General features: G+C 39.7%; 2 protein-coding genes, 1 long non-coding RNA gene and 2 pseudogenes across 4 annotated transcripts; 1 reads left to right on the top strand and 4 right to left on the bottom strand.

Moving 5' to 3' along the window:
- Window positions 1-2,499: 2,499 nt before the first annotated feature.
- On the bottom strand, window positions 2,500-114,347 carry LOC148365207 (protein unc-13 homolog B-like). The gene is made up of 51 exons (XM_088335695.1): window positions 114,155-114,347; window positions 102,807-102,836; window positions 101,196-101,295; window positions 97,155-97,272; window positions 96,962-97,085; window positions 88,190-88,266; window positions 88,038-88,095; window positions 83,023-83,212; window positions 66,449-66,655; window positions 65,406-65,493; window positions 50,155-50,198; window positions 49,996-50,071; window positions 46,345-46,350; window positions 45,130-45,204; window positions 44,838-45,057; window positions 44,547-44,774; window positions 43,660-43,801; window positions 41,853-42,022; window positions 38,916-39,031; window positions 36,024-36,187; window positions 35,803-35,959; window positions 32,825-32,893; window positions 32,636-32,725; window positions 29,890-30,030; window positions 27,841-28,052; window positions 26,690-26,775; window positions 25,116-25,163; window positions 23,789-23,915; window positions 23,626-23,722; window positions 22,615-22,758; window positions 20,723-20,800; window positions 18,720-18,797; window positions 18,561-18,581; window positions 17,342-17,374; window positions 17,200-17,232; window positions 17,076-17,105; window positions 16,938-16,964; window positions 14,541-14,555; window positions 14,384-14,404; window positions 14,264-14,281; window positions 13,357-13,383; window positions 13,110-13,198; window positions 11,335-11,472; window positions 11,142-11,265; window positions 9,510-9,554; window positions 9,350-9,427; window positions 9,118-9,265; window positions 7,617-7,673; window positions 5,684-5,764; window positions 5,447-5,606; window positions 2,500-3,732 (listed from the first exon to the last, which is right to left on the bottom strand). The coding sequence occupies exons 1-51, from the start codon at window positions 114,174-114,176 to the stop codon at window positions 3,447-3,449; spliced, it is 5,013 nt and encodes a 1,670-aa protein (XP_088191821.1). The 5' UTR covers window positions 114,177-114,347; the 3' UTR covers window positions 2,500-3,446.
- On the bottom strand, window positions 21,841-21,974 carry LOC148365211 (U2 spliceosomal RNA; annotated as a pseudogene).
- Window positions 22,155-22,273, bottom strand: LOC148365210 (U2 spliceosomal RNA; annotated as a pseudogene).
- On the bottom strand, window positions 51,767-63,521 carry LOC148365209 (uncharacterized). 2 transcript variants are annotated; one of them, XM_088335697.1, is made up of 3 exons: window positions 63,404-63,521; window positions 53,364-55,578; window positions 51,767-52,201 (listed from the first exon to the last, which is right to left on the bottom strand). In XM_088335697.1, the coding sequence occupies exons 2-3, from the start codon at window positions 55,474-55,476 to the stop codon at window positions 52,068-52,070; spliced, it is 2,247 nt and encodes a 748-aa protein (XP_088191823.1). In that variant the 5' UTR covers window positions 55,477-55,578; window positions 63,404-63,521; the 3' UTR covers window positions 51,767-52,067. The 2 variants fall into 2 exon arrangements, with proteins under 2 accessions (XP_088191823.1, XP_088191822.1); XM_088335696.1 differs by having other exon boundaries at window positions 51,767-52,165.
- Window positions 92,029-97,221, top strand: LOC148365208 (uncharacterized). Its single transcript, XR_015850481.1, has 3 exons — window positions 92,029-92,075; window positions 93,219-93,347; window positions 96,946-97,221. It is a non-coding gene; the product is annotated as an uncharacterized LOC148365208 (long non-coding RNA).
- Window positions 114,348-117,229: the final 2,882 nt, after the last annotated feature.

The raw sequence follows: 117,229 nt of genomic DNA, 5'->3' as shown, positions 1-117,229 counted from the left end.
AGTTAGAGGCTACCGCGGCGAACTCGTTTGACTTGATTTGCCGTTTCGTAGTAGTTGGTGTTTACCGGATGGTACCTACAATTGTTAAATTTGCGTTTTTCCGTACGGATTTTCTAATACGCCGTGCAAAAACGTACAGGTTGACAGGTATGTGTCCTTAGTAGATTAAAAAAAGGGAAAAATGAAACAGAGAAATGGAGAGAGTGTAGAGACAGATTTGAAGAGAGAGAAAAAGAGACAGGGAAAGATAGACAAAAAAGAGAAAAAGAGTGAGAAATACCTGAAGAGAAAGTGAAAATAAATACAAAGAGACAATAGATAATTAGAAAAAGAAGAGAGGTAAAATAAAAAGGGACAGAAAAAAGGAGTAGAGGGAAAGAGAAAGGCAGATTATAAAAGAAATATTCAAAGTGCTATGTTCTTTATATTTACTGTTTTGAAAAATTCATTCTTTTGTTTATCTATTACCACCCATAGTTACATTACCTTGTTTTTCAAATATAAAAACACCTTTAACTCAATGCTAACACGATGGGAAAGTCTAGCTGCGGGCTAATGAATAGCATTGCATGGATTGCTGGCAAACGTTTAGCGCCCTAAGTACTTCGTATTTACTTGTTTAGTTTTATCATCTTTAACTCAATGCTAACACAAGGCAAAACGCTAGCTGCAGATTCTTGAATAGCATAGCATGATCGCTAGAAAATAGTTTTAAATGAGGTAGTTCAACCTGATTGATATTTTCATCTGAAAATAACAAACCTTTTTACTTTCATAAATATTTTATGTACAAAATATGATTCCACATTTTTTGATCACACAATTTCTTAATTGTCTTAATTACAACTTCATTAGTATATCACATTTACATACATGGGAAAATGTATTCCACCGTTCCAACAGCAATTTGTACACATTGTTCAAACAAAATCATGCATTTATTTACTTTTTTTCTAATATACAGATTTGACTCCAAAAGAAGCTTCTGGATTTTTGGCACGAGGTTAAACACAAATCGTCGAAATCTTTCAAGCACCAGTTTTAAGGACACAGAGTGAAGCAAGGTACTTGAGCTAGCCAGGTTTCTTTTTTTTCTACGACGACTGCTAATAATACTTTTTCTTGTGGATATCATTTCCAAACACTATTTCCTACCAACCGAGTAGCGGCGGAATCAAACAATTGCAGTTCACGATACCAAGCAAAAGCCATTTCACTTTGAAGCTAACAAGCTAACGATTAGATTCTCATTACAAATGAGAGAGTAAAATATGTTTGTAAATATCACAAAGGTCATTTTGGCGGAATGTCCTATTTGGGGCTGGAACTAAATGTTAGCCATACTGCAAAGAATGTTTTGGTACACATCAGGTTTTGTTCATGGTCGCAATAAACTACAGTAGACCCTCGTGATATGACATGAATCAGTTTGAAATGAGGATCGCAAACTGAAATTGTTGTAAAGCGGGGTATAGAAACCTATTCTAATCGGCTCCTAACCCTTGGTACCCCAGGTAATACCAAACAAAACAATACATAGTATTTCTTATGCATAATGTACATGTTTATGATTAAATGATTTAAAAAAATATACACGTAATATACACGGAAAAATAACTTATGTGTGACGCGACTGGATCTGGTCAAGTGGAGTAGTGGGTGGATGCAGAGAGGGAGAGGAGATATTAAAAATGAAACTGATTTTAAAACTTCTACTTGAGAGGAATCAAGATTTCCTTTAAAATAATAATCGCTATCTGCGATTGATTACAGCTATGCAACTTAGCAAGGGTAGCCAATTGTGTGCCTTCCTTTTTTCTTGTTCATCTCAATATTCATTTCAATGTTTAATATGTTTTTTCTTTTCCTTTTAGCATCACTGCAAATTAAATTCAAGCTCGCAACATTAGATCTTACTTTGACAAAAAAAAAAAAACGGGAAAAAGATTAAATAAAACGTCGAGATCGCGAACAAGATCATTCCCTTTTTAACATTGACTTCAATTAAATCAAATGTAATTTTAGAGCACTTTTCAGTCAATGAATTGCCACTCAAAGTGCTGTATAAAACATTCATTAGCGATAAAAACGGAGCACATATTTGTCTTCATATTTGGCATTTGGCATTTTACTTGTACAGTATTCATTTAAAAGTGAAGTAAACAACGAGATCTATTGGCAGCATTATGGGAGGTAGTTTTGCTAGAGCTGGTCGAGTGGAGTAGCAGGTGGATGCAGAAGGGGTGGAGACAACGGACTAAAAATAATAATGATTTTAAAGAATCCACTAGAGGGGATTGTTATTCCGATAGAATATTTCCTTGCTTCAATCGCCTCCTTGATTTTTAATAATAGTCTGATTGTCTATTGGTTACAACCATGCAACTTAGCAAGGGTTGCAATTAGCCTACCTTCTTTGTACTTCTTAATCATTGCAAACTTTGTTTTTATTGGTCATGTTTTAGGGTCTAAAATCAGTTTTTGTGTTTTATAAATAAATTAGTTGGTTACATGAGATTCTGAACTGAATGAAGAGATAGGCATTGTGGGAGCTAGTTCAGCCAATAGCATTTCAGCATTTTTATGATGCGGTGACGCAAACCACTAGCAAACCGGCATCAATCTAATATGGCGTTGACCAATAGCAGACTGGCATCTTAAAGACGTGTGAAGCAAGTAACCTGCAGTTTTTGGGCACACTAAAGATTTTGTTGATGTCAGGTAGTAGGGAAAATGCCCTTAAATGGGGCTTGAAAAATATGTCATGCCATACAGTAAGATGAGAACGTTTTAAGGTGAGGTTGCCGTATCCAGGGGGTCTATTGTACAGGGGGTCTATTTGAACGACCCTTCTTAGTTGAGCCTTTGGAAGTGACTTTTAACCAATAAGGTGATCCTAAACTCCAAACCTTTAATTCCGGACTACATAGAGCACTTGATTAAAAGCGGCTTGTGCAAATTTAAGGAAGAATCTCAACTTGGGTTTTTTTTGCAACGCATTTAAAGCTGCAGGCTTAAAACGGCATAAAAATGAAATCATTCAGGTCCACTTCTAAAAGCTCAAAATAATCAGCGGGAAATGTCTAGTAGAGAAAAGTAACATATTGAGTGTACACTGAGTTTTGAGGGTGTAAATGCCAATTTAATTAATATTGACAGCTGCGCTAGTTGATTGAGATTGACAGCTTCAGACACAGTCCGCAAACGAGTGGCTTAATCGCAGCACAATGTGGATTTCTTTTCTAGACATTTCCCTGCTTATTCTGACAAGATAGGGATTTTATTCCATAGGGACAGTGGAAATCTTGTTCATCAATTTATGCGCGTCACTAATTAGATGACAAAGTATTTGACTAGGGCACGTAGTCCTAGTTACTGCTGCCATTTACCCGCGCTTCATTTAATATCTTTACTTTGACATTCAGAGCACTGGGCAGAAATTGCATTCATCTGCCTTCCTCGGCAGGCCGGGTCTCAGACTTAATCCTGACGAACTCCTTGGCTATCTCATCGTTGGGCCGCTGTGCCATGATGCGCAGGACGGTGCTGCCCGTCTGGTCGGTGCGTATGGCGCCCCCAAGTGGGCACCAGCAGACGCAGGCGCGCCGACCAGTCAGGTCGCGCAGCTGCAGCACGGCCACACCCACCACGCGGTCGGCGCGCCCGAAGCAGTAATCCTTGACTGATGTGTGCAGCTCGCAAAATTCACCGCTGCTGTCTTTGCCCAGCGCGCTGAAGGATGAGAAAAAGGAATTTAAGACCCATGGTTTGAAACCCTAATTCTTGAAACTTGCTTTCAAAACTCAGCCTTCTCTGAACCTGGAAAACAATAATAAAACCCTACTTTCACATCCTCAATACATTCTCAAATTTCCGAAATGACACTCTAACCTTGTCTCATACCCTGATTATTAGACCCAAACCCAGACTGAAAACCTTTCTTTTAGATCTTTAAGCTGGCTTCAACTGATAAATTAAAACCGTATTTTGAGATTGGCCTCAAACGTCATCAGGAACCCAAAGCCTTTCAATCCACCCTTGCCAAAAGTTCAAGTCCTAACACTGACTAAAATCCCTATTTTGCTTTGGATGATTTATAAGCCTAGTTTGACGCTCCAACATTAACTTCCCATCCTAACATCGACTGAAAAGTAATTTAAAACCCTACCAATTGCTACAGGCTCAAAAACCTGAAGCACTCATTTCAACCAAGACCTGAAACTGTGGTATCTTTAAACCCAAATATGCCACCTTAGCTCAAGTTTCAAACTATAACACTGAAAGAAACATAAACCATAATGCTTGCTTCAAAACCCTACTTTAAAATCATAAACATGGCTTCAAACAAAAAACACAAACCTTACTTTCAAACCTAAAACATTTAATTAAAACCCAAAGATACTATTTAAACTCTACTTTGTAAAATGAAAGTAAGCAGGAAAACCGAAAGAAAACCCATCTCTCATCAGCCGTACCGCTTATCCTCATTAGGGTCGCGGGGGGGCTGGAGCCCATCCCAGCCATCTCCGGGCAGTGGGCAGGGGACACCCTGAACTGGTTGCCAGCCAATCGCAGGGCACACAGGGACAGACAACTCATTCGCTCATTCACACCTAGGGACAATTTGGACCGGCCAATTCACCTGAAATGCATGTTTTAGGAACGTGGGAGGAAACCGGAGTGCCCGGAGGAAACCCACGCAAGCACGGGGAGAACATACAAACTCCGCACAGGAAGTCTGGAGCTGGATTTGAACCCACGACAGGTTCCCATGACATGAACTGTGCCGCACAAGCGCTAACCACTGCGCCGCCGTGCTAAAGAAAACCCATAATTTATCCAAATAGTTATGGTGAAAAATGCCATACTTCTCATTTTAGCACGGGTCCATTTCCAAACTTACCCTTTATTCCCAAAAGAGTCATATCTTAAAACCCTAAACTCACATTGTATGTGTTTCTTCAACCACAATTTGAAGTTTTAAACCTAAGAAGGCTTAATCCCAATTTTGAAACCCAAACCTCGTCAAGATCCAAATTCGGCTCCCAAACCCTATCCTACTACGCTACAAACCTAAAACCTTTTTTCTTTTTTAATTGCCCTAGACTTCTCTTAAAACCCTACTTTGTTTTATGAAAGCATTCTGGACGCCTTAACCCGGACTACAAACCTAACCCAGAATATATCCAAATAAAATGTTGAAAATCGCTTACTTTAAACCATAAATCTTATTTTAAAACCTCACCCCTTGTAACTATACTGTTAATCATATCCTAAAACCCTAAACTGAAACTGTACATGGATGTTCAACCTAATTTGAAAGATATAAACCCAAGTAACCTTAATTCCAATTTTGAAATTCCAAACCTGGCTTCGAAACCCGAACCCAGCTCATAAACCCTAAGTGGAAACCCGACTGCAATGATGTCACGCGTGCAGTACTAACAACTGGAAGTTCTCGTTGAACTTGGCGCTCCAGCAGTTGTTCTTGGACTTGGTGGTGAACTTGCGCTTCTTGTCGGCGAGCGCCGGACCGAGCAGGGAAACTTCCACAAAGGGCCGGAACATTCCTGACGTTTGCCAGCGAAGGTCGTTGACGCCGATGACTGGCGAGGGATACGGCGCAAATTGGGTTAGTCCCGCCCACTCACCCGCCCACTCGTGCTAACCGACCAATCGTCACCTTTCACGTTGACTTTGCGTTCCTTGGCTATGACATCCACCTGCAACACCACTTCGCCGATCGGGTTCTCCACTCCGGGACCTCAACACAAAACACAAAAACTGATTTTAGACCCTAAAACTGTCGAAAACCAAAATAACTTTTCGAAAAGACAGATGGCCTCATTTGAGAGGGAGGTGCTTAAAGTAACTGTGCGTAATAATTAACCACTATAGGTCATTGTAGCTTCTAATGGAACTAAAGCCTGGGGCCATGTTCCAGATTTTTTACATCTCAGCTAAAATAGAATAGAATAGAATATACCTTTATTGTCATTGTTACAAAATGGGTTGAGCATATTGTGACAACGAGATTGGACGTGGCACTCCAGGTTCACATTTAACAGTAAGGATAAAAGAAAACAAAGAAGATAAAGGAACAAAGAATATAAAGGTTAAGGTACACAATATTTACACAAGAAAATGTGGTCATGTAGGATGTTACATACAGTTTTGGGATTGTATTAGCTAAGTAGCAAACATGAGTGGCTAGAGAACAAATCAGTGGAAGATGCCTGAATCAAGGAAATTTGTGACATTCATTTGCCTGACCAGCTGATGAAGGCAAGTGACATTGAAGAACAAAGCAGGAACATCTAACCATAACAATAGCGGCTAGCGGTGAGCCAAGGCCTGCAGCCAAGTGGCTAATATAAGTGGCTAGATGAGGAAACAGTGAAAAAAAACAAGGATGCCTGAATCACAAGACTGCGACATTTGCTGGCACGATTAACTGTGGAACAGGAGTGACACTTAAGGATGAAAATAGAGAAGCTAATAATAGCAGCTAGCAGTAAGCCAAGCCTCCAGCCAAGTGGCTAACATGAGTGTTTAAACCAGGATAGAGTGGTAAAAAAGAAAGGATGCCGGAATGATGAGACTGCGACATTTGCTGGCATGATCCCAGAGCAGCTCGGTAGCCTAGATGGTAGGGCGCCCACTCTGAGACTGGGAGGTCGCTGGTTCAAGCCTCGGCCGAGTCATACCTAAGACTTACAAGATTGGTACTCATTGCCTACCTGCTTGGCGCTCGGCATTAAGTGTTGGAAATGGGGGGTTTGGTCACCTAATGACTAAAATGGCCCTGTTTGGCTGCGGCTGCATCGGCTTGCTACAGTTTAACTGTACGGGTCAGGTGTATCGACATTTCGTTCTGTGTGCGTTGTTACAAAGAATGACAATAAAAGTAAATTCTTCTTCTTCTTCTAACAGTAGCATCTAGCAGCAAGGCATAGCCTGTGGCTAACATGAGTGACTAGAGCGGGAAATATTGGAAAAGGGCACTTTGCAACATTCACAGCCATGAGCAGCTATACCAATAGTGGCTAGCAGAGAGCCATAGCCTGCATCGAAGTAGCCAACATGAGTGGCTAGAGAATGAAACATAGGAATATGCTTGTATCACCAGACTTTGTGACCTTTGCTCGCACGACCGGCTGTGGAAGACAAGTGACACTAGAGGACAAAACAGTACCCTCTAACAATACCACTAGCGGCTAACAATGAGCCATAGTCTGCAGCCAAGTGGCTAACATCAGTGGTAAGAGAAGGAAACAGTGGGGAAAAAGTGGTGGGTGCCTGAATCACGTTGTTCGCTTGCATGCCTGGTTGTGGTAGCCAAGTGACACAAAAGTACAATGCAGAAACAGCTAACAATAACAATAGCGGCTAGCAGTGAGCCAAAGCCTACAGCCAAGTAGCAACATGAATGACCAGAGAAGGAAACAGTGGCTAAAAGTAGAGGGTGCTAAGTGCCAAATTATAAACCTAAGAATGGTGATTATGAGCATGTGTTTTTGCCAATTATTTGAACCAATAATTTTTTATTCAAACAAATGAAGTATTTCTTACACCAGAGTCACTAAATCTCAAACACTGTCGCTTTAACAGCTCACCTCGATCTGGTCGCGTCTTCTCATTGGCAGTGATCCTGATGCCCATGCCGCTGTGCACTAAGGAAGACAAATGCACGTTAGCTGTGCACTTCCTACCATGTTTGTTCTAAGTACAGGGTCCGTACAGGTGCTTGAAATCCTTAAACATGCTCAGACTTTAATGCTGGGTTTTAAGGTCAGGAAAATGCTTGAATTTTGAGTGAAGTGCTTGAAAATGCTTGAAATTGTTGCAATTGTGGTGTTTCTACGTAGTCTGACTATATAGGGCATGCAATAACGGGGAAAAAAAAGTGCGTGAAAATGACACGGACATGCCTGCTCTGGTGCATTGTCATTATGGCGTTGTCATGTGAAGCGTCACCCCTACTGGTCGGAACCAAGAGGACAACTCTATTAAAAAAACGGCTATTTTGGCTCCACTCACTAAGAAGAGCCGGCTCATTCGGTTTCAAAACTGCTCCTCCTTATAATGATATATTGTTAATAGTAATAAATAATTATACACCAATGGATTTAGTAATTAGTAATTTCATATGTTCTTCAGAAGATCCCTGAAAAACACATGAACTATAAGTTAAAAGATTCACAGATCTCCCAAAAAAATGTTAAAATGCAAAACAGTTTTAGCTTTTAACACGCTGAACAGATAGTCAGACAACAACAAAAATCTTGAAAATGCAAAATAATAAAATATAAATAAAATTTTAACTCTTCAGTGCTACGAACGATAAAACGCGGGGGAAAAAATACAATTTTATTTTAATCAAATTCGACACAAAGATCCTCTGAAAAACACACATTAAATATAAATTAGAAGAAGTAAAACAAAAAGGAAAAGCTTAACAGTCTCTTTGCAACATCCATTGCAGCCTGGTCATCCTGGAAGGGGGATTACCTTACGTATGGCCCCTTCTCGAGGTTTCTTATTGTCCTCATGCTAAGGTTTTGAGGGTTTCCTTGCCCTCATGTAGGTTTTAGATCAGGGGATGGTGTCATAAAATAGTCTGTTCAGCCCTTTAAAGCTTTCTTGTGATTAAAGGCGTCACAAATAAACATGACTATGATTGAAAGATTGAATGCACTCTGCTTCGGAGTAATCAATATTAAAGTCCAAATTTGGCAAATTTTTCCCTTTTTTTACATACAGTACTTTTGATGTCTTCTGTATTGAACTCAATTATTAGCAAACACCTGTAAAGCCCTTTCTGTGTGAGACGTAGCCAAGCCACGCGTGCAGAATTCATGCCAGTTCATAGCAGCCCATTGACACAAAAATATCGTAGATCATAGACAGGAACTTCTCAAAATAGAACAAAGCAGGTGCAAGCACAAAAATAGCGTAAAAAGTAAAAAATAAATAAATAACGTTCTTTTGATCTGCGCAGGATTTCTTCCTTTGAGGGCACAAGAAAAATGGCAAAAAATGGCCTTGAAAGTGCTTGAATTTGGCCATGCAAAAAGTGTACAAACCCTGTAATTAGCACGTGCCCTTGCGTCTTACCTTGTTCCCGTTGCGTGCTAACAAAAGTTTTGATGAGAGCGTCCGTGCTTTGCGAGTAAAGCGACAAAGCGTACTGCAAAGACGACAACTCGGGACTTTTGTCCACAAAAGATTTTTTCAGGCCGTTGCCGCCGGCGTGGAAATATTGCTAAAAAAAGAAAACAAGCATCGTCATAATACAGTAAACCACTAGTTTGTTTGTTTGGTCATGTGACTGGATGGCTCCGCCCACCTTGAGGCTCTCCAATCCGGCGTCCACGACTGCGCACTGTTTGGGCGTCAGCGTTCTGGCTTCTGCCCCGCCTCCACCCTACCGGCCAATGAGGTCATTATCATGACATAATTATGACAAGGTTAGGTAAGGTAAGGTAAGGTAAGGTAAGGTAAGTTACCTTGAGGTTGGAGAATCCTTTAGCGGCGGTGAGGAGCTGCGCACCCTGAAAGTTGCAAAAAAAATTGGGGAATTGAAATGTTATATTTTTGTTATGAAATTATTTGTAAAGGTAAAGGTGTTGGAATAGGGATAGGAGCTAGGGTTTGAGCTTCAAATAATGGTTTTAAACCTATTTTAGGGTTCTGAAATGGGGTAGGTTTCAGGGTTACAACTAGAGTATGGTTTTGACATATTCGGTTTCTTAGGCTTTCATGTTTTGTATTGTTACAATACAAAACACAATACCCTGTGTCGTTTTTCCTTTCAGGTTTCATTCTGTTTGAGCTGTTTTTTGTCCCTTGTTCTTTCTTATAATTCAGGGTTCGTACAGGTACTTAAAATCCTTAAAAATGCTTGAATTTTAATGTTGTGTTTTCAAGGTTTGAAAAGCACCATTTTAAGTTAAGCATTTGTAAATGCTTGAAATTGCAGGCATGTTTCTTAGGTTAGGTGTTGGGCTAGGTTTAGGAGCTCAGGGTTGGGCTTCAAATATGGGTTTTAAACTTATTTTGTGGTTCCAAAACAGGATGTGGCTAGGATTAGAAACTTAAGTTTAGGCTCCTTAATAGGGTATTTTAGGGTTCGTAAATGGGGTTGGCGCTAGGGTTACAGAGTTAGGTGAAAGTTCAACGTTAGGAACTAGTGTTTGAACTCCATATTTGGGTTCTAAACCGACTGTAGCGTTCCAAAATGGGTTTCAAGCGAGGGTTACAGTTTGAAACAGGGCTAGGGCTTGTGCTACAGCTAGAGTTAGGTGTGTGTGTGTTAGGAACTAGAGTTTGAGCTACATATTACGGTTCTCAACCAGGGTTTGGGCGTTTTATGAAATAAAGTTGGGGCTTCCGTTTTTTTGATCAATGCTGGATTCTTCCATTAATAGTACTGGAAAAATAAAAAATATATATTTGAAAGTGCTTAAAAAGTGCTTGAATTTGGCCGTTGAAAACGTGTACGAACCTTTTTATTATTTGTTACAAAATCTATGAAAATTAATTTTCTTAGAAGTCTCGAAAAAAATACTGTTTATTCAAAGTCAAACCTGACAAAATATGTATTGAAAATGAAGATTTTGTTTAACAATTAGGTGTCTCATTTTGGGTTTTTCATTGAGAGTTTCAAGAAAACTGAGGCAAGGCTTGATTATTGAATTAGGTTCACAATATTATCTTTATATACTTTTTAATTTCATTTAATTTTTTCAATATTTTATTACTGTTCTTTTAAGTCTGAGTTAGTTTCTGTTCCACAATATTGTGTCTTCTATTTTCATGTTTTGGTCATCATGAGCTAGGTTGTGTTCCAACCTATACTGTATCTTTCTTTCTCTTTCTCCGTGTCTTTCACTTCCTTCCTTCCTTCCACTCTCCCTTTCATGTTTTGTTCAGTCAAAGCAAATTTGTGTTCAACAATGAAAAGGGTTTAAACACTAGACTGCATCATCAAATCCAAGCTTCGATGCACACTTGCTATTGTCAATTTATATTTCAATACATCTTATTTTTCACTTTACACAGATTTGGGTTTCAAAGCAAGGTTTTAAGATATTTTAAATTGGTTTCCAGCGCCAAGGCAAAAGTAAATTTGTGGTTACCAGACTGTCATTACTCTGCGGCAACACAATATTCTTTTCCAGGCCGCTCAGAACCGCCTTCCACAAGTCCTTCAGGATCTTCTTCAGGACGGCTTTCTCGCACACATCCGCAAACAAACTCAGGCTGCACAGAACCAAAAAAGAAATTAGCGAGACGCTGTGAGGAAAGACGGAAGAAAATAAGCCAGCTAACTTTGCGTCCAGGAAGTCCATGAGGGGTCTCAACATGAGGTCGGCGTCCCCCTCCAGCGTCTCGGGGTTGGGGGGACCTCGCATCTGGGACAGCAGCTCCAACATCTGACGCATGCACGAGTTGATGCGGCCCTGCAAACTGCAAGAAACAAAACATAGAAAAAAGTGAGAAATAGACCGGCTTCGTACGTGTGCTTGGAATCCTTGAAAATGCTTGAGTTTTAATGTCGTGTTTTCAAGGTCAGAGGAATTGTTGAATTCTGTTTAAAATGCTTGAAAATGCTTGAAATTGTTGCCGTTGCTAGGTTTCTTGGCAGTGTGACTCTGTAAACTTCACAACAAATGAAGAAGAAAAAAAAGATGACACCAGAACGCCTATTCTGGTGGCATGTCGTTATGGTGTTGTCATGTAAAGAGTCACTGCCCCCTACTAGTCGCAAACAAGAGGACAGCTCTGTTTAGAAAACTTTTGGCTCGGCTCACTCTCAGCTCCCAAACATTTTTTTAATGATATATTATCAATAATAATGAAAAAGTATGAACCAAATTATTTAGTAATGGGTAATTTCATGACTTGCAGGGGATCATTGAAAAACACATGAAATATAGATAAAAAATATTCACAGAACAATTTTAGCTTTTTACACAACAAACAGATTTAAAGTCGAAGAACAACACAAAATCCCTGAAAATGCAAAACAATAAAATAGAAATAAAACAATATTAACTCTTCAGTGCTATAAATAAATGATACAATTCAAAAAAAAAATTACAATTCTATTTCAGCCAAATTAGACACAGATCCTCTGAAAAACACACCAAAAATATAAACTAGAATAAGTAAAACAAAATGCAAACATCTTTGCAACATCCAGGTCATCCTGGAAGTATGTATTGGCCCCCTTCCAGGTTTTGTATTGTCCTCATGCTGATTTTGAGGGTTTCCTTGCCCTCATGTAGGTGTTAGATCAGGGGATGGTGTAATAATAAGTCTGTAGTCTGTAAGGGCGTCACAAATAAATATGACTAATATTGAAAGATTGAATGCACTCTGCTTCAGCGCAATAAATATCATTAAAATGCGTCCAAATTTGGCACATATAGTACTTCCTTGCTTTTTATGTCTTCCGTTTTGAACTCAATTATTACCCAACAACTATTAGAACCTTTCTGTAGTTGTAAACAAGTGTAAAGTAGCCAAGCTGCTCATGCATTGTTAAAGCCTAATGGCAGAATTCATGTCAGTTTATTGCAAAAAGATTGTAGATCATAGATAGGAACAGCTCAAAATGGCACAAAGTATGTGCTAGAAGCAAGATAGCGACTGTATTTCAGTCATCAAAGTCAACAACAAAAAAATGTTCTTTTGATGGGCGCTGGATTTCTTCCTTTGAAGTTACTGGGAAAATTGGCCTTGAAAGTGCTTGAATTAGGCCATAAAAAAGGTGTCTCTCATCTCATCTCATCTCATCTCATTAGCCGTAGCGCTTATCCTCATTAGGGTCGCGGGGGGGCTGGAGCCCATCCCAGCCATCTCCGGGCAGTGAGCAGGGGACACCCTGAACTGGTTGCCAACCAATCGCAGGGCACACAGGGACAGACAACTCATTCGCTCATTCACACCTAGGGACAATTTGCACCGGCCAATCCACCTGAAATGCATGTTTTTGGAACGTGGGAGGAAACCGGAGTGCCCGGAGGAAACCCACGCAAGCACGGGGTAGGAAGCCTAAATAAAGGAACAGGATGATGAAAGAAATAAAGAATATTGTCCACCTTTTGGCAAAGACGGCGCTGAAGTTGTCCAGGACACCGTTGAGTTTCACTTGCAGCTCGTTGAGGATGTCGGCAGCTTCCGAGTCCAGCTACAACCCACAGAAAAATCTCAGGGTCCGACAGAACGATTTGATTGAAATCCAGGAAAGGTAAAGGATGCAAATTTTTCCAAGTTTTTCAATCTGCTTTGGGGTTTCTGAAGGAAAGTTAAGGTTCTAACCCTAAAAAAAAACAATAACAGACCTACCGGCTTCTCTTTGTCCTGCTTCTCATCCTGAAACAACACATCACACACATGATGACACACACACTGGCCCTTTTAATATAAATCTCTTTTATTTCCAAGGTTCTAGGACTCGATCACAATGTCTTATCAGTTTGTGCTGTAAGATGTCAGGCTATTCTAACATGGAGTTATGTCAGTTTATTTTGTTATTTTAATAATTTTTTAAAACAATTGAATTCTTACAATTTTGTTCCTGATAATGGCGTATGGCGGATTATGTCTGTCATTTCCTACAATATAAAGGGTCATTGATTGCACATCAACTGCTGTCTCTCCTGTTTTAGTTGAAATTTCTTGAAGCAAAAAGGGAAAATGTACTACATAAGGTAAGTATTCTCAGTTCTATTGTTTTGTCGGAAAGTCCACATTTGTATCACTAATGACTAATAATCTTTTAAATTTCCTATGCTGTAAAAAGTCAATTAATATACTTCAAGTGTAGCCCATTTTCTTTCAGGAATTTGTTGGAGCAAAAACGAAAAATAAAAAATAACTAGTAGTGTTTTCGGATAAATAAATAGTTTTCAGATTATTTTGTTTTTCCAAATTTGTTTTAATTTTAATTTGCTTTTAGATCAAGCCTTCCCCCCCTCCCTTGCATCCACCAGTTACTCCACTACACCAGCTCAAGTTCCGTCACATAAAAGGTAAAACAAATTTAATTTTCCCTTTCCATGTATATTTATTTATGCTATTTAATACTATAAACATTTTTATCTAGGGCAATTAGCATAGATTTCTATCCCTCTGCAATAGGGCAATTTCTATCCTCACCTCAACACAGATTCATGTCAAAACCTGGGGGTCTACTGTACACAAAAACTACATCAACACTCACACACTCAACGTTACACTAAAAGATACACACCTTCTCCTCTGATTCAAACTGTCCATAGATCAAAATACAAAATAAAGACGTTAAAAAAGAAAAATTAAAATGTAAAAAAAAATTGTAATGAAGTGCATTATTTAGTAAAAAGTCACACACCTTTTCCTTGTCAGATTTTGGCTGCACAGATTCAAGCAAAATATCATGAATGACACCAATTACTACTGTTTCAAATGTATGAGTTCTGAATTGAATATTGATTTTAAAAATATTAATCCGACATCTAATATGTCAAAGATTAGTTAAGGAAGCTCACCTTATCCTCTTCAATCTGGATGATGAACAAACAAAAATGGATTGGAATAGTTATGATCGAAAAACCCACTATCTAAACTAGTAGGGAATAGGGATGCACAATAATTATCGTCCCGATAGTTATTGAAACAATAATGGCCAAATATAAGGGTCGCATTCATCTGCCTGATGGAGAAAAAAAGAGAGCTGAAAATGAGTCACTTCAGGCCACTCTATGATAATCAGTAGACAGTACTTCAAAAGATTTGAAGCATTTACTGGATGTTCCTTATTAGAATTTATTTTTGACCCGTAATATTTTGTATAGAAGTAGTAACACCACTTTGATGGCCCCTTTTTGAATGATCTAATTGTCTATGTCGTCTTGAATCAAATAAACCACGTGATATTGGTTATTATAATGTTCTCGAGTTCTGCCATACTTAACATATTGTGCAGAAGTCTGGGGCAATAATTACAAAAGTTCACCAAAGCCCTTTTTTATCCTCCGAAAACGTGCAATTAGAACCATACACAGAGTAGGATATCGGGATCAACACTTTATTCCAGCAGTCCAAGTGATCAAAATTGGATGATTTAGTTTCACTTCACAACTGCTAAAAAATAGTGCCAGAAAACACCCAAAAAGGATTCACTCGGAAAGAGAGAAGTTATAACTTAAGGGGCTGTAGTAAATTCAAAATCCCACTGGTGAGAACCACCAGGAAAAGTATGTGTGTGTCTGTGTGTGAAGTCAAACTTTGGAACAATAGTGTGCTGCGCAAGGTTATTTAATTCAATTTTCTAAAAATAATGTATTAAGGTGTCTCATGTTTGGGGATCCACCCACTGCACCAGGTCTATTTCCAATAAGACAATTAGCCACCTTTACTATAAATACCCCGGGCTCCCACATCATGTTGCTAATTCGTTTTGATTCCTGAAGACTTGCCTTTGCCTAAGGGGCCGGTCACACAGACATTTGCGGTGCTTAACACGAAGTCGGAAATTCGCGCACGGGTGTCAGCGCAAAAAAGATTTGCGCTGCTCAATTCCTCAGAGCGCGGGTACACAGCCTTTCACGACCGTATTGAGGCTGAACCACGCCCAGAAATTTCTGGCCGTGAAGCAGATGCTGTTGGGCGCTGTTAGACGTTTTGAGACCGCCATATAGACGAGATAGAGCAGTGCTTTACTCGCAGTCGGAAATTTTCACGTGGTTGGCCGCGCTCAAAACTTTTGAGCTGCTCAAAAGTTTGAGCACGTGTTAAACCGCGTGCCGCACACGTGGTCAACACGAGGTAATGACGCGGAAATGACGCGGAACGACGTGCTCTGGCCGCGGCCAGGGCGTGGTTACACATGGGTAGGACGGGAAATTTCAGCGGGTAATCGTGGGTGGAGCATGGTAATAGATAGATAGATAGATAGATAGATACTTTGTTCATCCCCGAAGGGAAATTCACATTTCCAGCAGCATCCCTGAGCTGAGAACAAACAATCGAGAACAATCGAAATAATAGCATGTTCTGCGCCTGTATCGCGGTGTTATTACGTGAAATTAGCGTGTTACGCGTGTGACGGTCAAACGCCTTTCTCCGCGTATAAACAGCGCGAATGCCGAGCACACGTCAGTTGTGCTCGAGACGTCAAGGGGGTGAACATGGATCCCCGTCAGCGTAGTTTCTCTTCATTTCGAATAAATCTTTCGGTGCATTCGCAGCAACCTTTAATGCTAGGACCTTAGCTTGGCCTTTTGGTTGAGGGTAAGAGTCCCGGCTCCCAAGCTTTGTAGCGTATTATGAACTGATCGATAATGGATAATGAATAAAGAAGATAGAACAATCACCCCTCTTTTTATTCGCCGTTGTTGTTGATATCTGTGTATTGTGTTGTTTTGTTGTTTCTTTGTTTTTATATTAAATTCTCACCTTGGGTGATGTATTATTATTTGTTATTATTAATTTATTATTATTGTTATTATTATAAGTTGAAATGCTTTTATGTTTGTATCCAGGTGATCAAAAATCCAAATCTTAAAAAAGTGACACATTTTCACATGTACACACCCATAATCATATGCATTTTCTACCAAATTTTCTCGTAACAACATCTGGTGCTCATAGTTATGACTGACACACAAACCGAGTACATTCATCAATCAATTGATAAAGTCAAGCTCTAGTATCTTCAACTCTACTTTTTGGTAACATGTTTACCAAAGCTTTATCATGTTATTGTAACTGTAAACAAAATTAAAGACGCATGAAACTAATAGGATGTGTTTTTATTTTCTACATATGGCATGCTTTTCATAAAAAAGTTATCATTATCATTCTCGAGAAGCAGAATTTTATCGGTAGGAATAAACCAGTTATCGTGCATCCCTATCGAATAGTGTCGTGCAAGTTCAACGGACCTTGTCGCTCTTGTCCTTGTTGTCCATCTGAGCGTGATGCGAACAGGAAGTGCATTTAGTTATTACTTCCTGTTTTGTCTTTGTCATAGCAAAAAATGCTAATCATTGGAAAATAAACAAATGCTTCCTGCCACGTACCTCTGAGCCTTCAGAGTCCGATGAAGCTGACTGAGTCGGAAATATTAATGAATAAAAAAATTGATAATGAAGGTGAAAATAAGGAAAAGTGTTTGATCTTATCTGGCTAATGTAGCATACACACCGCTTTATCATCATCAAAATGGTCATTGTTGGTCTGCATGAGTTGGAAAAAACAAACAAAAACAATAATATATATATATATATATATATATATATACATACACATATATTTTTAACAAAACCACAGTAAAAAATGCACCCACCTCTTCGTCTAACTCCTCTTCCTCATTCTCTAGCTTTTATGTAAAAAATAAAAATCAACATAAAGTAGAAACATTGGAAGATAAACTGATGGAAAAGGCAAAGAAAGCTTATTTGGGGCAGGGGCAAAATGACAGGTTTATAATGAATAAGGGACAAAACTATGAATCAATTAATATTTAGTTGATTCTCTGTAGCAACATTTCACGTTTGCATCTTTCTCTTACCCCGATTTTCTTTCAAATCTGCAAAATGTATATAAAAGTATTTTAAGTGTTTGCAATCATTTTACCGTAAATAAAATGCATTTCAAATATTACCTTGAATATTACATTTCTTTTTGGTGATACGCATGCTCAATTTTATCAACCTTCTCCAGAGGTTTAGGCTATAAAATAATGAAATCATTTTATTTCTTTAAAAATTGGATAAACTACACTAAACTAAATTTCATTATGAAATCAAATGTTATGAATTTATATTTTTACTCGCTTTTTAGTTCAATATCTACATGTCCCAGTAGTAATTTTCCACCCTGTTAGAATGTGCTCTAATGCCTCCCAAAAGACTACAATTCCATAAAAGCCATTTACAGGAAGTGACAAAATTTGATTTTGACGGGAGTTCAAGCCTGAGTACAATTTGTTACAAACCCATTGGATTTAGTTATTAAAGTTTTGTTATTCTGTTGAGTTAATATTACATTCATATAGTATAGATTATTTGTGTTTATGAGCAAAACATTTTTAAAAAATAAGCTTTTTGGGTCAAATGTTTGTTAGAAAACGGCAGGCTGGACAACATTTAGATAGACTGTTTAAGAAAACAAGCTATCATTATAATTATATCCAACCCTCAGCTTGACCAACATGTATTTCTTAGTGTTTACCATATTAGTATTGTAATAAAATCATAAAAACATGAAACATAAGATTTTTTTTTAAATCCTGACACCAAAATTTTGCTGCAAACAAAGAATCAGCTGTTTACTAGCACGATACCAGAATAACAATAGAACAGGTAGGAGGGTGGGGCGAGGGGACTAGTGTAATTATTAATGAATAAGGGACAAATCTACTTGTCTATTGATTTTCACAAGCACATTACTTGAACGACCATAAAGCTGGTTGGTTGGGAAAACGTTTTGAGCACAAACAAAATTGTTATAGGGACAACGGGTCCGAGAGGAAAATGATGGGTTTTGATTTTAGACGGACGTACCAGCTCCTCCTCGACCGTAAACTGCCGAGAAAGACAAAACACTGAAGAATCAACCCGAGCAGATTGAAAAGCTTGAAAAAAAAACACTGATGTTTTTATCAGTCGACTGCATTTACTCGTCCTGAGTTTATTTTTATGATCTTTTTGACTTCGGCTGACCTGCTTAGCTCCCATGGACTCGAACATCCTCTCCAGAAGGACTCGCATCTGCTGGACGTTGTTCATTAGAACGCAGGGCTGGAAACAAAAATTGATGGTGAGAAAACACAAAGTGGCTTCCCCAGGGCCAGCCCAAGCCTTCATTGGCCCTAAGCAAAATTAGAGTTGGGGCCCCCCTCTTACGTGATCATTTGCATACCAACTAGAACTTCTACTCCATTGTTGGGCAACTGTTTGGATTCAGTTGGATTACGTTCCAAAATTTGGCCAAGGGGCCCATACTGGAGAGCCTTTCAATTTTTTCATTTATAAATAAACAAACATGCAGACATTTACATCTTATGTTTCTTTTGAAATAGATTTCTTTCATCAAATTGGTTTTGAAACGATCACAATTAAAGCAAAATCATATATTAGGTCCCTGTTTTAAGCACTTCATTTGATATTTAGTTTTAAAGTATTACTTTAGTTGTATTTTTTTAGTATTTCTTTTCCGGGGTCGGATTTTTGTTCAGTTCAGTAGTTTTTATTGTAGTATTACTGTAGTTTTTATTTTTACATCAGTTTTTTTTTAGAATTTCCATAGTAATATCTTCTTAGTATTTATGTAGTATTTTTGTTGTATTTCATTAGTAAATGTTTTGTTGTATATCTGTAGTATTTTTTTGTAGTATTACAGTAAAGACGCTCCCCTACTAACAATTATTCGACTTACACAAAACGGTAGATACGAACATTTTTTTCGGGATGTCGAAAAATATCTGGCCATTGCTCTAAGTTAGATTTTGTATTGTGTGCACATTTTTCCAAGTAGAGGTCAGTGCTCTAGTGCTTCTTTCCGCCGCGTGGCGCAGTGAGAGGTCACCCAGCATCCACACGAAAGAAGAAATCCGGCTGGTTCGTTTGTAATCATAACAACATGTACTGTATCCCTAGCGGGCTAAAAACGTTGACGTTTTTATTGTTTAATATCTCGTGCATCCATTCAATATGGTTGATATTAAGTGAAAAGACCAGGCGAGCCGTTTCTCTCAAAACGAAAGTGGAATAAGAAAGCTTCATGCGGTTGAGAAAATGGTCGGAACGCTTTTTTTCTGCCACTTTTTACCACGGAGGAGGACCTCTTGAAGCGCATCTCCCAAGAGTAAGTTAAATCTCACTTCATTTAGCTTATAGATCATATTATTTTATGAAATATTTATTTTTTAGTACAAAACAATACAGGTTACTTATAAAAACCTTAAACATACAAAATATAGCACTAAAGCAAATTTAACTTACAAACGATCGTCCGGAACCTAACTCGTTCGTAGGTCGGGCAGCGTCTGTAGGTTTATGTTGGTATTATGACCATACTTTTTTTCGTACTTTTGTAGTATTTTTGTAATGGAATATTTGCAGTTTTGCTGTATTTGTATTTTTGCGGTATTTCTGTTTTAATTCTTCTGTAGTAGTATTTCTGTAGTAATATTTCCCTAGTAGTGTTTTGTATGATAGGATGATGTAGTGGTATTTTTATAATATTTCTGCAGTTTTTTTTTAAGTGTTTCCAAATCAGTTATTTTAGTAGTATTTATATTTTTTGTAATATGTCCATAGTAGTATTTTCGTCATATTTTTCTAGTATTGTTGTCATATTACTTTAGTTGTATTTTTCTAGTATTTCTGGGATAATATTTCTGTAATAGTATCTGTACTATCATATAACTGTAGTAGTATTTCATTTTAAAAATGAAAGCAAAATGATATATGAAATCCCTGTTTTAGGCACAGATATTTAGTTTCATATTAATTTTGTAGATTTTTTGTTGTATTTCTTTAAAAGTAATTTAGTTGTAATCATCACTGACTAAAAATGTTTTATATATCTTTGTATATTATATAGAAGTTAACCACTTTAGGCGGTCCCCGAGTGATCATGGGGCCATAAGTTCACTATGCCTAGGGCCGGCTATGGGCTTCCCGAGAGTGGCTCAACTTTAAACCACTTTCAAGTTACTGACAATTTTCTCCTTGTCACAGTAGGAAGGAAAGTTTTTGGCCAGCAGAGCGCAGTACTGCAGCAGGACTTTGCTGATGGTCTGAAAAATGGATAACAGACAACAATAACATTAGCATTCCAAAGAAAATTCCACCTCCCGAGAGGTTTTCAAGTATATTTATCCGACACTTGCGATTTAACGTGAATAACTCGCCCAATTACGTGAATTAATTTTCAAAAGACCTACAGTAAATTTAAATCTAGCCAATGACTATCTTTAATGTTTTTGGAGAATCATGACTAGTGACAACAAAAAGTGACAATTGTTTTTGACTTTTCATTTCTTTGTATTACAGTTGTACATATATATATATATATATATATATATATATATATATATACTCTTTTTAAATTAAAAAAATAGACTAATCCTTCTAGTACAAAAAATACAATAAAAATCAGAATAATAATTACCAAAATAATAAATTAAATCTTGACAGTGATAATATTCCTTTGACCTACCGAAGAGCCACACCATATATTCTAAGAAAAAATTTCAAAAAACGCCAAACCCGCTCTCAAGATAAAATCTAATTTATTCTATTTTACTTCACTGTGTAACATTATATGATTTTATCAATTTTTTGAAATGATAATAATGCCAGAGCTTGTGTCCCATACAAGCAAATATACCACATTAAACCGATCTACCTCCAGCTCATTTTTTTCATAAATAATGGTTTCAAAACAAGGTGCAAGAATAGTTCTTTTGTAAAAATATCACAAAATACTGCAAACAAGGATATGGAGTATTTACCTTTGGTGCAGACAATGCTGTGTGCATAGGTCCGCCCACGCCTACCGCTCACCCAATGAAATTGTTTGGCTGCCTTTTTTGAGTGCTTACAGTTTGTTCTGTGAGTTTTGTCTTAACAACGTACATACATTGACTGATGAGTTTCCATATAAAGGATACCCCAGCGAAGTGGGTTTTTTTTTAAGGGTTATTGTTCTATCTTCGTTATTCATTATCCGTTATCGGTCAGTTCATAATACGCTACAAAGCCTAGGAGCCGGGACACTTACTCTCAGCCAAAAGGCCAAGCTAAGGTCCTAGCCCTAAAGCCTTGCTGCGATCATTGCGAATGCACCGTTCCCGGAGGTACTGCAATACCGGGCCGATGCGTGGAGTGGACAGAGTAAGCTCTTATTCCATCTCCGAAATGCAAAAATCAAAGATCATGGCAAGAGGTACGGCCAAAAGGCCAAGCTAGCCCTAGAGCCTAACGGGGTTTTTGGGGTTTTTAAGGGTTATTTATCTATCTTCGTTATTCATTATTCATTATCTGTTATCGGTCAGTTCATAATACGCAACAAAGCCTAGGAGCCGGGACACTTACTCTCAGCTAAAAGGCCAAGCTAAGGTCCTAGCCCTAAAGCCTTGCTGCGATCATTGCGAATGCACCGTTCCCGGAGGTACTGCAATACCGGGCCGATGCGTGGAGTGGACAGAGCAAGCTCATATTCCATCTCTGAAATGCAAAAATCAAAGATAGTGACTTCATAGAGTTGTAACTGAATATGAAGTACACAGTCCAAAAACAACAGCCGTCTAGGCCTAACGTCAAAACGGGGTCTGTCGGTTTGACACCCTAACTGAAAATTCTAGTTGGGACTGTGCCCTTTAAGTCCTAGAACAAACCATCCATACTTGGAGTGTTACGTTGGCCATGTACGACTCTGCAAATATCAGAGTTGTAGCGTTGCAAAAGAAATTTGTATATTTACAACTTTATCTCCGAGCGTTATTTGCTCATGAACAGAACCATAGGTTCCTAATCCCTGATCTACCAGCTCTAAAAAAATCAACTGCAAAAAGGCATGATGGGAAACGCAGTTTTCGACAGAAGTCACCTTCGCGAATCCTCTGTTGTATTGCGCCAGCACGGCAGGGTCAGGACAATCCAGCTTGCGGATGATGCCGAAGCTTTGGTTGAGCTGCGTGAAAATGTCCACCACCGAGCAGGAGAACAAGGCGTGCTCCGACGTCGATTGGAACTATTTCAAAGAAGATGATTTATTGGCCAGGTAGGAGAAAAACGATAACTATATTGAAGGGGGAATTGAGCTGTGGCTAGGCCCCGCCCCCTTTACTCACTCACATTCAACATTATGTGATGAGCACTATGGCAAGTGTCACAGTGGTAGACATTTGGCAAGAGGCAATTGAAGCTTTTTGGGCCCACAAAGATCTCATGTCATCCCAAAGTCACTAAAAGGGCCTGAACTATGCATTGGAGGGCTATATTCATGATTTAATTGCTGAGAAGTTGGATGTAAAACTTCAGCTTCAGGCAAAAATGTACAGGTCACGTTGTCGTCATCTTAAACAACACAATAAAAGATCAGCATTGTTTACCTTCAACTAATTAACCTCACTTGACGTGAATTGTAAAAGTCTAGAGCTAATGTTAGCTAAAGTCAGCCTTACATTAGAGATGTTAACGGTATAAATGTATGTTTCCCTTCAGCAAAGTGATAATATGTTGCCTCAAACACTATGTTGACTTACCTTGGAACATCTAGATGCACGTTGAGTTGGTGCTGTGGGCGACTAGATTTAAATGTGGCTTGGGAAAGGATAAAAATACACCCCAGCCTCTCAAGATACCTCGTATCAGATTTGCATGAACCCCAAGCACTCCGTTTGACCATTTTAAAGTTGAAAATGTAAAAAAAAAAAAAAAAAAAAAAAAAACGGATGGGAACTACATTCATTTGGACGGAGGGGCAGCAGCGAATGTCCGAGTGCATTGGCTTGGCTTTGCACAGCGTAATTGGCTCATTTTGTTTGAGGGCGGGGCTTAGCCGCCGGTCAATTGTAGTGGTGAAAAGATGAATGAACGTGTTTGAGTGTGGACTCACCCCGTCCCTCTTGTCCCTCTCGAGTGCCCCATGCATGAACTCCATGGAAACATCTTGGTTTTCATCCAGCCAGGCCAGAACGAACGGTAGGAACCATCTGGGACCAAAAAGAGACGCTGGAGCCGGATTTCAACGGTCGGCGGTGGGGAAGCAGACCACTTACGAGGGGTACTCGGGAACGGTGTCCGTAAAAGAGGGAAGATCCGAAACGTACTCGTTGTACAGCCACTTGACCTTGAAGTGAAGGTTCATGTAGTCGGAAGGCTTGCACAGGCGATGGCGGTCGTGCTCTGCGGAAACACACGGATAACGGATGACTCTCATTTTCCAAGTTCTGCAGCAACCGCCAGGAAATTCAGTTCCTTAATTGGCCAGCACCAGTGTTGGAAGTAACGCCATTAGAAATAACGCCATTAGAAATAACGCCCTTAGAAATAACGCCATTAGAAATAACGCCAATAGAAATAATCTCATCTCATCTCATCAGCCGTACCGCTTATCCTCATTAGGGTCGCGGGGGGGCTGGAGCCCATCCCAGCCATCTCCGGGCAGTGGGCAGGGGACACCCTGAATTGGTTGCCAGCCAATTGCAGGGCACATTAGAAATAATGCCATTAGAAATAACTGCATTATTTTTTCAGTGACGGGGTCATCTTACTCATTACTCTTTCCGCCGTTACGGTTATGGACGATCAAAAGCGGTGCCGTACGCATGTTTTGTGTGTGTTTGTGCAATTTTACGAACATTTTTGTGCGTGTTTTACATCTGTTTTTGTGTGTGTCTACATACGTTTTGTGTGTGTTTACGTATGTTTTTGTGCGTGGTTACGTACATTTTGTGCATTTATACGTACATTTCTTGTGTTTGTTTACGTACGTTTTTGTGCATTTTTACACCCTTTTTTGTGTGTGTTTACATACGCATTGTTTGTGTTCACGTATGTTTTTGTGCGTCGTTACATACATTTTGTGCATTTTTACATATATTTTTGTGTGTGTTTACGTATGTTTTTGTTCGTCGTTACGTACATTTTGTGCATTTTTACGTACATTCTTGTGTGTATTTACGTATGTTTTTGTGCGTTGTTGCGTACATTTTGTGCATTTTTACGTACCTTTTTGTGGGTGTTTAAGTGTTTACGTCTTTTTGCATGTTTACTCAGCTGTTTATCCGTATTTACAAATGTTTGTGCGTGTTCATGGACATGCTGATTGTTATTCTATTATATTGTTTACTGTTTATTTTTGTTGCCTTTCAAGTGTAGGTTAAAACTCTGCATTCACCCAACTACTGTACCAGATCAAATCACATCACACAAAATGTACATCAAATGCAAGTTTTTCCTTTGTGTTTGTTTATCTATTTTTTTATTGTCATACTCATTGGAAGAGTGTGCTACGAAATTCGATTCTCTTTATGTCAGGTTCATCTGAGGAAATTGACAATAAAATGGACTTAGATTTTGATTAATGTTATATCGCCTTCTCACCATCCTGGAAGGTTATTCTTCGGATGCGGAAGATGCCAGGAGCTGCCGCTGCCATGGTTTGAAAATGGAAAAACAAAAAAGAACAATGATAGGAGGGATGAAAAAGAAGAGAATGATGGTGATGAAAGAGTGATGACTCAGCAAAAAATATAATAATGATGATGATGATGATGATGAATTGCTACGCTAATAAAACATTGCCACAAGTTTTACCCCAATGCTAAGCTACAAAATTAACGTCACTTCTCTTTACATTTGTCACAAATTCAATTCTAAGTACAAAACTAATACAAAAGATGATAGACCCTTTCATTTGTTTCAAAACATTGTGATGCATCAGGTGGGCGGGGCTTAGCCCAGAGGTAAAAGGTTACTTGCGCTGGTCAGAAGATAGAGGAAAATAACGGTGTTTTAGTTGTTAGTCGTCGTCATGTTGTGTGTTTATGTGCCAGAATCGGAGAAAAAAACCTTATTGATCGTAAATTGAAGTATTACAGGATCCCAATTGAACACTCCTGATCTAAGAAAAAAAGAAGAGTGTTGTGCATTAAAGCGAAAAGATTGGAACGAGGCAGTCATTTAAAAATGCTCAGGTTTTCAGCGCACATTTCATATCAAGTGGGATCATTTAAACGTTTATGATTGTTGCTATCAAGTCCGTATTACTTATTATATCGGCAAAGTATGTTATTTTCTTAGCTTCAGCTAACTGTTAGCGTGTAGCCTAAATGCCAACGATAGCTTTGTAAACACTGCGTGGGTTGAAAGTAAAAATGGGCACACATTGCAAACTTTGGGTGTGTCTCAGTCCAATGTTTTCTCATTAATGCATTTAAGCACGACTCTCTTTTTTTTCTTAGATCAGGAGTGTCCACCTGGGATCCTGTACTTATTCAATTTACCATCACTAACGTTTTTTTTCTCTGATTCTGGCACACAAACACACAACATGACAACGACAAGCAGCCATGACACCCATCTTTTCCTCTGTCTTCTAACCAGTGTAAGTAAGTAGTTTCGGTTGTGATATCACGCATGACATAGGCCAGGGGTGTCAAACTCTTTTTAGCTGGGGGCCTCGAGCTAGATAAAAAATCTCATGGGGGCCAGATAAGTAGATTTAAGAGAAAGAAAGAGAGACACAGAGAAGGAAAGAGAGGGAGTAATAAAAAGAGAGAGAAAGAGAGAGAGAAAGAAAGAGCAAGAAAAAGACAGAAATAAAGAGAAAAAGAGAGAAAGAGAAAAAGACAAAGAGAGAGAGAGGGTGTGAAAGAAAGAGAAGAAGTAGATTAAGAAAAAAAGGAGAGTAAGAACAAAAGAGAACATGAGAAAAAAGGAGAGAAAGAGTAAGTAAGAAAGAAAGGCAGGGAGTAAGAAAAAAGAAAAAAGAAGGCATGCCTGTGATGCGGGCTATGAAAGGGTCTATAGAGGAGACCGGACCGAAGGGGTCCGCGTGACGGCTAAAGCGAAACGCTCACCGACTTTTCGAAGGTAGCCGCTAGCCAAAACTGGGGACATTTGGCAAAAATGTCATTAACAAAATAGGTTCAAGTGATCTCGTGCTGCTAGCTTACCCTCCAGAGCGTATTTGACGTCCTGAGCAAACAACGTCCACATCACCTCAGCGCTGACCTTTCCGACGTTCAATTCCTGGGGGAACCTGATGGGGGCGCACAAAAAATCGAGGGAGTTGATCTCCGAAATAGTTTTATTTCCCAAGAGGATGAAAAAAAAAACTGCAAAATATAAATAAAATATTCTACTCTGTAAAAATGACTAAATTAGTAAAATCAACCAATCGATTTAAAATATTAAAATAAAATACAAATACAATGTATGAACTATAAAATAAAACCCATTCATTTTCCAGATTTTAAAATACATAATAATGAGATCATATTAAAAACAAATTTAAAAATAAAATAAATACGAATTCATGTCAGAGATTCTAAAAATGAAATAAAAAAATAAATAATCAGAAAAACAAATCCAGAAAAAAAGGAATTGATTTAGAAATGTAAACATAAAATGCAAAATGAAATAAAAACAAATACGTTTGAAAAAAATCAAGGCAAGTGAAATAATATAAAAATATATTTTGGAATTTTTCAAAATGAAATATAGATAAAAATAAAAAACAATCATTGATTTTTAGAATTAAATACAAATGAAATAAAATTATTAAAACAAAAAAATAAAAACAAGAATAATGTTTTAGATGTTTTGAATAAAATGTATGAAATTATATGCAACTACCTCATTTTAGAGATTTTAAAATAAATACAAATTGGATTAAATTAAAAAATAAAATAAAAAATGAATCATTGATATTTAAAATCAGATTTTTGGAATGAAATACATTACAAAAATAGAATGTAAAACAAACTCATTTTAGAAATTTTAAAATAAAATACAAATAAAATGATACATTAAAAAAATTAAGAACGTAACTCTTTTACTCCAGATAATTATTTTGACTGTTTATTGCTTCTGCAAAGATTCTTTATTTTATCTGATTCGTCGAGCAATCGGCAACATAATCAACAGATTAATTCAAAATGACAAATATTGGTTGCAGCCTGGATTCATTTGACTATCATTTCTGTGGAATTTGGGCTCTAAATTGGAATTTTTAGCCTTTTTTTTTTTTTTTTTTTTTTTTTTTTTTTAGAGAAAATTGTTTTTAATAGTATTTTGTTTTCTTTTTTTCTTAAAGAAGACTGACTGGTTGATGACAGGCGTGTAGGAATTCTTGTCCTCCTCGATGATGGACACGATGAGCGTGATGAGTTTGGGCCAGAAGTCTAAGTTCTGGATGCTGGGGCCTTGCTCCTCCGCCACCTTGCTCCCCTCTCTCTTCTCCTCGTCCTCTCCTTCCTCCTCCTCCTCCTCTCCTTCCTTGTCTCCTTCCTCTTTTTCCTTCTTTTCGGGATCCACCTGCAGGAAAGAAATCTTCAACGTTTGCAAGGATTCTAAATGACCTAGGGCTAAGCCCCGCCCTCAAGCACGATGAGCCAATCACAGTGCGCATAGCCAAGCCAATATACTTGGACATTCATTGTTGGCACGTCCATTTGAATGCATTGCAGTTTTTTTCTGTTTGTCTTTTGTGCTTTTTCTTACATTTCAAACTTTAAAATGGTGAACCTGTGTGCAAGGGGGTGTATTTTTTCACCAGATTTAGCCACGATTAAATCGAGACAATTGTCTACTTTGGAAAAAGTTATGCTTCGACCACAGCACCAACTTAACGTGGAAAAAGTTATTAAAGATGTCTGCATCTGTTCTAAGGTAAGTCACCATAGTATTTGAGACAACATATTGTCACTTTGCTGGAGGGAAACATTAAGTCATTTACAACATTAACATTTCTAACTTTAGGCCAGTGCTTCTCATTATTTTCTATCACGCCCTCCCTCGGAAGAAGAAATCCTCTCGCGCCCTACCTGCATCTCTTTTTTTAACAGATCACATAATATTGGTCAGAACAAAACGGCAATTGCTCAATATTAGCGGTAACTTATTTCATGCCAAATATACACCATTCGTAACAATTGCGCAAAAAAAATAAATAAAAAAAATTCAAGGGTCTTATCGAAGTGAGTTGTAATGAATTTAAGAGACAGCTTAATGTATTTATCTTCGTGCTGTCCACTACTAACGTTTTGAACATAGCAAGCATATTGGTCTTTGCTCAGCTTCCTCCGCGGTTGCAGTGAAGCAAAGCGCTACAAATGTTTTGTCAAAATTCCCTCTTAGTTTTCAAGGGGATACTTTTGTTTGTCTCTTTAGCATGTTTATTCTGCACTTTATTCTGGGAAAGTAAAAAAACAAAAATTTTCCCAAAGCCTACAGTTAGACTAGCTGAAGCCTTTAATTGAAAGGTCTCCAACCTTTTTCAAACAGAGAGTTATGTTTTTGCTCCTTATTGGCACAAAGGGCATCTAGTTTGATTTGCAGTTCTAAAATAAAAACTTCTCTTGTACCACTTACTAAGCTGTTAATATGTTATTAGCAGGTTAATTATTGGAAGTAGAAAGAAATAGAAACAGACAGAAAAAAGAAAAAAAGTAAGTAAGAACTGAAGAAAGGAAGAGAGAGAGAGAGAGTAAGAAATGAAGAAAGAGTGAGGAAGAAAGAGTAAGAAAGAAAGTAAGAAATGAAGAAAGAAGGAGAGAGTCAAAAAGAAAGAGTTAGAAAGAAAGAGAGAGTGAGTAAGTAAGAAAGAGAGAGAAAGTAAGAAAGAAACCGAGTAAGAGAAAATAAAAAAGAGTACAAAAGCAGAGAAAAAGAAATAGAGTAAGAAAGAAGAAAAAAGAGAGAGCGAATGGAGAACGAGGGAGAGAATGATAGCAGGTAAGACAGGAGAATGAAAAAAATAGCATAAAGGTAGAACGAGAGAGAGAAAGAAAGAGGGTAAGAAAGAAAGAAAACGAGAGAGAAGTAGGGTTAATTTGACTCAGTCGACTTCTAAAAAAATCATTTGACAAGAAAATCACAATGAGCTTTTCTTAGAACAGCCCCGCAGGCACCTCAGCTGACCTCAGGGGGCACCACGATGGAGACCCCTGCTCCAATAGTTGAGGCCCTTTTAGTGACTTTGAGACCCTGTGGGATCTTTGTGGGCATAAAAAGCTTGAATTGCCTCCTGCCAGCTGAGACAGTTGCCACAGCGCTCCTCACACAATGTTAAATGTTTGTATGGGAGACAAAAGGGGGCGGGGCTTAGCCATAGCTCAAATGGTGTGTTTGCGGGTCCGGGGTTGTGACTGACCGCCGGGGTGTCGGTCTGGAACTGTCGGTGGAATAGATCCAGGCAGTTGTTAAAGATGTACTCGTAAGTGGAGTTGAGGCAGGCCTTCACGCAATCCCGGACCACCGAAGATGCCCTGGGAGGGCTCGGAAGCTCCAGGACCTGCACCGGGACCGCGAGTGAAAAAAAACGGAGATGTCATTTCTGTTATAGTTTCAAAGAGATCTTTCTGAGGAACCTGGTAAGGCGCTCGCTCGGATTATTGCCTGCATGTAAACTAGGGGTGTCAAGCATATGGCCCCTGGGCCAGATCAGGCCCACTAACAAATTTGATAAGGTCCGCAGGAAAACACAGAGAAGCGCACGAGAAGAAAAAGCTAGACAACGACCTGCATCTCGTTTTGCGTCTCTTTTGCATCAACAACAAGGCTGTGGAGGTTGTCAGCAGTATCAAGTTCCTAGGGGTGCACATTACAAACAAACTCACCTGGTCCGTGAACACTGCATCACTGGTTAAGAGGGCACAGCAGCGCCTGTACTTCCTGCGGAGGATGAGGAGAGCCCACCTGCCCCCACCCTCCCTCATCACATTCTACAGGGGCACCATAGAGAGTATCCTGACCAGCTGTATCTCTGTGTGGTGTGGAGGCTGCAGCGCTACCGACTGGGGTAGTGTGAGGAGGGTAACGAGGACAGCAGAGAAAATAATCGGGACTACACTTCCCTCCATTCAGGACATTGGCCAGAAGCGCTGCCTATCCCATGCTAAGAACATTATCGGGGACCCCTCTCACCCCCATCATGGACTGTTCACTCTGCTAGCCTCTGGGAAGAGGTACTGCAGTGTGCGGTGCAGGACCACCAGGTTCCGCAGTAGTCTAGTCCCCCTGGCCATTAGACTGTTAAATGGTCAATCTAACATATAGTTAACCTAAATCTAAACGGCTGCTAATCTGACTTTTTGCACTACTGGCAGTTCCTTATAGCTTGCCACTCCTTGCACATTTGCTCTCTGCACTATTGTACTTACAGCGTTATTGTTACAGTGTTAATGTTACGGTTTACCTGACTTGTTAACCTGAATGCCCATTTTGCACATCTGGTTAGCTACTCCTCTTGCACTATCGGCACTATGGTAAAATACTATACGTAGCCATAATACAATACAACTTTTACTTATATCTGTACATTCGAGGAAACTGTGCGGGTCAGATGTATCGACATTTCGTTCTGTATACACGTGTACTAGAATGACAATAAAGTAGATCTGAATCTGAATCTGAATCTGCAGTTTTAAATACATCTACTCGATGCCACCAAAGCCAAGCGCAACTCCCAAAACAGATGTAAATGTCTTTCTTTCTTTCTTTCTGAATTCTTTCAGTCAGTATTTATTTCACTCATTATTTATTTCACTATTTGTCTCTCTCTATCTTTCTTTATCTATTGCTCTCCTTTAATTTCGCTCTATTTATTCATTTCTCTCTCTTTATCTCACTTTTTGTCTATTTTTCTTTTACTCTCACTTTTCTCTTCCTCTTTCTTGCTCTCTCTCGTTCTCTCTTCTTCTCTCTCTCTCACCCTCTCTCGCCCTCTCTCGCCCTCCTTCGATCTCTCTCGCTCTCTCTTTATGCACTTAAAGATTGTTTCTTTAATTGGAACGTATATAAAACAAGCCTTGGGGACTAACTTTTTGAATCTTAGGCCACAATGAGTTTTGCAGGAGGTGGGCCCAGGAAGAAAAAAAAGAGTACTAATGTATTTCACATTTGTATCTGCCAATACCGACTCTGGATCCGATACTTCTGAAATGCATGCTTTAAGGTTTTGTTTGTGCGGGCCGGATCATAAAGCCTGATGGGCCCAATCGCCCCGCCAATTAACTAGCCCCAATCCTGATGTTACTCATTAAGCCACGCCCTCTTCAAGAATTAATTACACTTCATTGTGCACGAATAGTTTGGAAACACTTAGATCTAAAGTCGAGTAAATTATTATGGTGTTATATTTAGAAATAGAACCATCTACGGAAACTGAACCCTTTAAGACAGTGCGCCACATTGTCATGAAAATACAGTACATAACATTTAAAATGCTGAAGGTTTTTTTTTGTGTGGGATTTGGTAAATATCGTGATTAAAAAATGCTAAAAATACAAATACAGAAGAATATAGCTGTGACAATATTATTAGTAAAAAAAATGTAACCTTTTGTTTGGGGTAGATTTAAAAGCCTGAAGGGTTTGTGGCCCACAGGCCATCGCTTGTCCTAGAGTCAATGGATGGAAGGAGTGGACACAAAGGGACACTAGGGACGAAACCAAAATGACAAATTTTTTCAGTAGTCGTACTTTTAAAAATGTTTGTGTGGTCAGGCCGGATTAAATAGCCTAGGGCTCGTTTGTGGCCCGCGGGCTGCTGATTGCCAAGCGGCGGCCCACCGTGTTAGTCAAGGGAAGTAGGGTGGGAGGGACACCAAGGGATATAGGGATAAGACCAAAACGATGACATCCTTATTAATTAGTACAGTAGTATGTTTTAACTGTTTGGGCGAGCCGGATTACAAATCCTAAATACGTATGTGGCCCCAAAGTCCTTAGTTTGCTCATTACTCCCTAAGCCACGCCCCCTTTCAAGATGTATTCCACTTCCTGTACATGATCGTAAAAGTAATATTAAAACCTAAAATATTTCACAATGTTAGGGACCTGAAATTTTTTTAAATTGTTAGCTTGTTTGTTAGCTTGTTAGCAAAATCGGTTCTGTACCTTCATCCTGAAGAAGGTGATGCTGGTCAGGAGGTCCACTGTAGATTTCAGATCCTGGAGGCGGGGCTTGCAGCTCGCCGGGAAATTATTCTGCGGACGTATTACAGTTATTAGAAATCAGTTATAAATCTGTTTTACGTCAAAGGAATCCGGAAAAAAAATACTATCGGTACTACAATTGGGACTTACTCTGTACATAGAGAGGTCAATCCTCAGGGAATTGTGCAACTGATCCAAAAGCTTCACGAAACGATCTTTCTGTTCAATAGAAAGAGGAAAAAAAAGCACAATTAATATTTTATTTTAAAAATTTTTTATCATCTTTATTGTGTTAAAAAAGACAGAAATGTTCATAAAACTTGATTTTCCTCATTTGTATTTTAATGGCAATATTTTTTTTACTGAGCTTCAGTTTGTCTAATCTATTGTGAAACGCTGCTTCTGGTGCAGTGTGTGCTTCTTGTACCTATTCGCGGAGACTTAACATGGAAACTAGTTAACTTAACGGTGTTTGTATAATCTTTTTTTGTGAAAATCGATTTCTGGTATGTATTAGCATGACCAAAGAAGGAAACACGTCACGCCATGGCATTTGTTGAGTCTTTTATTGTGAAGATCAGTTTCTGTATGAGCACGGCGGCACAGTGGTTAGCGCGTGTGCGGCAGAGTTCTGAGGTCATGAAATTGAACGTTCCTGTGTTGAGTTTGCATGTTCTCCCCGTGCTTGCATGAGTTTTTTCTGGGCATTCCGGTTTCCTTCCATATTCCAAAAACATGCATGTCAGGTGAATTGGCCGGTCCAAATTGTCTCTAGGTGTGAATGAGCGAGAGCGGTGATAGAAATCAGGTGGACTGAAGTGCATGGTTCACATTTTTGCTTTGTTTTATTTTTTCTCTAGCACTTTTCATCATATTTAAGCCTATCCTGTCCTTTCTTGAGGAATAAAGTGTTTTAATAATGCTATAAGAAACAGGCTGGCTAGACCCATGCACCAGATCTAGGATATATCAAAGATTATGAAATATAACGGATGACAATACGTAAAAAAAAATGTACATATGATTTTTTTCCTGTATGATATTCGGTTGGGTCCCAAGTACAATAACGTATAAATCACAGCACAATGCCATTTTGAACATCCACACTTCTCATAACCCCAGGAAAATTTTAGTTCCCAAGTTTTTTTTGCTTTGGAATGCTTTCTCTTTAATTAAAAATACAAAAGGCACTAAATTGTACATAATAAGTACCTGCCTGTCACGAGGGTTAAACAAATGAAGTGTTTTTATACCTCAATGGGTCGCTACATAAAACAAACTAAGCAGCTTAAGACTTATTTGTTCATTTGCTTCCCTATGACATTTCTAAGTGAGCATCTCTTTAAATTTGAAACTATTTTCATGGAGAACTAAATAATATTGTGCTCAAAGGTAAAACTGTCCTGATTAAAATGGTGCCATTAGCTCTCCTTGGCCAGCAAAAATTCCCTGGGGGAGGTCTGTCCCTCTCTCCTGCAGCTTCTTTGAAGCTAGCTCGGCTAATAAGCTGTGCAGGACGGCGCTAGCTAAACCTTTGGACTCGTTAGACGGCTATTTTGCGCCTAATTGGACTACAAGCCGGCTGGGATGCTGGCTCACAGCGGGACCAACATGTTATTTTCATTCGAAAAGAGACACATTTCATGTGACTTTTGTTTAATATATAAAATGATATGAAATGAAGTCAGAGCAAAATGTAGATCGGTTGATTTTTTTTTTTATAAGAGTTTCTCTTATATTTCAGGAAACAAAATTGTTAAACTAATATATTTATTAGTTAAAATTATTTCCTTTGTTTAAATCATTTTAAAGGTGGTGTTTGTAACTTCAAAATATTTCACCTGCTGACGCCATTGCCACTCCTTTTTGTTGCGCGTGCTCGAAAAAACTCTTCCTTTTTCATCTTTTATGGAGGGTTTGGGTTGGCATTTGGGCAATTCTTTTCTTTCTTACACCATTTTCATCCTAGATTAAAAGAAAACCTGGAGTATGCCCGTGAAATCGATTGTTTGTTTAATTCAAAAATACATTTGTGATAATGGAATAAATCAATTGTGAACCCTTAGTTAATTGTGGACTTTTAGCTAAATTATGCAAAGTCAATTATTTTCTTAAGCTCTATTATTTTAATCAGTTATTTAATTCATTAATATTTTTATTACTCAATCGATTAAATTATTCATATTAAATTAATTCGTAATTTTTTTTCAACTGTTAATTTCGTTATTGTTTTTTAATGAGAAAATCAATTAGTAGGACAGTTCATGTACTTAAATCAATGATTTTTTTTGACTGAATGAAAATGTTTGTACAACTAGGAGGCACTAAATACTTCACACTGTCACTTTAAGTTACTTCAGATTGTTAAGCATCATTTTGACCTTCATTTTTTTGTAAATAATGGTTTTAATCATCTGGCGTAAAAATGGCACAGCATTTGACAAAAAAAAAAACATGATGCCAGCAGTAAAGCATGGTGGTGGTAGCGTGATGGTCTGGGGCTGCTTTGCTGCCCGAGGACCAGGACATCTTGCTGTGGTTGACAGAATTATGAATTCTGGTGTTTACTAGAAGGTCCTGAAGGAGAACGTCCGGGCTTCAGTCTGTGCCCTAAAACTCAAGCGCTCTCGGATCATGCAGCAGAATACGTATTCGAAACAGACGAGCAAGTCAACCTCTGAATGGCTCAAAAAACCCGAGATGAAAGTTAATGGAGTAGCCAAGTCAAAGTACGGATTTAAATCCAATTGAGATGCTGTGGCGTAACCTTGAATTTGCAGTTCATGCTAGAAAACCCTCCAATATGCCAGACTTGAAACCATTTTGCAAAGAAGAGTGGGTCAAAATTCCTACACAGCGTTTTGAAAGACTCATTACCAATTATCGCAAATGTTTGATTTCTGTTAGGGCTGCCAAAGGTGGCCCAACTCGCTATTAGCTTCACGGGGCAATTGTTTTTTTTACATGGGCCGTTATGAGTTTTTTAAATGGAATCAACATTTCAAAACGGCTTTTAGTATTTTCTTGGGTTGTCTGTGTGTGATAGTAAAATTGGTTTGATGGTCAGAAACCTTTGTGAGAGATCAATATGCAAAAAACGCGGCAATATTGGAGTCACTATCACTCACCCCAAAATTGGTTGCGGCGAATCTAGCGGGTGCTGAGACGTTTGTGGTGGTGGCGACGCTAGGATGCGCATAAAAGGCGTTGATGTTAGCTAGTAGCGTGCTCATGACTGCCGGCACGCCCGATAGCATGTACTTGGAAGCCAAGCACGAAAAATGTCTGGAAAAAAAAAACGGTACGTTTAAAGAAATCTGTTTTTTTTCCCTTGTCACTTACGCCTTACGTCATGGCCTGGTAGATGGGCTCCACGCCGTATCGCACTGCAAACTCGTCCACCACTTCCTGCTGCACTTCGTCAAAATAAACCTTCCAGGCTTCGTCTCCTTGCGCTATCGGGAACTTGACGGTGCCACCGCCCTCCACATCCGTCACCAGGTGGAACATGTTCTGAGTGGACCACAGCGCAAGTTCTCCATGAGTCCCCTTTCCTTTTAATTTTACAGTAGACCCCCAGGATACAGCACTACGCAATACAGACACTTGTACACCATGTTTGCAATCCTTTCCTTCTTCGACCCGAGCATTGTTGTCACTGTTTTCCAATATTCCTTAAAACTAACCCATTACTTTTGGCAAAAAAGGCGATAAAACATACTGAATCACAATAACATTTTACACCCACCACACATCACACCCACCAACAACCAGCAGCAACTCACTCTCATTTCAGGAGCACGAAGTTAGGCGTGCGCTGAAAACCATAAACCCCAGGAAGGCAACTGGCCCGGATGGAGTACCAGGGAGGGTACTCAGGGACTGTTCCGATCCGCTGGCTGGGGTCTTCACCACCATCTTCAACCGGTCCCTGTCACAGGCGACCGTCCCACCTTGCCTCAAAACCTCCACCATCATTCCCATCCCCAAAAAGTCAGCAGTGGAAAGCCTCAACGACTACAGGCCTGTCGCTCTTACGCCTGTGGTCATGAAGTGCTTCGAGAGGTTAGTGTCCCAGCACATCAAAAACTCCATGTCACTCACACTGGACCCCCACCAGTTTGCCTACAGGGCAAACCGCTCCACTGACGACGCCATAAACACAGCACTTCAAACCGTGCTGAAACACCTGGACCACCGGGGGAGCTACGTCAGAATGCTCTTTCTGGACTTCAGCTCAGCCTTCAACACAGAGATCCTGGTGGAGAAACTTGCACACCTAGGACTCTCTCCCTCCATCTGCCACTGGATAATGGACTTCCTCTCCAACCGCCCACAGTCTGTGGAACTTGGTACCCACGTCTCTCCCACCCTAACACTGAACACTGGCTCCCCCAAAGGATGTGCACTGAGCCCCCTGCTTTTCATCCTCTACAGCTCCGACTGCTCACCGACCCACCCCACAAACACTATAATTAAGTTCGCTGACGATACCACCTGGATCGGCCTCATCTCTGAAGGGGACGAGGCGGTATACAGGGATGAGGTGGAGTCACTTTCAACGTGGTGTTCGGAAAAGCACCTCATACTGAACACCACAAAAACAAAAGAACTGATTCTGGATTTCAAAAAGAATGGCAGGAATCCAGAACCACTCATCATAAAAGGAGACTGTATAGACTAGAGAGAGTCCATTCCTTCAAATTTCTGGGTGTGCACATCTCCGACGACCTCTCCTGGTCTGCAAACACCAGAGCGGTGGTAGGGAAGGCCCAGCAGCGACTGCACTTCCTGAGAGTGCTCAGGAAAAATAATCTAAAACAGCAGCTGCAGGTATCCTTTTACAAAGCCACAGTGAAGAGCATTCTAACATGCTGCATTACGGTGTGGTATGCTGAGTGCACAGCAGCAGACAGGAAAAAGCTCCAGAGGGTCATCAAAACAGCCCAGAAAATCGTCGGTTGCTCTCTGCCCAGTCTGGAGGACATTGCCTGCTCTCGCTACCTCAGCAGAGCAGAAAACATCATCAAGGACTTTTCTCACCCCGGCCACCACCGCTTCGACCTGCTGCCTTCCGGTAAGCGCTACAGGTCACACAAAGCAAAAACAAACAGACTCAGAGACAGTTTCTTCCCCACAGCCATTACCACCCTAAACAGACACCGCACAAAAAACTAAAAACTCTTGCAAAAAACTACCTCACACGAATGTAAAATGGTACTCACGTACATGCTGACTGCACTATGTTTGTTCACTGCTCAAAACAGACACCGCACAAAAAACTGAAAACTCTTGCCAACACTACCTCATACGAATATAATGGTACTCATGTCTATGTTCTTGCACATGTCGACTGCACTATGTTTACTGCTCACCTTGCACAATGTCTGACCATTTCTTTTTTCTGCACTATGATGACTATGTTTGCACCAATGCATATGCTGACTTTTTTTTTGCACTATGATGACTTTTGCACCAAATGCAATATTGCACAACCCTTACGATACCAACGGTATCACGATAACAACTGTATGTTCCATCCCACATGCCGTCATTTCTTGTGTAAATACCATGTAAATTATAACTATAGCCTTATCCCCCTTGTTTTATAACCTTACCTTCTCTGTTCCTTTATCTTCTTGGCTCATACCTCACTGTGAATGTGTAAAACTGGAGTGTCATGCCCAATTTCATTGTCACAATATGTTAACCCAATGACAATAAACGTATATTCTATTCTTCTATTCTATTCTAAAATGGGATGTGTTCCCTGCCTAACTCAATTAGGACGATGCACGGCCATTGGGTTGCTAAACCCGTCTTATGCCTCTGTGTGTTAATTTTCCTTTATGCATATAAGTCAACCCCCTGATTACACGAGTGTATGTATTAGTTCTAAATTTGGCTAATTTGTGAGTACATACAGTAAAAATAAGGAAATTCATATGCATTCAATACGCTATCTGTAAAAAAAAAAAAAACCTCCCTGGGACAATAAAGGTCTATCTATCCATCCATCCATCCATCCATCAACTGCATGATCCAAGATCTATCTATCTATCTATCTATCTATCTATCCATCCAATGTTTTAATATGGGGTATAGTTTAAACGTCATTAACTAATTAGTATAGGTTTCCATCCCCACCTACACGACAATTTCCCAAAACGGTTCCTACCTCAGAATGGATTCATTACATATCCCAGGGGTATTCACTTATGACCCTCAGCGAATGCCTTACCTCATGGAGACAAGTGTACTGCACGTGGTACGGCGCTACTGTTTCTTCTCCTTCGATCTCCATGCTGATCTGGAGGCGAATGGCGCCTGACACTGCCGATTTGTCGGTTCGTTTTTCTGTAAAGAAAAAACGAAAAAATCTGGCAGATCTTCAAGTGAATTTTTGGCTAATGGTTAAAGCAGAATAGAAACATATGGCCTACGGGCCAGATCCGGCACGTTAGATCATTTAATCCCTAATCTTACTGGGGCCAGGCAAGTAGTTTTAAGAGAAAGGCAGAAAGAAAGACAAAGAGGGAGTAAAAGAGAGAGACAAGAAAAGCAAAATAAAAGAGAAATAAGGAGAGAACAACAGAGATAAAAGTGAGAGAAAAGAAAGAATGAGCGAAATACAGCCCCACTTGCTTTGTGAGTGGTGCCTGGCTTGGCCAACATCGAGTGGAAATATTTCAAACTGCAGCTTGTGTTTGTCTTGTGCTTCGCCCAGCCTTGTCTCGTGGGCCATAATATAGGTCGTTTAAATTAAAAGTTATGATTTTTTTAAACACAAACCAACTGCTCTTTCTGGCTGCTAGAGAATAGTGTGGAGTTTGTGTAGCCTGCTGAGTTGGTTCAGTTGTAAAACATTAAATCAATTGTTAAAATAGACTAGTTAGTATTCAATGCCAATACCTATTGTTTGTAAATAAATGTGTTGTGTTTAGAAAAGATCCCTTGTCATCTGTGATTATAATATCTATGGTAGAATACTAATGTAGGCTGAATGAAAAGGCAATGTTGGAATCGAGCATTATGGGAAAGAGTTCAGCCAAACCGACGTTATGCAATGTGATACTATAAGTAAAAATACTGTGATGCTGAGAAAAAAATAGAATGCTTTCCTTGTGTCATCTAGACCCCTAGTAGTCTAATGATCACACAGTGGAATTTTTATATTATTATTATTGTTTATCTATCTCAGTGTTTTTCAGTAATTAATTGTTGTATTGTGCTGTGCGTAACTATCCAATTTTTGTGTTTTTGCTGTCTAGCGATTTACTTTTACCGGAGATGCAACGCCACCGACTGGGATTTGAATGAAAGAATTGTGCCTTAGTTCCAAAAAGGTTGAAAAACATTGATCTGTTTTATCTTATCTCAATCTAATCTACTCACATGTATTTATAGATCCCAATTTGTGTGCGTGTTTGTGTGAGTTCATATGTAGCTAATGGGCTCTGAAAGGGCTAAACTGATTTTTGTAAAAATTGACACAGTGTTTATTTAGGGCTCCGCACGTTTCTTGAGTTAGGTTTGGTGTCGGGGCACCCACAATAAATACCAACAAAGTTGATTAATGTGGTGTTATGCTACGTTCCTGCTCCTCACAGCTGGGCAGCCTTCCACCTAAGCCAGCATAGGTTGAAGGATCAGAATCAACCCAGCTGTGGTCGCCTTCAATCGAGACGGCAGCATTCAAAATCTGCTGGAGACAATAGCCGGTGCTTGAACATTGATCATTTGAGGTAAGTCAAAGCCGATCTACGTATGACTTGCACGTCAAGTCAGGATATGGTTATTATTATTTATTTTTAATTTGCTACACAAAGTATGATCTAAAGAAAATACATTAGCACTCGATATTCCTGTATTGTGTAGTGCAACCAAAAACAAGTGCAAGGAAGGATACAAACTATGGGGACACAAAGGGACCAAAATGCACAATATACCACTGACTTTTTTGCCTCGGCTTTTTGAGGTTTTTGGTTACCCGTAGCGGCAAGATGGCTGAAAATTGCCCCATGTTATGTAAAATAAATGCAAATTTCTCGAGCGACGAGAATTTAAAAACAAATGCATGTTTAGCTCATAATTTGTGTATTTTTGATTTTTTTTTTAAGTCAGTAGAGTTCGTTTGAATCACTGTCATTTTTCTACCACTTGGAGGCACTAAATAACACAACTTTTATTTCACTGTGGAGACGTCGAACGATGACCTCAACGCCCGCAATCGGCCGCCCTATGTTTGAGACCTCTGCTCTAGACTGTCTACCCACCGGGGTCTCACAAAATTCTGCTCATTATAATTAAGTACTCACGAAAAACAAAGGAGAACAGAAAATGCATTTTCCATTTCAAATAATTAATTCATTGCGATTCGGGTCTGAAAAATCGCAATTAGGTTTTTTTTCCAAAGGGTGGGGACTGATTAATTAGCTGTAATAAGTTTGTCAATCTAAAAGAGGAGCGTCCACACTTTTCAATTGGTGAGCTGTGTTGAAATTTCGATGCACTTTTTATTTTAAGATCATTTAAGTCTAGTTGGTTTTGTTGACATTTTTAACGATTCATTTATTTAAAAAAATCGGGGAGCTATGTATGCACCATCATGCGACTTGCTGCTAAACCTTAATTTATTTCCTACGCTGTTAGTTTTTTGGTTTAAATGAAATATTATCAATTTATCCATTATCTGCACTGCTTATCCTCAGTAGGGTCGCGGGGGTGCTGGAGCCAATCCCAGCCATCCTCGGGCAGTGGGCAGGGGACACCCTGAACTGGTTGGCAGCCAGTCGCAGGGCACACAGGGACAGACAATTTGCTCACTCATTCACACCTAGGGACAATTTGGACCGGCCAATTAACCTGGAATGCATGTTTTTTGGAAATTATAATGAAATATTAGTCATGTTATTATATTGAAATTCTTATTTTTTTACTCAAAGGGGTTTAAAGAGCTATTCAAGTTGCATTTGAATTCATAAAAAATATTCTTTGTTTCTTTTTGCATTAATAAAAACAGGGCATTTTTTAATCTTTCACAGCAAATGAACATCAGCTCCAAATATCGCTTATCTGCCTGATCTCAATACTAATAATCAGTATCGTATCGGCCATGAAAAACCCATATCGGTCTGGGGTTGAATTTAGAATAAATGACTTCAATGAGACTGCTTACCCAAATGATACCAGACGTCCATTTCTCCGCTGAGCGTTCGGACCTCGATGATGCTCTGCCCCAGAAAGTCGTCCGATTCCCTCTTAAGACGTTGCTTCACCCGAGACTTGATGTCGTCGTCTTCGTCCCAAACGCGAACTTTCACCCGGTCTGACGAGTTGTGGCACTCGCTGAAATACAAAGATGGACGCTCACACAACGGTAACCCAAACTAAATACGGCTGATTCTTTATTTGCAGCAGCAGTTTGGTATCTTGATTTTTGCTCCAGACTAAACATTTCCCATAATGAGGTAAAAATTTTAGGAGGGATGATGCAAGCATAAAACACATAAAGTAAGGAGAGTTTTGCACAGTTGAATTCCTGCCTAAATCAAATAATGTCACTTCCTGTAAATTACTTTTATGGAATTGTAGTCCATTTTGGGGACAATTATACACATTGATCTAGAAGTCAAATGCGCCATCTATTGCAATAAAAAGCCACCTCCGACAGGGTTGGAAATGACTACTGGCAAATTTAGAATTCTAACAAAAAAGAAAAAATATATATATCCATTACATTTAATTGCATGGTGAAAGTATATTTAGTGTAGTTTATCAAATTAGTTAATAATGTTATGGCCTACACTTCTTGAGGAAGTTGATTACATTGCACTGCATTCACAATAAAATTGAGCAGGTGTACATTACAAATACAAAATAATATTTGAAATTCATTCCTTTAGGTTTAATTGATAGCAAACACTTAACGCGAATAATTAAAGTATTTTTATAAACATTTTGCAGTTTTAGAAAAAAACCAGCGTAGGAGAAAGTCAGGGACAATGAAATGTTGCTCCAAATAGAGAATCAGTAGATCGGTAGACCCCCGGGATACGTCATGCATCCAATTCTAAGTGGAGATCCCAAAGGGAAATTGCCATATACAATATAATTTGTTGTCATTGTAGTGTGTGAAATGGACCACAAATGTAAAAAATGCTATCCATCAAAACATTACTGTTTAAAATAATAAGCTGAGATAAGTAGTAAAATAAGAAGTAATATTAGATTTTAAAAATAAATAAAGAATTGAATATGTATCGCGGGGAATATAAACTTATGCTAGTTAGCTCATTTCTTTTGGATCCCCAGTGCCCCATTAACATATTGCAAAAGTATACTACTAGTACTATTCATGTGTCGTATACATGAATCGGATTTAATCAATTCATAAATAAATATACATGTAAGGCAAAAATGCTTTTTCTTAATATTTGGTGTGATGTGTGTTGAGCTGGTTCAGTACAGTAACGGGTGGATGCAGGGGGAGACGGCGGATTGAAATTCAAACTGATTTCAAAACTTTGACTAGCAACAATGTTTTTGCTTTGAGAAAATATTTCTGGTTAATTAGTTCATATTTCTTGCTTTGTTTCCAAGGTTAGCTTTGAGTCCGATGTTATCATGCTTTTGCTTCTCCCTTTGGCATCACGTGCGACAGATAACGAATAAATACAATGTGAAAAATACAGTCTTGTAACGACGATGAACAAAGTTTTTAGAACTGAACGATAAGAAAGGCATTGTGGGCGTTAATTCAGCCAATCACCATCTTCATTAAACTGTGACACAAACCGGTTACAATCCAGCATCTTATATGATGTCAACCGATATCAGACAGGCAGCGCCGCAAAGTCTGAAATTGATTTTGGTTTTAATTGTTGATGATGCATAGCGGGGAAAAATGCCTTAAAGATAAAATGTTATAAGGCAAGGTCGCCATATCCTGGGGATCAATGATACTAAAATGGGGCGGGTCTTACAAAGTGAATTTCTCCTCCCAAACCGGGTTCAAGTTTCCGTAGATGGTCTTGGTCCTTTTCTTGGTCTTGCCCACTTGGATAGTAACATACGGGTCACTGGTACCGGTCCGGTCTTTGGCCTGGAGGCCTTGCGCGCTAACCACTGTCACAAGCCAAAAAATAATGCAATTATTATACAATAAATCATTCTTAATAAAATAAGGATGACAAAAACATGAAAAATTTTATTTCAGCCTTCCTCAAGTATCCCTAAAAGTCTGAATGACATCCCCGCCTTTGTTGGAGGCGAGGTGTGATGGTTACCACGGCAACAACCGCTGCACGCTGCCACATGTCAGGTTGCTGTGGTAACAGCAGCACCCATCATGCGCGGGAGACTGAGGGTTTTTACAGTCACAGGGAATTTATTCGCTTTGGTTCGCAAAAATTTTGACCACGCTTACATGCAACGACGAGGCACTCTTTTGTGGTCGCACACGCCAATAATTGACACAAGTGAGTTTGACTGGGGTTTATAGAATTTATGAGGGTGGCGAGAATCTTGGGAAAAAAGTAGACTTGGGGAATACCTTTAAAAAGAGGGTCTTAGTGACAGGTCTTGGGAGTGGAGAAACTGGAATGTGAAGGGAATTGAATAAGGAAGTCATGGGAGGCTAAACTTGTCATCTGGTGAGTCAAAGTACTCAAAATGGTTCATAAAGTGAGGTGGGATCCTGGGGTATTGATAGTAGAAGTGGCAAATTTTCTAACTGCAAACACTTGGGCAGAGAAAAAGTGACGTGGACTGATAATTTGGGTAAAGCTGCTATCTTTTGGAGAGAGGAATGACTGCAGGCACCAAACTTTTTGTGGAACACTGGAAAGGTTTTAAAAGAACCAGATCCTACCATTGATGGTGATCCTGGCCGACCACTTCGATGTCCCGTCCAGAATGTTCTGCTTGACGTTCTTCATGTACTGTCCATGCAGCGTCCTAGACATGCAGAAGACCCGTCGGATCTCCTCAAAGATCTCCGGCTTGTTCTTCTCACGGATCTTCATCCTGTCCTTCATGGCCGCGATGATGTGCTGGGTGCGGTCTTCAGCGCCCGTTTTTGAGCTCTTCTCGACTGCTCCTGAGAAAAGATGGCAGAAATGGTTTGTTTGTGACCGGACGGGACGGAGCTTTTGGCACTTACGCTGCAGGCAGTCGGCGTTGAGTAGCTCCCGGCACTTTTCGTGGACTTTGACGCCACACTCGGCGCAACGCATGCCCTGCCGGGCGATGCCCCACAGGAGCCCCTCACACTCGTGGCAGTAGGTGGGCGCTGTGGCGGTCCAGACCTCAAAGTTGTGTGGGGTAGTGCATGAAATGGGGTAGATGAGAGCTTGGAGTGTTTTTTTGTAGGCATGACACTTCTGTTGGGAGAGAAAAACTGTTGCAATGGATCTTCACAATCCTATCATAGACAACTTCATGACTTCACTGACCAGCTCTTTGTCCACAAGGGAGGTCCGTGTTGCCAAGGTTTGGGACAGCCCGGCCTTCCTGGACTGAATCATACTCTGGAAAGAAGTCAGAGTTGTAATGTCAGGAAGGAATTAAGTAGATCATGGGTTTCAAACTAATGGCCCGGGGGCCAATTGCGATTTGCAGGGTGATAGTTTGAGGCCCTAGCCCTAATAGGAAAGTCTGAAGGGACATTGTAATAGTATTTTGTTGTATTTGTATATATATTAAAAAAATATATATTTTCAGAATGAAAGCAAAGTAAGGTCCATGTTTTTAAGCACTAAATTCGATATTTCATTTTGTACTAATTTCGCGGTATTTATAGTATTTCTGTAGGAAAATGTAATGAGTTAGATAACCCTGTCACTGAAAAAATAACGACCTTATTACAAACACTGCTCCCCGCTACAGTTAACAGTCACATTAACAAGACCCCATTTTGGCTGTACAGCGCCAGGGAATCCTTTTATATGAAAGCTAATTAAACAATTTAGGTTTACTGTTGGAAACTTTATGATGAAAACCCACAAAACAAATACCCAAAAAACACAACACCCAGAAATGCCAGTCAATCATACAGAGCAATTTGATTGGGTTAGCGGTGGGGGTGGGCGGAGCTATGCACACAGCTGTTTTTCCCTGTCCCGCGCCATTTGTATCCCATTTGCTATACTTTGTGACATTTTTACAAAAGAACTCCTTGTTTTGAAACTATTATTTCTGAAAGTAATTTCAGGAGGGTAGACAAGTTATTTGTTGATAAGGGACACACCCTCTGGCATTATTCTTATTTTATAAGTGGTATAGTATCATCTAAAGTCACACAGTGAAATAAAATGCGCAGAAAAGTTTGATTTCGTCTGGAGAGCGGATTTGGCAGTTTTGCAGAAATTTGTCTTTTTATATATCGTATGGCTTAACCCCCCCCCCCCCCCCCCAAAAAAAAAAAAAATTAATAATTAAATAAAATTAAAAGATTTTGTTACTATGGCTTTTTGGGTCAAAAAGGTTTTCGACCCCTGTTCTAGGACATCCTTCTCGTACTTTTATCTAGGACAAAACATGTTTTAAATATATTTGCACAAAACATAAGTGTGGGCGTCTTCGCGGCCAACATCACAAAAAAAAATCAAAAAGATGCTCGTCTCACACCACTCAAAACACAACAGCTAATGTTTTTGTGCTTTACTCACCATAGCCTGAAAGCAAGAAGAGGCGGAGGAAGAGGAGTACAAGGTAGAAGGTTACAGATGATCAAGCAGCCCAAAAAAACCATTGCTCGCAAAAGTATTTGTACCTAATATTTTCCTCTTAGCATATGTTCAGTACCTAACGAAACCCAAAAACCGTTGTACCGAGGAACCACACAATAAAGACTAGACTAAACAGAAGCCAAGTTATGTCCAAAAAGACATCTTTATTTGGTTGAAAATTAAAAGTTGACAAAAAACGTCTCTTTCAAGACATTAAAAAGATGTCGTTTGGAGGGCCAAATTCAGACAACAACACCAACTATTTTTGGACTTGAGTTGGCCCACATAGATTGGATGTCCATTTTTAGAGTAAATCATAATTAGAATGGACTAAATTGGCCCAAAATCCAATGTCCAATAGACATAATTTGGCTGACTACATTTAGACACAACAACTTTTTTGGGACTAAATTTGGCCCACGTTAGATGGTTTTGATGTCAATTTTGGACTAAACCATGTTTTAAACAGAATGGGACAGTCTTGGGCCAAAAGCTAAGATACAAAAGATAATTTGGTTGAAAAGTGTAGGTCAGGGGTGTCCAAACATTTCAGAAATCGGGCCAGATTTGGTAAACAGGTCATGTGTGATGGCCGACTATTCAGCCTGGCATTCTATGAAGTCTTTAATAAATTCACCCTCCAGGCAAGGCTTGCAGTGCTTGGCGATCAGCATGTGACTCGCATGGTCTGGTGAAAAAGCGCTGCTGTGCCGTTACAACAGCTTCTATGTGCTTTACCTATTCACAGACTCCGTTTCCAGATATCTTTTTGTAGGAAGCATGTTTCGCCTTCATATTATATTCTTTAAAATCAGCCAGTCTATTGGCACATTAGGCAGACGCAGTTGTTTCGGATATCGGATTTCCAACTGTCCTGGAAGCGCCAGTCCTCACAGTCAACTTTCCTTTTTTATTTACTGTTACCATATTGTAACTGGAATGGGCTTAAATTCAAACACAGAAATGCAAAGGCAGAGTGGCCGAAAAGCTACAGCCATCATCTGGTGAAATGGTGATGTTTTTTTCTTTTATACAAACTCTTTCTATACTTCATACTTATTTATTTTATATGATTAACATTACTGGTGGGCCGAATCTTATTAATTTTATGACAGAGGCCATGGACCAGTTAACATTTGATCATGGGCCGTGAATGGCTCCTGGGCTGGACTTTGGATATTTCTGGTGTAAGTTGAAAAATGACCTTTACAAGATGGAAGGCAAAATTGAGACGAGGTAAACACAACACACTGACCATTTCCGGACTATAGTTGACCCACACTGGATGGATAGACACAAATTTAAGATGTCTTTTTTGGGATGAAAAAAGAACAGGTAGACCAGATTCAGCCCAAAATCCAACTCCTAAAAAACGTTTTTTGGATAGCTAAATTCCGACGAGGTAAACACAACAGTATTTGGACAAGATTTGGCCCACGTTGGTTGGATAAACTAAAAAAATCCTTTCTAAAACAGACAGGAGCAGATTTAGCCCAAATTCGAACATCCAAAATACATCTTTTGGAGGAATGGATATAAAGCTTAACACATAAATAACTAATTTTGACCAATATAGGCCCAAATTGGATGGCTCAAATTACATGTTTTGGACTAAATCGTGTCTTAAAGGGACTGGATAAGATTTAGCCCAAAATCTAACATCCCAAAAAACGTTTTTAAATCACTACTTTTGGACAACAAAACAACTAGACCAGTTACAACTCAAAATCCAACATCTAAAAGACGTCTATTGGAGGGCTAAATTGGGACAAAGTAAACTAAACAACAGTTTTGAGACTACATTTGTCCCACATTAGATGGATAAACAGTCCTTTCAAACATCTATTTTGGGACTTAATCATATCTAAAACGTATTTGACCAAATATAGCCCCAAATCAGACATCTTTTGTACGTCGGGTGCTCGATGGGATTTAGACTAGCCCTACATATACATCAGAGATGATTGAGTAATATTTATTTGTATTTACTCTTGACATCTTGTCGAATGTTTTAATTTTTTTTACCTGATTTTAATCTTATTATCGTACGTTCTCGTCTAGTTCGTCACATGAATTAGCCAAACGTCACACGTAGCATTTGTATTTATTTTGATTTATTATAGCAAATAATGGCCACAGTTAAGGTAATGCAACTTGATAAGAATATCTTTGTCTTAGCCCAGGCTTTTGGACGTAGAAAATCCAATATTTTTTACAGATATAGCTTACAGTTTTAAAAAAAGCATGATCGGTCATCGATATCCAGAAGAACTATTTTATTGACTATCAGTATCTATAAGGAAAAAAAGTCTCAATATGGGTGCTACTTTTTCCTATCCTATTGTTAGGATATGATACGCCACTGTCCTCCCTAACCAGGTTTGGAGATAGCTAGAGTGACCTGACCACCAAAAGACCCAGGGGTCGGGCTTCCACATCCATGTCTTAATGGCATCTTCTGGTGCCCTGTCTCAGCAGCAAGGAGAAAGCCCCTCGAACGTTTCTGGTTTCCTATCTGGACGGCAAGGAGAAAGCATCTTGGCCACGGCTGGTTTCCTGTATTGGAAACAAGGAGAAAGGCTCTCGCCTGCTCCTGGTTTCCCGTCTCGGCGGTGAGAACAAAGCCCCTCGGCTGCTCCTGGTTTCTTAACTTGACGTTGAGAAAGCACCTCAGCCTCTCCTGCTTTTCTGTTTCAGCGACGAGTAAAAGGGACCTCAGCCACTCCTGGTTTCCTGTCTTGGCAGCGAGGAGAAAACCCCTTGGCCGCTACTACTTTCCTGTCTCTGTGGGAAGGAGAAAGCACCTCGGACGCTCCTGGTTGCTTGTTCTAGCGGCAAGGAGAAAGCCCACTCGAAGCTTCTGGTTTCCTATCTCTGCGTCAAAGAAAAAGCATCTTGGCCGTGCCTGGTTTCCTTTTTGGCGGCAGGGAGAAAGCACCTCGGCAACACCTAGTTTTCTGTCTCAGTGGCGAGGAGAAATCTCCATGGCCATGTCTGGTTTCCTGTCTTTTCGGCAAGGAAAAAGCCACTCGGCCACTCCTGGTTTCCTGTCTTGGCAGTGAGGCGAAAGCCCCACAGCTGCTCCTAGATTCTTATCTCAACGGTGAGGAGAAAACACATCGTCCGCTCCTGGTTTCCTGTCTCAGCAGTGAAAGGCAAGGGCCTTCAGCCATTCGGTTCCCGTTGCTGCATCCTCGGTAACTGTTTTTTGTTGTTGTTTTTTTTCTGGGGTCCACTGGTATCCGGCCCTTGAGGGGGAGGTTATGGTTATGTCCAGTTCCAAACCCGGTTGGGGCTGAAAATGGTGTACCAAATCCTTACACCTATAATCGTTACAGATACTACGGTCATTTGGATCTGTTCATACTGATCTACTATACGTCCTGATTTAGTGGTGAATATTCCAATCAAATCATTTAATCCTGATCAATTTAGTAATTGAAACGTCGACCTTAGCCTGTGTTAAGGCAGTCACCACTTCCGATGTTCTAATGTTTGAAATCACCCATATTTATGTAGAACTCACCTCTACATATACAAATATTTTGTTTTTAATTTTTTTTTTATATATAAATGGAGATTTGTACTTACCACTTCACTAACGAGTGGAATGGGCTTTCGCTTCCGGAGGTCGGGCGTGCTGTCGATACCAAACGGTGCATTTTCCCTACACACACAAAAACAACCAATCTTGTAAAGTGTCTGAACAGATGTTGCCGATTGGCCGGAACGGACTGAGTTTCTACTGACTGTGACTTGGTCCATGGTTGCCTTCCGCGGTCCCCATCTTGGCTCTGAAACACAAAGTCAAAATGTATCGATTCCGGGGCCAGATGAGACGTTTGGGGGTTAGTGGATGCCAGAAAAGGTTTGAAGCAGCTTGGTTGACTTTTTCACCCCATATTTTTGCTAACACAATCGCTAGCTGCGTAAGCAAATCGCGTCACTTTGTTGGCTAGCTCACTTTAACCAATAGCATCAGTTAAGTATGATATTTGTTTCTGTTCTATGGGGTTGTTTTTCTTCCGTTTTGCAAAGTTTCTTAAATGAAAAATGTATATTACTGCGGGGTTTATTTTATATTATTTTTTTGTAATATACCTTAGAGATTTAGGATTGCTTCAACAGTTAGTACTAATTTAGAAGATAATGCTAGTGTTACAAACGCTAACCATAAAATCTAAAAATGTAGATGTGGCCTCTCGTTGTTAATGCTAATGTAATTCCCACGTCATCTAACTTGGCTCTGCTGACACATAAACGATGTTTAACGACTTTAGAAGCCAATAACAGTGTCAAAGGCTAACATTGTGGATGTGGCTGCTAGTTGCTAATGCTAATGTGATTCCCACGTCATCTAACTTGGCTCCGCCAACATATAAACAATTGTTGACCTCTTAAGCCCATGTTTTTGCTAACCCAACCGCTACATTCTTGAGATATTATCAAGGCTTTGGTGTCCAACTTACTTCACCAAATACCATCACTTGAATAGTTAAAACTAAATTAATAGCTAATCGTAGTAGTACAAACGCTACTAATGCTAACATTGTGGATGTCGCTGCTAGTTGCTAATGCAAATGTGATTCCCACGTCCTCCAACTTGGCTCCGCTGACACATAAACGATGCTTGACGATTTTAGCCAATATTTTCACTAACACAACCGCTAGATTTGTTAGCAAATAGCAAAGCTTTGGTGACTAGCTTTGCCTTAGATGTTGGCACTTTAACAATTAGGACTAATTCATTTGTAAATACAATCGCTAACTGCTAATATTAGTAATGTGGCTGCTTATGGTAGTGTCTTTGCATTAATGCCTAATGTTCAAATGTTTTTGATACAAATCTGCACCTTTCAAATGAAACCCTGCTTTGGTGACAAACACTAATTATTAACGCTAGCATCGGGGACATAGTGCTAGGTGTTACTGTTAGCGTCTTTGCGATAATGCCCAGCGGTACAAATGCAAATTAATATAAAAATCAAACCCTTCTTGTGTCTCTAACGCTAACAACTAATGCTAGCATTGTGGACACGGCTGCTAATTCCAGATGATTTAGATTAATGCCTAATGTTTAAAAATGCAAATTTTGATTACAAATCTGCACTATTTGAGTTGAACCTTACATAGTGTCACAAATGCTATCATTGTAAACATGGATGCTAACTGCTAATGCTAGCATTGTGGATGCTAGCTGCTGCTAAAGATAGTGTATTTGCCTTGAAGCCTTATGTTTAATTATGCAAATTTGGATACGAATCTGCACCATTCTAATTCAAACCTTAGAGTCCCAAATGCTAACTAATAAGGCTAGCATTGTGGACGGGGAGGCTAGTTTCTAATGCTAGCATTGTGGATGTGGCTGCCAGCTTTCTCTGCCTTAAAGCCTTATGTTTAATGATTTCAATATAAATCTGTACTATTCTAATTCAACCCTCTTAGTGTCCCGAATGCTAACAACTAATTATAGCATTGTGGATGTGGCCATTAGCTGCTAATGCTAGCATAATTGCATGAAGAATCGGGATAAAATCAAGATTGTGATTTGTTTTCTGAAAAAATCATCGTATGTGTATGCCAATTCCCCTTAGAAGTCAGGAAAAAAACAGAAAACACAACAATGCTAATGTAGTTTGTCATTTGCAAAACATTCCATCAAATTACACATGAACAAGGTCTTGAGTGGATTTAATGTTAGTAATGTCGGGAGGCAGAGTAACCACACGGTCAGCAACCTGATCTCCATCTTGGCTCCCACCTGCAAGACAGCATGACATTCGATTAGCAACACATGCTAAAACGCTAAAGACTTGTTGAGCTCAGCTTTCATTAAACATGCTCATCTGTTTATCGAAACAAAAAAGACACCGACTTCTCCCTAGAAAATTCTAATTAACCAAATGGCGGCCATGAAAGAAAAAGAGGAAAATCTAGACCTAAGCGCAGGCATCAAGACAGATGGTGTCAAATTGGTATTAGCAAATAACACTTCAAGGAAAACCGCCAAAACCCCAAACCAGTTCAGAATTTGACACTAGAGTAGAACCCAAGGATACGACGACGCCGCCTTACGACATTTCGTCTTTATGGTGTAGAATAAGATGTTTTTCGACTCTCTTTATGGCATTTTCCTCATTTACTACATAAACAAAAACTGATTTGGGGGCGGCAGTGGCTCAGCAGGTAGAGCGCTCGTCTCAAGAGATCGTAGTTTGATTCCCGGCTCCTCCGTGCTACATGTCGAATTGTCCTTGGGTAAGACACTGAACCCCTAATACCCCCAATAAACAGGTTAGCGCCTTACATGACTGCACGGCCGCTATTGGGAAATGTGAAGCACACTGTAAAGCGCTTTGGGAAGTCTTGACTTAAAAAGTGCTATATAAATGCAGACCATTTCATTTCATGATAGAATTCAAACTTTGCGCTGTTGGTGTGTATGACAAGTAACATTTCTAAGATGTCTGTCTGCTACTGGCTGTCATCATATAAAACCGTGGTCTGTTATTGGTCTGTGTCACGACCTCATTGAGATGCTGATACGCTATTAGCTTAACTACCTCCCACAATGTCCATCTCCCCCCTACTCTGCATCCACCCGCTACTCCACTCGACCAGCTCAAGTCACACTACAAGTAAATACAGTGTATTTATTTCTCTAAAAGTACATTTATTTATAATCACATATCTATACATGTATATATTACATGTAAAAAGTACCTCGTATATACTACTGTGTTATTTGTATTTCTATATCTGGGATAAGGGCATTAGCTAATTAGCTCCACTTCGGAACATATTCATGGCGTATCCAGGGGTTCTACTGTATAAAACCTACGGACCAGGCCCAATGTATCAGATTCCACCACAGTCAAATATGAAGGAAAAACAAAATTTAGGATTGGACTCAATAAGTTATTAGGAACGTATGGGGGGTTTCTCGTTTTTGGACTCACCGGCCAAGCGGCGCCTCATCTCCGCCTTTTCCCGTAAGATCTGCTGGAAGCTCCTGACAGTTTTCGGAAGGTCCACCTGGCTTGTGTCACGGTTTTGCTCCTCATCTTCGATGACAGATTCGCCTTGGATGTCTCCTGTTGGATCTTCGGCCACTGACATGGATTCCGTGGTGGTGCCTTGAGAAAGCTGACTCTTGATGGTCCAATCTGGAGGCCACTCCTCAGGAAAATCTGGTGCGCTAGTCGGTACGGATACCGGGTAAGGCACTAGTTCTAAAGTTGGGTAGTGCTGTTCTCCAACATCTTCATAGTTTTGGCTCACAAGGTCCCAACTGAAGGATTTAGGAGGCATTTCGAAAAGTGTGCACGTATCAAAGTCTGCCAGATCATTTGGGTCCTGGTCCTGATCTGAGGGAACTTCAAGTTTGCAAAGCGCTCCTCGCAAAGTTGAACTGAAGTCGGAAACGGCTCGACTGATACGTCGGACATTGAAGTCTGTTTGGAGAGCTTGAACAGGGTGTTCAGGAGTTGGCCTAATAGTTCTCCAAGTTCTTGCGGTAGAGTCTTCGTACGTCAAGTAATTTCCATCGTAACTACTTACCTGATTTGATTGCGCGTAATCAAACGAATCTGAGTGTCTATAATTCCCGTCAAAAGAATGGTAACCAGAACTTTTATCCCAGGTGTCATTTCCGGTGTGCGTCCTAAATCCCGGCTGGGATTTAGACCTTTGCTTTTGCCAGTCCTCCCGACGTGAGGATCTCTTTGCAGAAGAGTTGCTGCAACGCTGCCTAGATCCAACCGAGGTATGACCTGAGTTTACGGCATGGTCTCCCCAACCAACAGCTCCATCATATAAAACATCGGATTTATGACCTTGTGGGTAAAAAGTTTCCTGGTTCCAAAGTTGGCCACCAGCAGCCTCATCTGTCAGTTTGGTAGTCCAGTGCTCTTTTGCCGGATCAGTGGCGCTCTCTAAATCGGACTCTGACTTGGAACTTTCAGAAGACAAGGAAGTTGTGCTTAGGCATTCTTGGCCAAAGCTTGTTTTTCTTGCTAGTGCAGCTTCTGGGATATCCGAGCTGAGGTCTGAGGTATCCTCGAACTCTTCAGGGTCTAGATGGTTAGCTCTCTCTACGATTGGAGATACAGAGTAGTCCTTTGCCCTTGGATGTCGCAGTCTCTCTGCCGAATGGTTGTACTTTGACGCAGAGCGCCCTAAACTCCCGTAAGTATTATCAGACCTCCTGGATGTGGAGGGCACGTCCGATTGAATAGTCTCCGACCAAGAACCTTGGCCTCGAGGCCCCGACCAAGTTCCTTGACGTTGTTTCCCCTTTCCACTGGAGCGGATGCCCTCAATCTCCAGTAATACGGCATCAACACAGGACGAAACCTCCTCCACGGAGCCCTTCACTGAGGTGAGGTAATCCCTGAGGTCTGAGATCTCCTCCTGGATTTTGTTGATGCCCCTTAGCTCCTTGAGAATGTGATCAATGACGGCACTGGAATCTTCCTCCCCCAGACAACCTTCCTCGGCCTCCGGCAGCAGCGGTTCCGGGACGGCAAAGTCATAATCCAAGGTGTCCCCGGCGGAGTACGGCCTCTTGGGTCGAGCACGAGGGGAAGCGAGGGGGATGCCATTCCTTTCTGCAGAACCGGAAAGCGGGACCGTGGTCGGTGGCAGCTCCGGGGACAACGGCAGCAAACCCTCGAAGGAGATCCGCTTCCGGTTGGCAGGGGATTTCCCGCTTTTGCGCTGCAGGGTGCAGGGGATCCGTAAACACCCTTCCCGGGCCAGCTGCACTTCACCGACCCGTTGTGGTCCCATTAGTCCTGCGTGTCCTTTTCCATTGGACACAACGCTCAAAGAGCATGTTCCCTCTCTTTGAACCGATTTTAGTCTGGGATCTTTTGGAGGTTTTTCCTGATCGGATTCATGTTCGTAATCCTGAAGTACGTGGTGGTCTACCGACCCTTGGAGCAGCCGATGAATCTTCCCGCGGATTACGAGAGCTACTTTAGGATTGGGGGCTCGCTTTTTGGTCTTGGTTGATCCCTTAGGGGGCGCAGTGACTCCATGTGAGCTACTGGAGCGATTCTTAGAGAACATGTTCCTTAAGGTCTTCTCAGCATCTTTGTCATAAGGTGACTTCCTTTTTCATACCTGTAGGAGCGTTTTCTGTTTTTTTAGTCAGCATGTTGTAACTTCGCTCTAAAGAAAAATGGACAAAAGTTAGCACTTTTGGTAAATTTGGTTATATAGTACAGTATTATTCATATACTCGCAAAAAAATGGATTGAGACGTCTGAGGAATGTTACCTCAAGTCAACCTCCTAGCAGTAAGTCAGGGTCCCCAACATGGTGCCCCGTAAGAACACCTGAGCAACCTGCAGACCAGTTCTGAAAGTAGCTCCCCAGTGACGGGTCATTGTGATTTTCGAGGAAATTGTATTTCTAGCTGGTCAAGTCAAGTCAAGTCACATTTATTTGTATAGCCCTTAATCACAAAAATGTCTCAAAGGACTGCAGAGGATTACAATGACACCATCGCCTGTTCTGGTAACTGGTATGTTTCAGGAGTCTACTGAGGCTATTCAACCCTTCTTCTAATCATTAAACCATGTAATAAAATAGTAATAACATAGGTTATTTCTAGTCAACAATGGGTCATTGTGATATATAGCTAGAATACATATTTAGCAGTTGACTGAGCTTCTTTTAAAATAACTTTGAATCAACACAACCTGGTAATAACATGTTGATGACATAGTAATATCACAACAAGTCATTTTAGCCAATGAAGGGTCATTATGATTTTCTAGGAACTGTGATTTCTAGCTGGCATGATGTTTTAGTGGTTGGCTGAGCCTATCTTAAATCTACTGCTAATTATTAGAACCTGGTAACAACATAAGTTCTTTTAGCCAATGTTGGGTCATAGTGATTTTTCAGGAAATGTGATTTCTAGCTGGCATGTTTCAGGGACTGACTGAGCTTATTTTAACCCAAATTCTAATCATTACAAGTGGTAATAAGATAGTAATAAAAAAATTAGTTATTTTAGCCCATGATGGGTCACTGACATTTTCTAAGAAATGTGATTTCTAGCTGACATGATCTTTTAGTTGTTGACTGAGCCTATCTTAACCCACTAAAAACCTCGTAATAACATATTAATAACACAGTAGTTACAAAATAATTTATTTTAGCTAATGATGGGTCATTATGATATTCTGGGAAGTGTGATTTCTAGCTGGCATGGTGTTTTAGTGGTTGACTGAGCCTATTTTAAACCCACTTCTAATTTTTAAAACCTGGTAATAACATAGAAATGAGACAATTGATTTTAGCCAATGTTGGGTCATGGTGATTTTCCAGGAAATTTGATTGCTAGCTGGCATGCTGTAGCAACTGTCGGATTGTTTTAACCCTACTTCTTATCATTACGACTTGGTAATAACATGGTAATGACATACTAACGATATAGTAATAAGTAATTAGTCCTTTTAGTCAATGTGGGGTCATTGTGATTTTCTAGGAAATACAATATCTAACTGACATGAAATTTCACATCAGTAACCCGTGATTGAAAGCTTTCTTTAAACAAGAAAGCTTTTTAGTAAATTGTCCGTATCGTTAAAAGCTTATGAATGTCGGCAAGAATTAAAATGTTGAATATTTTCGGGGCTTTTCTGCCGGCTTGTGATGAATTACGGCTAAGCGGTGGCAATACTCTTAAGGATATTGCTTGAGTGACGTTTTGATTGGCTGGCGGCGTCCCGAAAGTCCTTCGCTGATGACCAAAAAGGGCAAATGTAAATTACGATGCTTGTTGTTCAGCGGATGACAAATCCTGCACACACGCCCCTTTGTTTTTGTTTTTTTGCCCTATTTCCTTGTTTCGTTTTTATTTTGTCCTTTTTGTGATTTTTTTTTTGTTTTCCCATTATTTTTGAATATTCTCTTCATTTTTGTTTTGCAGTTTTCTCCTTTAACTTTTTTAATTTTTCAAGAAAAAAAAACGTTTTTTTTGCCTTTTTCTCCTGTTTTTTCTCTCCACTTTTTTCTTCTTAGTCCTTTTTTTTTACATTTTTCTTCTTAGTATTCATTATTTGTATCATTTTTCTTATTCTTTTCTAAAAAAAACAAAACTTCGGGGCACTTTTTTTCTGTAACTTTCCGAGAAAAAAAGGGAAAATGCAACTTCACCACAATAGGGGGCAGTGGCATTCTCAGTGGGAGATTGTTTTGTTTACATTTAGCCTCCACGCAGTGTTATAAGCATTAAGGGTGAGGTTTAGACTCGAAGTTTAGACGGCCCTCAAGTGAGCCCATGAAAAAAATGTTTAACACGGTGCCTAGATGGAGAGACAGAGAAAAGAAAAGTCTCCTAGTGTGGAATTTCACTGCGACATTGGTGGGAAAGAGCAAAGACCGGTGTGCTTGCTATGTGATAAATTTTGGCAGCGGACAACACGAAGCCAGATAAATTAAGACATTACATACTAATAATGTGATAAGACGCTCGAGTTTTCTGCAGTGAAAATGTAACGAAACGTTGATGTGGCATGGACAGAGTTGATGTGTTACCATCAACATCAAGCAACCGATGTTTTGCACCCACCAATATTATGAAAACACGTCCCCAAAAAAAAAAGATCGTGAGAGGATTTCTTATTCAAAGGTTTGGGATTGACAGAAAGTAATTGAGAAGCACTGCTCTGGTGAGAAGAAAAATCACAAAAAATGCAAAGTGCATTTGTTAAAAGCGTTTTTTAATTGATCGAAGTGGAATTTGTTGTTTTCGTGACAATAAAACGTTTGGGGGCTTTTATGGCTAGTTTAGCCGTGACCCTCTTGTCGCGTTGCCGTTTTTTAATGTGCACAAATTGCAACTCAGGGGGCAAAAAAAAAACGGTACTTCAACACTTGAACGTGTGACACTCCAATCTGGAGATTTCCTTTCTGCAAGGACGCCATTGATTGGTGCTAAATGGCAGGGACGATCAATGGAGTAGGTAGGGCTTTGAGATGGCAAATCTCGCCGTCAATCAGGCTTTTTCTTTTGGAGGCAATAAAGAAAAGAGAGTGACGAACGGCAAAAAGAAAATGTCCTCCGTCACCTTGAGCAGGGACGAAAACTGACACAACATTGGAAAGCTGCATTTGAGTTTAATTTTTTTTTTAATTCAATCAATGGAAAAGCTCAATTTTACAGATTCGAGGCATCATTGCTGTCGTGCACTTTCTGGACATTTTTTACGTATTATCTGTGTTTTTTTCACTATGTTTTGTGTTGTTATCCAATACTAAATTTATTACACCCTGGTCATCCTTGAAGGGGAATTACCTCTTGTATTTCTTATTTCACGCATGCTGAGGTTTTTGAGTTTTGCCTTGCCCACATGTTGTTTTAAGATCAGGGAACGTGCAGTCCAGTGTTTTTTCTTCCCGTTTTGACAACTACACTATGGATTACTTCTATCCTATGGACATGGGTTTTAACACACAAGAAATTTCAACTCCTTGCCCTGAAAAATTCTCGTGCCGGCGTGATGAAGGGGCCTATCGTGGAAGAAAAGCCGGAGCTAGCGAAGCGGCTAGCGGCGTTATAAGTCTTCGGTACCATCCGTAATCATGGTAAATGCAAACTCACGACCAAATAAGATCATCGAGTGCTGGTGGAAAACATCGAAGCGCACAGGGAGCGCAGTTGCTGTGTTTTGCGGAAACGTGGCTCACGTTTAGCATTCCGGACGCTAACGTGTAGCCACCCGGAGCTACCCGGAGCAATCCGGCTTCAACGCCGCTAAACAGAGACACGAAAGCCGGGGGGAATCGGAGAGGAGGCGGACTTGCTAACACGAGGTGGTGTATCCCTGGATTTTCACAAAGAAAAGTTTTCCATCTGCCGCAGGGATGTTGAATTTTTGGACTGGCGTGACGTCATCCACTTCGCTACAAGCACCCCGAGGGCATCATGTTCATCTGTTAATAAACAACGGGGTAGACTACTGGAAGTGTGAATTTCCCTACGGGGATGAATAAAGTATCTATCTATCTATCTCTATCTATTTTGTGATAACGAGCTATACAAATACAAGTGACTTGACTTAACTTGTGTTGTGCCTCTTTAGTTGAGTAACCACAACCCAAAAACATTGTGTTTTTGTTTTTCTTACTTGGCTTGTTATAGTCCTAGTGTTTTAAATTCATCAATCTTTATCTTTGTTTTCTAAAATCACCACGTTGTAGAGAATGTGTAGATATATTCTCTGACAAGCCACAGAAACCTTTTCTTTTTCTTCCTGCTACAGAAACTACTCACACTTTTGAATTCCTTTGATTGACACAAGTATCACACCCTACCCACACAAGAAAACTTTTTTGTTCCATCAGGTGATTAGATTAGTGGAGCCGACTAACAAGGTTTTCCATTGTAATCAAAATCTAGGGCTGTGCTCTCATGTCATGATAGACCGATGTTGGTCCTGATCATAAAATGTTTAGTATGAGAAATTGATCTAAACATGCGTGCTTGTGCTTGAGTTTTCTTTTTTGTTAATTAGATTCAATTTTTACTCAGAAGGCCTGCAAAGGAGGGTCACATTGGCAAAGCCCGCCTTCCCCCACCTCTCCACCCACTTTTCTCATATTAGGCCCAACAATACTGAATCCTATGTTTCTCTAAGAAATTACAATGTTGTCATCTTACTCAACTATCCCTTTTTTCCCCACACGTTTTCTCTTATGTTAATTAGAAATGCAAGTTTTTCTTGTCACAATGACTTTTATTCTTACATTCGATTCAATTTTGCGTGTTATGTAAAGAAATGTAGTTTGTTAGTATAAAACTGCTTGCATTATTTATTTGTGTGTCTCTATTATTTTCTTTCTGGACTGCTCAATGAACATGAAAATCAATCATTTTTTTATAGCTTCTTTCATGAGGCTATTTCGAATTAGTTCAGGTGGAAAACCAACTCGGTCACCACCGAATTAGATTCTGAACTAAATAAAAAAGAATTAAAGCAATTTTCTCTATAACGTTGTGAAACCGGATTCAGGTTTTCAAGAAACACTGGTTTATTTTTCAAATAATAACTTTGTGAAAGACCACAAAAAAGTAAAACATGTAGGAGGTATCTAATTTTACACAACATTGTGGAGCAACAACAAAAACTGGCGCAAAACAATATTGTGGAGCTGGATTTGAGTTTTTAAGAAAACAAGAATCATTTAATCCAAAAATATTTAAGCAAAAGAAAGTAAAAAACGTTTGTGGTGCCTCTTTTGGAACACAAAACATTGTGGAGTGACCAGAGTCAAAGAATAATTATCTTTTGTCTTCTGACAAGGTCACTTATCAAGAAAGTACGAAATATGCGAAGTGTTTTTTGTAGCATACAACGTTGTGGAGTGACCACAGTAAAAGTTTAACATAATTTGTATCCTTTAGCTCCTGACACAGCATAAATAAAAAAAAAATTGTTGTTTTAGGTATTTTTCTTATTTCATAATAACACAACATGGTGAAGCCAATCTTACATTTTCAAGAAAAAAAATCGCAAACAGAAATTTCATATGGACGCAGGCTATGTAGAAATACAAAAATCTGTTTTGAGCCTCTTTTGACAAACACACTTAGCTCAGTGGTCCCGCGCGAGCCAATTGAGTTAGCATGGCCGCTCCACAAACAATCATGGCAGGTCGGCCAAGAGTGCTTTGTGGGGTATATAATTCAATCATCCCTCTCCGTGACACTCAAGTGAATGACAAAATTTTAGCTCGCTGATGCTAACAACTTTAGCTTGCCCTCGACATATTATTTTGCTCTGTAACTTTGTCCGGCACAAATAAGAATAAATTTGATCGATCTAACTTAAAGAAAAAAGAAAGAAGCGAAACTAAACAATTTGCACGGCAATTGTGACAGTTGGAGCTGGGCTCTGGCATGTAGTCATTAGCATCTATTTTTTTGCATGTAGTTGTTAACATGTAGTCGTTAGTGCCTACTTGTTAGCAAGTAGCCATTCGCATGTAGCTGTTAGCAAAAAGTCGCTAGCATGTAGTCATGTAGCTGTTAGCATGTAGTCGTTAGCATGTAGAAGTTGGCATGCAGTCATTAACATATACTCTTCAGCATGTAGCTGTTAGCATCTATTCGTTAGTATCTACTTGTTAGCATGAAGTCTGTAGCCTCTACTCCAGGGGTGGCCAACCCTGTCTTCGAGAGCCGCTGTCTCTGCTCCATTATTAAGCTCTCACAAAGCCTGCTAACAAGCTGAAAATTGGCATCACCTGTGTTGGAGCAAAGAAACCTCCAAAACATGCAGGACCAGCTTGGCCGCCCCTGTTCTACTGTTTAAGATGTAGTCATTAGCATCCACTCGTTAGCATCTACTCATTAGCATGTAGTCGTTAGCAAGTCAAGTCATGTTTATTTGTATAGCCCTTAATCATAAGGAGTCTCAAAGGGCTGCACAGACCAAAGATTATTGCAAACTACAGACTATTATTATACTGATCTGAAACCTACACGAGGAAAGGAAAAACTCAAAAACCTCAGCATGAAGAAGATGAAGAAACCTTGGGAAGCATGCACTAGTTAGCATCTACTCTTTAGCATCCACGCGCTAGCATGTCTTCGTGAGCATGTAGTCATTAGCATGCCTTTTGCTCATGGTTACAGCACCCCAACATAAGTTAGTGACCCACTTGGGGTTTGCTGTTTACTGTGTGCTACTATTGTTTTGAATAATTTAGCTTGCTAGCTAATAATGTTTCCGTTGTTTTATTTTTATACAAGACGTAAAAGGCCATTTTTGGTTTGTTGCAACTTCATCATTTGTTTTGAACTTTGCTAGCTAGCTATCTAGTACTGTTTGCCTTCCATATTTTCGAATAATTTAGTAAGCCAGCTAATATTTTTTTCCGTTTTTTTCCTGACTTCAAAACATAAAAGGCAATTTTTGGTTTGTTGCAACTCTCTGCATTTGTTTAGAATCTTGCTAGCTAGTTACCTAGTACTGTTTGTGAAAATCATTTTAATTTAGGTAGGTGGCCGGCTAATACTTTTTTCTCCTTCAAGTTTTTTAAAATACTGCTTGACAAGGTAATCATTTTGTTATATTGGCCCAAAATGAGCAAACTGCGTTTGTAAAATATGAGTAAGAGAGAAAAATCGACCCGTTTTTAGGCACCTCTGGGGCGGGCATTTTGTTTTGCAGCATTTCTTGTACGTGTGAAATATTGAGTTCGAATTGTTGTTTCAAATATTTTTTCCGCTGGTAAATTGTATTGTTTATTTTTTAAGCATTGTTGTTTTTGTTTTGTTTTTAATTAGAAAACAAAAATATACAATAAACATTTCACAAAATTAAGTAAATTGCAAAAAACATTTGACAATTTGAATGTGAGCAAAATGAAACTGGAGCCAACATTTTATTTCCCTAAATATTAAGAGAAAGAAATTGATAAAATATTTTTAAAACATAATGAAATCACTATCACAAAATGATTAAAACTAAATAAAAATACAAAACTGGAGCCCAAAACGTCAGTTATTTATTTTTAAATAAATAAAAATAGTCATAAATAAATAAATATTTACGATAAAAATTGGCAAACAAACTGGAGCTGAGAATTGCATTATTTTGATCATTTAATACATGTGAAATAACTGAATAAATTACAATTACATGTTAAAATTATGATAATATTTTTTGGGGTTAAAATTATATTTTATTAATGAGAATTAATTATGCGAGTGACTTATCAACATTTAGTCCATGTTAGTAGTCTCCAGGTGCTTTTTATCACTACTTTCTTTTTGTTTTTTTGTCCTGGATGAATGTGTAGATCCGCCTAGTGACAGATGGGAGAGAGGCTAAAAGTGCACCGTGATTGGTTTAAAAATAGAACACACCTGAAGACCGAGGTTGACCAAGTGAGAACTCGTGTTGGTTCCTCAAACGTCTCCTTTCCTTTCTCTTTTTTTTCTCTTTTCCTTTCTAGTCATCATCTTTGCTCTTACCGGCGTTTTCCCGCTCCGAAACCTCCGACGGGTTTTCCCGTCTTCTTTTGGCCGAGCTGTCAATCAAATCCATCTCTCGTGAGTCCAGTCAGGATGATGCGTTCATGGTCTTATCGCCTTCACATCCTTCTTCAGACTGATGAAGACGATCACGACTTCCTACACTCTCCTCTCTCTCTTGCTTGCCAGTGCTCTCTGCCTCCCTCTCTCTCTTTCTCCTCCCTTTACTTGTTACTCTCCCTCTCTTTCTTGACTCTCATAATCTGGACTCCTAATATCTGGCTGTTTGTCTATCCATTTATTCATTCATTCATCAATTCCCCAATTCATCCACCATTCATCTTTCCTTCCATCTTCTCATCCATCCATCCTACCATCCATCTACGCATTATCTGACCATCCACTCTCCCGTTTATTCGACCATCCATTCATCCGACCAACCTTGAACCCATCCACCCCACCATCTGACCATCTATAGCAGGGGTGTCATTTCAACTTGGGGGCCACACGATAGAACAAACATTCTTTTGGGGGCCGGACTAAAACATAAGAGAGAAAGAAAAAACAAGAGAAAGAGAGGGGGAGAAAATTAGAGAAGGTAGGACAAAGAAAGAGACAGAGAGATAAAGAGATAAGGGGAAAGAGAGAGAAAGAATGAAAGATGAGAGATTGAAAGAGAAAAGGAGAGAAAAGAGAAGGAGGGAAAGAAATAAGGGGAGAAAAAGAGAAGGAGAAAGCTAGAGAGATAGAAAGAGCGAAAAGAGAGAAAGGATAAAAGAGAGAGCAAAAGAAGGTAAAAAGACACACAGAGAAAGAGAAAAAGCGGAAGAAAGAAAGAGAAAGAGAGAGAGAGAGAGAGAGAGAGAGAGAGAGAGAGAGAGAGTGAATGAGAGAGAGTGAGAGATTGAGAGAAAAAAGGAGGAAGATAGAGAGAGGGAGAGAGAGAGAGAGAGAGAGAGAGAGAAATACAAGTACAGTGTTTATGAGAGGCACCTGGCTTTGGCAACATCAAGTGGACATATTTCAACCTGCAGCTCATTTTTCTCTTGCGCTTCTATGAGTGTTGGCTCGCGGGCCGGATTTAATCCCTTAGCTGGCCTGATCCTGCCTGTGGGCCACCTGTTTGACACCCCTGATCTATAGTATAAATGGTCAGATGGTGGGGCACACTGGTTCACTGGTTCAATGTATACAATTGTTTTTGAACCAGTGCGCTGGGGCACACTATTGTGGCGTGATATATTGTCGAGTGTCCTGAAGAAATCCATCCTCCCATTCATCTATCCATCATCCGACCATTCATTCTCACATCTCTCTGACTATCCGACAAAACCTACACCCATTCACCCCCCATCTGACCGTCTATACCAGTGTTTTTCAACCAGTGTGCCAGGTCACAGTAGTGTGCCGTGAGACATCTTCAAGTGTGCCACAAGACATCCGTCCATCCCCTTATCCATTTATTCATCAACCGACCATCCATCCGCCCATTCATTCGACCCTCCGTCCATCCGACCAACCCTATAACCACCCACCCCCCTATCTGACCGTTTAACAATCCGACCGTCCATCTGAACATCCATTCGACTATCATTCAATCCATCCATACGACTTTCATTTCAAGCAAGAACACTCATCCTTGCACCACAGACGTCTGCCAAGACGGAAAAAGTTAACAAAAATGGCAGAAGAAAAAAAAATCTTGGAACCTCACCAAAATGTAATGGCTTCTTCCTTGAACTCCCCCACCCACTTCTTCCAACACTCTCCTTCCCTCCTCCTCAATGTTATTCCAGAAATTAATAAAGTCATTTTTATTTCATACCGCTAATTGAAAAAAACTGAAAACTCCTTGAAAGGGGTAACAGCAAACACATATTTTCTGCATTTTGGTTTCATTAACACCAGACCCAGCATGTGCAAATATGGAGCAGAAAGTCAACCAAGCTGCATGAAAATTGGTAATAATCATTTAAAAAATAAAATAAATAAAAAGTCCTACCAGTAATAGCTCAGCCCGGATTTTGTAGTATGCTTTAAGCCAGCGGATCTTGGAAGGAGAGCACAAAGGTGGACCATCTAGCGAATAGCTAAGTAAGAAATCAAGAGGAAAAAAATGTGAGATCAAGATCTATTACATTTAGGGCTGTAACTAACGATTATTTTCATCATGAATTGGTCGATTTTTATTTTTGATTATTCGGATTTCATAAAAACATTTTTTATTTACTCCTTTTTTTTCAAATATTGAACTCATAGAAAACTAGTGCACAAAACAACATATCCCATATTATATATATTTTTTTTTAATTTTTAAGTTTTTAAAAAAAATTGACAATGAACAAAAATGAATACAAATATATGCTATACACCAAGATAGTCTTTTCCTACCACCTTATCCGAAGATTATATTGATTTTGGAATTTTCATACAAAACAAAAACGAAAGAGTAATAGATTTCATTTGATGTGTAGCCATTTTTTATCCATAAAAAATACAGTATATCAATAATGTAAACCCACTTTTCAACAAATAAGATCCCAAAATATAAATTATAAATAAGATGCTTAAGAATCTGCCCCTTGTGTTAAGTTAAACATGTCATTATTATTGTTTTTCTTTTAACTTTATTTATTTCAATTACTTATTTTCTGATTTTTTTTCCTCTGTTCCTTTGAATATTATAAACTTTGTGTCATGATGAAACACTCAAACTCTACAAAGTTGAAACTTTCATGCCAATATTGTTCGTAATGACGCAATGTTCAATAAAAAATGTTTTTAAAAATGTAAGAACTTTTAAAAAAAAAAAAAAAAAGACATTGGCCCCCCTGCCAGACCAAAGAGGTACTACAACTCGCAGCGTCACAACAAAATTTTGTGCACTCCTATTTGGATTTAACGTACTGAGTAGTCAAAAAATCTCGTGACACAACAAATTGATTATCTAATTAGTGGCCAAGGCTTGTAATAATCAATTTCATCGATTAGTTCTCGAAACCCTACTTGTATCATCATTTTACATGGTTAGTCCAATTAAGGCACCTGCTGACAATCCTGGTGTTGTGGTTATCAATGTCTCTGATGGATGGCGCCACAGTGGGGTCCTTCACGTCAATGATGTCCGGTGCAGGGATCGTCGCTTGGTCCTGGTCCAGTGGGAGGTGAGGGTCTGACTCGGGTTTAGAAATGATCCGTGAACTGGTCAGGTTGAGGTTTTCCAGAGAGTTCGAGTGACTAACTTCAGCCGGACTGTTGGAAAGTGAGCATGAATTTAATATGTTGAACACTATAAGGCGTACCGTAGACCCCCGGGATATGGCGACCCTGCTTTAAGGTGTTTACATTTCTTAATTTGGAACAAGATGTTTTTTGGGGTGCCTCTTTGGGGTTTTCCCCCAATTATACAAATTATTAGTTGTATCCTTAGTACTGATGTGCGTATGACGAGTTACGTCTCTAAGATGCCTGTCTGCTATTGGACCACGTCATCTTAAATATTGGTCTGCTATTAGTTTGCGTTTTAGCATTATGAAAACGATGATATGCGATTGGCCGAACTCCCTCCCAAGATGTCTTTCTCTCTTTATTTGGTTCAAAATATTATGTAATAAACTAGTTTATTCGCGATAGGTCCCAAGGCTTGCAGTGATGCTAAAGGGAGAAGAAAAATTACGATAACCGTAGAAATGAAGCTTAGGATGATTATGAAATACGAAGTCATACAAATCAGACAAAAATTAAGAATAAGGATGAGATTAAAAAGAGTAAATGTCCTAAGGTCATGAAAATCCTTGAAAGTAAAAGTTCAAATAATTGATTGATATTTTTTATCAGCTGTCGCCGTCACTTCTGCATTCACCTGCAACTACACTTGACCAGCTAAAATCCGTAAAACAAAAGGTAAATTCAAAAATTAATAATTATTTACTAGTACATTTATTTATGATGTTATATAATCATACACATCGTATATTACACTAAAGTAGTACTTACTTTATACCCTTTTATTATTTTAATGTTTTTATCTGGTGTACCTGGGTTTGACTCCCTCGCTATACAGCAATTTAACTTCGCAATCCCCACCTCAGAAAGGATTCCTGTTGTATCCTGGGGGTCTAATGTATGAATATTTTCTGAATTATCAACCAGGAGCACATACAGGGAGATAAGTAGGTAGGACTGAGGACTTCTACTGATGGTTGAAGGAAAAGTTTTATTTCTTTTTACCCTAAGCTATGTTACTCAGTAAAAAAGCTGAGGAAATTCAAGTATCTTGGGGGTCCAGCAGGAAGTCTGGAGAAATTCTATACTAGGGGTGGGCAACCTGGTCTTTAAGGGCCACATTTCCTGCATGTTTTTGGAAGTTTCTACAAATTATCAGCTCGTTAGCATGCTGTCTAGAAGCCTGTTAACAATCCTAGTAATTCAATGCACCAGGATTGGAGCAGAGGAGGTCTGCCTGTTCGGCTGGAGGACCGGTTTTGCCTAGCGCTGTTATTGACGGACATCTCAAATTTCATCAGCTGACTTTGCTCTCCGCTGACAATTTTTGCATGTCCGGAGCAAATTTTTTAGAGGTGAAAGCGAGCAGACGTCTGCAAGGCTGCTTCGTGACAGCTAACGAGGAAAGTGGCGGTGATTTACTTTGTCTTGGCTGTGCTCCAAACAGCCTCTCCCAGTCATGAATCTATCTGGCCCGCTTCGATTCATATAAGAAATTGGTTGTAGCAGAAGAACGTTGTTCAGGCGGGCGAATTACACACACCTCGCTAATAAAAAAGATCCTCGGCCTTTCAGTCTCTGTCAAGAAAGCTATAAGGCTGTTACGTAGGTGCTATCTGCTCAGTTGGACACATATAGCCTTTTACTCAAATGTAAGTTAGCCTTTTTTTGGTTAATGAAAGAAACAATGGTTTCTTCCTTGATAAAATGACTACACCACATGCATGTTGCACTTTTTTGGAGTGACAACGTTGGTGTCCCAGCACGTCAAAGTCTCCTACCTCTCACACAGGACCCCAATAAGTTTTCCTACAGGGCAAACAACTCCACTGATGAAGCCATAAACACAGCACTTCACACTGCACCGAGCCACAAGGAGCATCAGAGGAGCATCATCCTGGAGATGCTGGTGAAGAAACTCTCCCACCTAGGGCTCTCCTCCTCCGTCTGCCGCTGATTTTTTGACTTTATTTCCAACCGCTCACAATCTTTGAAACTCAGCCATCCTAATGCTGAGCACTACTTACCCCCAAGCACTCTGCTGTTTACTTTCTACACCCATGACTGTTCAGCCACCCACCAAAAAGGCTAAATTTTCTGCCAGCCTCTTCTCTGTTGAAAATAAGGCAGCTAAAGGGAAGAGGGTGAAACACTTACAACAAGGTGTTTGAAGAATAAATTCATACTCTTCACCACCAAATCCAAGGAAGTCATACACGATTTCAGGAGGACAAACACAAACCCAGCTTCCTTGTCAATGGAGGCCCAGCAGTGGCTTCACTTCCTAAGAGTCTTCAGGAAAAACAACCTTGTCCTTCTATAGAGCCAAAGTGCATACAAAGACTAACAGGCGTATGGACAGTTTCCTGCCCAAAGCCAAAACCCACGAAACAATCTAACTGACTGAGATCTGGTCTTCAATTCTAGGTCATATATAGGTAAGGCTAATGTAAATACATACAAGGCATCTAAGAAAGTTGGGAAAGGATGGGAAGGAAACAAAAAGGAAAAGTCAAAGCAAGTATTAGAATGATGACAAGCACTAGCCTTGGAACGGTTTCTTCAGTCGGAAGCTTCTTAGGAGGCTCTGTGTTCTGCGGTGTAGCGACCCTTCCATCATCTTCACTTGGACTCACTTGTACCTGTGGTTCCTCTGGACATTCTGCAAGGGACACGATCTCTGAAGCGAGTCCCGTCTGCGGTGACTCAGCTAAGCTGTCGCAGCTCCCTGTTTTGGAAGTCCCGCTTAGACTTTCTGAGTCTCCTGAGCATTGGGAGAGTTTGTCCAGTTCCTCAGCGAGTTTCAGACTTTGTGGCTGCGGTTGAGTGGTGACCACAGGCTTGGCAGAATCCAAAGCTCCAAACATGGAACCAAGTTTCAAGCCAAAAACTGATGATGGTTCTTCCTTTCCTGGTGTGTTCTCATCCTGAAAAAGGCCGACTTTGAGACTTTTAAAACCAGAGAAGAGACTACCCTCATTCTGTGGGGGCAGAGAAGGTTTCTCTTCCACATTTGAGGACGAGAAGAAGGATCCAATTGATGATGTTCCATCAGACGCAACGGATAAAAAGCCAGATTTAGGTGCTGAAAGGTTTGTTTTTTCAAATGTGGTTTTTGTCTCAGGTACAGGCTCTTGGGGCTCAGAAGGAGAAGGTAATACTACTATGTCAGTAATCTCCACGTCATTTTCATCTTCCAATTTTTTAGAGGGTGAATTGAGGTCTTGTTCAATAGTAAAACTTTCCTCAACATCTTTCTTATCTGCATGTTCTACTTCTTCAACAGAACTCTTCTCAGGGATGAAGTCTTCTGCAGAGATAATAACTTCTTCAGTCTTAGCTGAAGGCTGAGGTTCATCAGGTTTGGTGACTTCAGGACCCTTAAATATACCAAGTATGTCTCCTTTGATGGATTCCGGGGCAATGCTACTTGGAAGACCAAAAAACGAGCTTTTTTGTGGTTGTTGTGTTTTTTGCTGTTGACGAGGAGCAGAAGAGCCGAAAAGAGAGCCTGATGAGCTTGAGAAGAATCCACCAACAGTGCTCTGTTTATTTGGTGTGCTTGGAGTGTTTGAAAACATGGATATAAAGCCTGAAAATGGAGTAGGCTCAGGGGGCTTCTGGGGGACTGGTGCCCTGGGCCCAGGCATTCTTGGTCTCCCCATCTGTGAAGAGCCTCTCATTGTCGGTGCTCCCATTCTTTGTACATGTGTGACAGGTGGTCTAGGTCTTGGTATAGGCTGAAGTGGAGGTAATTCAAGACCCACTGATGGGGTTTTATTGATCACTGCATCTGAATAGATGACCTCTGGTGGGTTTACTCCAATAACTTGGTAACCTGTTGAAGGTTTGTCAGGTTCAGTTTCCAGGTCTACTGCAGTGTGTGTCATTAGGGATTCTTTTGTGGTCACTAACACTTCTGAGGTTAAGAGCGAAATCCTTGGTTCCATAGAGGGCTCCTCTGATGTGTCTATAGTCGCTTCCTCCGATAATATAACACCCACATCATTCTGAAAATCTGATGATTCCTTGGTCATATCTGGGGCTTTTAGGTCTTCACGTGGGCTTGTGTCCAGCTCCTCCTTTTCGTGAGGTTTAACATCTTCGCTGGGTCTGGGTTCTATAGGTAGAGACTTATTCATTTCTAGGGATTTTAGGTCTTCACTTGAGGTTTGATTAATATGGACAACCTCATTTTCCGGTGGCTTTACATCTGCAACGGTTCTAGAATCCATCAGTTGAGATTCTTTTGTTTCTGAGGTTTTGTCGTCTTCACTTGGGCTAGGCTCTATTATTACAGACTTTTTGGATTCTTGAGCCTTTGGGTCTTCAGTTGAATCTGGATCCTTTTCTTCTGCTTTTACATCTTCACTGGGTCTGGGGTCAATTGGTAGTGACTCTTTAGTTTCTGAGGCTTTTATGTCTTCACTTTGACGAGGCTCTATTGTTAAAGAATCTTTTGCTTCTAGGGCTTTTAGGTCTTCACATGGGCTTTGGTCCATATGGACATCCTCGTCCTTTTCTTGTGGTTGTACATATTCACTAGGTTTAGGCTCTACCAGTAGACACTCTTTGATTTCTGAGTCTTTAAGGTCTTCACTTGGACTTCGATCCATATGGACAACCTCCTTCTTTTCTTGTGGTTTTATATTTTCACTAGGTCTAAGCTCTATCGTTAGGGAATCTCTCATTTCTGAGGCTTTTGGGTCTTTACTTGGGCTTTGATCCAGCTGGACAGTCTCCTGCTCTTCTTCTGGTTTTAAATTTTCGCTTGGGCTAGTCTCCATTTGGATAATCTCTTTTTTTTCTTGGGGTTTTACACTTTCACATTTACTACTTTCCTCCTTTGCCACACCAATTGATTGTGTATCTTTTTTGGACTCATCTGTGAAAGACATTCCAAACATCCCAAAGCCAGTTTTAGTTTTGCTACCATCAGAGCTCCCACCAAGAGAGAACACAGAAGAAACTTTGAAACTACCTTCTGGTTCAGATGTTTGATTCTGATTGCTTTGTCCGCCAAACAAGGAGAGAAGTCCTTTTCCAGAGGGTTCAGATGCTCGAAATCCTGTTGGTGCTGTTTGTCCTGTTAGCAGCGTTTTTGGGTCAGTCTGAGTCGGTCCAGTGGGTCCTCCAAACTTTGTGAAAAGGCCTGTACCTGGACTTTCCTTATTGGAAGAAATTTGGAGAATGTTGCCGAATAAAGCAGAACCAGCACTTGCTGGAGAAGGACCTCTTGGACTTGGCCCCTGCTGGGGTGCAGCTCCACCAAACATAGAAAACAAGCCTTTTCCTGGAGGTTCTTTAGTTGAAGGACCTCTTGGTGGTACACTTCCAGCAGTTGGTCCTCTTGGTCCGCTTGGATGAGTACTGGAGCCACCAAACATTGAGAATAAGGTTTTTCCTTGCAATTCTGGTGTGGAGGAAGAAGGGGGTGGTCCTTTAGTTGCAGTGGTGGCTGGAATATTTGACCCACCAAACATAGAAAGCAAACCTTTTGCTTGTGATTCTTGTGCAGATGAAGAATGTGATGGTCCTTTGGGTCCAGGGAATGTTGGGACATTTGACCCGCCAAACATTGACAGTAATCCTTTTCCTTGTGGTTCTTGGGAAGTTGAAGAAGTTCTTTGTCCCTTGGATTCAGGGGATGCTGGGACATTTGACCCGCCGAACATTGACAGTAGTCCTTTCCCTTGTGGTTCTTGTGAAGTTGAAAAAGTTCCCAGTCCCTTGGATTCGGGGGATGCTGGGATTTGTGGCCCACCAAACATTGACAATAATCCTTTCCCTGGTGGTTCACTTGGGTTTGACTGAACTGTTTTCGTTTCAGGGGATGTGAACTCCTTTGATCCCCCAAGCATTGAGAGTAGACTTTTTTCTTTGGCCTCTGTGGACTGTGGTACTGATTCTTTGGTTTCAGATACCGGCACACTGGACCCACCAAACGTTGAGAGTAAACCAGAATCAGTTGGATCTTTGGTAGTTGAGCCAGGAAGAATACCTTCAAGGATTGGCATTCCTGACTGGGAAGTAGTCTGCTCTGGACTTGGTTTTTGTGGTTCATTGGGCAGTTGATCAAGCTTGGCTCCTGGACCTCCTTCTTTGGTAGCTTCTTCTACAGACTTTATTTGAGAATCAGCTAGAGGAGTTTCATTCTCCATCTTTTCATCAAGTTGACGGACTTTTTCACAAGGTTTTTCAGCCATTTTTGACTCTGTTTGTTCATCAGGTAGTACAATTTCTGAAGTAGTCATTTGGTCCTCATTTGGAGGTTCTGCGTTTTTTTCAGGCTTGTGGCCTACTGCCGTGAGGTCACTAGCAGGTTTATCCTCTTCCAAATGTTTGATTGGTTCTTCGATTGGTGGTTCACAACCGACATTGCTTTCAGCCTTTGGATCAGGCTCTGAGATTAACCTTTCAACAAGGGAGTGTTCCAGTCCTTGGTTCAGCTCCTTTTCATTCAATTCAGGTTTTGTAGTTTGTACTAAACTTTTGGGTAAACGTTCAGTGGTCTCTGCAACAATGACATTGGATTTATCACACAGGGATAAATCTTCGCTTGAAGGTTCATTATCCTTTGGACACTCTGAAGGTAAACTTTCATTGATGCTGAACTCTTTGGGCTCATCTTCGGTCAACTCGTCTTCTGGGGAACTTGCAGCTGAGACGAATATGTGGGGTAGTCTGACATATGGTCGGGGCCCAATTGGATCAATCGGTTGATCAACCGGCGACATATCTGGAGTATTAATGCCAATATAAATTGTTCTGGGAAGACTTACTTTATCGGGGTCACCTTCAGGAGTGAGATCAGGGGGTTTTGTGCCGGGTTCTTCCGGCATAACTTTAGATAAAGCTTCAGACAATTTTAGTGAGTGTTCAACTCTTGTGTCTTCACTATGAGGGATTGTGGTGTTGTTTGATTCAGATTTAGGTACACTTGGTTTTTGGAGTCTTTGGGCCAACCGAAGCGCGTCACAGGATGATGATGTCACAGATGGTGTATGGTTGGAGCTACTGGTTTTGAAATCTTTGTGATGAGATTCAGAAACAGGTGATGGTAGTGGAGGCAATACTTTTTCCGGCGTTGTTTGCTTGGATACTTTACTGTCTATGGACTGAAGGTTCATATCAGGGGAGCTTGCAACATAGTCACCAGTCACTATTGTAATCTGAGACTGTTGGTCTAAATTTTGAGACCTTGTTATCGTAGGATGTGTTGTTGGTTTAGTTGGTTGCCCAGTGACACTGCCATCTGAACCCAAATCACTGAATATCGACATCAAGCCTTTGACAGAAGGGCATCCCGCGTTAGTTGCTTCCTGTCTTTTGAGTTCTGGCTTAATACTTTTTTCGCCTAGGCAATCAAGTCCAAAACTTTGTTCCCTTGTGTGGTTTAAAGATTCTTGCCTTGAGGTTAAGGACTTGGAGTCAAGCGTGGCAAAACCTGGAACAATCTGTGTAGAACTTGAAGTTGAAAGTACTTTTGGTTGTTGACTTTGCTGCACAGTGAATTGGTATTGTTTTGAGTCAGGCTGTCTGCTTGTTTCTTGTCTTTGGAACTCTGGCTTTATACTTTGTAGACTTTGGCGATCAGGTCTAAAACTTTGTTCCCTTATATGCTTTAGAGGTTCTGGCCTTGCAGTCACAGACTGTGAGACAAGTGCCGGAAAACGGGGTAAAGTCTGAGTAGAACTTGAAGTTGAAAGTACTTTCAGTTCTTGACTTTGGTGCACAGTGATAGGGTATTGTTTTGAGTCAGGTGACGATTTTAAATCTAAAGACACCGAGTTGTTGATAGTTTCTAGAACATGTTGTTTCTGGTTAAAATACTGACTTCCTGTGACATTTAGTTTGGGGTTTTCTTTAAAAGGACCCACAGTCGGCTGTTGATTGAGTGTTTGGGTTTTCATGGGAACACTGGGATCTTTTCTTGACCTATTTCTTTCAAGACAATTTTTTGTTGTACCGGCCTGGTTATACATGTTATTGGAGTCTTTGTTGTCTAGCGTCAGTTGACTACCAGGTTTTGACAATGAACACATTCTACTTCCTGGAAGGTTAATCATTGGTTGAGAAGCTAAAGTGAGATGAGGCAAGTATTTATAGATTTTTTGAGTTGTGTACGCTGTTCCATAGTCCTGTTCCTGATAAAGGCTAGTTGGATACATATTGGGTGAGGAAAGATCATCAGCATATTGACCATCACTGTCAGTGGTCTTGCTTTGAGTTTCCACAGTCAGGTCCTCTAAACCCTGCGACAACTTCTTTAGAATTCGCCTGCTGGTTTTCTCTCTATTTGCAGATTCTTTTTTAGTGAAATTTATAGGCAGCCCATCTTCTAGATCAGTGTAACTACAAGAAATATATGTTGTGCTTCCAGTGTCTTTGGTAGAGAAGTTCATGGGTTTGGTTGCTTGCTCCACATGGTTGTATTTGGAGGACAAAGGCATGCTGGAATGGCAGTTAGAGACTGGGCTGTGGAAAGTCTCTTTTAGTTCAGGCAGGGAAACCCGTCTCTGCTGAGGTATTTTCTGATATGTTGGTTCTAATTCGACCACAAGTGGTAGGCCACTAGAGTTTTTCCTGGCCATTGCTCGTGCACTTGGTTTGTTAATGAGTGAAACAGCTTCATGAAGTTCTGAGGACTCTGCAGTTTTTACACTGACAACTGTCTTTGATGACATATCTAGTGGACGTCCAGTGGTGGAATTTACGGAAGTGTTTGGTGAATACTTTATGCAAGGTGGGAAAGGTTTTTGACTCTCGGGTTCCTGACACTGAATCCAATCAAACGATTCTGGAGAGGAAATGTCTTTAATCAGCGCAACGCCAACAGAATTACTTCGAGCCATTTGGCGCTCGGTAGGTTTTTCTTTAGTTAATGGGATTCCTTTTGTCAGAGTATCGTCCATTCGCAGATCAGGTACCATCTTAAAACCGAATGGTTTTGAAGACATGTCGAGCACAGCCTTGATGGAATTGGCCGGTGCTGATAGTAGTTCAGAGGATTTATCAGTAGTTTTTGACTGAACCCAGTGCTGTGGTCTTTGAAAATCCTCTCTCTTAGGTTCCCGGTTTTGGTAAGTATCAAAATGGGGAGGATGTCCTGAGACCGCTGTTACTTCTCGATATGACAGGTCCAGAGACTCTCGATGACATAGACTTGACTGTTTTTTGTAGTTTTCACATGGATCAAAATCGTGAGGATGTTCTGAGACCTCTGCTACTTTTCTGTATGACAAGTCTAAAGACACTTGATGACTTAGATTGCTGTTTTTTCTCTCTGGACTGACTGGTTTCTTCTTTGTCAGAGCCAGTGCTTCAACTGGCTGGCCTGGAACTTTTGAAACCGTTTTGTCTTCTTTTGGAATCTTACAAGTCATGTCTTGTATGGATTTGACTGAATTTGCAGATACTGTAGACTGGTTTTCAAGAGACATATATGAAGAAGATGTCAAAGAGCTTCTTTTCGGGTTGATGTGAATCTGGTGTCCCAGACAGTTAGTATCTAATGACCCCTTTAGTTGCCTGAATTCGTAGTCTGTTTGCTGTGCACCAATGCGGACTTGCTTTTGAGTAGATATTTTTCGAGGTGAGGAAAATCCAGATAACATTGACTCACCCTGGGTAAGGCAATCCACTGGATTTGACTCTTTTATATGCAAAATTGATTGAGTTGTGGTCTTTGCAGACATATCATGTACAGCTTTAAACAAGTTTGCAGGTGTACTCATCTGGGTTTTGTTAGAAGATGCTAAGGTTGCTCTTCTATGGTCAACATAAGTCTGCTGTGACCAAGAGTTAGTCACTAAGGATGGTTGAGTTTGCATCGGTTCTTCAATATGAACTGGTTGAGGACCCAGACACATTTGAGGAGAACATGCTATGGATTGTATTGAGACAGGTTTTTCCTCCTTTTCTTTGATAAGATTTACAGCCACATTACCAGTCCAAACAATGTTCTCCTCCGATTCCTTACATCTCTTCAACTTGTGTTTAGAAAAGTCAACAACCTCCGTTTTTTGTTTCAAAGACTCCGTTTGGAGATTTTTTTCAGCTGCATTCTTGTTCTCATTACTAGAGATGGAAAAATCCAAGAGTTTGTTGCCTGACTGGGTGCCAACGTTCTGAGTTTTCTTATAAAGTCCGGCTTCATCACTTGTGCAAGGGTTCACAATGTGTAACTGAGGAGCTTTCACAACAGGAACTGGAGGATTGGTAGATGTTTGGCTGAAATTCCCGACCCCAGAAATTGCAGCCTTGGTGTTTTTTAGTGGTTCCCTGGGCTTGTCTGCCTGAGATGGCTGCCTTGATAGCTGAGGTCTTTGTGGAGTGGTCGAGACAGCGGTTGGTATTTTTAATGGAGGAGGTGAAGGGCAAGGGGTAACATTTTGAATGGTTTCAGATATCTTAGATGCTAATGGTGTTTGAGGAAGGGTCTTGGTGACGTTTGTGGACAGCTTGCCAGAGGACACAGTTGTTGCAGAGGGAAGTGGATGAGCTCTATTCACATCAGTATCAAATGACTTGGACATGTTTCCTGCTGAAACTGCTGATCCTGTTTTTTGTAAGGATTGGGAAACCGCTACATCATCCACAAGTCCAACCCTGATTTCAGGAATTTGGGGAGGTTTCTTAGGAGATGTTGACCTGTTACATCTTGGGGGAGGTGGGCTTGGGTTCTGTACACCTTGATTCATCCAGTATGGTCCCCTGTGAGCCGCTTTACTAGAGTTTACTCTTAGATCGGTGGGTTTCAATAGTGGCTCGTAGTTGCCTTGAAGGTTTGCATCTGTTCCCAATGTGATCTTTTTTAGTTTATACACAGTGAAGTCCACAGGGACTTCCGATTGTGAGGACAGGGACTCCTGAAACATCTGAGAGAAACTTTCCATGTTCAAATTCATGATTTTTTCACCTTTGCGTAGAGCTGAGGTGAAATCCTGCGGAGCATTCAGGAGCTCTGATTTGCTGTGCACTTGTTCTGGAATCCAATGAGTTGTTTCTCTTGGGCAGAGGGGGATTTTAAATCCACACAAGGTTATATTTTCCTTATCTTTCTGGGTCAGAATGTTTGCGATGTTTTCGGTGATGTTACCGAGCGTCTCAAGGTCTTCCGGAGCAGCGCAAGCATACAGATGTTTTCCAGCTCTGTCAGTTAAAAGTGAATATATGAAGTCTCCATTGGTGTACACGTAATAGCCACAGTCCCCAGCTTCGGCTGGCCACCAGAGTCCTTGCTCCAACAGTGACAACCACTGTTGATACCATTCCGGGTCCTCCAAAAAAAGTTCTTCATCACTAAGAATAGAAGTTCCAGCTGACCTACTGAAATCCACAGCACCACAAGTTAGGTCCATCGGACCTTTTTTGGTTGCAAGCCGTTTCAAAAATTCTGTCGCTGATTTCAAACTAAAGTCGTCAGCAGTCGCATCTCTGAAAGCTGCTGCTTTCTCCACTACACTGGTGACATCCACAAAGGATTGACACCGGTTCATTCTACGCCTTGGCTTTTCACTGGACAGGTTTAAAACACTGCTTTTTGTTATCCAGGATTGGGCCCCCCTGCCAAGTTCATCCAGGTGGTCGCAGCTGGACCATGGCATCTTGGTCCTGCATGTCATATCAAACAAAACCAGGTCTTCATCTGGTTCCAAGAAGCGATTTCGACTCTCAAAGATTTGGGCACCAGGATCCTTCCATGGGTGTGAAGGAACGTTAAAATGGGCAATTTCTTTCGGACTCAGGCCCGAGCCACCCTGCCACTGGGCTACCCCGCCTCCACCGATCAAAGGTGCTCGGCATTCCTGGTAGACTTCGTGTGCTTGAGTGGCAAGCGCCTCGGCAAGTGCGTAGTCATTGAGTTGCTGCCACAAAAGTGCCTCGATGAGACACTGGTGCTCATAGAGCTCCGGCAGAATCACGCCGTGCTCTGTGAAATTGTACAAAAGATCTTTGTAGCCGTACTCTCCGGCTGTTCCGTACAAAAGACGCTCAATCTCCTCAAGGTAACGTTGCGTTGGTGACACGGTGGGGACTTTATGAATCACTGGCGGAACCTTTTCTGTACAGTTGAGCCCTACTGAATCTAGAACAGAAGATGTGACTGCTACTGCAACTGAAGACTTATCTTCCTTAGTCCTAGGCAACAAACGGTTTAGAGGGCGTTTTTCTGGTTCATTTGCAGAAGCGGTTTTGTCACTTGGGGCGGTTTTAAAAATTCCAGAAAAAAGACCAGGGGATATGTTACTTGCACTGGAGGATTTTGCGTCGCCCTTTATCAGGCTGGAATCTTTTGAGGAGGAATCCTCATTAGCACTGAACAGACCTGAGAGAAAGCCTTTTTGATCTTTGGAATCTTTTTCTCCTGCCACATCTGGTGCAGAAAACCCTTCGACTGGTTTTGTCCTCTGAATCTGGGGGCGTCCTTGTGCTTGCTGTTTTTTATGGCTTTCCTGGTCAATTGCAAAGGATGTTTGCTCTGACATTTTGTTGAGCTTTCCAGAAATTATACCACCTGATTCAGATGCAGCTTGACTTTGACCAGGCATACCGCCCTCGGTTTTGTGGACAAGGTGTTCTTGAGTCTCACCAGAGGCAAGCTTTAAAAAGCTAGAAAGTAAACCTCCACCTTGACTGGGCAGTTCACTTTCAGGTATTTGTGTTTTTTTTCCCAACATTTGCTGCTGCGGTGTTGGATTCAACAACCCAGACAGGAATCCACCCTGTTGACTAGCTGGCCCTGCTTTTGGCTGAGATCCAGCAGTGGTTGCTTTAGCACCTTCTTGAAGCCCTTCCTGAGGTTTTGGTGGTTGTGTTGGATTATCAGTAGTTAATTTACTCAACAAACCTGAGAAAATTCCTCCCTGTTGCGGCTCAGCCACAGCAGGTTGTTGAGGTATCTGGCTTTGTCGTTGTAGTGGCTGCCGGTTTGAAGGATTCATAGCTGGTTTCTGCTGATGCTGACTTTGAGTCAGAGGACTTGATGAAAATAGACCAGACAAGAAACCTCCTTGTTGGTTAGGAAGTTGCTGTGTTTGCTTAGGAGCTGTGGTCTCTGTTTTCTGTTGATTTTGTTGACCCCCCGAGGAAGTGGAAGTTGGCGGCACTCCTGCCTCTGTAATTTTGCCCAAAAATCCAGTGAGCAGACCCGCAGGACTACTTGGGGTCTGCTGTGGTGGAATTTGGCTTTGCCTGTGTAAATTTGGTCTGACACCCGGTTGTTGAGATCGTCCCGGTGTGGCACCTTGTTGATGGCTCGGTGAACTTCCACGGACCGGGTCTTGGTTTCCCATTCCAAAAAGGCCAGAGAGGAAACTTCCTTGCTGAGGAGTTGAGGAGTGCGGTTGAGATGTTGCAGGGGTGGGCTCTACGATCTTATTCAAAAACCCGGACAAAAAATTACCTGATTGCTGATTATCTGATTGAGGACCTGGAGTTGCTGATTTCTCTTTTGGTGTTGTCGCTGAGGCTTTTGGTAGTAGTTTTTGTTGATGATCTGGTTGTGTTTCCATTTGCTGGTCTAGCTTGTCAGCGGAGGAAGCTTTCATGGAAGCAGTGACCATTTTACCTTTCTCAGCTGGTGACGGACTTTCCCCTTGATTCATTTTTGTGGTTTCATCTGTTTTGAACTCCTGATTAGGCTGAATAACAGAGTCTGTGGCTTTCTTTAAGAGCCCTGACAATAGTCCACCAATCGGGGGTTGCGCACTAGGAGTTTGTCCCTGACCAGGTACTTGGCTGGATTGGCTTTGTGGCCCTGTTGCAGGTGGCTGGTTTGCAGGAGCCGAAATGTTGTCAGAAGTAAATTTGAAGAATCCAGATAAGAGACCAGTTGAGGGTTGAGTTTGAGGACTCTGTGCTTCAGATGAAGATGGAGACATCGAGGAGAATACCCCTGAAAGCAAACCTACTTGTTGAGGCTGACTGTTCTCTCCTTGGCTTTGTTTGGACTCTTCTTTCGGACCGGGTTTCATCAACCCTGACAAAAACCCTTGAGGTTGTTGAGTGTCAGGTGGTTGATCCTTAGTCTGCACATCACTCTGGTCTTTGTTGACTGACAATGTTCTCCCTGCAGATTCCTCAGTGTGTTGTTCTGTTAGGCCGCTAGGTTTGGTGACAGTAACACTGGGAGTTACCGGAGCCTTTGCGGTTTCCTTAGCGGGTTCACTTGGAGTCACTTTAAACAGATTTGAAAACCAACCGGTTTCAGTATTTCCTTTTGGGTTGCTTTCAAGCAGTGCTGCACGAGTTGGTGAAGGGGATTTTGTGGAATTTGGGGACAGACTCCTTGACTGCACACTGGTGTCCTCCCCTGTGGCAAATTTAAGAAATCCAGAAATCACCCCTCCATCAGGTTTTGTTTGGTTTGTGGTTGGAGGATCTTCAGTGGAGAAGAAGGGGATCTTGAGTTTACCACCTAAAAAAGATTCCTCTGTTTGTTTAGGGCTTGTTGGTTTAGAGTTTTCAGGGGGATTTGTGGATATCAAACTGGAGAGAGATTTTCTAAAAGGGCTAAATAAGCCTGTATCTTCTGCCTTTGATTCAGCTTTGGCTTCTGGTAGCGAGGCAATTGTTTGGTGGGTATCGGTTATTTCACCGGAAGATTCTGTCTCTGGAAGAAGCTCAACCGAGCCACTACCTGTGTCAGGAAGGAGCTCAACCGAGCCACTTCCTGTGTCAGGAAGGAGCTCAACCGAGCCACTTCCTATTTCCGAATGGAGCTCAATGGATCCGGTTCCAGAATCTGGTCTGGATTGTGCGTTTGAACAGTTGTTAAGATTTGGGACCGAGTTTTCCGGATCATGACTAGTTATCTCTGGGCTAGGTTGTTGTGACACTTGGGGTGAAGGTTCTCTTGATGGTGGTGTGCTGGAATTGTAAAACAATCTCATAGGACTAAACCTCCCCAGCACAGATTCTAACCCAGAAGTAGACTGGTTATCATCTTGCACCCCTGTACTATCAGACGTTTGGATAGCTTCTGCTGGTCGAGTTGAGTCTAAGGATTGGAAAGGCATTAGAGACTGCAGTGAAAACTTCTTTTCGGTGGGGGGCTCCTGGGAAGCAGGGGGAACGATGGCTACTGGGGGGGACGTGCCGCTGGTTTTGGGAATGAAAGAAAGCAGCTTGGAGATGCCGGACTCGGCCTTGGAGAACACTTTAGAAGAGGATGGGTCAGTGGATGTGAGCTCCGAGGTTTCCTTGACATCAGGGCTACTTTTTGGGTTAATGGATAGCAATTTGAAGAAACCGGAATCAGGATCGGGTGTTTTGGGATCCTCTGGAGCATTTGGTTCAGAGACAGTTTTAGACCCTGTAATAGTACTTAACAAAGATGTCATGATGTTTTTAACACCTACTTTTTCTTCCGGTTTCATTTTCTCGGGTTCAAAGTCCACGGATTTCACTTCCTCAGTCTTACAGACCTCGGGTAGGACAACGGGAAGTGACGGAAGTTTTCTCCTTACTGGTTTCTGCTGGGATTCATAGCTGTTGAGTTCCTCCTCTTTTACCGCCAAATAATGCGAAACCGAGTTGACCAAACACTTCAGTTCGTCCATCGGGTTGATGTAATCCTCACAAGGTTCATCATCTGGCAACAAGCTGGGGTCTGGTCCAATTCCAGACCCTTCAAGCATAGGCCCATACCTATTGGCATATTCATACGACTCATACTCATATGTGACATCGCCCTCAGCAAAAATCAAGTCCTCAAGTTCCTCATCCGAACCGAAGGAGTACTGCATTTCGTCGGAACCCACAGATCCAAATTCGGTTCTGATCATGGCCTCTTCCCGGGCCGCTTCCTCCTCACGGAACGCTGCGTAGCTGTCCTCCAACGCGGTCTTGGCCCACAGCCTGGTCTTAAAGAGCAAACCTTCCCGATCCACATGCTTTTGGAGTCCTTTTAGGGACGGGATGATGTCGATCTCAGGAGGGGATAACTCATCCTCGAAGCTGCCAGCTTCTCGGTATACTAAGCGGACCTCCCTGGTGCCAAACCCAGGCGGCCGCTCTTGCGGCTCAAGGGAGTCACACTCTACAGTCTGGTAGAACCTGCTGATTCTGGACACTTTTGGTTTTGGCGCATCTGAGAGATGATAGATAATGCTCTTGTCTTCGTCCTCCCACATCTTCTGCTCTTGGTCTAAGTAGTCATCCAGGATTCCCGAGTCTGGGACTTTGAATGCCCCTTCCCAATCTTCCACACCCATACCCGAGTCCACCGGGACTATTCTTACGCCGTGCCTGCTGTTTGATTGCCTGAGCATGAGCGCAAAGGAAAAGAAAAAGTGCCACAGAAATGAAAGATGATGCAAAGAAAAAGTTGAAAAGACAGATCGGTACCAAAGAAAGACACAAAACAAGCCTTCGGCCCTTGTGCTTACCTGGAACTCCGCAGGTTCTCAATTTCAAAGCTGTGAATTGAGTCCGAGTCCAGTCTCTCCCGCTGGGCCCGGCTCCCGATGGGGTACTGGTGGGCTGACGAATTGGGCTGCGAAGCGTTGTGGTAGCGACGAGGCAAAATTCGGACTCCGGATTCACTCTCGTCGTTTGCGCTGTCTTGGTCGTCGAACGCTGTAGTCGGACGAAACATCAACGAGTTGAAATCATATTGAGTTTATTTAGAAATAGAGTATGGACAGTAGACCCCCAAGATACGTAGACCCCGCCTTACAAAGTTTTCACTTTACGGTGTGGAATAAGATGTTTTTTGGACCCTCTTTAACACATTTTTCCCACTTTGCATGCCCAAAAAACGTACATATTCCCACATTGCGATGTCCATGAGTGTGACGCGTTACAACTTTCAAATACCTCTCTGCTATTGGTTAATGTCACAAGATCATGGTGTGTGGTTGCAGCAACTACCTTCCCACAATTCCTTTCTGTCTTTTCAGTTCAGTATATTTTGTGCTTTTTTTAAGACTTTGCAAATTAGTGTAATACAAATCTGTGTTTTATGTGATGAATTCATTTACTATTGGTCCAAAGGCTTGCAGTGATGCTAAAGGTAGGAGCAAAATACGATAACCATGAAACAAAGCATGCGATTATCAAAAGGGCACACGATTCGATGCAAATGCAAATCCGTAACCAATTGACAATCCGACTAGCAGTAAAAATAAGGGCGGATTCTCCCCAACTGGAAGTTTGAACATAAGTTTCATCTTAAATCCCCTGTTAACTTCTCCATCCCCCTTTGGCATCCATCAGCTACACCGCCTGGCCAGCTCAAGTCACGTCACACTAAAGATGAATCAAATGTAATTTTTGCCTTAAATCTATTTATGATGTTTTTTTAAATCATATACATGCATATTACTCGTACCTAGTATTTATAATGTACTATTTTGTCATCTAAGTGTTTTCATCTGGGGTTGTTGGGGTACAGAACCTATTAACTAATTATCAAAGGTTTTTACATTTTCATGTCGTATCTCAGTGGTCTACTGGATTCATGTTTTTTAAGCTCATCTTTGAATAATTTGTAAATCAACCCAACAGGATTCTGTTTCAAGCATCTGACTTCTAAGAAAGATTTAAATTTGAGAAATGCTTCCCTCTAGTGGTATAAATGTACATTGCCATTCCATACTTAATATAGGACTAGAATTCTTACTTCTAAAACGTTGCCGATTCTATAAACTATTACCTACAAAACGTTATTCGAAACCCTAATTCAATCAACTCAAAGTGTTTTATTTTCCTTTTCCAAAATCTTAACCTGGAAAACATCATGTATACCTGAACCTTTTTTTCTTGGAACCGTAACCCCAATAAAATAGTCGCCATCATGGCTGACCCAAACCTCCATGAGGCCTAAGCAAATTCGAATTGGGGGCCCCTAACTTATTCATTTGCATAAGTACTAGAACTAATTCCGTGTTCTAATTCAGGAGTGAGCAACAATTTGAAGTTGGGAGTCGCATTGAGTTAAAAATGTAGCCAAGGGGCCAAACTTGGAGAAAGGTTTTTTTCATTTATGAATAAATATACATTCATTTACATCTTATGTTTTTTAAATAGAGTAGTCTCATCAAATAATTTTTGATAAGCAAAATAATATATTATGTCCCTGTTTTAAGCACTTCATTTGACATTTAGTTTGAAGTATTACTGTGTTTGTATTTTTTTATTCTATTTTTTTAGTAAATTGTGGAGACACATTTTTGTCTAGGTTCTGTAGTTTTTTGGGAGTATTACTATAGTTTTGTATTTGTAGTATTTTGCTGTATTTGGTGAAGTGTTTCAGTAGTAGTGTTTTCTTAGTTATTCTGTAGTATTTTTGTTGTATATCCGTAGTATTTTTATAGTATTACACTAGTTTTATTATTTTTGTAGTATTGCTGTAGTATTCTTGTTTAGTATTTTGTAATATTTCTGTAGCATTCTTGTTGTACAGAATTACTATAGTTTTTTTGTTGTATTTCCATAGTCCAGTTTTTGTCGTTTTGCTTTAGTTGTATTTTGCAGTATTCCTGTAGTATAACTGCTCTACTTGTTTTTCTGTAATCATATGTCTTTAACATTTTTGTAATACTACTGTAGTTGCATTTTTTTAAATGAAAAAAAAAACTAATATATATATATATATATATATATATATATATATATATATATTTATTTGATAAAGTTAACCGCTCATGGGGCCCCCAAGTGGTCGCGGGGACCTAAGCAGCCGCTTAGCTCACTTATGGTCTGGTCGTAGTTCGAATCCCTAAAGCTTTTTTAAACCTCATTTGATTTTTTTACGTACATTGCCGCTCAGTCCATCCAAAATAAGTCCAGTTGCCTGATGGCCAGCCAGGAAAAAAAAAGAACAAGAAATGTCACTCAGAAAAATAAAGACTAAAAAGGATGAAGATGATAATGAAAATGAAGAAGAAATGATAATACTGGCTCCAAACAGGGAGCAAGAAAAGATAGGTGCGCTCATGATGTGAAAATATGTCAGATCTAAACATCATACAAGTGCTCCAACACATACTTTTGGGGAAAAAAAAAAACCATCACCAAGGGCGTTACCAAAGGGGAGGGAGATGTGGGCCGTTACCAAAGGGGGGGAAGATGTGGGCACTGCCCACGCACGGACACGTTCTGCCCACCTAAAGAATGTAGTGGTGAGGGCAGTCTTAATAATGACAAACAAAAGGAAAACAGAAGAAAAACATATTAAAACAATAAAAGAGAAGTAAAAAATAAAACATAAGGGAAAAAGACGAAAACATAAAAAAGCAAGAAAAAAGTAAAAAGGTAGGGGAAAAAGAGACAAAAGAAAAAAGGAAAAAGAGAAAAAAGAAAACATTTGGGAAAAAATAAGAAAATAAAGAAAAAAAATATTAACGAGCTAGGGAAAAAACAGAGGAAGAAAAATAAAATAAAAAAGTTAAATGGAGAAAAAAAATAAGAAAAAAGTGGGAAAAAAGTAAAAAGCTCAGGGGGAGAAACAAATGAAGGAAAAGGGGAAAGGAAAAAAGAAAAAAAAGGAAAAAAAGAAAGGTTTTAGGGGGGTCCCTTTATTCAGTATATCAATAATGTAATATTCACACCTTTTTATAATCTATTATTCTACTAAATCATAATAACAATACTTTATTAACAACTTTTTTTATATACTAAGCAACTTTAAACTGGAATCCCTGCATGACACAACAAAATGTCTATAAAATATTGACTTCTCAGTGCAACAAATAAACTATAAAAAACGAGGTTAAACTACACATTTAATAAACGCACATCCCCGTAAAACACTGGTAACAGTGCTGCTAGAGGTAATAAGAATTGTGACATGTCCAACACTAAAACATTCTTAAAACAAACTCTGTGTACTTGCCAGAATTGAGAAGCCTGCCCAGTCACAACATTCTGAGTCATGTGACTCATTATGACCAGACTCTCTCTCCAGTGCCTCATGCACATTTCGAAGAGGTAGAAGTCACAAGTGACCAAGGTGAGCTGCTATTTCTTTAAAAAAAAATCAAAATATATTTGGGGCAGCACGGCGGCGCAGTGGTTAGCGCGTGTGCGGCACAGTTCTAAGGTCTTGGGAACCTCCTGTGTGGGTTCAAATCCAGCTACCGGACTTCCTGTGCGGGCACTCTGGTTTCCTCCCACATTTCAAAAACATGCATTTCAGGTGGATTGGCCGGTCCAAATTGTCCCTAGGTGTGAATGAGCGAGCAAGTCGTCTGTCCCTGTGTGCCCTGCGATTGGCTGGCAACCAGTTCAAGGTGTCCCCTGCCCACTGCCCGATGATTGCTGGGATGGGCTCCAGCACCCCCGCGACCCTATTGAGGATAAGCGGTGCAGCTAATGAGATGAGATGAGATGAAAATATATTTGTAGAAAAAACACGAATGCTTGATACTCCTATTTAAGTTTTTTGAAGAGGTGAAGTGGAGACAAAACCAATTTGTGCTACTACTTCTAAAGACAATTGAAAATATTCTAATGAGCAGTTCTAATACTTAAAATAACTACTTAAGTTTTATTAATACATGACTTGCACACATTTTGAAGAGGTAGAGAGGAGACACAACACAGTTGGGTTACTCCTTGTATATAAAATCAAAGTATATTACAATGAGGATTATAATTGCTTAGAATTACTACTTAAGTTTTGTGACTCGATGTCACACACATTATGAAAAGGTTAAGAGGAGACATGAACAAGTCGTGTTACTACTTTGACAGAAAATCCATAATTATTCTGAGAAACATAAATGCTTAGAATAGCCTAAGAATCCAGATCCATGCAACTAATCAAGACTTGCTTCGGTGCCTCACTCACATGATAAAGAGGTTGAGAGGAGACACGACCAAGTTGTGCTACTACTTCTGGAGAAAATCCAAATCTATTCTAATTAGGAACATAAATTATTAGAATAGATCCATGACACTGATAACGGCCGAGCGCTCCTATGTCACTCATATTACGAAGAGGTAATGAGGAGACAAAACCAAACTTTATTACTAATATCAAAGAAAACCAAAATGTATTTTAATGAGGATCATAAACGCTGAGAATTAAAACTTCAGTTTTGTGAGTAGATTCCTCGCACACATTATGAATAGGTTGAGAGGAGACACGACCAAGTTGTGCCACGACTTTGACAAAAAAATCCAAATCTATTTTTTAATAAGGAACATTAATTATTTGAATCATTCTAGTTTCGGCTGATTGAGTATTACAGCGTGGCTAATAGTCACTCATGATAGGCCCTTTCTATTCAATCTGGCTGATCACTGCGACATGATATTTACCCAGTAGCAATTCGATAACTTTCACCGAGATATAATCTTGCGGCCCTACTCGAATCATTCTTTCACAACACCTGAATGAGTTATTATATACATGAATATAAAGTATGAAAATAAATATCATAATTTGTATACTCACAGCATTGCGAAGGCACAGACGTCAGCCCTCTCCTGTGAAAGGCGTCGTCGTGTTGATACTAATACCAACAAGTCAGAATGGATATTTGAGAAGTGCATTGACTGACATTTGCCAGTAGAGGGCAGCATGGAGTGCATCAATGGGAAACTCACGTCCTGCTGGTCCATGTCCATGTTGTTGATGCGATCCAGTTTGCGAGTCCAATATTGAGCTTCGTCATCTGGAATGTCTGCAACAAGAAATATTCAGTATTACTAATATACACATGAGCAAAACATATTATGACTAGACAATTCATGAAGAAATTGTGACAGTTGGGCTGGGCTGTGCATGTAGTAGATAGCACGTACTCTTTAGCATGTATTGGTTAGCATAGAGTCGTTTGCATGTAGTTGTAAGCATCTACAAGTCAGCATGTGGTCATCAGCATGTACTCGCCTGCATGTAGCCGTTAGCATGTAGTCGTTAGCATCTACAAGTCAGCATGTAGCTGTTAGAAGGTAGTTTTTAGCATGTATCTGTTAGCATAAAGTCGTTAGCATGTAGTTGTTAGCATAGAGTCGTTAACATATAGCTGTTAGCATCTACTCGTCAGCATGTAGTCGTCAACATGTACTCGTCCACATGTATTCGTTAGCATGTAGTTGTTAATATCTACCCGTCAGCATGTAGCTGTTAGCATGTAGTCGTTAGCATGTATTGTTAGCATAGAGTCGTTTGCATGTAGTTGTAAGCATCTACAAGTCAGCATTTGGTCATCAGCATGTACTCGCCTGCATGTAGCCATTAGCATGTAGTTGATAATATCTGCCCGTCAGCAAGTAGCCGTTAGAATGTAGTCGTTAGCATCTACAAGTCAGCATGTAGCGGTTGGCATGTAGCCTTTAGCACGTATCTGTTAGCATAAAGTCGTTAGCATGTAGTTGTTAGCATAGAGTCGTTAACATATAGCTGTTAGCATCTACTCGCCAGCATGTAGTCGTCAACATGTACTCGTCCACATGTAGTCGTTAGCATGTAGTTGTTAATATCTACCCGTCAGCATGTAGCTGTTATCATGTAGTCGTTAGCATGTATTGGTTAGCATAGAGTCGTAAGCATGTAGTTGTTAGCATCTACAAGTCAGCATGTAGTCATCAGCATGTACTTGCCCGCATGTAGCCATTAGCATGCAGTTGATGATATCTACCCGTCGGCATGTGGCTGTTAGAATGTAGTTGTTGGCATGTATTGGTTAGCATAGAGTCATTAGCATGTAGTTGTTAATATCTACAAGTCAGCATGTAGCTGTTAGCATGTAGTTGTTAGCATGTATTGGTGGGCATAGAGTCGTTAGCATGCAGTTGTTAGCATCTACGAGCCAGCATGTAGTCATCAGCATTTACTTGTCCGCATGTAGCCTTTAGCATGTAGTTGTTAGCATGTAGTCGTTAGCATCTACTTAAAGCATCCACTCATTAGCATGTAGTCGTTAACATCTACCCATCAGCATGTAGCTGTTAGCATGTAGTCGTTAGCATGTATGGGTTAGCATAGAGTCGTTAGCATGTAGTTGTTAATATCTACAAGTCAGCATGTAGCTGTTAGCATGTAGTCGTTAGCATGTATTGGTGGGCTAGAGTCGTTTGCATATAGTTGTTACTATCTACGAGTCAGCATGTAGTCATCAGCATGTACTAGTCCGCATGTAGCCGTTAGCATGTAGTCGTTAGCATCTACTTAAAGCCATCTAAACGTTAGCATGTAGTCGTTAATATCTACCCGTCAGCATGTAGCTGTTAGCATGTAGTCTTTAGCATGTATCTGTTAGCATAGAGTCGTTAGCATGTAGTTGTAAGCATTTACTCGTCAGCATGTAGTCATCAACATGTTCTCCTCCGCATGTAGTCGTTAGCATTTAGTTGTTAATATCTACAAGTCAGCATGTAGTTGATAGCATGGAGTCGTTAGCATCTACTTAAAGCCATCCACTCATTAGCATGTAGTCGTTAACATCTACCCATCAGCATGTAGCTGTTAGCATGTAGTCGTTAGCATGTATTGGTGGGCATAGAGTCCATAGTGCATAGTTGAGACTATCTACGAGTCAGCATGTAGTCATCAGCATGTACTAGTCCGCATGTAGGCGTTAGCAAGTAGTTGTTAGCATGCAGTCGTTAGCATCTACTTAAAGCCATCTAAACGTTAGCATGTAGTCGTTAATATCTACCCGTCAGCATGTACTAGTCCGCATGTAGCCGTTAGCAAGTAGTTGTTAGCATAGAGTCGTTAGCATGTAGTTGTACGCATCTACTCGTCAGCATATAGTCACCAACATGTTCTCGGCCGCATGTAGTCGTTAACATGTAGTTGTTAATATCTACAAGTCAGCATTAAGTTGTCAGCATGTATTGGTAGCATAGAGTCGTTACCATAGTTGTTAGCATCTATTAGTCAGCATGTAATCGTCAGCATGTACTCGTCCGCATGTAGTCGATAGCATGTAGTTGTAAGTCTGTAGTCGTAAGCATCTACTAAAAGGCATCTATTCGTCAGCATGTAGTCATTTCTGCTGGAAATGTGAATTTCCCTTCGGGGATGAACAAAGTATCTATCTATCTATCTATTTATATCAACCCGTCAGCATGTAACTGTTAGCATGTAGCTGTTATCACGTAGTCTTTAGCATGTAGTTGTTGGCATCTATTAGTTAGCATGTAGTGGTTAGCATGTAGTCATTAGCATACAGTTGTTAACATCTACTCGTTTGCATGCCTTTAGCTCATGGTTACACTTCATGCCACCTAACCATAAATCAGTGACCCACTTGGGCCACCCCTATTCAAAATATCTGGAAATGCCTCTGGTTACCATGGTGACTAAAGTCAGCAATGACATCACGCACTCTACACTCACCCATTTAAAATTATTGAGCCCTTTCAATTCATTCACACTCTCATTTAATTTGGACCGGCCAATTAACCTCACGAGCAAGTTTTTGTGGGAGGAAATCCACACAGGCACAGTGAGATCACGTAAACTCCGCACCGTGGGGCTGCGCGCTAACCAACTAGCCGCCATACCGCTTGTTATTATTCATTTATTTATTTTAATTGTTATTCATAATCATAATAATAACCATATTAATAAGATTAACAACATTAATAACATTTTTTGCTCAGCTATGTTTTACAAAAGCGAATACCTTTTATCATTTTCATTATTCATTATTATTTATATTATTACATGTTTTCATTTATCCATTCATCTATTTATCTGTATTCATGAGGAAAAAATGTTTTTATGTATTTATTCAGTTTTTCTAAATAATTAACAATTTTTTAATTATTTCAATATAAAAAGTTGTTATTTATTTATTTTATTCAAAACTCAACTCGGTGCTGTGAAAAAACTTCTCTCCATTTTAGTGTAATTATTATTATTATTATTGTTATTTTGCTTTTATCAAATGTTAATGACACAATTTTAAAGAACCTTAGATAAAATAAACCACGAGATTTGAATAAGTAATGTAATTTTCTTCTTCTTTTCTTTGCCAAGGCATGTTTGCCATTCTGTAAGTAAAGTATTTTCAATTATCATATTCACTTTTTTCAATATTTGGTGCTCATAACAATATATGATTACCAAAAAACAAATTAAGTATTGATTGATCGATTAATCGAGTCAAGCTCTAAGTCTATCCAACATTACTTGTGTGGAGAAGTGTTTACCGAAGCCAAATGTTAATATAAACAAAAATAAAAACTCACATAAAATGTGATTGGATTTTGGTTGTGGTTTTATTTAGCATTAAGTTAAATATTATTATTATGTGGCAAGTACACAGAGTTTTTTTTTTTTTATCATTTTTTATCAGAAGGAATGTTAGGTCTGACATACTTCCTACCACTAGAGGGCCCAAACCAGGGTTTGAACTGGGCACAGGTGTGGCCAATTATAAACACATGTGCCCAGTTATCCTGAACTCTTTAAAAGGACATTCTGATCATGAAAATCAGTTGTATCGTTGTCATTTCACTTCCACCAAAGCGCCAGGTTTGTTTCCTTTTGCTTCTCATGTCTTATTACTTTTTTGTTTGAATTTTGGTCTTAGATGTTTATGTTCCTTCTGTTTGGGTATTTTATTAATTGTTTAGTGCCCATTTATTTGGTACTTTGGTCCTCATTTTGGAATAAATTCCGCCCTTGTCTTTTAGCACCTAGGTTTTGGCAGTAGCTGGACCCATGTGGGGGTGGCAGGAACTGCAGGCCTAACTAGGAAAACAAAGTTATGGTGCATCCCTATTCGATTTGATTGATTGATAGTCATTTTTTCTCTGTTCATCAAATACAAAGTTACAATACATTCAAAATTAACAACCTTGCTGAAAAATTAAGAAAACAAAGGAAAAGGGGCATCTTATCGTCATTCAAAAAAAAAAAAAGACACAATAAGTGTCCTTAAAAGCTGAAAGTGCAATATTTTCACCATTAGGGATGTGTTAACAATGCCTAACTGAGTTCAAAGAGCCCATTGCGGGTATTTGCTTTTATTTCACATTATCGGGGCGGAACAAACCCCCATAAAGATGGAAAAAGAAGAGTTTATTTCAGCATGCCAAAGAAATAAACAAAAAATGTGAGACTCTGCTGCCATCACCTAGCTTAAAGTCATGATTGCAGCCTCAAATTTTCAAATGACGCACTCCACCTTTTAATAATAAGTCAGATAATAAAAGTAAAATATAATTTTACATCACACCATTCGATTCAAACTAATCACAAACCAAGTAAGATTAAAACATTACAGTTTGTATAATTGATTTTTTAATTTTCCTACTACGTATATTCATGTGTAATTAAATTTGAACAGTAAGAACAAGGATTGATATTTGTTTTTCTGCCATTCAACACTTCTGAAAGTATATTTTATTCAGTGAATTACCAAATGTAGGATTTCGTATTTTTTTAAAATATAATTTGCATATATTTGTCAGGGTCTGGCACGTCTCTGTCCACCAGAGGGCGCTTAATCAGTTTGTAATTAGGACAGATGTGTCCAATAAAAACATACAAAATGCTACGTTTATTTATTTACCCCAATTTTGGCTGACCTGTCAGTTTAGGTTTTTAAGGTTATGTTGGTATTATGCCCCCTCATATCTTTCAAATTTAATTTTCCCCTATGTTCCTGCTTAGAGCCTTTGCCTGGAAAATGCTGGTTTACTAGTGATCTCAAGAGCCAAGAAGAAATCCTCAGGTTCGAGAGCATTTTCCATTCAAGCTGTGAAATGCTCTGCCCACTGATATTCCATCTGCAACCTCAATGCAAGTGTTTAAGTCTTGGCTTAATACCCAATACTATTCAATAGCTTATGGATGATATAACCTTGAGGAAGCTATCAACCAAACATTGTTATTCCCAATCTTTCCTGTTGATGACATCTGTGTATTGTCTGTAAATCCTATGAGACTTCTTGTGATTAAGGGCTATACAAAAAACATGACTTGACTATATAACAAAATAGTGATTAGAGATCTTGTATCAGAATTGTCAGACGCCACTGCCTGTCAATGCTAATGTCCGGCTCATCGCTAAAGAGCGGAAAAGCGCTTTACACCAAAAAACAGTGACCACATGATAAAAGTGCTGTATCTTAGATCAGAAGGCTTCTCCTGCAACTGGTCACCATAGAAAACAGGTTATTTAGTGTGAGGGAGCAAACCCCTACCCAAAAAATGGCAGGAAATAGTGCCTTAAGACCCTAGTGTTTAAGGGACCCATGAAACTGGATATCATGTTGTGTATGGGTAAAAAAAACTAGTATTTCTAGTATTATTAAAGGATTTTATACATTTGACCATAAAAGATTTTATACGATTGACTACAAAGTACATGCATTCAGTTTGATGCAGTGGGGATATTCACTGACTGTGTTTTTATTCAAGGTACATTAGAAGGTTAGGCTGTGTGGAATACATCAGACATATTTCTGATAACAGAATTCCTGTAAGTGCTGACTGAGAAGGGCAGACGTCGAGCGCCACTGGTATGCAAAGATTGCTGAGCCCAGCCCTCATGCGAGGGGAAGACCAATAAGCGAAAGCTAACGTTAACTACAGATGACACATAGCACATAGCCAATGGGATGTCTTTTCTTTGTTTGTGAAATGTATAAATGTTTGGGGGCAACTGGGAGGAGACCGCGGTTTCCTGTTGATAAACTTAGGTCTTAGTTTGGAACAATAAACATCCGCCCCGTGTGATCCTTCTGGTCAATTCTCTCTCAAAAAATGAGCGCGCATAATTGTTGGATGAATGTGGGTCGTGCTTGGTTAATGGAGTCGGATAACTAATTTGAACAATTTGGTTAACGGTACATTTCAATAAGAGAAAATTCCCAACATTATATATTACAGTGGGGCTAATAAGTATTTGACCAACTACCAACTGTGCAAGTTCTATTTAAGAGGCCTGAAATTGTCAACACGGGTAAACCTAAACCATGAGAGACAGAATGGGGAAAAAACCAAATTCACATTTTTGGACATTTAAAGAATTCATTTCCGAATTAGAGTATCTGGAATTTGGTCAACTACAAGCAAAATGTCTGGCTTTCAAAAATTTCTAACTTCTAACGAGGTGTAATTGGCGCCACTCGTTACCTGTATTAATGGCACCTGTTTAAATTCATTATCGGTATAAAATACACCTGTCCAAAACCTCAAGAGTCTTTAAACTCCATCATGGCCAAGACCAAAGAACTGCCGAAAGACACCAGAGACAAATTGTAGACCTGCCCCAGGCTAAATCTACAATAAAGACATAAAATATGGGAGACATAATTAGATAATGGAACACATACAATACCACTGATCACCTCCCTCGATCTTGGGCTCCATGCAAGATCTCACCAGTGGCTTCAAAAATGTAAGAATTGTAAGCAAAAACCCCAGAACCACACGGTGGAATGTAGTGAATAGCCTTTAAAGAGCTGGAACCACAGTAACAAAGGCTATTAGTAACCCATTGCTAGTATACGTTCTGGCCGACTAGAGCACATTTGAATGATCCAGAAGAGGAAACAGAGTGTGTTATGGTCAGATGAAACATAAATACAACTTTTTGGTATAAACACAGGTTTTCGTGTTTAAAGGAGAAAAAAATACTGAATTACATTCAAATAACGCCATACCGACTGTTAGGCATTGGCGTGTTTTTTTTGGTTTTGGGCAAAATGACTAGGACAACTGATCTGTGTAAAGAAAAGAATAGATGGGGCCATGTATAGAAAAGTTTTGAGTATAAATCTTCCATTAGCAAGGGCATTGAAGATGAGACGTGGCTGGTTCTTTTGACACGACAATGATCCCAAATACACAAACAGGGCAAAAAAGGAGTGGCTTTTAAGAAGCATTTCAAAGTCCTGGAGTGGCCTAGCCAGTCCCTGGATCTCAACCCCATTTAAAATCTTTGGAAGTACAGTAAACCTCGGATAAGTCGGATCCAGATGGACCGGTCATTTTCATCCGACTTATCCGAGGATCCGACTTATCCGAGGTCGCAAAATTTCGAACTAAGAAGAAATTTAACTCTTAGAAAAGTGCATACTTGTATATGTAAAATGAAATACCAAGCAATGATATCTTGTAACATGAACGTGATTTATTATCAAAAAAGTTCTTAAAATGAACATGAACATGGTTGATATGAACTATGGTTAATAATACACATGATCATTTACCCTCTGCCTTTTAGCGGTCGGAGCTCTAAAATCTGTCGCACACATATCTTTTATCTTCTTCTTGCTTTTCAGAATGTCGCTCAAAGTTTGAGGGCTCATTCCAAACTTCGCCGCGATGTCTTTTTGCTTCATGTGCTGATTCTTTTCTTGGAATTCAATGATAGCGAGCTTTTCTTCATACGTTCTAGTCTTGAGACTCCTGCCTTTGGTTTTAGAACTTGAGGCCATCGCCACACCGTAGACCGCACAGACCGCAAGGAAGTCCAAAGAAATTCACACAAATTCAATTTGAATGCTAGCACTACTGTAATAAGAAACAATGGGATTATGATTACGAGGCTTTGTTCTATGACCGCGTGCTGTGATTGAGAGTGCTATCATTCAACACTGAGGAGGAGTTTGATGAATAGCCTCTGCCAATCACGGAACGCCACGTCACATCAAGAAATCTTCCCGGAAAATCTGGGAGGGGTGAAAATCTTCCCGGAAAATCTGTGAGGAGTGAAAATCTTCCCGGAAAATTCCATCGCTTACTGCCACTGGAGGCTGAAATTTAGAGCATTTGGGAGATGTCCTAGGCGACCTGATACCGATCCGACTTATCAGAGGCGAAAACCATTAAAAAGGGTCAATTGTACGGAAAAATCCATCCGACTTAGGCGAGGATCCGACTTATAAAATCCGACTTATGCGAGGTGTAATACTACAGAAAAGCCTAGAGAACAAACGTTCCACGCAATTTGTCCGACTTATCCGAGAATCCGACTTATGCGAGTCCGACTTATCCGAGTTTTACTGTAGTTGAAAGTCTGTGTTGCTCAACGGCAGCCCCAAAACATCACTGCTCTATAGGAAATCTGCATGGCGGAATGGGCCAAAATAACCGCAAAATTGTTTAAAAAGCTTGCTAAGAGTTACAGGAGACGTTTGGCCTCCGTAAAGGGTACATAGCAAAATGTTGAGATGAAGTTTTGGTATTGACCAAATATTTATTTTCCATCATGAGCTGCAAAAAGAGTCCTTAAAAATAAAAAGATATCCTGTTTCTTTTTCTACTATCTCTGATGGTTGAGGTGAAACTATGTTGACAATTCCAGGCCTCTCTGATATTTTCAAGTAGGAGAACTTGCACAATTAGCCCCCACTGTGTTTCTCATTTATTTTGCACTAAAACATTTCAGCGTTTCTTCAACCGACCGAAAGGAACCTCGAAGCGAGCATCCAGCAGCAATTGGTGCAGAGTTGGCTTGGCGGTCCCGAAGATCTTGTTGTCCCGCATCAGGACCTCCGAGTCCAGGCAAGTCCATTCTCCGGGACCCTCCTAAAACACATTTGACGCAATCGAATTTTAAATAGAATCAAGCTAAATTGTCTTTCTTGTCTCCGTTACCTCGTTGGACTGAGGAATGTGTTCCAGCGATAGAAGTGCTGTGCCTAATAAAGTGTCCCATATCAAACCCTTGTTCCAAAGTTCTGCCACCAGGCCCGAATCGTCATGGCCGATCTCACTGCAAACACATAAAAATCAACGTTTAGAACAGTGGCTTTGCTTTCATCATATTTAAGTTGAGATGCTCTGTGAGTGTATTTTATGTTTGATAGCTCTGGCCTAGTGATGTGCTTCTCTGTCCGAATCCCTGAGGCATGTGCCGAGTATTTCAGATGAGTGGTTCATGAACCGCGAGTCGAAGTGTGTGTTGATGACGTAAGCTGTGACTTTTTGAGCCCTGGAAGCGGGTGTTCCACATGACGAATTCAGGGAATAATTCGCTATCATTGAGTCAAAACAAAAATGGGAAAATAACGCTATGGAGCCTCCTTAATTTCGCCAGAGTCCCAGAACTTGGGAAAAACTGTCTGACATTGAATGTCATGATTGCTGATTCGGGGCACCTGCGAAGCTCGGAGCGCTGATTGGTTCATTGACTCTTTTAAACCCCCGGCTTACAAGAGGAAGCTGTCAGACCGTGCTGCAAACCTACGCTTTTGCTAGGCCAGCTCCGTACCCTCTGACAATCTCCAGACCTGTTTTCTCCTGCCTGTTACCTGTTGCCGACCTGTATAATCTTACTCCGTGTGGAGTGAGGATAGTCGTGGGAGGCAGGAAAGCTGGTCAATAGGGACAGGGGAGCAAGGGCGGTAACGAGTCCAGGAAAAATGTCAGCAACAAGTATCAGGCAGGAAACGGGTTGATGGCCGGGACGGAAGAGCAGGGCAGAAACGGGTCCAGAAACAGTTCGGCAACAGGTATCAGGCAGAAGAAAACAGGACAGGAGAATGTCGGATAGTATAGATCTTGCATAGGTTCGCAGACAGTCTGACAGCTTCGTCTTGGAAGCCGGGGGTTTAAAATGAGTCGGGGAACCAATCAGGGCAGAGGGCTGTTGGCACCCACAGGGCAGCCGCAAGTGCCCCGAGTCAGTAATCATGACAGATTTGCACATATACCGAGGGCAACACAGTGGAATGCATAAGACATCATTTTGTCGAGAAAGAAATGTCGTGAAATATCGAAACACAAATCACTTTTGTTTAAGATAATTCAAAATAAAGATTCATTTATTTTTCAAGAATTGCAAACAGAAACCATTCTTTAAAACCCCAGTGTGTAATATTCAACCACTAGAACACACTGTATTGTGAGAACAAAACAGTGCTGAATGAGCGCAGCGTAGCAGCAAGATGCCAGATGAACATGGCGGCCACTACCAAGTATGGATTCTGCTATGTAAAAGAAATTTTTCGACTTTTGAATGTTAATAGAAATTAACGGTGGTATGACTATTTTTGGCAGCATGGCGGAGCAGTGGTTAGCTCGTGTGCGGCACAGTTCTAAGGTCTTGGGAACCTCCTGTGTGGGTTCAAATCTACCGGACTTCCTGTGTGGAGTTTGTATGTTCTCCCCGTGCTTGCGTGGGTTTCCTCCGGGCACTCCGGTTTCCGCCCACATTTCAAAGACATGCATTTCAGGTGGAATGGCCAGTCCAAATTGTCCCTAGGTGTGAATAAGCGAGCGAGTCGTCTGTCCCTGTGTGCCCTGCGATTGGCTGGCAACCAGTTCAGGGTGTCCCCTGCCCAATGATTGCCGGGATAGGGTCCAGCACCCCCGCGACCGTACTGAGGATAAGCGGTGCAGCTAATGAGATGAGATGACTCTTTTTTTTTGCACTATGATGACTATTTTTTGCACCAAATGCATATTGCACAAACCCTTACGATACCAAACTGTATGTGACATCCTACATGCCGACATTTCTTGTGTAAATATTGTGTAAATTATAACTAACCTTGTTCTCCTTGTTTTTTAACCTTATCTTTTCTGTTCCTTTATCTTGTTTTGTTTTTTTACCTCATTGTGAATGTGTGAGACTGGAGTGTCATGCCCAATTTCATTGTCACAATATGTTAACCCATTTTTTAACAATGACAATAAAGGTCTATTCTATTCATGTATTGTTGCCTGGTATTTAAATCAATGTTTTTTGTTTTTTACCAAAATAGTTGTTTGTACCACTTGGAAGCACCAAATATTACACGCTGCCCCTTTAATAAATTGGTTTATTTCATTTATCTGTTAACATATTTAATATATTATGTAAAATTAAATACGTCTTTTATTGTACAATTGAAAATAAAACACATGTTTATTTGTACAGAAGGGTTTTATTTATTCAAATAAAAGAATGATCTTTATAAAATTGAAAATAAAATAAATATTTTTACTGTATATTGTTACAAAAGATTTGGAAAATGATTTTAAACGAAAAATATTTTTAAACTATATCGATAGTTGTATTTGTGTATTCAAATCTAAGAATTATCTTATTAAAACAATAAAAAAAAGGATTACTTTTGATATATTTCATAAAAAAACTCATTACGTTAAAAAACTTTTAACTGAAATAATGGCTGTTTTGTATTCATTAGCATATTTAATGTTTTAAAATATTTTTATTTTCACAATAATTTAAAACAGATTTTATTTTATTTTGATTTTTTTACAATGGTTTATGAGTTCATCAATTTATTAAAAAAATAAACTTCCAAATGACGTTAAATTCAGAGGAAACACAATTTTCAACCCGAATTTCCACAATTTTGGCCCAGAAATTGAGTCTGAAACTGAGCAAACCAGATTTGGGCCAAATTTCAACCTCCAAAAGTGAAGCTCGGCAGCATTTTAAGGAGCCGGTTAACCTCAAAAGCAGAGGTGGGAAGAGTACGGCCCGGGGGCCATATGCGGCCCGCCTGGCTTTTTTAACCGGCCTGCAGACAAAAAATGGTCCAAATATAATGAAAATATATTTAATAGCAAATAAAGTACTACTTGTAGAAAGACATTTCTCTGATGCCAACTTTGTCTCTATGTGTGTCTACAACGAAAATACTATTTCAGAAATATTACAAAACCGTGTCAAATTTAGCGCTTACAAAGCAGGACCTAATATATTATTTTGCCTTTATTCTGAAAAATACATACTATTTGAATACTACTAATATGATACAAAAGTACTACTACAGAAATATTAAAACAGAAGTACTACACAAATACAACTCCAGTAATATTACAAAAATACCGTCTCAATACTATAAAACAAAATACTACGAAAGAAATATTACAACAGAACACTACTACACTAATATGATGGTATAAAATACTACAGAAAAATTACAAGAATATTCCTATTAAAACACTGCAGAAGTATTACAAAAATTTGAGGAAAGAAATATTAGAAAAATACTACAAAAATACAACTACAGATCCAAGAAATTCAACTATGAAAATACTACAAGCGTACGACAAAAAATATTACTATGGAAATATTACAAAAATACCACTGCAGAAATACAACAGAAATATGACCATGACAATTCTTCAAAAGTACTTCTACAGAAATACAACTAAAATATCAAGACAGTAATATAATACAACACACTGCAACAGAAATACCACAACATACTAGTAAAGAAATCATATGAAAAAAAACACTAAAATACAACAGTAATACTACAAAAATGCTACAGATATACTAAAACGGTTCTATTGAAATACAACAGAAATACTACAAAAATATTACTGCAGAAAATGTAAAAGTATAGTATAACTACAAAAACATTACACAAATACGACAAAAATCTGACTGCAGAAATACTATAAAAGTATATGTATATTTTAGATACAACTACAGTAATACTACAAAACCAAATATAAAATTTAGTGCTTAAAATAGGGAGAGACCTTATATATTATTTGCATTAACTGTGAGTGTTTCAAAACCAATGTGATGAAACTAATCGATTTAAAAAGAAATATATAGAAAAATAACGTGTCGATGGGGCCCTTGGCCAATATTTTTTAGCCAAGGGCGCAACCACAACCACCCCCCCCCCCACCCCCCACCCCCCATGCATGTTAGCATTTTGTACTGACAACATGAAGTCTTGCTCCCAACATGGCAGGTTTCCTCGAACGGCAACAGTCGTACTCTTCACGTTCTGGACCTTCAGCGTCACGTACGCGTTTAATTTTTCTGCAAAAAAAATATATATATATAATTTAAAAATCACTTTTTTCCACTCCCTTTTTCTTTCTTGTTTTTTGTTTTCTCCTATTTATTTTTAAATCATTTTTTCTCTTTTGTCCACTTTTTTTTTTAATTTCCAGTTATTTTTGCTCTTTCCCCTCATTTTTCCAGATAACATTTTCACCACGGTTTTTACTTTTTTCCATTTGTATTTTTTTCTTCTTTTTCACTCCTTTTTACCTTTTCCCCTATGGTTGCCTAATTTTCCGTTGTCCTTTGTTTTTCCTCCTTTGTTTTCATTTTTACTCTCCTTTTTTTCTCCTTTTTTGATATTTCCCTTTGCCTTTTTTTTTATTTTTCTGTGTTTTTCCATTTCATCCAAATTCTTGTTGTTTTTGTATATTTTTTCCATTATGATTTTATTTTAGCTTTTTTCCTTTTCTTATTTGTTTCCATTTTTTCCATTTTATTCTATTTTTCTTCTTTTCTTCTTTTTTCCTACTTTATCCATTTTCTTTTTTCATTGTTTCCCCTTTTTATTTTTTCCCCGTTTATTTTCCTTTTCACCCCTCCTTTTTCCTTATTGCACTTTTTCCCCCTTTTCCCTATTTTTCCCCCTTTTCTATTTTTCCAAATTTTTGCATTTTTTTCTTTTTTTCCTAATTTAATATCTTGTTTCCCATTTTTATTTGTTTCTATTGTTCTTTCTGTCCTCTTATTTCTTCTTTGTTGTCTTTTTTTTTATACCCCCCTCTTTTTCCTCTTACATTTTCTTTTTTCTTACTTTTTTTCCACTTCTTAGACTTATTTCTCTTTTTGATCTTTTTTCCCTTTTGTCTCTTTTCCCCTTTTTTCAATTTACTTTCGGGCTCAGGAGGTAGAGCGCTCGTCTTGGGATCAAGAGATCGCAGTTCGAATCCCGGCTCCTCCGTGTTACATGTCGAAGTGTCCTTGGGTAAGACACTGAACCCCTAATACCCCCAATAAGCAGGTTAGCACCTTACATGGCTGCACGGCCGCTATTGGGAAATGTGAAGCACACTGTAAAGCGCTTTGGGAAGTCTTGACTTGAAAAGCGCTATATAAATGCAGATCATTTCATTTATCTTCCTTCCTTTCCCCCTGTTTTTTGTTTATGTATTATCATTTTTCCACTTTCCACTCCTTTTTCCCCCAATACCCCTTTTTCTGCCCATTTTTTCTTTTCCCCTCTTTTTCCCCTTCCAAAGATTTCTGGAGCGACTCATTTCCAGGCCAATCATCTCCAGGGAACTCCTTGGCTGTGTTGGGAATGAGATGATTCCCCCCCAAGGCAAGCCAACCTATCACTTATTATCAGAAATCAGATCAAGTTAGCTAAAGTGGAACAACAGACTAGGACACTCCCTTTTTTCTGTCTTTTCTGACCCAACTGCAAATTCATATCACCCAAGACATTTTTCCCCTGCCCACAGAAATTGCTATGAATACAGTAAAGTGCTACAACTAAAAAGGAAAAGAAAATTTGGTGATCTCACCTGGAGGTCCGTGAAGTTTGGCTTTCTTCACTGTGGAGAATAAAATGGCAAATGTTAATTTTTGCATCGCCACATTGCGAACAATGATTCAATTTTAATGTATTTGTCATGTCCTGCACGGTTGTCATGGCGCCCAGCTGGCCCCGCCCCTTGACACCGGCTGACCTGCATTCCCTGATTACTCCTATGGGTACTTAAACGCGCCTTTTGGAACTGCCCTTGGCCATATCGTTGTTTACCCTTGTTGAAAACTTGTTGATACCTGTTTATTCTTGTTTTGCTTGTTGGACTTTGTTGCACTCTGGTGTAACATTCTGAGAGATTCCTGCATGTTCTGTTTGAGTCTGAGAAATACCTGGATTGTAATTTTGCCTGCATTTGAGCCTTTTTGTTTTGTTTTTGGTCCGTTTCTGTGTTGGACAACTTTTCTTTCTCAATTAAAGTGACCGATTGTCTACGCAAATGAGTTCCTACTTCCTGCTTCCTGCCCCGCTTTATGACAGTATTTATTATTTAATTTCACATGTTCAGATTTTTGACTCTTTCTAGGAGATTGATACAGAGGATGGGTTTATGTCTGGCAAGTGCGGCCATGATTTTTGGTTCTGACCCCTCTTCTGATATTACAGCTCCAAGATATTTAAGTTTGGTGACAGGTTCTAGGTCTCTGTGGTTGCTGTTGATGTTTGTTGGGGATACTTTGGGAATGGTTGGTTCTAACTTTTGTTTTTTCCTGTGCTGATTTTTATCCCATACTGGGTTGATGCTTTGTCCTGGCAATCGACCGCATCTCTGAGTTCCTGTTGGTCTATTGCCAATATCGCAGTATTATCAACAAAACTGAGGTTAGTGATATTGTTTCCCCCAATACCTTCATGTTGTAAATCTGTCATTACTTAATCTGATTTGATATATTTTGATTTATCGTTATTATTCTGTCATTATTGCCCTATTTGGAACACCGGTGGCAGCTTGATTGGCGCCAACAGCCCGGACAAGCTGATTGGTGGCCACACCCTTCTTAAGCCCCCGACTGCAGTTCAAACTTTGTCAGATCGTTGCGAGCTGTTGTGTTTCGCTCAGTGAGCGTTCCCGTCCGACTCCGTCCCTGTTAAAACCTGCTTCCTGCCTGATTCCCGTTTTCGACCCGTTTCTGAACCTAACTACGCCTGTTCTGCCTGCCGCCTGCCCACGACCACTATTACGAACTTGACATCACCTCTGATCTCCAGCCCTGGTCAGACGACTTGCCATTCCCGCCTGTCTTCTTCCGACACAGAAGTGTCACTCCCGCCTTGCTCGTTCCCGCTCTCCGCCAGTCTTCAGTTCAAGCAATCAAGCAAGCCTTACTCTCTTTCAATAAAATCTGAGAAACGCATGCAATAGAGTCCTGTGTCCGTTCTGGTCTGTGACATATTCATTTATTCATTCATTATCTGCACTGCTTATCCTCAGTAGGGTCGCGGGGGCACTGGAGCTCGTCTCAGCTATCACCAGGCAGGGGACACACTGAACTGGTTGTCGGACAGTCGCAGAGCACACAGACAATTTGCTTGCTCATTCACACCTAGGGACAATTTGGACCGGCCAATTAACCTGACATGCATGTTTTTGGAATGTGGGAGGAAACCCACACAAGCACAGGGAGAACATGCAAACTCCACACAGGAGGTTCGATCTCATGACCTCAGAACAGTGCCACACACGCGCTAACCACTGCGCCGCCCTCATCATTATTAATTGGATTTTATTTTATTCTATTTAAATGTATTTGTCATTATCTTATACTATGAACCTTTGTTTTAACTTTAAACTGATTTTAATCTATCATTATATAATTCAATTTTATCTTATCTCATTATTATTTGTATTTTAATTTATTCTATTTAAACCTGTTTATTTTTGTATAGTTTTATTTTAATTTATTTTTATCTATTTATTATTATTATAATATAAATAATTTATTCTAATTAAATTTGTAAATTATTTTTAGATGTATTTTATTTTAATTAGTTGTAATTTTATTTAATTTATTATAATTTTATTATTTTTGCTCCACTGAAATCTTTGATATTATTAATTTTGGTTTCATTTGTATTTAGCCTAGATGGTAGGGCGCCCGCTTTGAGACTGGGAGGTCGCTGGTTCGCGCCTCGGCCGAGTCATACCTAAGACTTATAACATTGGTAAAATGGCGGCGCCCTCTGTTGGCTGCGGCTGCATCGGCTCGCTACAACGGGTCAGGTGTATCGACATTTCGTTCTGTGTACATTGTTACAAAGAATGACAATACAAAGGAAATTATTATTATTATTATTTCATTTTCTTCCTTTATTTATTAATACATTAAATAATTTGTGTTTTTTTCTATTTCAATAATTCTTTTATTTTGATTCTATTTGATGTTTACTTTTGTGTGTGTATATATATATATATATATTCGTTCTGTGTACATTGTTACACAGAATGACAATACAAGGAAATTATTATTATTATATATATATATATATATATATATATATATATTGCACATTAAATGATTTTGATTTGATGTTGTGAATAATTTTCTCAAAGAGCGTTTAAGTTTTTTTCATACATTTTTTACTCAACACTGCCACTTCTGGCGATTAGCAGAACTGCAGCCTTTGACTGAAGCTTGCACAATCATAGTAATTAGATAAAATCGACAATTTTTCATTTGAAAATGTCTGAATTGTGAAATCAAGGGTACAAATTTGAAAATTGAATTTGAATGACTCCAAATCGTGTTTTTATGACATTTAATCAAGTAAGCGGCAGCTTTTTCTTTTAAATTATATTGTATTTTGTACCGACTGAGAAAATGTTAATATTTTTCAGATTTTGTTTTTTTAGCTCTATCCCCCAGCCTTGTTTCTATTTTCAAGTTTCCTTTATCACGTTTTTTTCTAATAAAAGACATCCTCCCAAGCCTTGCAAATTCCACATGACATTTTAATGTGACATTTATTGCTAATTAAAGCTAACAAGATTAGCTAACCAAGCTTTCCGCACAAATACGCTTCGACATTTTATTCAATCACCAGGAAACCCTGTACATTGTAAAAGTGTGTTTTGCGGTTGGGAATTCATCTTAAAATACTGTTAAACAGTCAAACATGGCTAATAGCTACAGCTAATGCCGTCAACGCAGCTAGCTTCCCTAATATTAGTTTATGTAACATTCAAATTAAATCTAATTGATGTATTTATTGGTATAAAGTAATAATTCAGGTCACAGTTGCTATCAAACTTCAATAGTAGCGTTTTGTTTTATTTTCAGCAGGCAGTTAGCTGTCTATGTACGGTATATGCTCTAACGAGCTAGCTAGCTAGTCACAAGTATTCTGTTGAATTGTGAGAACTTGAACTGTTCAGTAAATCAAATATTAATTTGTTGCTTGGTAAGAAGTAGCTAATTAGCACGTGTCAGTAAAAGTCAGGTATATTGGTTCTTTGGTTGTCCAGGTGGTTTGTTGGAGATCAAGCTAGCTTAGCAAGTGGCTAACTCGAAAGGTAGAATGGTGCCTCAGTTGAAAATATAAATCTATATTATAAATCAGTAAAAATCAACTACATTGTTTGCTCAGTTTTCCAAGGTTTTGTTTCGCATAAGGCTAGCTTAGCAAGTGGCAATTTTTTTAAGTCTAAGTTGGTCAATAACCTTTTAGTATTAAGGTTAAGTTGCTAATTTCCATTGGTCAGTAAAACTCAACACATTAGCTTAACAAGTGTTTAATTATTGAAGTCCAGTCCAGCCAATAGATCTTTAAAAGCTTGGTTTAATTGCTACCTAGCATTGTCAAGTAATAATCTGGTGAAGTGGTTGATCAGATGTCCAAGTATTTGCACGGAATCAAGCCAGTTTAGCAAGCTAATTATTAATGTCTAGGCCAGTCAATAGACTTTAGTAGCTAGGTTAAGTCAAAATTTAGCATTGGTCAGTAAAAATCAAGTAAATTGGTTGCTTGCTTCTCCAAGTGGTTTGTTTAGCAAGTGACTATTTGTTAAACTAGTTCAGTCAACAGATCTTTAGGAGTTAGATTAACGCGTTAATTAGCATCGGTCAGTAAAAATCAACTAATTTGGTTGCATCCAGATAGCTTAGCAAGTGGCTAATTATTGAAGTTCAGGTGAGTCAATATCCCTTTAGTACGTAGTTTAAATTGTGAGTTGGCGTTGGAGTAAAAATCAACTACATTATCTTAGCAACTGGCTAGTTATTAATGCCAATTGCTACTTAGCATTGTCAAATAATAATCTAATAAATTGGTTGATCAGGTGTCCAAGTATTTGTTGGAATCAAGCTAGTTTAGAAAGCTAATCATTAACGTCTAGACCAGTCAATAGACTTTAGTAGCTAGGTTAGTAAGGCAACTAGGTGGAGTCGGGCGTCTCATCGACATCACAGGTCAAGGCGGCTAGATTAGCAAGCGCTAAAATCGGGTCAGCAGCGTGCACGTGCTAGCGGTTGTGTGACAGTAAATAGATAATCCCCCTTTAAGCGTTGCGCCGAGGTTAGCAGACCTGCTAACCGGCATGCTCGGCGGGAGCTAGGACAGTTCTAGAAATGTTCTAACGTCGATGCTTGGTCAAAAAAAAAAAAAAAGCGGGAATGTCTGTAATCTGATCATGGAATAAATCATGCATGGGATTAAACGGAATTATGATGTCATATTCTTTAATGCCGGCACGCTACACTATCTCGTCATGCAAATATTGGTCCTTTTTTTTTTCTGTGTGAAATTTAATATCACGCTGAAGGTAATTCGTCCATTTTTGGGTAAAGACTCTCAATAGACTTTAAGACCCCTTCAAGGTCTTCGGGAAAATAGCATCACAGAAAATACTTAGCACACACACACAAGAGAAGCAGATGGCCTCGGGATTACCCACTCGGCCTCCTCCCCCAACACCCCTGAAGCTTACTTCCTTGTTTATCTTATCCTGGTACGATCTCACTTCCGGTTCCACCTGACACTTCCTGGTTTTCATTTTATGGATTGTAATTGTTGTATCGTTTTGTTACTTGGTAAGAAGATACGAATTTAACAGGTAAATCGGTCTTAGCTAGCTGTTACTCGCAAGCATTCTGTCAAGCAAATTGTGAGAAGTTTTTCAGTATTGTAAATGCTATTTTGCTTGGTAAAATGTATGTAATTAGCATTGGTCAGTAAAAATGAGGTACAGCAGTTGTAGCTAGCTAGCTAGCTAGTCAAAAGCATCCTGTTAAGTAAATTGTGAGAACTTTAGTTTTTCAGTATTGTAAATGCCATTTTGCTTGGTAAACTATATCTAATTAGCATTGGTCAATCGAAATCAGGTACAGCAATTGTAGCTAACTAGCAAGCCAGTTAGTCACAAGTACAGTATTCTGTTGAGCAAGTTGTGAGTCATTCACTTTATAGTAAATTAATTTGTAAAAAAGTTCTATCTATCTACCCTGGTCATATCCCTCGAGAGGGGTGACTGACAGCAAGACAAACACGAACAAAAACAAAGAAAATAAAAAAGGGAAAAAAGTAGAAAAAAAAACAAAACTTTTTGGACCATGGTCAACCCAAATGCCCAAACAAGTTAAGCACCTTGGCACCCAAGTTGGTCATGCTTTCGTCCCTCCAGATGAAAGGGGACACAAGAAAGCGGCCAGGTCACTCGGGTCAGGGCGACAACACACTCTTCTGTTCAACAGCAGGGCCCAACAGCTTTCTCTGGTTTACTCCTGCCGCATCATACAGATGCCCAGCCCATCCCTTGGAACACGTCTAAACATTCCACTGTTCTACAACACATCTCCACTCATTCCTATCATTAACAAAAGCTTTAGCTTCCACTACATTCAGACCTCTTTCCTGCAGTGCACTCATAACACCATCCATCCACGACAATCACGGCCTTCCACTTGGTCTCCTTCCATTGACACTGCTCTGTAGATCCTCTTCAACATTCACTCCTCATCCATCCTCTCGAAGTGTCTAAACCAACCAAGTACTCTCTTTTCCACACACTTCCTCAGTTCCACGAATACTCCAGTTCTGTCTCTCACAATTTCATTTCTCAATCTATCCAATCTTGTTACTCTTAACATGCTCCTCAAACACTTAATCTCAAAAACGTTTAATTTCTCAAATCTGCGTTCAGGCTCCATACTCTGCACCATACAAGACAGTCGGCACAATTACACGCTCATACAATACCCTCTTCACATCCATACTCAAACTCTTGTTGCTCATGACTCTCCCCAGAGCACCCAAAACCTTGCTTCCTTGAATCACTCTGTGCAATACCTCGCACTCCATTCCACCAACTGCAGCCACATCACAACCCAAGTACCTAAAGCTTTCAACTTCTTCCAGCACCAGTCCATGCAAACTTATTTCTAACGCCATGCCCACTCCATCACGTGAACACTTCATCACCTTACTCTTCCCAACATTGACACATAACTTACGCCTATCACACACTCTTCCAAACTCCATTACCAACCTTCTCAATGTTTACTCAGAATCAGCCACAAGCGCTGTGTCATCTGCAAACAACAACTGACTTACCTGCCACACTGTCCCACTGTTGTCCATCATCTCTACACCTCTCCCAAATACTCTTGCATTCACCTCTCTCACCACACCATCCATGTACACATTAAACAGCCATGGTGACATCACACACCTGTCTCACACCAGTCAACACAGGGAACCACGCACTTGTCTCACTCCCTACTCTTACACATGCTCTGCTGTTCATGTAAAAACTCTTCAATGCTTCCAACAACTTTCCACCCACTCCATACATTACCATCACTTGCCACAACGCCTCTCTATCAACTCTTTCATACGCCTTTTCCAACTCCATGAAAGCCAAATAAACATCCTTCCCTTTTGCAAAATATTTCTCACACACCTGTCGTACTGCAAACACGTGATCCACACATCGTCCTCCTTTACTGAAACCACTCTGCTCCTCCATCACCACCTCATTTGTTCTTTCTCTCACTCTCTTAATCAACTCTTCCATACAGCTTACCCGGCACGGACAACAAACTGATACCTCTCGAATTGCTACTTTCATACTTATCACCTTTACCCTTATACAATTGAACCACACACGCACTACACCAATCAACAGGAACCACACCACTTAAAAAGCATACATTCAACAAGCGTACTAACCAGTCAATCATAGCTGTGCCACCTTTCTTCAAGCATTCAGCAGTACAACCATCCAACGCAGGTGCCTTCCCCCCTTTCATTTCTTTCACCGCCTCTTGCACCTCCCATGTTTCCACAGGCTTCACATTTAAATCACCCAACACGGGCGTTCTCCCCATACCACTGATTGCCTCGACTCTCACTTCTCTCCCATCCTCCACATTTAGCAACCCCTCAAAATACTCTGCCTATCTCGTCCTGACTGCACTACCACTAAATACTACCGCTACTGAGCTTATGTTTCACTTTCTCTTCCTTTCCAGACTCGCTCTTTCTTACGCTTTTCACTTCTTTCCAGAACACTTTTCTCCTTTCCTCAAAGTTCACTCCTATCTTTTGACACGATTCATCATTTGCTTTCCTTTTCGCTCCTTCCACTGCCACTTTTACCAACCTTTTCTTCACTTTATTCCTTTCATACGCATCACCACTCTTATCTTGCAGCCACTCCTCAAAGGCACGTCTCTTTTCCGCCACAGCCTCTGATACCTTATCATTCCACCATTCACTTCCTTTCTTAATACCTCAACCAACTTTTCTCATTCCACACACTTCTTTTGCACTCCTCAACACTGCCTCTTTAAACCACTTCCATTCCATTTCCACACTCTCCACTTCTCTTCTACTAATCAGTTCATACTCTTCCCCTATCCTCTCTTTAAACTCTCCTTTTCTGCCTTTTTCAAGGGACATTTTCACCTCTTCCCTTACACTCTTCTTATAAAAAAGTTAAGTAGCTAATTAGCATTGGTCAGTAAAAAACAAGTCAATTAGTTGCACAGTATAGAGAATAGGAAAGATGATGAAAAAAGCACACATTACGATGCGGTTGTTCCGGTTTGCCGACATTTTTGTTTCCGTCGCCACGAGGAAACATTTGGCACCTTGAAAACGTGTCATGATGGTGTTTTTGTCACAAGCTCACAAAAAAGGTACAGATTACTTTAATGTGGAGGGGATGGCGGGCTCAGCTGCAGTCTCACTAGCCCGTAACGCACTTGTCTATCCAGCCTTGGGCAACCGTCATGCGGAAATGACAAAAAACGCCGCCAGCTCTACACAAACCATTCAGAAAATGTCATAGGCTCGATAAAAAATAAATAATTGTTACCGGATAGTGTACAGGAACAGAACAAGGAATTTATTAGGATCTTCAGAAATCAAATACATCGAAGTTATTCTAACACAGGCTTGACTACACATTCCTGCCACGAGATGCTGAAGCAAGTATCTAAATGAACAAAAAACAAAATGAGATTGAGAATATGTGGGAACTCTAATTCGCTCAAACTTAACAAAACATGAAAACAGAGGTAGAGCGCTCGTCTTGGGATCAAGGGATCCCAGTTCGAATCCCGGCTCGTCCGTGTTACATGTCGAAGTATCCCTGGGTAAGACACTGAACCCCTAATACCCCCAATAAGCAGGTTAACGCCTTACATGGCTGCAAGGCCGCTATTGGGAAATGTGGAGCACATTGTAAAGCGCTTTGGGAAGTCATTGACTTGAAAAGCGCTATAGAAATGCAGATCATTTCATTTCATTTCAATATAAGTAGCGAGGAGGCCATGTGGGAACACAAACTCCATCAAACTGAACAAAATGTGAAAGAGGAAAAAGCATATGTTTGAATACTAAATCTGATTGAACAAAACATAAAAGGAGGCAATAGAGGATATATTGAAACAGTAACTAACTAGAGAACGGACATGAAAGGAAAACAAGGCAGAATATGGACAAACCCAAACTAACTATAACTGAACTAAACATGATAGTTAGACAACACAAGGTGTGCTTGAGTACCAACTGGTCCTAACAGAACAAAACACTTAAGAAATGCCACAGGTAACATGCTCACGATAGGATAAAACAACTACATAATGTCCCAACATCAACCGGCTCTAAAAGAACAAAACATGAAAAGGATAAATACAAGATGACAAAGAGAGCCAAGACGACGATTACAAAAATATAATGTTGGAATACTAATTGGATATAACTGAACAACACATAAAAGTAGGAAGTCAGAGAATATGTTGGAATTTTAAGTAGTTCCAAAGAACAAAACATGTGAGAGGAAACAAGAAACATTCCTACATAATAATAATAATAATTTCCTTGTATTGTCATTCTGTGTAACAATGTACACAGAACGAAATGTTGATTGCACCTAACCCGTTGTAGCGAGCCGATGCAGCCGCAGCCAACAGAGGGCGCCGCCGACCACTTTTTAAGTCTTAGGAATGACTCGGCCGGGGCGCGAACCACCGACCTCCCAGTCTCAAAGCGGGCGCCTTACCATCTAGGCTACTGAGCTGGTTACATATGAACAGAACATCAATAGGGACACTGCGACAACAACACCAAAACATTTTCGATTGTTCTCAGCTCAGGGATGCTGCTGGAAATGTGAATTTCCCTTCGGGGATGAACAAAGTATCTATCTATCTATCTATCTATTTAATCCAGGTACACTAACTAGATGTAACTAAACAAAACATGAAAATTGAAATTCAGTATATGTTAAAACACAAAATCTAACTAAACACTAAAGAAATAAAGACAACACAGGATATGTTGTAGTACAAACTAACTCTAACGGAACAAAAATAAGCAATATGGACTACACAGAACATGTCAAGACACTAAACAACTGAACAAAACGAAAAAGGATAACAATGCAAGATATGTTGGAACTCTAAATGAAAAGAACATTGAATAAGGGAATACAGGAAGTGTTTGAACAATAACTAAGAACAAAACATAAAAATAGGACAAGGCAGAATATGTATGTTACATGTCGAAGTGTCCTTGGGTAAGACACTGAACCCCTAATGCCCCCAATAAGCAGGTTGGCGCCTTGCATGGCTGCACGGCCGCTATTGGTGTGTGAGTGTGTGAGTGAATGGGTAAATGTGAAGCACATTGTAAAGCGCTTTGGGAACTCTTCATTGACTTGAAAAGCACTATATAAATTAGATCATTTCATTTCATGTACAAACACAAACAAACTATAACTGAGCAAAACATGAACGTTATATATAACGAGAAGTACACACTGATACTAACTGAACAAAAAACCAAAGCGGACACGGGGAACATAGTGAACAACACATAAAAAAATAGGATGATGTGCAATATATTTGTTCCAACATGGAAGGAAATATGGAAAAGAGGCGAAACAAGAACATTGACTACAACGAGAGGGCCATGACATAAAGAAAACAACATGAAACATGACGCAGGCACACTGACTAGTTGTATCTGAACAGAACATGAAAGGAAGAAAAAAATAATATACGTTGAATGAAAAAACAATCCGAACAACGCGGGACATGTTAGAAACACTAACCAAACTGAACAAAAACAAGGAAGGATAACATCAACGGATATGTTGGAACACTTAGTCTAACTGAACAAAACATAAAGGGAAGAAATTGCAGGATATGTTGGAATACTAGCTCTAACTGAACAAAACTTGTAAGGAAGACATAGCAGGATATATACGCACACTGATACGGCGAACGTAGCTAACATTAGCATTGGCTTAAAGTGCCTATAGCGCACCTTTTTCCAATTATTTTGTTTTTACGAACACGTGGTTGCGAGGCCTTTGCTGATTACGTCATCAAATACGAGAGACTAAAACTTGTCAATGAATTTAAAAAAAAATGAAAAAAAAACGATAAAGAAAGTACAATCACATTTTCTGTAATGCCGGCGTGCGAGATTTACTTTTACTTTTTTATTTATTTTTGCGCTACTAAAGACATCCCAAAAAGGGGGTGGAGGGGATATAATTTGCATATTAACTCACAATTGCGGGTTACGTTTTTAAAAGCGTCGGTGACCATACGATGCTGCAGTGGGCGTGAAGCCCGATTTTCACTTTAAAAAAAAATTAAATAATTTGCATTTACCTGAATTATCATGTTACGACATATATATTGAAATGATTGAAATCACATAACACGAGTTCCTTTTACGACGTTGCCAACTTGGGATCACTTTAGAGACTATCTGAATTTATTGCTTAACACTTATAAGCGAATATTTCGGTGTCTGAAAAATACCTTATACACATATTTTGATTTAATTTATTTTGAAAGTGTGCACACTCACCTCTGACACAAAGAAGCGACATTTTCCTCACTTTTTTAGCCCACACTTGTTACTTGTTGCACCGCCACGCACTTTGAGGTCCCCCACGCGGTGTGGGATAAAAATAACAGTGAAAAAAAGAAAAGAAAATGAAAAAACATGTTCGCTTTTTCTTCTGGCTTGCCTGACACAGCGTGTGTGTCGCGCATGCACGCTGACACACGCGCGCAAACGATTAAAAAGGAGGATCAAATCCGAAGGGCGTGTGTTGTGTTCACAGAACTCCGGATTTTCAAATATCAATTTGTTTTTGCACAGTTAATATGTACTGTACATTTTATTTTTGTGTCTGTAAACATAGTCCTTGTAAGAAGTAATGTAATTTACATTCAAATGCATTTGAGTTAGAATTGTTTTTAGTGATTTGATGCATTTTTATTTTCAAAATTGTCTTTATTGTCATTAACATAAAATGCAATACATAGAAGAAGAGACTATATTATATGTTGGAACAATAACGAACTAGGGACAAAACAAGGCAGAATGTGTACTGACTAGATCTGAACTAACTAAGGACAACATATGGATGGCAGAATATGTTTGAATACTAATTAGATCTAAATGAACAATACAAAAAAGAAAGAAAATGCAGGATTTTTAGGAATACAAACTAGTTCAAAATGTACAAAACATTAAAGAGAGACAATGTGGGATATATTGGAATTGCAACTGAACAAAACATAGGAGACAACGGTACAGAATATGTTGGAAAAATAACTAACTAAGGAACAAAACACTGAAGGAAGACTAAGCAGAATATGTTGGAACACAAACTCGATCTAAATAAACAAAACATAAAAAGAAGAAAACGAAGGATATGCAGGAATGCAAACTAGCTCTAACCGAACAAAACATGAAAGTAGCAACGTGGGATATTTTGGCATTCTAACTCAACAAAACATAGAAGCCAGTAGTGCATAATATTTTGTAACAATAACTAAAGACAAAACATTGAAGGAAGAATAAGCAGGATATGTTGGAACACTAACTCGATTTAAATGAACAAAACATAAAAGGAAGAAAATAAGGGGCATGTAGGAACGCAATCTAGTTTTAACAGTACAAAGAAACAACGTGGGATATTTTGGCATTCTAACTGAACATAACATAGAAGGTCATAGTACAGAATATGTTGGAACCATAACTAAGGACAAAACATGGAAAAATGACAAAGCACTGTATGTTAAAACACAAAATACATCTCGATGAACAAAACACAAAAGGAAGAAAACAAAGGATATGTAGAATTACAAACTATTTCTAACCAAACAAAATATCAAAGGGACAACCTGGGATATGTTGGTATTCTAACTGAACATAACATAGAAGGTGATAGTACAGAATATTCTGGAACCATAACTAAGGACAAAACATGGAAAAAAGACAAAGCAGAGTATGTTAAAACACAAAATACATCTAAATGAACAAACCCAAAGCGGTGTTCTCGTTTGCCCGCGTCCCTGCTTCCTAGAGGCATCATTTTTCCTGGGGACGCATAGTGTCAAATCAACGCGCGTCCCTGGGACGCAACTTTTTTGACACAAAATTGTCATTACTACCCGATACTTTTTTTTTAACAAAGATTGACCACACTCAACTTTTCGTCAAGCAGATACGCCATTGTTGTTTTGGTCTCGCGGTTCGAGATTTCGTCTGCACGCCGATCTCGGCAAACGAGATCTCGTTGCTTCGAGATTACGTCATTGTTGTGGTGGTAGTTGTCGAGTGAAAGAGAAGTATGCCTCCGAAAAATGTTTAGTATTAGGTGAAAATCAACACAAAATTGGGAATTTCTTCTGTGTCAATAATAAGTCGAAACGTAATACAGAGAGTGATAACAACGGCCTATAATTCCGACACGAAAAAACGGCGGAGAAATTCTTAGGAAGATCGCGGAGGGAAGGAAAACACGTGTGTTGAAGCGAACGGTTCGCCGAAAGAAAAACAAAAGAATACTCCTAGCAAGAAAAGGACTTTTCAGCCAAAATGGACTAGATTATATTCTTGGTTACGCTTTGAGGAGAATGGTAATGGATTGGACCTTGAGAAGGCATTACAACTGTGGCGGGACAGCAAACCACGAAGAATATACGAAGTGAAAAATCTGAAGTGATAACTGCTTTGTATTACCAATTAACTGTGATAATTAAAACTGCATGAATATATATATACAAATATTTCAGCAATATTATTTTGTTTAATGTACAATATTGTTGTGAAGTGAAAAATCTTGAAGTGATAATTGATTTGTATTACCAATAAACTGTGATGATTTAAACTTAACAAATATATAGATTTATATTAAATATTTGTCGCCGATTTACAATTTCAACCTCGATAACACTAAATTTTGGGGACCCGTAGATCTCTGTTGGGACCCATAGATTTTTGAGCATGCGAGTCCCCAGGACCCATCACTTTTCACAGGTCAAATTAACACTGACAAAGGGAAGAAAACATAGGATATGTAGAAATGCAAACTATTCCTAACCAAACAAAATATCAAAGGGACAACCTGGGATATGTTGGCATTCTAACTGAACATAACATAGAAGGTGATAGTACAGAATATGTTGGAACAATAACATGGAAGAAAGACAAAGCAGAGTATGTTAAAACACAAAATACATCTAAATGAACAAAACACAAGGGGAAGAAAACAAAGGATATGTAGAAATGCAAACTATTTATAACCAAACAAATTATCAAAGGGACAACGTGGGATATGTTGGTATTCTCAATAAACAAAACATAGAAGATGACTGCATAGAATATTTTGAAACAATAACCAGATATAAACAAGCAAAACACAAATGGAATGCAAACTAATTCTAACTAAACAAAAAATCAAAGGGATAACATGGGATATGTTGACATTCTAACTGAACATAACATAGAAGGTGATAGTACAGAATATGTTGGAACAATAACATGGAAGAAAGACAAAGCAGAGTATGTTAAAACACAAAATACATCTAAATGAACAAAACACAAGGGGAAGAAAACAAAGGATATGTAGAAATGCAAACTATTTAT

The sequence above is a fragment of the Urocampus carinirostris genome, chromosome 5 (genome assembly GCF_059441175.1).
Source record: "Urocampus carinirostris isolate Australia breed hairy pipefish chromosome 5, RoL_Ucar_1.0, whole genome shotgun sequence".
Taxonomy (NCBI): domain Eukaryota; kingdom Metazoa; phylum Chordata; class Actinopteri; order Syngnathiformes; family Syngnathidae; genus Urocampus; species Urocampus carinirostris.
Note: the sequence above shows the minus strand (reverse complement) of the source record. Positions and strands in the feature narration are given on the sequence as shown.

What these genes read in the sequence shown, in the direction of transcription:
- LOC148365209 (XM_088335697.1), bottom strand. Translation starts at nt 55,476, where the DNA reads ATGTTCTCTAAGAATCGCTCCAGTAGCTCACATGGAGTCACTGCGCCC. An exon ending in GATGAGGCGCCGCTTGGCCG is followed by an intron (nt 52,202 to 53,363) that starts GTGAGTCCAAAA and finishes TTAGCGTTTTAG; the next exon opens with CATGTGTTGCTAATCGAATG.
- LOC148365207 (XM_088335695.1), bottom strand. Translation starts at nt 114,176, where the DNA reads ATGTCGCTTCTTTGTGTCAGAG. An exon ending in CCCTTGTGGACAAAGAGCTG is followed by an intron (nt 45,058 to 45,129) that starts GTCAGTGAAGTC and finishes CTCTCCCAACAG; the next exon opens with AAGTGTCATGCCTACAAAAA. An exon ending in AGAGGGACAAGAGGGACGGG is followed by an intron (nt 22,759 to 23,625) that starts GTGAGTCCACAC and finishes TCTTTGAAATAG; the next exon opens with TTCCAATCGACGTCGGAGCA.